This window comes from Miscanthus floridulus, chromosome 13 (assembly GCF_019320115.1).
Source record: "Miscanthus floridulus cultivar M001 chromosome 13, ASM1932011v1, whole genome shotgun sequence".
NCBI classification, from domain to species: domain Eukaryota; kingdom Viridiplantae; phylum Streptophyta; class Magnoliopsida; order Poales; family Poaceae; genus Miscanthus; species Miscanthus floridulus.
In genome coordinates, this window is record NC_089592.1 from 52,657,205 (window position 1) to 52,801,383 (window position 144,179).

At 46.2% G+C, this 144,179-nt stretch overlaps 1 protein-coding gene, 1 long non-coding RNA gene and 3 pseudogenes across 2 annotated transcripts; 2 read left to right on the forward strand and 3 right to left on the reverse strand.

Annotated features, from left to right (window-relative positions):
- The first annotated feature begins 5,646 nt into the window (after nt 1-5,646).
- LOC136500707 (endoglucanase 20-like) lies at nt 5,647-56,379 on the forward strand. The gene is made up of 9 exons (XM_066496124.1): nt 5,647-5,907; nt 6,080-6,098; nt 12,281-12,471; nt 12,545-12,748; nt 54,915-54,992; nt 55,096-55,242; nt 55,372-55,484; nt 55,583-55,745; nt 55,845-56,379. The coding sequence occupies exons 1-9, from the start codon at nt 5,647-5,649 to the stop codon at nt 56,220-56,222; spliced, it is 1,554 nt and encodes a 517-aa protein (XP_066352221.1). The 3' UTR covers nt 56,223-56,379.
- LOC136500712 (uncharacterized) lies at nt 50,916-51,793 on the forward strand. The gene is made up of 3 exons (XR_010770091.1): nt 50,916-51,031; nt 51,525-51,577; nt 51,657-51,793. It is a non-coding gene; the product is annotated as an uncharacterized lncRNA (long non-coding RNA).
- A 104-nt stretch (nt 56,380-56,483) lies between the features above and the next one.
- Nucleotides 56,484-59,202, reverse strand: LOC136500708 (uncharacterized; annotated as a pseudogene).
- Nucleotides 59,203-61,139: 1,937 nt separating this feature from the next.
- Nucleotides 61,140-66,046, reverse strand: LOC136500711 (protein unc-13 homolog; annotated as a pseudogene).
- Nucleotides 66,047-82,126: 16,080 nt separating this feature from the next.
- LOC136499813 (uncharacterized) lies at nt 82,127-82,777 on the reverse strand (annotated as a pseudogene).
- Nucleotides 82,778-144,179: the final 61,402 nt, after the last annotated feature.

The following is a 144,179-nucleotide window of genomic DNA, read 5'->3' on the forward strand; positions in this document are numbered from 1 at the left end:
AGGCCATGAAAAAGATATTTGAACAGTAATGCCTGGTAAATGAAAATATATCCTCATCACCCCTCAAGACTCTAAAAGTAGTTTTAATTGTGCTCTTCTGTATTTTGTTCATCGCCATCCGCTTGTTTGCACTACTACACAAGCGGTTAGGAAGTCTATATAGAGATGGCCTCTCTATTTTTCTACCCGGACAAATCAAGTCGTCTCTACAAATCAAATTTTTAGAGGTGGCTAGGAACAAGAGTTGTCACTAGAAATTGATTTTTTTGAGGCGGCTCTAAATACAACCGTCTCTACAAATCGTTGTCCACAAAATCACAAATCTAGACCTAAACATAGATTTTTTAGGCGGCTCTAAATACAACCGTCTCAAAAAATCGTTGTCCACAAATCACAAATCTAGACCTAAAAATAGATTATTTTTTTTAATTCAGGGAGACCCAACTAGGCAACAACACACGTGCCATCACAAGTCATGTGATAAAATCATTGTTCAGAAATCACAAATCAGGTCCCAAAAAATAGTATTTTTTAATTCGGAAAGACCCCACTAGGGAGCCAAACGTGCATGCCGTCACAAGTCATGCGATTTTTTGCGACCTCAAGCTTCATGTGTATCTCCTTGAACCACTACATCCATCAATCATTTGTGTCCCATCTGAGATATTCTTTCTCCTCGTTTCATCTTTATCCGATTTTAAAATAAGTATATAAGACCCTAATCGAATTTAAATAAAAAAATTATCAATTATAAAGTTGTATAACTTTTCAAGATCTACAACTTTGGTTATGGTCGTTTCTCTATCCAAGATCGTTTGAAAATTTTAAATTTGACTATGCAATTCCTATTTTTAGAGGTGGCTGAGCCATCTTTAAAAATCAATTTTTAAAGACGGATGAAAAATATAACTATCTCTAAAAATAGGGGCATTTGTAGTGGCAGTTGAAACAATAGCTGTCTCTACAAATGCAATGTTAGAGGTAGCTCGATCGGTTCTGACCGATTTGTAGAGACTACCTCTATAAAAAAAAACTTCCCGTTGCTGAAAATCATTTTTTGTAGTAGCGTTTTCTTCATTTTTTTAATAAGAAAATGGATGATGTCTAATTGTTAAAATAAACTAGCAGTTGTTTTGCGTAAAATTTTAAATTCTTCCTCACCGACGTAGTATAAGCCAAAGCTGTTACAGTTTGTTATCGCCAGGCGACGACGACACAGGCCGCACCCAATACGCCATTGGATGATGGCCCTCCGAGAAACCGCAAGTTCATCTCTTGCTACCCCGAGCCAATGATATCCATGTTCCGCAATAAAGGAAACGATAGTGTCAAGCAAATTTTGCATGAGCAACCAAAGATGCTTGGCTTGCTTCACATGCATGGGGATGAAGTGAGATGATCAAGCTTGCCCAACAACGCCAGGGAGTGATGATGGGGGAGTGAGCAGTGACGTAGTAATTAATAATATTTTTTTCTTTTTAATTTCTTACATTCAGAAGCAGCTAAACCTGAATATAAAGTTTTCCAGATGGGCCAGGCCCGCTGGGCTGACACGGGCACGGCCCGATAAAGCACGGCCCAAGCACGGCCCGGCCCACATGGCCTCGTTCCCGTGCCTGGCACGGCCCGCACCCGTGCCCGTGCCTGGGCCTTGATTTCGGCCCATGGGCCAGCACGGGCACGGCACGGAAAAGCGGCCTGGCCCGGCATCGGCACGGCCTGATGAACGCCAGCCGTTGGATCAGGAACCCTAAATGATTCTAACCGTTGGATCCGACCGTTGGAACGCGGTGTATATAAGCCGCGCCGGCCTCACTCCCCTCTCCCACCCGAAACCCTACTTCATTTCCCACTCCCCCGCGCCGGCCTCACTCCCCTCTCCCACCCGAAACCCTACTTCATTTCCGTCAGCCGTGGCGAACGGCGAATCCCAGGGGCGAGGGCGACGGCTGCTCGCCGTCGTCCCCTCCTCTACGTCTCGCCCTCCGGCGGCTCCTGAGCCGGAGCTACGAAGATCCAGGTAGGATACCCACCTCTACTTCTTCTCGCCATCCCGCAGCTCCCCGTTCATCTTGCTTCTTCGTCTTCAGTTCTTCTCTAACTTGTGTGTTTTGTTCTACAGATCCGCTGCTGCTCGGAGGAGTCGGAGCTCCTTCTACGTTGCCGGCGACTGGGAGGTAAGAAACCCTAACCCTAGATCTGGTCTCACTTCTTCTTCTCCGTTCCCGATCTAACTTCTTCTTCTTCTCTTTTGTGTTTTGGCAGCCATTTGAGGCCAGCGCCAGTGAGAATGCCGGCCGTGGCCCGGCCCCCCGCTGTCTCTGAAGACACGGTGGAGGCTAGTGCCACGGCCATGGAAGATAAAGACGAAGATGAGAGGCTGCGGAGCCTCCCTGGTGATGACGAAGACGACGACATGGGCGAAGACGACCTAGAAGAGCTCTTCAGCCGTGGAGCTCGAGCTGGCGCAGAGGGGGACCCCATCGACCTTGATGCTGCAGAAGGGGGTGGTGGAGAAGAAGACGGTGAGAACGACGACGATGACAAGGTATCACGCCCATCTACCTCTGATGTCTGGAACGACTTCAAGAAGCTCTTCAAAATCGGTCCCAAAGGTAAGAAAATCAGGTCTAGCGCTGTCTGCATCCATTGCCACAAGGAGTACTCCGGTAGATCTAGTGGTGGCACTGGACATCTTCGTCGTCACCATGCTAAATGTGCTAAGAGGCTTGAGAAAACTAGGAACTATACTCAGTCTCAAATCTCTTTTAATCCTGATGGTTCTATGCGTAATTGGGAGTACTATCCTATGCGTGCTCGTACTGAATTGTGTCGATTGCTTGCTAGGGTAGATGTTCCTATCAGCTTTGGTGAATCTAATGCTTTTGAGGAGTACATAAAAAATGCTCATAATCCTAAGTTTGTTGCTGTCTCTAGACAAACCACCACTAGAGACTTGACCAAAATGTTTGATGAAAGAAAGGTTAAGCTTGTTGAACGACTTGCTTCTGACTCTGTTAACTATGTTTGCCTTACCTCCGATATATGGTCTGGCAATGCCAAAGAGGATTATCTTAGTGTTGTTGCTCATTACATAAATCCTGATTGGCAACTAGAGAAGAGGGTGCTTGGTCTTGTGCTTATTGATTGTTCCCATAATGGACAGAACATTGCTGATAGAGTTGCATCTGTACTTGGTGAATATGGTGTGCTTGAAAAAGTGTTTGCTGTTACTTTGGACAATGCTTCATCTAATGTTTCTGCCATGCGTATGCTTAGACCTATTTTGTCTAAATATCTTGGTCTTGAGGTTCCTGCAGAGGATCCAAGACATCCTGAATCTGCTGTTACTACTATGTTCTTGCATCAGCGTTGTGCATGTCATATAATCAACTTGATTGTTAAGGAGGCACTTGACTTTCTTAAACCTTTGATTGAAGTTTTTAGAACTGCAATATCATTTTTGAACTCATCTAACCAGAGAATTGCAGCATACAAAAACTACTGCATTGCAGCTGGTTTTAGGCCAAGAAAGTTTCAGTTGGACATGGATGTGAGGTGGAACTCTACATATCTCATGCTTAAGACTTTGTTTCCTCATAAAGATCCTTTCACTACTTTCATTCATGCCAACTATCCTAGAGTTGAAGATGGTGAGTTGCTTCTAACTGAGGAGCATTGGACTGTTGCTGAAAAAGTATTCAAGTTTCTTGAACTGTTCTATGATGCTACAGTTGCATTGTCTGGTGTTTACTATCCTACATCTCCACTTATGCTTCATTATCTTGTTAAAATTGCTATACACCTGAATAATTATGCTAATGACATTCACCTTAGAGATGTGATTCAACCTATGGTAGACAATATAATAAGTATTGGAGGGACATACCTTTGCTCTATTCTTTTGCATTCATCTTGGACCCTAGAGCTAAAATGAAAGGTTTCTCAAAAGTGCTGAGAAAGTTGATGAACCTTACCAGTACAGATTACAGTGCTTACCAGGTTGGCACTAGAGCTAGACTGACAGATGTTTACAATAAGTATGAGGAGAAGTTTGGAGCTGTTAGGTTGAGAAGGACTGTCCCTCAAAACCTGTCTGGTAAGAAAAGGTCTGCTTAGGATGAAATATATGATGATGATTCTAATTCTTCTGGTGGGGGTACATCTTCTACTTCTATGCTGCATTCTACTCTTAATCTGTCTAGAGATACATCTGCTACTGCTTTGCTGCATGCTGCTACTTCTACAGGTTCTAATGCATCTGAACTTGTTAACTACTTGGACTGTGACACTGTTAGCCAGTTGGATGATTCATTTGACATCTTGAGATGGTGGCATGAGCACAAACTGACATATCCAGTGCTGTCCATCATGGCTAAGGATGTTTTAACTGTTCCTGTGTCTACCATATCTTCAGAATCCACTTTTAACATGACTGGCAGGATCATCGAGGAGCGGCGGAGGAGGCTGAAGCCGGAGACGGTGGAGATGCTCACCTGCATCAAAGACTGGGAGTTGGCGGAGGCAAGGCTGCAACACAATGTGGAGGACAAGGAGCTTGAAGAAGCATTTGAAGAACTCTATCTTGATTAGTGCTTATTGATGCCAAGGTACATCACTAAACCAAAACCTAACACAATGTGGAGGACATCAGTAAATCTACATCATTATCCTAATGCTAACTTTGTTCTCTCTGCAGCACAATGTGGAGGACAAGGACAAGGACAACTGGACAAGGACAAGGACAACTGGACAAGGATTCTTGAAGAAGCTTTTGAAGACCTTGGACAATTAGTTTCTCTCTTAGTTATCATTTCTGTAATGGGAGTGTAATTTGAAACTTGGACAATGATGTAAGATTAAGAACAATGAACTTATCTGGAGCTTGGCTGTACTCTTTTCCTGCCTAGGGTTTCTCACAAGGGTGAGTTTTACCTAGGTGGGTTTTTAATGAGGCAGCCATTGCACAAGCTCCCTATCTATTACTATTTTCTTAACTCTCTGTGTGTTTGATCTGATTTTGCTTCTCCACTTCAATTTCTGGAGTTGTTGATTTGAAAATGTGCTTGTGAAGTTAAATATGATGCTGCCAAATTGCTTGATGCAGAAAATGTTCATAGTGCCTGGGCTGGCACGGCACTGACGTGCCACCATGCCTGGAGGCACGGCACGACACGCTTCAGCCCTGATAGGGCCGTGCCTGGGCTGCTGTCTCAGCACGGTGGCACGTCAGGCACGGCACGACGGGCCACCGTGCCGCTTAGTGCCGTGCCTTGCCGGGCTGTGCCTGACCGGGCCCGTGCCCGTGCCGGGCCGGACGGCCCGGTTGGCCAACTATACCTGAATATATGAAACTTGTAGCGTGAATGAGTATCAAAACGATCCATTGCTTGGCCTAACTTGCGTAGGTAGATCGATGCAAGTGTACGGGCCTAATAACTGGTGTGAGAGGAGAGGGCAGCTCTGTTCATCAGCTAGGGCAGATTAATGGTCCGGTCCACAAGTGCTACACTCATTGCTTTGCTAGCTCTTTGCAGAACACGGTCTCGTTGGTATCTGTGCTTCACGCTATAAATACGCTACCCTAGCCATGGCAATTCGCATCACCATACAGTTTGCGCTGTAGGATCGATCAAGCAAGCTAGCATGGCGGTGAAGGTGTGGGTGTTCGTCGTGGCACTGATGTGCAGCGGTGTAGTAGGGCTTGGAGCTGACAACGGCAGTGCCGGCAGCAGTAGGGATGGCGGCAGCCTTAGCCGCCGCTGTCGTGTGAGTTCGCCCAACTACCATGGCGCTCTGGCAAAGGCCATCCTGTTCTTCGAGGGGCAGCGGTCGGGGCGGCTGCCCGCGAACCAGAGGGTCAAGTGGCGCGGGGACTCGGCGCTCACCGACGGCCAACCCGAAAACGTGCACTGTTTACTCTTCCTTTTAATTAGCATCGATCGCCATTTCTGAATTTGCACAAGGACGAATGCATGATCTACGCTCTGATGACGAACGACCTTAGCTGCTAGCATTTCTCAAAAGAATTGAAGCTGCTAATAACTTCGTCGTCGTCGTTGCTCATATGTATATATAGGTGAACTTGACGGGCGGGTACTACGTGTTAAATTCTTTAGATCGTCTAGGTGTAGATCCAGTGGGTGTTTACTTGTATTTGGGATAATTAGTGGCTTAGAGATTCAGAGGGAGTAGGAGAGAGAGAGAGAGAGAGGGAAATGTAGGAACATCTGATCGTCGGAGAGGTTGGAGGAGCTGCCTTCGCTGGTTCGCCAGGCAGTGACGGGCGATGAAGTAGCGGTGGAGACCGGCTGTGGTGGAGGCAGTGGCGCTTCCCGCCGCTGGCAGTGCCACCCTCTGGATCGGATTAGGGTTAGGACTGTGGGGCTGTGGCGGTGGTGAACCTCGTATCCCGAGCCGTTTACCCCACCTCCTCTTTATAGGCACTGTGCGACGGGGGCTCACCAGCCACTAGATGGCTGGACGTCCTCGATCAGGACGCGGTCAAGGGGTCCGTCTCGGCCATTGGGTCAAGACGGATGAGATCAATTCTAACATTCTCCCCCTTGATCTCAACTCATACTTTAACTTTAAACTTTGACTTTAATCCCTTTCACTTTTATTTGTTCTATCACGGATTAGTGCATAGAGCATGCTTCATCGTCACGGTCAATCGCCGATAGACTTAACAGCTACAATACACGTCTCTGTTCTGAAACAGATTCTTTAACTTTTGGGCCCTTTATTGTCCGGAAATCATAGGCTACACCATAAACCCATGTCGACTGTGTGTTCTTCAAACACACTGGGTGGTAAGCCTTTTATACGCGGATCCGCAAGCACTTGCTTGTTACTTTTATGTTCAATACTTTCAGTATGATTTCGGATTTTCTCCTTCACAACGTATAACTTTAACGTCAATGTGTTTGGCAGTACACTTGACCCGTTGTTATAGGAGCGAACTTCTTAAATGGTTATTGCTGTTGTATACCATTATCAATTCCGGGTATAAATTCTTTTAACCATTTTGCCTGTCCTTAAGCCTCACAACAAGCTATATCATGGGTATGCATCTTTGATGACACCACAATTGTTTCTTTGGAGCTTTTCCACAATAAAACTCCAACTGCGAGTATTAGCTACTATGTGGGTTTCACTAGACATCTCGCCAAAATTTAACTTTTGTACCCACAACTATTTGAGAGTACTTATTCTTTCTTACTCACCATGAGGCCTATAAATCTTTGCACAATTGCAAAACATTCTCAACTCCATTCCAGTGATCTATATCTGGACTGAACTTCTGCCAAAATATCCGGATACATAAACTGTGTCAGGGTAAGTTCTTGCTTACAAGCATTCAATAAGCTTCCAACAGCTGAAGCATATAGGACGTCCATTTGATCAATCTCACATTTATTCTTGGAACACTGAAAGTTCCGAAAACTATTACCCTTGACTATAGGAACAGGCGCAGGTTTATTCACATATATACTTTATTTCTTTAGAATCTTCTCTAAGTATACAAGATAGTTCTAATACCCCTTTTTCCTTTTATCTCGGTAAGTTCCAATTCCTGGAACGAATGATGCTTTACCAAGACCATTCTCATTGAAACTTGAGGACAAGAACTGCTTCTTCTCCAACAGTAGATTAACACCACTACTAGCGAGTAAGGTGCTACCCACATACAGGATTAGGAAAATAAATTTCCCATGTTTAAACTTTGCATAAATACAATTGTCCTCTATATTCTCTTTAAAACCCAAACTTTCTTATTGTACTGTCAAACTTCAAGAACCACTGTCTTGAAGCTTGCTTTAATCCATAAATGGATTTCTTTAGGCAACATCCCTTACGTTTTTTTCCTTTCATGACCAAAACCTTTTGAGTTATGCCATGTAAACTTTTCCATACAAATCCCCGTTGAGGAATGTGTCTTTACATCCTTCTGACTAATACCATTATAATTCTAAAAGAATCCTTGCATGCTCATTATAATCTATTCCTTCTCTTTATGTAAATCATTTCATCACAAGTGGCGCTTTATAGCTTTCCATATTCCCTTTGGATATCTTTCTATATTCCCTTTGGAGTCACCTTTGTCTTCTAGACCCATTATAGCCTACTGTTTTGGCTCTATTAGGAATTTCTTCTTAGTCCCAAACATCGTTGGTATTTATCGATTTCATTTCATGTTCCTTTGCTTCTTGCCATTTAGACGAGTGAACGCCTCTCATGGCTTCTTCAAATGAGGTGGAATCACTCTCTATTTGAATTTCTTTCTTAACTTTTACTTCTTAGTCACCAGAAATATCTGATTTTCTTATTCTTTGAGACCTTCTAGGGCCTCGTGGCACTTCTTTCATATGGGGCTATTGTTACTCTTCATTGCCAAAAGGCAATTGTTCTATAGCCTCCTGTATCACAAGATCCTTGTTTACTTATTCATCTTCTTTAAGAGCTAACATCTGGTGTTGTATATGTCATACAACATCAGCATGTATAAAGCAATTTGTTGCTCTAAAAACACTGTAGTGGATATGTAATCCCACTTCTATTCAAGCCTTAGGTATCTACATACCATGCTTCCCCCCAGATTACTCCATCTTCTGTAAAGATGGTGTATCTTCAAATTTCTTATTTTGGATTTAATCTGCTAAAAACTCATATGATGCGTTTAGCACTGTCTTGATAACTCTAGACTCGTCTAGTATGAATACTAGCCGACTATGCTATCTTCCTATTGGAACTGTAAAAGGTCCAGGAATTTAGCTATTTCTTTACTTTAGGGGTATCGTTATTATGACCGTCTTACTCCCTCAACGATCACATTCATCTTTTATAGATCATTTTTACCTTCAATGCATAGTATGCATTGCATTATCTGAAGTATGGGGAAGTATCAATGCATAGTATGCATTGCATTATCTGAAGTATGGGGAAGTATCTTTCTTAATTGTCTTTCTTAATTAATCTTACATTTCTCCCCCTCAAAATGTGGTATGAACTTTTCTACCACAATTTCGAAACATTCAGAACTCTTGTGAATGAGGAAACTTTGATTACTTACTTCATCCACATGATTACATCATGCAAACAAAATTAGTAAGGGAGTACATTTTCCTCATTACACTTCAAAACTCAACATAGTCTATTATTATCAATACTTCTGCAAGTCACACTTGCGTATCATTCTTATCTTTTGGTTCACATGCAACTTTCTTTTGTTCTTAAACTCATTGAGTACTTAATGACCATGACACAATCATAGTGTACGGTCAATTCTAGGATAGCATAAGAGCTACCCCAAACTTCTCTCCATGTGCGGAATACACTTAGAGCACATGAGTCATCATATCCTTCTTCCGCCATACGGGATAAGTACTATGCCAACTTCACCCCGCCATGGGGGTATTTTCTCAAACTTTTCCCGCCATGCGGGTACTATCATAACATTTTTCCGCCATGCGAGATAATTCCCTTGAACGGACATAATTGCCAGGATTGGCTCGTGTTCAATCATCAAATTTAGAAATAAATCCGAATATTCTTTTAACACACATGTTTAGTCCATGTATATGACTTTTACAACTCTCATAAGTGAAACTAAAAATAAGTTCTTCTTTACAGAGAGTACATAAAAGACATTTCTCAATGAAGACTCTCATTGATCTTAGGCATTTCATCATCTAAGTTACAAGTACCCAGCTCATTTCTTTTATTGCTTTCAAGAATGAAAGCATAGAGATCTTTTATCTGAAAAAATATTCAACAATAATGCTCACTAAACTTTAAAATCTTTATGTTCTATTCTATATCACCGTTGGGCAGAAATAGAATAAAACACCATTCTTCTACATTAATTCCACATCACCGTTGGGCAGAAATGGAATTAACGTATATAAATTCAATAATCTTGAAAACATAGAACTACTCCTCAAAATTAAATTCTCCCGTTGGTTCGAATTTAATTAGAAGACAATCAACTTCATTGCAGCGAAAACATGAAAATACATTTCTCTAGTTTAAGAGCATTCCTTGATCTTTATATTTTCTCTGAAAAATTGGTCACTCTGATGCAAAATTCATCAGAGATTTAAACTTTAAACATAGAACTCATAGAATTATAATATTGTTATCATCAACGTTGGTTAGAAAATAACAATACCATAATTTAACTTTAAATATTAACTTACTATTCCTCCAAGTAAAATTTTTTGTTGGTTCCAATTTGAACTGGAGAATCAACTTTTCATCATTTTCTGAATAACTATAACTGCTCTTCAAATTAAATTCTCCCATTGGTTCGAATTTAATTTGATGACAACAAACTTTAACTTCGCAGCGGAAAATTGACAAAATTTCTTTTCTACTTTTCAGAAGCATTTTACTGTACTTTTCTATTCTCTGAAAATTCTAACATGTTGGTGCAATAATTATCAGAGATTTTAAATCACTCTTTGAATGAAATCATCGAAATTTGCTTCTGAAAATAATAAAATAATTCTCAATCACCACTATGCATTCAGCCCAACCGGAGATATGGCCCGACTTACTTTTCTTGAATTTTACCCACAGGAAAAATTCTCTTTTCTATTTTCATTTTAGCCAATACATATATATATATTTTAATTTTCTAGAAAATAAAAAATAAAAAATAATCAGGCTCATTCTTTTCTTTTCTCGGCCCAAGACAGCAGAAGCTGGCTCGGCCCAACTCAACATTCAGCCCGGCCCCGCTCCCTCGCGCGCGCGCACTGCCTGCCCAGGCCGCAACGTGGGCCTGGGCTGGCAAAGTGCCACGGCCACGCGCCCCGCCTGGGCCGCGATGCAGCCCACTCAATCTCGGTCGTCCGCGGGCATCCGACAGCCGAGCGCGCGTCTAGGACGAACAAAATCGCCGGGCCGGCGCTTCCCCCGTAACCCTAGCTCATTCTCTTCTTCCTTTCCTCTCTCTCTCCACTGAACGGAGCGGCTGCGGCGGAGGAAAAAAGGTGGCGGTGGCCGCCGGCAACTGCGAGGAGGTGGCGTCGCCGCCTCCGCTGCGAGTCTCCAGCCAGCTAGCCTATCTATCTCCCTCCCTTTCTCCTCTGTTCTAGCCCCGCATCGAGCAAGAGGTACCCGCCCATGGCGACCGGAGGAGAGATGGCGGCGTCGCCGTGGGGCCCCTCGCCGGCGCGTGCGCTCACCCAAGGCTGAGCGCGCCGCCGTCGAGCGGCTTTGTGGTGGTGCCCTTTACCGCTGAGCCCGAGACGTGGCCGCGCGGCAGCGTGACCACGACGGTCGGCAGTGTTCCACTTCCCCGCGCGGCGTCCAGTGCGACGGCAGGCGGTGGTGACGGCGCAGGGGATCCCCAGGTAGGAGAAAACCCCTTCCAATCCGTCCTTTCTTTCTTGATTCGAGATCACAGTTAGGGGTAGGGTTACGGTCTGTTCTTTCCCGATCCGATCTGGATCGGTCAATCTTTCTCTCTTTCTTTTCCTGTCCCCGATCTAGATCTACGAACTAGACTGGGGATTTTAGGGTTAGGGTTTGGTGAAATTTCGGGTCGATTTGAATCACCTTCTTCTCTCTTTTCTTTCTATTTCTTTCCCCGAGATCTGGTCGCGGGTTTAGGGTTCGGATCAAGCGGTCTTGAAGCCGAGCCCCTTTCGTCTTCACCCAGTTAGGGTTTAGAGACTGTTCTTCTTCTTCGTAGGGTTAGGGTTCGGCTGACTCCTTCTCTGTCTAGATCCGAATGGATCTAGCCTATCTTTTCTTTTCTAATCAGTTTCTTGCCCCTGACAAGATCCACACACTAGATCGACGGCTCTAATACCAATGTTAAATTCTTTAGATCGTCTAGGTGTAGATCCAGTGGGTGTTTACTTGTATTTGGGATAATTAGTGACTTAGAGATTCAGAAGGAGTAGGAGACAGAGAGAGAGAGAGAGAGAGAGGGAAATGTAGGAACATCTTACCGTCGGAGGGGTTGGAGGAGCTCCCTGCCTTCGCTGGTTCGCCGGTGATGATCTGCGCTAGGGCAGCGACAGGCGATGAAGTAGCGGTGGAGACCGGCTGTGGTGGCAGTGCCACCCTCTGGATCGGATTAGGGTTAGGACCGTGGAGCTGTGGCGGCGGTAAACCTCGTATCCCGAGCCGTTTACCCCACCTCCTCTTTATAGGCACTATGTGATGGGGGCCCACTAGCCACTAGATGGTTGGACGTCCCCGATTAGGACGCGGTCAAGGGGTCTGTCTCGACCGTTGGGTCAAGACGGATGAGATCAATTCTAACACTACGACGCCGGAGACAACGTCAAGTTCGGTTTCTCGATGGCGTTCAGCGTCACCCTCCTGAGCTGGAGAGCCGTCGAGTACCGCGACGAGGTGGCGGCGGCGGGCCACCTCCGGTACCTCCGGTCCGCCATCCAGTGGGGTGCCGACTTCCTCCGTGCCCACACCTCGCCGACCACCCTCTACACCCAGGTAACCATGCATCAGCTGACGCGATGATGTTAAATGCTTTCGTTCATGGATGAATTTCTTTCTTTTCTACTAGGTTGGCGACGGCAACGCCGACCACCAATGCTGGGAGCGGCCAGAGGACATGGACACGCCGAGGACGCTGTACAAGATCACCCAGAGCTCGCCGGGATCGGAGGCCGCCGGCGAGGTGGCGGCGGCGCTCGCCGCCGCGTACCTGGTGTTCAGGGACGACCGGGACAAGACCTTGGCCACGCAGCTCCTGACCGCGTCCAGATCCGTGCGTCGTCACGTTACGCCTCATCTTAGTGTTTTCTTCTTCCATGCATGCATACGCACGACTCAACGCACGCACCCGGCCTATCCGGCCGTCAGAGAGAGTATCGGAGCATCTGGATTTCCGTTGCATGATTTGTTGTTTCGTCTGATTTTGATAATACATCACGCCGCTTAAGTTAACAAAGCTTGGACGAGTGAGCAGCATCTTGCGTGCGTCAGCACAGTAAAATCTCGACCTCGACGAACCCAGTTACCCTGCAGCCTGCAACAATCCTGTACACTAGTACAGAGACGGGCTTTGCTCCCGGTGGGGAACCCCTCTAGTCCCGGTTCCCCACCTGGGAGCAAGCATCCAGGACTAAAGGGGTCCTTTAGTCTCGGGTCAGGTGGGTAACATCAACCGGGATTAAAGGTGCCTCCTGACATGCCACGGGGCCGGCACCCTATCAACCAGAACTAAAGGTTATTTTTTTCTTTTTTTTTTCTTTTCATTTTTTTGTTTTCTTTTTAAAATAGGTTTTCGAAGTCGTATTGTACGCTGCTAATAATACATTTATACGCGCGTATAGTATGTTTCGGTTCAAGCACAATGAACATATTAAATGACATAATTCAAGCATATATATATATATATATATATATATATATATATATATATATATATATATATATATACCATGTATGCATCATATATATATTTGCATGCATGCATATGTGTATTTTACATTATATTATTTCATGTGCATATATTACAAAAGATTGCATTACAGTTGTTGTGATATAATAAGTTTTCTCTCATCCTCTAGCTTGGCTTCTATGGCAGTGTTGGGTCGAAGTAGAACTCGCCCTTGGAATCGATGACCTGGTCATTAAAAAATCCGGCTATAGACTCTTGAATTGCTTTGAACTGGTCTTGCCATATGACATTTTCCTCCAACCATCGAGCCTACAGGTTTGAATTAAAGGAAAATAAATTAATATACGTACGTACATATATATATATATATATATATATATATATATATATATATATATATATATATATATAAAGACATAGTAACACAATCAATAATAATAATTAAATGAATATATAATGTATTTTTAACGTACTTTGAGTCTCTCTGTAGGAGTTCTTTGGGAGACCTGCTTGATAAACTCGTAAACATAGTAACCACAGTAGTTGTTCTCCTGTTCCTGCCTCAGACACCACTTTACGAGAAAAAGATTTGTCATCCAATCTGGTGATCCGGTGAAAGCTATATGTTTAACTAATAAAGATTATGCGATTTATGGGACTTACTTTCAAAGGGATTACATTCAGTGGCGCTTTGTATTTTCCCATGTGTTGCTTCTCAATAAAGGTTTTCCAAACACTGTCCAATAAAAAATTTGCCACGTCATCAGATATAGTTAATCATCATGTTTGTGTGTATATATAGTTGCTAGAGATACCAAAATTATCTCTAGATAATATCTATCATATCTTGGTAGTCTTGTTGTAGTTTTCTCATCGAGTCATAGATTATCAAGTGACTTTTCACCAGATCGATGTCCATCAATATCCAGTGATTGTTGCATGTATTTATAGGATATAACGCATAACACTCATTAATTAACTAGAATCAACATATGAGCCATTAAGGATGATCGACATTATTAACACTCACTTGAAGTTGTAGGGGAAGAGTATATCCTTCTTGTGGCGTTGGTTCACTAAGAAGTTCATGAGGCTACTCTCTGACTCAGACTTCCAATTAGGCTTTGGAGTAACTAGGTCTTTGAATACTATATGGGGATCAACAAAACCAATTTTAATGCAGCCTTTCTTTCTGCGCTCTGTCATTGTAAATATATATATATATATATATATATATATATATAGTACTTGTTAGGATAATTTATATGCATATACACACATATGATGAGTTTAATAATAGATCGAAAGAATTATTACTTACAGGCAATAGCAGCTAATGATAACTTTGTCTAGAGAGGTCAGGTGGCATAGTTGATGAAATTCTGCAAAGTCAACATACATAACATCATCGCTACGGAATCAATGTTCGTCTCTAATTCTAACACCAATGCAGAAGTATCCACCGGTAGACGCCTGCATGTACCACTTGTTTAGCAGGTACATTTGCGTCCCCAGATCACCTAAGGCTTGAGGGTTGTATAGACTCTAGCCTAGTATAAATTTATTCTTCCAAATATCAACCTCCGCCGCACTCTCAATGTTTCTATCACCAAACATCTGGTAAAGGTCGAGACCAGCCTCTTCAATAAATTCACCAAGGTGTCCAAATCGACATCCGGAGGTATGTTTGCCTGATGCATTAATCCTAAATTCGAACCATATTCATTAGCAACAACTAGCGGGAGGACTGATTGGTGCGATTGTTGTCCGAGTTGTGCAACTTCTTTCCCTGCCCGCTTCTTTTTCTGTGCCACCTCAATTGACTTGGTGAGAGTGCGGTCATAGTCCGTTAACGTTGCTTTGGACGGCTTACGAGATTCCCGCTGTTATTGCTGGTAAGAAGCCACCTTTTTTCTTAGAATATCTAGAGCTACGAAGAAGTACGGTTTCTCCGGGTTTCTCCTTACTTCTTGATCCTTTTTAAGTTTGTCATAGAATCTGGACATATCTTTTTTATATGCATCAGTTACTTCTTCCTTCTCTTCAGATATTATTTTGGGAATAGCCCTTGGTTTCACGGTGGCTTTCTTTGCCGGCGGGGGCTGGTTCTTCGTTTGCGGGGCTGGCCTCTTGCTAGTACTTGGCTTCTTGGTAGGCGGGGGCGGGGGAGGCATTGGAGACCTCCTTGGAGGTGGTGGCAGCGGCGTTGGAGACCTCCTTAGAGGTGGCGGCTGCGGCGTTGGAGACCTCCTTGGAGATGGTGTGGATGCAGCCTCGCCTTCCAACACATTGTCATCGTACAGAGCACTATGATGATCTGGCGATTGAACAATTGGACTTAGGTTGGGGGAGGATCTGCTACAAAAAAAGGAATGACATATTATTATGAGCAGATTATTAATTATTTAAGCCAATATAAATTAATGATGTAGTGTTTTCATCCGCACCTATGGTGAGGTAGTTCAGGAGGAGGTGGAGGCAACATCCCGGGAATGATGATGTAGCGCTTGCGCCATAGAATGAATGTCTTCTCTGCTTCTCCTAGAGTCTTCTCGCCATCACCTCCAGGAATGTCAAGAGGCAAATCACACTAAAACCTTTTGCAGCTTTATCTACCGAGATGGTAGCATATCCTTCTTGGATTATATTCCCATGAATCCTTGGTGTCTTGGTTCGGTCAATAGGATTAACAAGACCGATAGCCACCTTGATTGTGGAATTCCCCTTCGGAATGTGTAGCTCACACGATGTACAAGGTTCAGTGACATCATCCACAGGGAAGCGCAGTCCTGTGTCCCCTTGATTTGGTATCTCCGTGGAAGCGCATCTGCTTTTCAACTGAGCAGGGGGGCTAATGTTGATTCCTGCTTGCTTGCACTCACTGCTATTTGCACTTGCCTTCTGATTTCCTCCTGCATTCTCGCTTCAAGGTTTTTTCCCGCTCCTGTGCTTCACGCACCGCTTCCTCCAACCTCTGGAGCCACTGTGCCTCTTTTTCCTTCTTTCTCTGGTGGCTTCTATAGGAAGGTCTGTCCTGAGGGAATCCATGCTCCCACGAGACACTTCCTTTGCCTCTAGTTCGGCCACCGTGTTCAATAGTCCCAATGGCGTATGTCAGTTCATCCTTCTCTCTATTGGGCCTGAACGCACCACTAGCAGTAGCTCTCTGAGCATAAAATAATCTTTCTGCTGCATCTTGCAGTCTTGCGCCATAAACGCACTTCCATGTCTCCTGGTCTAGTGTTCCCCCATGAGCGAAAAAATAATTCTTTGCACGCTCTCCCCACTCGAGTGATTCTGGTGTGATACCCTTGGTAAGAAGGTCTGCTTCCATTTTGTTCCACTTCTTAATGGCAGTCGGGTAGCCACCTGATCCCAAGTTATGGTGGTATGTCTTCTGTTGGGCATTACGTTGGTTCTTTATCACCCGACTCACACCCTCTTCCGACGTCTTGTACTGTACAAACTCATCCTAATAGGGCCTCTGCTTTGAGATCGGGTCTGGGACAGTGAAATCTAGTGCTATGTTCTTCTTGACATACGTCATGTATAGGTGTTTCTTCTAAGTCTGAAACTGGGTAGCCATCTTCTTCATTGCCCAATCCCTAACTCGCTCCTTCAATTCATCACCATCTATTATCATCATAACCATCTGTTTAGAGCGTGAAATGTTCCAAGACATCATTCCAAATTAACGTCTTGTCACGATCGGAGATAAAACTGATATAAGGAGCATTGGTCTTCTTCTTCCATTCGCGAGTACTGATCGGGAGCCGGTCCCTTACAAGGTAACCACAGTGGTGCACGAATTTCATTTTATTTGGCCCCCCCGGATCGCCTGTATCCACATTGAACTCCGAGATGATGAAGCGGCCCTCCAATGGCTTTTTGGGACCTCGAACATTTTTACTCTTCATTGTAGTTGTTGACGTCGATCCAGAGGGCTACAAAACATAAACATTATTTTTAATGTCATGAGCACACATAAGACATATGATAATATATATAGCTAACAATAAAAAATATATACTTGGCCAATATCTTGTTGCTCATTTTATTCAAGAGCTAAGTACTGACTCTCGTCATCTGCATCCTCTTGCACGTTATTTTTAGCACCATCATCGCCGACAAATTGAGTGCCAGTGTTGATCAAATTCATCATCAACTCCTCCTCATCCATGTTTCTCAGGTCAGCCATCTAGCTTCAAAAAACAAAACGAATATGTAGTACGTCAAATCTTTGCTTACATGCGTAAAATCTATGAACAATATTCATTATTAAATCTTGCCCCTCGTCACGGACGCAATTCACCACACTAGGGTGAACTGCGTCGGTACTAGGGTGAATTAGGGCTATACATAAATGGCCAAGGGTGAATTGCGTTGGTGACTAGGGCGAACCACGTCGGTGACATCAACAATGCGGTTCGCCCTAGTCACCGACGCAATTCGCCCTAGTGTGATTGTTTAGCGTTAACGATAACGATAATACGAATGTTGATCGACTAGGCCGCGAGAGAGAGCGGTGTGACGAGAGTGGCGGTGCTCCGCTCCGCCGTATATATGTTTGTACACATGGGTGAACGAGGGCGGCGGTGCTCCGCCGTATAAACCCTAAACCCTAGGGCGAACGAGGGCGACGGTGCTCCGCCATATAAACCCTAAACCCTAGGGCGAATGAGGGCGGTGGTGCTCTGCCGTATAAACCCTAAACCCTAGGGCAAACGAGGGCGGCGGTGCTCCGCCGTATAAACCCTAAACCCTAGGGCGAACGAGGGCGGCGGTGCTCCGCCATATACATAGAAACGCATGGGCGAACAAGGGCGGCGGTGCTCCACGACATATATATACATGCATATGAATACAAATGATGAAAACATATGGATCGCGATCGAGGACAAGGACGTACGGCAAGACGAGCGGCGTGGTCTCAATGTCGGCGCAGAGTGGGCCGAGGCGGTGGTCGGCGCAGCAGAGCAGGCGGGGCCGTGTCAGCGCGGTGGCGACCGGCGTCGGCGGCGCGCACACTGCGGTCTCTATTGACGACGACGACGTGAGGCGAGCCGGGCTAGGGGCGGTGCTCGGCGCGAACTAGGGGCGGCGGTGCGGTGGAGGCGGCCGGTGTGCTGACGATGATGACGTGAGGCGGCCTGGGCCGGGGTGGTGTCGGTGCGGTGGAGGGCATTGTCGGCACGGAGCGGCCCGGGCTAGGGCTGCGGTCAACACGCTGGAGGGTGTGGCCCGCGCATCGGGCCGGGGCGAGCAGCAGCTGGCGCCGCGAGGTCGTCGGCGCGCGGTGGAGGGGGGCACGCGGGCGCACATGGTGGAGGGCTGACGATGAGGGCGGTGGTCGGTGCGGTCGGCGTAGAGGTGGAGGGCGTCGTGGGGACTGAGGTCAGCGGCGATGTTGGGGTCGGGTCGACGGGGTCGCGGTGGCAGCGGCGCGGCGAACACGCGCGCGAGGACTGCGGACGCACGCGAGGTGGTGGCGACGACTGGCGTCGGGCGGGGTGGCGGCGGCGTCCTTGGTGTGGCGGGCCGGGTGGCGTGGGCGCAGCGGGGGAGAGGAATCGGCGATGGCGCGCACGGCGGCGAAGATCGACAACGCAAGGAAGAAGATGGGGCAACGAGGGGTTTGGGCACTGGCATATACATGCCACACCCCTTTACTCCCGGTGCTAGCCCGCCACCGGGAGTAAAGGTCCTTTACTCCGGGTGCGTGTTACCAACCGGGAGTAAAGGTATACCTTTACTCCCAGTTGGTAACACGCACTGGGAGCAAAGGTTTACCTTTACTCCCGGTTGGTAATACGCACCAGGAGTAAAGGTTTTTTTGGCGAGCCACGAAATTGCAGCCCACCTTTACTCCCGGGCGGGCTTCCCACCCGAGAGTAAAGGTGGGCTATAGTTTCGTTACCCGTCTGTTTTGAGCAAATTTTTTTAATAGAAATGCAATAGTCTTGTTAAATACATAGTAAATTAAATAAAAGGCATAAAATTATTTTGTTAAAAATATGGATTTTCTTTTTCTTTATTGCACATAGGAAAAATCTATAACCTAACTTTTTTATTTTTTGTTATAATTATAAAACATAATGTAACTAATATTTATTATTTCGTTAATGCAAAAATGTAGTGTTTAATTAAAATTATTAAAACTATTGGTTTTGGACAGGAAATTTGTTTTCACATCATTTTAACGTTAATATTTTAATTTTTCATCACTCAATATCCTAATTTAACTTTTTGAGAGAGAAATCCCACCAAATCAAACATTAATTTAATTTGAAACACGACATAATAAACATCTGAATTTACAATTATTACATAATATATCAAACACACACTACATTAAATCACTATATCATCAAGTGGGCACAGTAGTGAACTTCTTCTTTACGTATGTCCCTTGGTTATGATCGCGTCATAACCATGGAGTGTCCTCATTATTTACCAAGATGCTAGGGTCTTTGTTCACTTTGAAGGGTGGAATTCGGAATTCCTTTTCATAATCTTCTGACATGTTCGACTTGTCCTCAATTCCCACGATGACTCTTTTCCCTAAAAGAACTATGTGGCGCTTTGGCTCTTTGGTTGAGTCATTATCGTTTTTCCCTCATTTTGGTTTGGTAGACATATCAGTGACATAGAACACCTGATTCACATCCTTGGCAAGGACGAATGGTTCGTCTTTGTACCCAATATTACTAAGGTCTACTGTTGTCATTCCATACTCGTTGTCTACTGTAGGTGCATATTCTAGTTCCCATATTTCATCTATGCGGCCATAATATGTCTGCTTATTCCCATTCGGGTCTGTGGCATCTATGCGGACACCACTGTTTTGGTTGGTACTCCTTTTATCTTGGGCTACTGTGTAGAATATGTTCCCATTTATCTCGTACCCTTTGTATGTGACAATATGCCATGATGGTTGCATAGCCAATAAATATAGTTGCTCATGGATGCTCTCATCACCTTGACATTTTTTTCGCAACCAACCGCTGAAAGTTTCCATGTGCTTACACGTAATCCAAGCTGTAGTCTTCCCTAGAAACTCGGATCGTAAGAGATCCTTGTGTGTCTCAATATACGGATCTACCAAAGAGGAGTTCTATAGAACTGTGTAGTGCGCTTTATTGAAATAATCATCCTCCATACCAATATATGTTTTCCTCCCTAGTGTCCCCTTTTTGCTTAGTCTCCCCTCATGTCTCGATTCAGGAACACCAATCGAGTCAAGGTCGGGAATAAAGTCAACACAGAACTCAATGACCTCTTCTGTTCCATAGCCCTTGGCGATGCTTCCTTCTAGGCGAGCACGGTTGTGAACATATTTCTTCAGGACTCCCATGAATCTCTCTAACGGCAACATGTTATGTAGGAACACAGGACCGAGAATGAAAATCTCCTTGACTAGGTGAACTAGGAGGTGTGTCATGATATCAAAGAAGGAAGGAGGGAACACCAACTCAAAGCTGATGAGACATTGAACCACATCATTTTGTAGTTTAGCTAGGTCAGTTGGATCAATTGCCTTCTAAGAAATTGCATTGAGGAATGCACATAGCTTCACGGTGGCTAGATGTACATTTGGAGGTAGAATTTCTCTTAATGCAATTGGAAGTAATTGCGTCATGAGAACGTGACAATCATGGGACTTTAAGTTATAGAATTTCTTCTCTGGCACATTTATAATACCCTTTATATTTGAGGAGAATCCAGATGGTACCTTGATGTTGTTTAAGCATTCAAACATGATTTCCTTCTCCTCTTTGCTTAGAGTGTAGCTAGTAGGACATAAGTAATGGGGTCCTTCATCTGTCTTCTCTGGATGCAGGTTGTCTCTTTCTCTCAAACAACGCAGGTCCTGTCGTGCTTCAAATGTGTCCTTAGGCTTTCCATACACACCCATGAAGCCTAGCAGGTTCACACAAAGATTCTTCATCAGGTGCATCACGTCGATCGAGCTGCAGACCTCTAGGACTTGCTAATAGGGTAGGTCCCAACATATGGACTTCTTCTTCCACATGGGTGCGTGACCATTAGCGTCGTTCGGAATAGGTTGGCTACCATGTCCTTTTCCAAAGATGACTTTCACATCATTGACCATATCGAGTACATCCTCACCGGTTCGGTTGTGAGGCTTGGTCAGGTGGTCTGCCTTCCCTTTAAAATGCTTGCCTTTCTTTCTTACGGGGTGATTTGCAGGAAGAAATCGACGATGGCCAAGGTACACAACCTTTCAACATTTTTTCAAGAATACACCTCTAATATCACCGAAGTAGTGTGTGCATGCATTATATCCCTTGTTTGACTGTCCTAAAAGATTACTTAGAGCAGGCCAATCATTGATTGTTACGAACAACAATGCTCGCAGATCAAAGTGTTCCTGTTTGTACTCATCCCACACACGTACACCTTCTTTATTCCACAAAATGAGAAGTTCATCAATAAGTGGTCTCAGGTACACATCGATGTCATTGCTAGGTTGCTTCGGGCCTTGGATGAGCACATGCATCATAATGAACTTCTACTTCATGCATAACCAAGGAGGAAGGTTGTAGATACTTAGAGTAATAGGCCAAGTGCTATGACTACTGTTCTGCTCTCCAAAAGGATTGATACCATCTATACTTAAAGCAAACCTTAAGTTTCTTGCGTCATTTGCAAACTCTGGGAATTCTCTGTCGATTGCTCTCCACTGGGACCCATCAGCAGGGTGTCTCAACATATTATCTACCTTACGGTCTTCTTTGTGCCATCGCAACAATTTTGCATGTTCTTTGTTTCTGAACAGACATTTCAAGCGTGGTATTATAGGAGCATACCACATAACCTTGGCAGGGATTTTCTTCCGCGGATGTTCGCCCTCAACATCACCAGGGTCATCTCGCCTGATCTTATACCGCGATGCATGGCATACCGGGCATGCATCCAATTTCTCGTACTCTTTGCCACGGTAGAGGATGTAGTCATTAGGACATGCATGTATCTTCTCGATTTCTAGCCCCATAGGACAGACAACTTGTTTTGCTTTGTAGGTAGTGGCGGGCAATTCATTGTCCTTCAGAAGCATCTTCTTTTGGATTTTTAGTAACTCTCCAAATCCCTTATCAGATACACCATTCTTTGCCTTCCATTGCAGTAATTCTAGTGTGGTTCCCAACTTTTTCTGCCCTGCATCACAAGTTGGGTACAACAATTTCTTGTGATCTTCTAGCATCCACTCAAACTTGATCTTCTCCTTTTCACTTTCACATTCTCTTTGTGCGTCACGAATGACCTGACAAAGATCATCAGCAGGCTCATCTTCTGCGGCTACCTCTTCTTCAGCTTCTCCCATTGCAGTATCATTGAAGCACGCACCATCGGGAATAATATCATTGTCGTCCCATTGTTCTTCACCTTCTTCCATTACAACGCCAGTTTCTCCGCGCTTCGTCCAACAAATATAGTTTGGCATGAAACCCGACTTGAACAAGTGTGAATGAAGAGTCCTTGAGCAAGGATATTCCACCGTATTCTTACATATGGCACATGGGCAGCACATGAAACCGTCGCGTTTGTTTGCCTCGGCCGCACATAACAAAGAATGCACGCCGTCAATGAACTCTTGGGAGCGGCGATCAGCATTGTACATCCAATGTCGGCTCATCTGCATTACATGACATAAATACCATATTAAAACCTAGATCATAATTAATTATTTATACAACATACGTGTCACCACAAAAGGTACAAATTTATGAAAGCATCGCTACAATATAGATAATCCCAACTACCACTAAAAGAACTAAAGCTAAAATACATTTCAGGAGCACAAGGATTTCGTGACCAATCTCAACTAAAACAGACAGATCCCCTAATTGTGCAATATCTTTGGGCTTCTTTGGCTGGATCACTGCCTCATTAGCCACCGTATCTGCCTGTTGTGCAAGATATTTTTGCACGAGTTCAACATACTCTTCCTCCCAGTAGAAGCCTGAACATCGTTCACTGACATCCCACTGAAATTAAAACAAAAAATTAGAACTTTAATCACAACCATCATGAAAATAGGTATAAACTAACCATAATCATAAAATACGATAAAATAACTCACATTGCGATCCGGACACTTGTAGAAGATACGACCCATGTTGGGACCCTCCTTCTTCACTCGGTACTCCATCACAATCTTCGTCTCATCACGACACTTGCCGCATGGAATGAGAGGGAGGCCCGGCCTAAGTCGCTTTGGAAACCCATGAGAGGCTGAGGACCCAGAAGCAGTTGCCATCTACTCTCTATACTCATTTTTTAATACACTATAAAATTCTCATTTTATAAACAAATAAAATTAAGAAACTATAAAATTATCTATATCTCTAAACAATGAAGTGTGCTATGCATGCTAGAAATAAAAAGTGAATACTAATTTTAAATACCTACTTTAACCTTTCTTCATCCAAATATGCAAACTATAAGTTATTTTGAGCTCAAATTGTTTACAAATAAAAAAACACCATTAAAACAATATATATATAGTGAACAATATGAGATAAGCCAATGATGAAAAATGAGAGTATGAGATTGGTAACCTTTACAACTAAAGAATCGACGGAGGAATCGAAGAATGGATGGAGGAACAATGGAGGGAGGAAGCAAGAACACTAGTGCAGTGAGCTTCAAAATGTGCTGAGCTCGGGCTCGGGGAGGAAGAAGGAGATGGCCGGGATATAAAAGGGGGACCATTTGTAACAACCCGAGTTTTTGGAGAAGTCAAAAATATGAACTTTTTAAAAATTTTCCTGCAATATGTGAAGCATGTAGATGCTAGGTCAAACAAAGAACAATTTATAAATAAATTGTTGCATGCATATAGAATTTCTTGTAGGAGTTTGCCGGAGATCTTTTGTTGGTTTAGTGTTTTGAGTTGGAAAGCACAAGTCCATAGCAAATCCTTTCGATCCCTTCTAGAATATCTTATGAATCCCTTTTCCTCTTTCTCAATTCATCTTTTTACTTTTGAACCTCATTCGAATCCCTTGATCTAATTCATAAAGTCAATCGACCTTCCTTGTAAATCAATGCCCATCGATGCCAACCCTTGGCATTGGATTCCGTGACCCGTAGTAGACCCTAGTGGACCCCACCTGGGTGAACACGTGATAGGTGACGCATGTATACAACCCTAGAGCTCTCGGAAGTAAGTATAATGGAACAAGAAATAGAAAAGAAATTAGAAAAGGGGAGGAAAGCAAGAAAACCATTTCGGCCCAAGGTGCCAAGTTCGCCCGCTCGCCCTTCTCTCCCTCGGCCTAGCTCGCCACTCCTTCCTTCTGGCCCACTCACGCGCGCGTGGCCTGCTTGGCCCAATCGGCGCAGCAGCCTGGCCTGCCCCTCTCTCCTCCCTTCAGCCAAGCGGCCCAGCAAGACCGGCCCGGCTGCCCCTTGCGGCTGCCCTTCTCACCCCCCTCCTTGCCCAGCTAGCCCAAGACGCGCCGCATGCCCTTCCGGAACCCTGTGCAGAGCGCGTCGTGACCCTGCTCCCAGCGCCGCCGCCGCTCGCACGCTGCGTGATGCGCACGCCAGCGCCCCTCACTCGTGCCTCACCTGCTCCGCTCCTCGATTCGCGCCGCGTGTCCCTGCCTGTGCACGGACACCGAGGATCATCGGCACCCCCTGGAAGCCCTAACCCTCGCGCTATAAAGGCCACAGCAGCTGGCGCCTCTCCTGGACTCCCTGTAGCCACCGCTGCTCCATCCCACTCCCTCCCTCCTTGCTCCGCCCTGCCCTGCTGCACAGCCACGCCGGTCAGCCGTCACTGGCCGTGGCCCTCTACTGCCTCGCCGTATGGCCGCTCCTAGCCGAGCGCCATGGCCACTCGAACGCCGACCTCGACGCCGTCCGTGATGTCGCCCGAGCCTGCGTACATGGCAACACCACCAACGCGCCTCGCCGGTCCACTCTGCTGCTAGGACTGCTCCACCGCGCGTCCGTCTCTTTGTCCGTAGCGCCTTGCCACGCCGGCAGCCCCGACCACTTCACCTCGAACCAAACCCAGTGTGCAACTACGACGACGCAACGGCTCTGCCTAGCACCGCAGCAACACGTCGCAGCCTTGACCCACCACCGCACCGCTACCTGACCACCATGAGCCCAACGGTGAGCACGAGTTCCCCAAACCCCCCCCCTTTGTCTGATGTCTTGATGCTGGCCTGACCGGCCTTCGAGCCGCTGACCTTGTCTGCCCGCACACCGCCGGCAAGCCACTGGCGATCGCCCAAGACCTAGCTTTTTTTCCTTTCCCAGACCTGCCCGACCGTCGAGCCGCTCTTGTCCTCCATGGTCACACATTTAGCGCCAAGGAGCCGCCTTGGTGGTTCACATCGCAAGCACAGGAGCACGCGGCCGTTCATGGTCGCCGCACCACTTGTGCACTCATGCATGCGCACTCGTTAGCTACAGAGCATGGTGGACATCGTGCCCCTTGAACCCGACCGCATGAGCCTAGAGCTTCGCGGCTATATGGCCCTGCACGCACACCACGGACCTGCAGCCAACACGGCCACTCTGCCACGGACGATGGCGTGTCCGCCTTGCTAGCACTGTTCTTGTCGAGCCCAAGCTCCGTCCTTTCTGCCACCTGAGACCACTCGTTTGTAGCCTTTGCGCCACATCCATGTTTGCCCAGCCGTTGAGCTGCTACCTGGTTACCCGTGGTTGCGGATACGCACTTGCGCGCGTCACCCCGGCACCGGTACACGTGTACCACGCAGGCACGGGTTGGCAGCCATGACCACGACGTGCCATTGCCATGCCGCACCGCTGACCCACGCTACACGCCACGGCCTTGCCAACAACTGGCTGCTTGGGACCCAAGGCGAAGCCTTCCACGGCCATCTGGGGCATGCACACAGTAGCCGCCGGCCTCTGTCGTGCCAAAGCTCACACAGCTACGGCTTTGCAACTCGTCATCGCCGCCGCCCAAGACCTGCATGCTGATGCACACACCGGTCGAGCCCCCACTCTTAGCCCTTGGTCGCCATTCCTGCTTGTTCTGCCGTCATGCAGCTTGTAGCCGCATGTACACGCGCATGCACTAGCATATAGTGCCTTGCCAACTACGGACATCTCTAGAAACCGGCAGCACTGGTTTGTTCTCGACCAAGCGATAAGACCAAGATAGTGCCCTTCCTACCCATCATCGCACGCAGCCTCCAGGCTCCATCCGCTCTTGCCATTCAGGCCCTGCACGCGTGGCTGTCGCTCGGCTTCAACGCCAGCACACACACAACATGCTGCTCTGCTTGTGTCGCGGCCGCAGCCACCACACGTCCATGATGACTACATCGCACACACACCATCCCCAGAGCTCCAGCCTTGCTTCGCCCCATCGTTTGTGGACGCACGCCACGAGCTGTGGACTTATGCATGCTCACTTGCATGTGGTGACGCACGGCCGTGCCTCCGCATGACATCACACGAGCCTCGGGACCACACCGCTGCGGTGAGCGCATCCCCACGCGGCGTCGTACCAATGAAGTAGCAGCCATGCGACCATGTCCTTGCCTTGTCCCCGTCCTGCCGCCACCCGGCGTGCACGACACGTAGGCACACAGCGTGCCGGCGCTGCCCCAAGCCACCGAGCACCGGTAGGCTAAAGCTAGCGGCCTCCTCTTCTTCAAGTCTTGGGCCTCCTCTCTTCTTGGGTCGTCAGCAGCACCAGGAGCCCAAGTGCTGGCCCTTCTACTCCTTTTTCTCCCCACGGGTGGGCCGGCCAGCAAGCCAACCCAGCCCACTCCGGCTTGTGGCCCGTGCACGAGCCCCTGCCATGGGCCACCAGCAGGGAGAAGCAGCCCAACTGAAGCCTGCCCCTTTCCATCCTTTTTTCTGATTTTCAGAAATTCTTGGCCACATTTAGAAATTCGCCAAAAATTCATCTTAGCTCCTAAAATTATGAAACCAGTTTCATAATTTTTCTAAAATCAAGCCCTACGTCATGGACCCATCCTTGAGTATTTCCGACCCCTCCAAATGGTAAGCCATCACAATGCTTGTGCTCACTCATGTTCGCGCAGCTCACAGACTAACTTTGGATTGCCACCGTGGGACCCTAGCACCCGACGGCCGTGATATATGCCTAAGCCAGAGACTCGACGCTCGTAGCCAACCCTTGGCCACCTGTAGCCATGACCGGCCAACCACGGCCCACCGTAGCCCCATGAGACTGGCTAACTAAAGCCGTATCGAGCCAAAGCGGGCCATTATTGGACAGATGCAAGCTGTGACTCCGTCTACTGTGAGCCGTTACCTCTAGATCTTTGAGTCATCGAACCTTAGTCGATGCCTTACCTTGATGATTGAAAGCCCCGTCTATTATCTTCCCATATATGCACATCTACCTTGTCGGACCCCAATCTCACGGCCAATCTGTTTAAGCCTGTCTTATAGGATCTATCCATCACCCAGCTATGGAATGTGCTACTCCGCTATCGTGTCGAGTCGTGTTACCTTTTTGGTCGTGTTTGGATCTTATCGTGGTTGTTTGTGTTGTTACCAATGTGACGAGCCTTCGAGCCGGCTGAGGGATCGTACCTCATTTGGACGTTACGATCGCGGGATCCGTCTCGCCGTGACCGTGATGCCGAGTGTAACTCGACCCCTCGCTTTTTAGTTGACTTCATAGTACCACGAGAGTTAACTCCTACCTTTAGCCCTAGGACGTGGTCATGATGGATTCAATATCGATGGCGATATCGATGCGGATATTACCCGCACATTTTGAGCCCTTCGTGACCAAGTTCTGTGGGAGAAAACCTGGGAGTAAACAATCATGGAACGATGAATGCAAACTCATTGGCATAGCTTGTGGCCGTGAGTTCACCTCGCCATGACCATGGAGTTACGCCTCTCTTTCACTTTTAGTTGCATCTTCGTGCTCAAGCCCTTGTATGCTTGTACCCCGTTTGACCATCACGTTTCTCTGATTCTCGCGGTGACAACCGCACCGCTTTGAATTCGAGAGATATCTCAGTGCCAGTGCACCCAGGTCGAGTACCCTATGAGTGGCTTACGCACTTGGTGTTCTTGAGTGTCGCTTCTTCCAATGCCCCATCTTTGTCGTGGCGTGTGCGTTAGAAGAAGTGGACCTTGCTCGTGGTTGTTCTTGCTCTTATTGCCCCAATAGCCCGCTCTGTTCGATCCTGTCTTGCCTGTGACGATTGGAATCAAAGACTGGACTATTCCCTTTTGTTAGCAAAGCTATGGTCTAAGTCGTACCTCAGACCCGTGCGTGTCGACCCGATCGATCATCTAAAACCATCTTTCCCAAAGATGTGTCTGAGAACATGACATGGATGTGCCTAGCTAACCCCCGCATCTTTTGCCATGTTGAGCGACTCTCTTCTTGGCTCCCAACATTATTGTGTCATGTGGATCGAGGGGAACCGTTGATGTCCAATCTCTTTGCGCTACCGCTTTCTACCATAGCGGGCGAGCTAAAGTACGTTGGACCAAGTTACAATAGTGTTAATCATTCTTGTTTGCTACTCGTGTCCAATTGTGACTTGCGGGATAAGGCTATTAAGAGCCCAACCCCGTCGTTCTTCTTTCTTGGGGCCCAACTTCCAATCCCCGTCAATTCAATGACACCGTATCGAAAGATTGTGAGCCGTGGTGTTTGCTCTGGATAAGCTCTGGCTTAAACTGTTTATCGTAAAGCCATACTGGCTTGGCCATGACTTAAAGCTTGTGCTCAGCATACCACCACTTGTGTTTCTTTGGCCCATGGATCGGACATCAGCCGAGAGGGCCAAGTCATTTCCTCTTTGTGTTCCTTCTGGGTTCTGTCGCCTTTTTAGAATATTGTTTGTTCTCTTGCCTTGAGTGTGTTTTGGAGGTAATTGCCACGAGGACAACGTTGGATCGGAACCTGATGGATAAGGAGAACATGATTGACGACAGGACCCTAGAAAGAGGAGACCTTGCTGATCGACTACATCAACTAATGGAGATTTGTACCACTACTACCTCGACATCGCAGGTGTCATGGCAGCACCCTCTTTTAGAGAATCCTATTAGACATTGCATAATATCTAGAACTGCTAGCGCTTTATAATTATTCCTTTGCTAGAACTTTGATGTATGCTACTACCTGAGCCATTATTACCCTGATGCAACCCACTCTACCACGTCATCCTGCTTTGCGCATTCGCTCGCCTATATATGCTTACTTGCCTGCTTGCTTGCATATTACCCGACTATACTTATTATTAACTCCACTTTGCATTATATTAGGGATGTGATGCTGGTGGTGAACACCCTGGGAATGGTTTGGCTATGGGTGCCGGACTTGGTGGTGTGTGAGCGTGCTGTGTGTGTCTTGGGTGCGTGGAGAGTGAGGGTTGTGTCGATCGAGCTGGAGTAACGATGAGCCTGGGGTGAGTCTTGCCATGTGGTGCTACCTGGGCACTTGGATATGGAATACCTGTGGTGGGTAAATGGTAATTGGAGGTGGCCTTGGGTGTGAACCTCGGAGAGGTGGAGCCCGGGGTAGAGGTGTTGTGGTGGCACATAAAATGGAAACCCTGGTGAAGATATTCTGGCTTGGTCAATCCCTAAGGACTTACTAGTACTCAGACTGACCGGGAATCCTTTACATCCCACTCGCCCTATATGGTGTGGGACGGTCGAACTACTTGGTAGAACAATGCCACTACTGCTAGGCGAATGTGTGCAAGGAGGTATGGGGTGCGTGGTTTCCCCCACACCCTTCTGAGACTTCAGGATGCCTTGTGGACCTGGCTCTTGACATCCGGTGGGCCCCGGCTCTATCTACGACTCACAGTATCAGCCATCCCAGACTAGACTTGGGATGTTCCAGGGCTGAGAGGTAGGGTGGCATCGTTCTAGGCTAGCAAGCGGCCAAAATCTGCCTAGACGGGACACCGTCGAGGATGGCTATCTTGTGGGTATGTGAAACCTCTGCAGAGTGTTGGTTGATCGATCGATACATATGCCGACTTGTCGGCTATGGACCTTTCCTGGGTTTCACTTAAACTAGATAGGAGATGAGTCCTTCTATCCTCCCTCTAGGGTTGGGGCATTTTCCGGTCATGAGCCTTGGGGCTGCGGGCCGTTGAGGCATGGCCGAGAAGGAGTTGGCCTGTCGACCTGAGTGTGTGAGATGAGATATGGTGTGGTGGCGTGGAGATGGTTTAGGATGGATGGTTGGTGGATGGATATGGATGGTGTGGTGGTGAATGTGTTAAAAGTTGGATATTATTATTATATTACTAATGTTATTTACTTCTCATGCGCTAAGAATGCAAACCACAACCAAATATTAGGATCACCAGATCCCTTATTTATCTTTTTCCACTAAAGCTCATCGGTGCTGACCATGACCTGCACACATATGGCGGTGTGCAGATTAACTATTTCTTAGAGATTCTGACTTTAGAAGGATTAGGAGGTCTCGTGCCTACACTCAAGTTTGGTTCGAAGATGGAATCTACGCTGCACTACGCCAACTCTGATGATGCCCGTGAAGGAGGAACCTTCACTCGATAGTCTTCCGCTAGATTAACTCTATAATAGGTGTGTTTCCCAGAGATGTAATATCTTGTATTCTTGTAATCTTATGATGTATGACTGTGACATCGACTGAAATATGATAATATGATGGAATCAGTTCTTGGTTTCATCATATTATAATTCATTATGTGGAATTTTCCCTTTGCGGAAAAATTAAGGATGTTTCAGTTGGTATCAGAGCCATACTTGACCTTAGGACGAGACCTTTAGTACCAAACACTAGTTTAGAAGCCAAACATTCAATCTGTAGTGGAGTCATAGCTACTAACACTTGGTTCCCCATCTCTACCTTGAGTTCTACTACTAACTGACTATCCCCGATCTGAAAAGTTGACCACTAGGAAATGATTCCCTATGTCGCCCACACAAGATCGATATATGTGTGAGACTCAAAGGCTTAGGAGTCGCCTCAAGTCAACACTATGCATATAAGAGTTGTAATGCTGCCTGATTGCCTGGATCTTTGTTGATTTTCTTGTGCTTCTTGCGAATTTTATTATCTGAGTGTAGGTTATAGAAGCTATTTTATTTACATGTGACTCCAGGACCCTGACTAACCTAGCAGGCTATGAACCAAGACCGCCATATGGCTAGACAAAACCACTAGAGATCCTTGGACACCCCATACAAATTTGGATTGAGTTATCGAAGAAAACAAAAGGACGACAATTCCTTTTGCAAGATTCTATGGAACAACTACCCCAATCAAGAGGCAACACCCTGCCTCTTCACCGACCGAGCAACACCTTAATCTCGGGCATGAGATTCTTGTAAGGGGGGTGGACTATAACAACCTGGGTTTTTGGAGAAGCCAAAAATACGAACTTTTTAAAAATTTTCCTGCAATATGTGAAGCATGTAGATGCTAGGTCAAACAAAGAACAATTTATAAATAAATTGTTGCATGCATATAGAATTTCTTGTAGGAGTTTGCCGGAGATCTTTTGTTGGTTTAGTGTTTTGAGTTGGAAAGCACAAGTCCATAGCAAATCCTTTCGATCCCTTCTAGAATATCTTATGAATCCCTTTTCCTCTTTCTCAATTCATCTTTTTGCTTTTGAACCTCATTTGAATCCCTTGATCTAATTCATAAAGTCAATCGACCTTCCTTGTAAATTAATGCCCATCGATGCCAACCCTTGGCATTGGATTCCGAGACCCGTAGTAGACCCTAGTGGACCCCACCTGGGTGAACACGTGATAGGCGACACATGTATACCAACCTAGAGCTCTCGAAAGTAAGTATAATGGAACAAGAAATAGAAAAGAAATTAGAAAAGGGGAGGAAAGCAGGAAAACCATTTCGGCCCAAGGTGCCAAGTTCGCCCACTCGCCCTTCTCTCCCTCGGCCCAGCTCGCCACTCCTTCCTTCTGGCCCGCTCACGCGCACGTGGCCTGCTTGGCCCAACCGGCGTAGCAGCCTGGCCTGCCCCTCTCTCCTCCCTTCGGCCCGCTCGCGCACGCACAGCCAAGCGGCCCAGCAAGACCGGCCCAGCTGCCCCTTGCGGCCACCCTTCTCACCCCCCTCCTTGCCCAGCCGGCCCAAGATGCGCCGCATGCCCTTCCGAAACCCTAGGCAGAGCACGCCGTGACCCCGCTCCTAGCGCCGCCGCCGCTCACACGCTACGCGACGCGCACGCCAGCGCCCCTCACCCACGCCTCACCTACTCTGCTCCTCGATTCGCACCGCGTGTCCCTGCCTATGCACGGACGCCGAGGATCATCGGCACCCCCTAGAAGCCCTAACCCTCGCGCTATAAAGGCCACAGCAGCCGGAGCCTCTCCCAGACTCCCTATAGCCGCCTCCACTCCATCCCTCTCCCTTCCTCCTTGCTTTGCCCTGCCCTGCTGCATAGCCACACCGGTCAGCCATCGCTGGCTGTGGCCCTCTACTGCCTCGCCACGTGGCTGCTCCCAGCCGAGCGCCATGGCCACTCGAACACCGACCTCGATGCTGTCCACGACGTCGCCCGAGCCTGCGTACACGGCAACGCCACCAGCGCGCCTCGCCGGTCCACTCCGCTGCCGGGACTGCTCCACCGTGCGTCCGTCTCTTCATCCCCAGCACCTCGCCACGCTGGCAACCCCAACCACTTCGCCCCGAACCGAACCCAATGTGCAACTACGACGACGCAGCGGCTCTACACGGCACCGCAGCAACACATCACAGCCTCGACCCACCACTGCGCCGCTACCTGACCACCACGAGCCCAACGGTGAGCACGGGTTCCCTAAACCCCCCCTTTATCTGATGTCTTGATGCTTGCCAGACCAGCCTTCAAGCCGCTGACCTTGTCTGCCCGCACACCGCCGGCAAGCCACTGGCGATCGCCCAAGACCCAGCTTTTTTTTCCTTTCCCAGACCTGCCCGGCCGTCGAGCCGCTCTTGTCCTCCATGGTCACACATTTAGCGCCAAGGAGACGCCTTGGTGGTTCATGTCGCAAGCACAGGAGCACGCGGCCGTTCATGGTCGCCGCATTGCTTGTGCACTCATGCATGTGCACTCGTAAGCTACAGAGCACGGTGGACATCGTGCCCCTTGAACCCGGCCGCATGAGCCTAGAGCTTCGTGGCTATACGGCCCTGCATGCACACCATGGACCTGTAGCCAGCACGGCCACTCTACCGCAGACGATGGCGTGTCCGCCTTGCTAGCACGGTTCCTGTCGAGCCCAAGCTCCATCCTTTCTACTACCCGAGACCACTCGTTTGTAGCCCTTGCGCCACATCCATGTTTGCCTAGCCGTTGAGCCGCTACCTAGTTACCCATGGTCGTGGATACGCACTTGCGCGCGTCACCCTGGCACCGGTACACGTGTACCACGCAGGCACGGGTTGGCAGCCATGACCACAGCATGCCATTGCCACGCCACACCGCTGACCCACGCTACATGCCACGGCCTTGCCAACAACTGGCTGCTTGGGACCCAAGGCGAAGCCTTCCACAGCCATCTGGGGCATGCACACGGCAGCCGCCGGCCTCTGCCGTGCCAAAGCCCACACAGCAACGGCTTTGCAACTCACCATCGCCGCCGCCCAAGACCTGCACGCTGACGCACACACCGGTCGAGCCCCCACTCTTAGCCCTTGGTCGCCATTCCTGCTTGTTCCGCTGTCATGTAGCTTATAGCCGCATGTACACGCGCATGCACTAGCATATAGTGCCTTGCTAACTACGGACATCTCTGGAAACCGGAAGCACTGGTTCGTTCTCGACCAAGCGACAAGACCAAGATAGTGCCCTTCCTACCCATCATCGCACGTAGCCTCCTGGCTCCATCCGCGCTTGCCATTCGGGCCCTGCACGTGCGGCTGTCGCTCGGCTTCAACGCCAGCACACACACACAACACGCTGCTCTACTTGTGTCGTGGCCGCAGCCACCACACGTCCATGATGACTACATCGCACACACACCAACCCCAGAGCTCCAGCCTTGCTTCGCCCCATCGTTCATGGACGCACGCCACGAGCCGGGGACTTATGCACTCTCACTTGCATGTGGTGACACACGGCCGTGCCTTCGCATGACGTCGCGTGAGCCTCAGGACCACACCGCTGCGGTGAGCGCATCCCCGCATGGCGCCGTACCAACAAAGTAGCAGCCATGCGACCATGTCCTTGCCTTGTCCCTGTCCTACCGCCACCCGACGTGCATGATGCGCAGGCACGCAACGCGTCGGCGCTGCCCCAAGCCGCCGAGCACTAGTAGGCTAAATCCGGCGGCCTCCTCTTCTTCAAGTCTTGGGCCTCCTCTCTTCTTGGGTCATCAGCAGCACCAGGAGCCCAAGTGCTGGCCCCTCTACTCCTTTTTCTCCCCGCGGGTGGGCCGGCCAGCAAGCCAACCCGGCCCACTCCGGCTTGTGGCCCGTGCGTGAGCCCCTACCGTGGGCCACCAGCAGGGAGAAGCAGCCCAACTGAAGCATGCCCCTTTCCATCCTTTTTTCTGATTTTCAAAAATTCTTGGCCACATTTAGAAATTCGCTAAAAATTCATCTTAGCTCCTAAAATTATGAAACCAGTTTCATATTTTTTCTAAAATCAAGCCCTACGTCATGGACCCATCCTTGAGTATTTCCGACCCCTCCAAATGGTAAGCCATCACAATGCTTGCGCTCACTCATGTTCGCGTAGCTCACAGACTAACTTTGGATTGCCACCGTGGGACCCTAGCACCTGACGGCTGTGATATATGCCTAAGCCAGAGACTCGATGCTCGTAGCCAACCCTTGGCCACCTATAGCCATGACCGGCCAACCACGGCCCACCGTAGCCCCACGAGACTGGCTAACTAAAGCCGAATCGAGCCATAGCGGGCCATTATTGGCCAGATGCAAGCTGTGACTCCGTCTACGGTGAGCCATTACCTCTAGATCTTTGAGTCATCGAACCTTAGTCGATGCCTTACCACGATGATTGAAAGCCCCATCTATTATCTTCCCGTATATGCACATCTACCTTGTCGGACCCCAATCTCACGGCCAATCTGTTTAAGCCTGTCTTACAGGATCTATCCATCACCCAGCTATGGAATGTGCTACTTGGCTATCGTGTCGAGTCGTGTTGCCTTTTTGGTCGTGTTTGGATCTTATCGTGGTTGTTTGTGTTGTTACCTATGTGACGAGCCTTCGAGCCGGCTGAGGGATCGTACCTCGTTCGGACGTTACGATCGCGGGACCCGTCTCGCCATGACCGTGATGCTGAGTGTAACTCGACCCCTCGCTTTTTAGTTGACTTCATAGTACCACGAGTGTTAACTCCTACCTTCGGCCCTAGGACGTGGTCATGATGGATTCAATATCGATGGCGATATCGATGCGGATATTACCCGCACATTTTGAGCCCTTCGTGACCAAGTTTTGTGGGAGAAAACCTAGGAGTAAACAATCATGGAACGATGAATGCAAACTCATTGGCATAGCTTGTGGCCGCGAGTTCACCTCGCCGTGACCATGGAGTTACGCCTCTCTTTTGCTTTTAGTTGCTTCTTCGTGCTCAAGCCCTTGTATGCTTGTACCCCGTTTGACCATCATGTTTCTCTGATTCTCGCGGTGACAACCGCATCGCTTCGAATCCGAGAGATATCTCAGTGCCAGTGCAGCCAGGTCGGGTACCCTATGAGTGGCTTACGCACTTGGTGTTCTTGAGTGTCGCTCCTTCCGATGCCCCATCTTTGTCGTGGCATGTGCGTTAGAAGAAGTGGACCTTGCTCATGGCTGTTCTTGCTCTTATTGCCCCAATAGTCTGCTCTGTTCGATCCCGTCTTGCCCGTGATGATTGGAATCAAAGACCGGACAATTCCCTTTTGTTAGCAAAGCTATGGTCTAAGTTGTACCTTGGACCCGTGCGTGTCGACCCGATCGATCGTCTAAAACCATCTTTCCCGAAGATGTGTCTGAGAACATGACATGGATGTGCCTAGCTAACCCCCGCATCTTTTGCCGTGTTGAGCGACTCTCTTCTCGGCTCCTGATGTTATTGTGTCGTGTGGATCGAGGGGAACCATTGATGTCCAATCTCTTTGCGCTACCGCTTTCTACCATAGCGGGCGAGCTAAAGTACGTTGGAGCCAAGTTACAATAGTGTTAATCATTCTTGTTTGCTACTCGTGTCCAATTGTGACTTGCGGGATATGGCTATTAAGAGCCGAACCCTGTCGTTCTTCTTTCTTGGGGCTCGACTTCCAATCCCCGTCAATTCAATGACACCGGATCGAAAGATCGTGAGCCATGGTGTTTGCTCTGGATAAGCTCTGGCTTAAACCATTTATCGTAAAGTCATACTGGCTTGGCCATGACTTAAAGCTTGTGCTCAGCATACCACCACTCGTGTTTCTTTGGCCCATGGATCGGACATCAGCCGAGAGGGCCAAGTCATTTCCTCTTTGTGTTCCTTCTAGGTTCTATCGCCTTTTTGGAATATTGTTTGTTCTCTTGCCTTGAGTGTGTTTTGGAGGTAATTGCCACGAGGACAACGTTGGATCGGAACCTGATGGATAAGGAGAACATGATTGACGACAGGACCCTAGAAAGAGGAGACCTTGCTGATCGACTACATCAACTAACGGAGATTTGTACCACTACTACCTCGACATCGCAGGTGTCATGGCATCACCCTCTTTTAGAGAATCCTATTAGACATTGCATAATATCTAGAACTGCTAGCGCTTTATAATTATTCCTTTGCTAGAACTTTGATGTATGCTACTACCTGAGCCATTATTACCCTGATGCAACCCACTCTACCACATCATCCTGCTTTGCGCATTCGCTCGCCTATATATGCTTACTTGCCTGTTTGCTTGCATATTACCCAACTATACTTATTATTAACTCCACTTCGCATTATATCGGGGATGTGATGCTGGTGGTGAACCCCCTAGGAATGGTTTGGCTATGGGTGCTGGACTTGGTGGTGTGTGAGCGTGCTGCGTGTGTCTTGGGTGCGTGGAGAGTGAGGGTTGTGTCGATCGAGCTGGAGTAACGACGAGCCTAGGGCGAGTCTTGCCATGTGGTGCTACCTGGGCACTTGGATATGGAATACCTGTGGCGGGTAAATGGTAATTGGAGGTGGCCTTGGGTGTGAACCTCGAAGAGGTGGAGCCCAGGGTAGAGGTGTTATGGTGGCACGTAAAATGGAAACCCTGATGAAGATATTCTGGCTTGGTCAATCCCTAAGGACTTACTAGTACTCAGACTCACCAGGAATCCTTTACATCCCACTCGCCCTATATGGTGCGGGATGGTCAGACTACTTGGTAGAACAATGCCACTACTGCTAGGCGAACATGTGCAAGGAGGTATGGGGCGCGTGGTTTCCCCCACACCCTTCCGAGACTTTAGGAGGCCTTGTGGACCTGGCTCTTGACATCCGGTGGGCCCCGGCTCTATCTATGACTCACAGTATCAGCCATCCCAGACTAGACTTGGGATGTTCTAGGGCTAAGAGGTAGGGTGGCATCGTTCTAGGCTAGCAAGCGGCCGGAATCTACCTAGATGGGGCACCGTCGAGGATGGCTATCTTGTGGGTATGTGAAACCTCTGTAGAGTGTTGGTTGATCGATCGATACATATGTCGACTTGTCGGCTATGGACCTTTCCTGGGTTTTGCTTAAACTAGATAGGAGATGAGTCCTTCTATCCTCCCTCCAGGGTTGGGGCATTTTCCGATCATGAGCCTTGGGGGCTGCGGGCCGTTGAGGCATGGCCGAGAGGGAGTTGGCCTGTCGACCTGAGTGTGTGAGATGAGATATGGTGTGGTGGCGTGGAGATGGTTTGGGATGGATGGTTGGTCGATGGATATGGATGGTGTGGTGGTGAATGTGTTAAAAGTTGGATATTATTATTATATTGCTAATGTTATTTACTTCTCATGTGCTAAGAATGCAAACCACAGCCAAATATTAGGATCGCCAGATCCCTTATTTATCCTTTTCCACTAAAGCTCATCGGTGCTAACCATGGCCTGTACACATCTGGTGGTGTGTAGATTTCCTGTTTCTCAGAGATGCTGACTTTAGAAGGATTAGGAGGTCTCGTGCCTACGCTCAAGTTTGGTTCGGAGATGGAATCTACGCTGCACTATGCCAACTCTGATGATGCCCGTGAAGGAGGAGCCTTCACTCGATAGTCTTCCGCTAGATTAACTCTGTAATAGGTGTGTTTCCCAGAGATGTAATATCTTGTATTCTTGTAATCTAACGATGTATGACTGTGACATTGACTGAAATATGATAATATGATGGAATCAGTTCTTGGTTTCATCATATTATAATTCATTCTGTGGAATTTTCCCTACGCGGAAAAATTGAGGATGTTTCACCTTTAGTCCCGGTTGGTGGCTCCAACCAGGACTAAAGGTAACTTTCCATCCCCCGGTACAGCCACAGCCCGGGAGTAGACCTTTACTCCTGGTTGGAGCCACCAACTGAGAGTAAAAGTCTACCTTTAGTCCCGGTTGGTGGCTCCAACCGGGACTAAAGGTCCCTGCCACCTCTGTCTGGCGCAGTAGCCGTTGGGCAGGGACCTTTAGTCCCGGTTGGAGCCACCAACCGGGACTAAAGGTCTCTCTAGTCCCAGGCGCAAAAAATGCCAGAACTAGAGCCCATTTTGGCCGAGGATCAAAGGTCTGTTCTCTACTAATGGTATTTTTGGTGAATCTTGGGCATCATACTGAACATTTTTTTAGAAAAGCTATGCGTTGCTCGTGTGATCCATTTGCCTGTGTCACTCGAATTCTGGATCGTTTGATTTGTTTTTGACTTGATCCTGGCCTTCAGTTTTAGAAAAGCTATGTGTTAACTGAGTGTTTTGGTGCGTGCTATTTATTCTGTTTGGGTTGTATCTCTAATTTGGAGGGCCCACTTTATCGGTGCCGTTGATTCATTTCCCCATTGTCTTCCTCCTCGCGATGCTCTGCCCTGGTGAGAGGCGATTCACTACTGGAAACAGAGGCTTTGCTGAGTACAAAATTCTTTGCCGAGTGTCAAAAATCGGGCACTCAGCAAAGACCTTCTTTGCCAAGTGCCGCACTCGGCAAAGGACTTATTTGCCGAGTGTCAGACTCTCGGCAAAAGCTCGACACTTGGCAAAGGTTGCCCCGCGTAACGGTGTTCGACCACGTCCTTCTTTGCCGAGTGCTTGCTGTTAGGCACTCGGCAAAGAATTTTTTTTAAATGCCTTTGCCGAGTGTCTCAGCTCTGGCACTCGGCAAAGATTTAAATTTAAAAAAAATTCAAAACCCTCTTTACCGAGTGCCTTATTCGTGGCACTCGGCAAAGACCCCCTTGCCGAGTGTCATGCCCTGGCACTCGGCAAAGTTTTTTTTTGCCTCCAAATTTTTTGTGCAGCCCTTTTAAGGCACCAGGAACTCTTAGTTAGAATTTGGGGATTTTTATGGCTTTTTGATATATTTAGTTACTTTATTTAGTTTGAATTTGTGTAGCCATAAAATATTTAGTTAGAATTTGTGCACCAGGAACTAAATATATCAAAAAACCATAAAAAATCTCCAAATTCTAACTAGGAGTTCCTGGTGCCTTAAAAGGGCTGCACAAAAAATTGGAGGCAAAAAAAAAACTTTGCCGAGTGCCGGGGCATGGCACTCGGCAAAGGGAGTCTTTGCCGAGTGCCACAAAAAAGGCACTCGGCAAAGAGGGTTTTGATTTTTTTTTAAATTTCCTCTTTGCCAAGTGCCTTAACAGGGCACTCGACAAAGGCATTTAAAAAAATTTAAATCTTTGCCGAGTGTCGTGCCAGGGGCACTCGGCAAATCATTTTTACAAAAAAAAATTGCCGAGTGCCATATCTGGGACACTCGGCAAATTTTTTTTTAAAAAAATCAAATATTTACCGAGTGCCGGGCCAGGGGCACTCGGCAAAGTATTTTTTTCAAAAAAAAAGCCATTTTAAAAAAAAAATCTTTGCCGAGTGCCGTGCCAGGGGCACTCGGCAAAGTATTTTTTTAAAAAAATTGCCGAATGCCAGATCTAGGACACTCGGTAAAGAAATTTTTTAAAAAAAAATTAATCTTTGCCGAGTGCCAGATCTGGGACACTCGACAAAGAATTTGTTTTTTTTTTAAATTATATCTTTGCCGAGTGCCTCCCTAATCCAGCACTCGGCAAAGGGCGGTTAAGGACTTAAGCGATTCGGCCGGCCGGCCAGTCACACTGCCACCACGGCGAAACCGCCTTCGCGCCACGCGCCGCGCCCATGCTGCCACTGCCCCCGCCGTCGCGCGCCCACGCCCTGCCCCCGGCCATGCCCTGCCGCCCGGCCGCCCGCACTGCCCTCGCCCTGCCCCCGGCCGGCTCTGCCCCCGGCCACGCCCATGCCCGACCCTGACTCCGACCCCGACGCCGCCCGCCCCTACTCCCGGCGCCCGTCAAGTATGCCTTCTCTCTTTTTGTTGTCTTGGTAGTGATAGTTGTAGTAGTATTAGTTGTAGTGCTAGTGGTAGTAGTAGTATTAGAAGTAGTGGTAGTAGTAGTACCACTAGTGGTAGTAGTAGTAGTAGAATTAGTGGTAGTAGTAGTAGAAGTAGTGTTAGTAGTAGTAGTAGAACTAGTGGTAGTAGTTGTAACAATAGTGGTGGTAGTTGTAGTAGAACTAGTGGTAGTAGTAGTAGCAATAGTGGAAGTAGTAGTAGAAGTAGTGGTACTACTTGGATATATTCTTCTGTATGGATTGATATCCAAATTACATGGCTTCTCTTGAGACTACTATGCTTGTCGGCCATCGTGCCGCTGTTTTTTGCAGGTTTTGGAAATCTCACCGTGCAGGGGAGGTTCTACCGATTTTTTTTAAATGATAGTATTTTGTTCCATTTTTGTAGAGAAGAGCCCATCGGAGCCAAGTCAGAGTTCCTGTTGCCGTGCCGGTCTGCCTACACCATGCCGCCTCGCCACTGCACCGACCCACCACGGCCCCGCTAGCCTAACTCCGCCGCCACCCTAGGTATAACCCCTCTTTCCGTATCATGGTTGTAGATCGCATAACCTAGTGAGGCGTCTCCTGTTCAAAAGAGATACAGTTGGAGGTATGTAGATCTTTGCATATCTATGACCGTATCTGTTTTGGATTGTCCACGTTTTTTGGATAGCCCGCGGATGCGTAGATGGGTTAGTTTCCATGGTCTACTCTAGTCTGAGACAGAGTTTCAGCATCACCTCTCTGTTGTTCTCTGGATACGCACTCTTCTTAGGCAGGACGTGTATCTGGAGAACAGCGGGGAGGTGCTGCTAAAATTCTGTCTCGGATAGGAGTAGAGCATGGAAACTAACCTCATCTACGCATCCACGGGTGGGATTAGGACCTATCCTCACCTATTAGATAGTAGGAACACTATGTAGATGCAATTGATGGTTACATTACTCGCTGATACCTATGTTAGAGGATGGAGGACCGTTAGTGGATGTACACGGGCTAGAGAAGTCAGAGTGACTACACCATGGTATGGATGAACAAGACCGATGCTTTCTTGAACAGTGCATTTGGCAAGGCTGCTAAAGGACATTGCCTAGTTTTGTGTCCCTACAGCAAATGTGGAAATAGGAGGACGGTAAACAAGGTGGAAATGGGTAAACATCTTGTGAAGAATGGATTTACGCCGGACTACACCCGGTGGGTCCACCATAGTGAAGCCCATCGTATGAGAGAGGAGGTGGTGAGACCACGGGTGGAGGCTTTTGATGCTGATGCCAGGGTACCAGACATGTTAGATGACTTTCACCAAGGACAGTTCGATGAGGGACATGAGGAGGAGATGGAGGCAGCCGCACAGGCGTTCTATGACATGATGGACTTGGCACAGAAACCCCTTCACGATCAGTCAACGGTGTCTCAACTGGATGCCATTGGATGCTTAATGGGGTTGAAGTCCGAGTTAAACTTGAGTCGACCTGGCTTTGATAAGATGTTGATCGTGATTGGCACCCTACTTCTGGAGGGCCACATTCTGCCAAAGAGCATGTACGAGTCACAGAAACTCCTTTGAGCACTTAAGATGCCGTATGAGCAGATACATGCTTGTCCGAAGGGGTGCGTCCTATTTAGGAAAGAACACAAGCATGCAAAGTTTTGTCCAAAGTGTAAATCCTCCAGGTACCTAGAGGTAGACTCTGATGATGGCCAGAAGATGCAACTTACGATCCCCATGAAAATCCTATGGTACCTTCCGTTCCTACCGAGGATCCAACGGCTATACATGACTGAGGAATCCGCGAAACAGATGACATGGCACAAAAATGGCAAACGGTACAATCCTAACAAGATGGTACATCCATCCGATGGTGAAGCTTGGATCCGCTTTAATGACAAACATTGTGACAAAGCAGATGAGGCTCGTAATGTACGTGTCGCGCTAGCAACAGATGGGTTCAATCCTTATGGAATGATGGCTGCCCCATACACATGTTGGCCCGTCTTCGTTATCCCCCTTAATCTCCCCCCCGGTGTCTCCTTTCAATGACATAACGTATTCTTGTTGTTGATAATTCCTAGACACCCAGGGAATAATATGGGTGTGTTCATGGAGCCCATGTTTGATGAATTGGTCCGTGCTTGGGATGAAGGGGTATGGACATACGATCGAGCTATAAAGACAACCTTCAAAATGCATGTTTGGTACCACTACTCCCTGCATGACTTCCTAGCGTATGGGATATTCTGTGCCTGGTGTGTTCACGGGAAGTTCCCATGCCCAATATGCAAGGAAGGTGTGAGGTTCATTTGGTTGCAGAAGGGTGGCAAGTATTCGTTGTTCGACAGACATCATCAATTCCTACCTCTTGACCATCCATTTAGACAAGACATCAAGAACTTTACGAAAGGTGTCAAAGTGACAAACCCTACACCGCGAATGATGACTAGTGACAAGGTTCATGCTCAGATAGATGCTCTTGTGCCTAATGAAGAAGATGGTTTTATGGGATATGGTGAGCAACATATGTGGACTCATATCTCGGGTATGATGAGGCTCCCCTATTTCGATGACCTTCTTCTGCCACATAACATTGATGTAATGCACACTGAAAAGAATGTTGCTGAGGCACTTTGGGCAACACTCATGGACACTGAAAAGTCTAAGGACAACCCTAAGGCTAGAGTGGACCTAGCAACATTGTGCGATAGACCAAATCAAGAGATGCAGCCTCCTAGTCGTGGTAAGACCTAGAGAAGGCCTAAGGCCGATTTCATCTTGAAAAAGGACCAAAGGAGGGAAGTACTTGAATGGATCAAGACACTAATGTTCCCTAATGGGTATGTAGTGAATCTAAAGAGGGGAGTGAACTTAGGCACTCTGTGAGTAAATGGGATGAAGAGTCATGACTACCACATATGGATTGAGCGGCTTCTTTCAGCGATGGTTCGAGGCTATGTCCCGGAGCATGTCTGGCAAGTGCTGGCAGAGTTGAGCTACTTATTCCGCTAGCTTTGTGCCAAGGAGCTCTCTCGGACCGTCATTGATGACTTGGAAAAAGCGGCACCGGTGTTGCTTTGTAAGTTGGAGAAGATCTTTCCACCCGGCTTCTTCTTGTCGATGCAACATTTGATTATGCACCTCCTGTATGAGGCACGTATGGGGGGCCCGTGCAGAACCGTTGGTGCTATCCAATCAAGAGATGTCTGAAGACTCTTTGTAAAAAATGTAGAAATAAAGCCAAAATTGAGGCTTCCATTGCAGAGGCATACATTCTAGAGGAGGTGTCGAATTTCACAGAGAAATACTACACTGAGAAACTTACTAGCATTTATAATCCACCCCCTCATTATAATGCTGGTGAAAATGAATCGAACCTCAGCCTTTTCCAAGGGCAACTCGGAAGCGCAAGTGCATCGACCACTAAGCAATTGAAAAATGAAGAGTGGCGCATTATCATGCTATCTGTGTTGACCAACCTTGTCAAGGTGCAACCGTTCATTGGGTAAGTTCTGAACGAACTTGTATCATTTCACCGTATGTCCTTATTTCTTCGTCCAACCCCCTTGTTTCTCATTGGTACAGGGAATTTCTTCGTCAATCCTGGCATGGATCGAGGCAACCTACCCTGCAAGAAAATGATACCCTTCTTTCATGGGGTGCGGGACTAGGGAGCCCCGATTTCATTTGTTAGTTCAAACAGAAAGCCCAAACTGATGCGTCTATAAGTGACGAGCTGAGACAGGTTGCAAATGGCTATGCCATTAGGGTCAAGTCATTTACCAGTTATGATGTGAATGGATATCGTTTTCACATAGCAAGCTACGAGCAGAGTCGGTCCAATCGAAAAACCACAAACAGCGGAGTTGTTACGTCAGGCACTGATGGACTCGACTATTATGGAAGAATTGAAGAAATATATGAACTATCATTCTATGGTTCCAAACCTCTTACTCCTATCATATTCAAATGCCACTGGTTTCATCCTAGAGTAACGAGATGGACCCCTAAGCTTGGGCTAGTCGAGATTCGACAGGATTCCGTCTATCTAGGAAAAGATGTCTACATTGTGGCTCAATAGGCCATCCAGGTTTATTATACATCATACGCGTGCAAAGACACCGAGCATCTTAAGGGTTGGTCTATTGTGCACAAGGTATCGCCACACGGTAAACTACCTGTCCCAAACGATGAAGATTACAACTTCAACCCAAACACATATGATGGAGAGTTCTATCAAGAAGAGGGACTACAAGGAAGGTTTGACATAGACTTAACCAAAGAGATAGGAATGGAAGTAGACAATGACAGGGATGATGACGAGGACGCTAGAGACGAGGTGTGAAATCTGAAGGACATACAAATGCTTGAGCGATTACGTTTAGGCAATGACAATGAAGACAACATTCCTCCTTCGGATAGTGTTGATGTGTTGGACAATGTTGATAGTGATGACGAGACCTATGATCCAGCTAATCTCAATCATGAAGATTATTTCTAATACATGTAATACTATGTTTTTTGTAATTGTGTTTTGTTCATTTTTGCACCTATTTCTAATTACGTCTTGTTTTTGTTTTTTGTTGCAGGTGATTGAACAAAGATGGCGGGCGACCATCATAGGTCCGTGAACTCGATATATCAAAGACCACGCCGGCAGCAGGAGGAGGTGGAGGGGGCGGCGGAGGGATCGGACAGGAGGAGGAGGAGGACTGCTAGACGTAGGAGGGGTCGTCTCCTCCCATGCCACGTGAGGAGGAGCCAGAGGAGGAGGTGGCACCCTTGGACGAGTCGGACGATGCGTTGGTTTGATAGACGGACGAGGAGGAGGGGCCGCACAAGGACGACGAGTTGGAGGCGATAGGCATGGGTTCCGCTTCCTTCGACTCCTCTTTGAGTGTCTACTTGCGAGGTCCCGCGAGCCTTCCACATGTTCTGCTTCCTCACCAACGTCCAGTGATTCACCCCGAAGGGCAAAAGTAACTAACTTTATATGTTATCACCACTACTTCATATGATATGATGAAAAAAAACTAATAATTTTTCTTAATCACTTGTGTAGGAACTAGGTGGTTGTGTCAGGTGGCAACGCACGGCTAGTCAACGGCATCCTAGGTCTTCTGTGCAGGCAACACTTCCCCTGCATTGTCACGTATGCATCGAAGACGGAGCCGGCCTACTCGTTTGACCACTACACCGTCGCCACCGATGCGGAGTACCCCAACAAGGCGGCGCGGGTGAAGGCAGAGCTTTGGGTAAGTCTCCCTCGCACAACATTGCTCAATACGTCACATTCATTGGACTTTTCTTGAAATAATGAATGGATACATAGCTTTTGTATGCAGACTTATTAAATATGCGAGGAGGGATTTAAGGCCAAGGCAGAGTAGGTGACTACCAAAGCTTGTAAAAAACTCGTCTCTGACATGCATCACGAGGTGCGCATCCAGGCCATCGTAACCTACTATGGGTCAAAGCTTAGAGAGAGGAAAACCAAGAAAGACACAAGAGAGATGCAGCTGACCCAGGAGCAGTACCTTGAGATAAATGAAGAACATCAATATTGATTCGTTTTGAGATTAAGTTGGTTTAATTTGATCTTCTTATATGTCTAATACTTGATGACGTGTAGATGATTCCCTGGTGGTGTCAAGCGTATCCCGAGTGCTGGGCGATGATGGTGGACAGGTGGTTCATGGAGGACTACCTCAAGATGCACAGGGATGCCCGGGACCGTCGTTTGCAGATGCAAGGTCCAGCACACCATCAAGGCAGCCGTAACCTCACCGGATACAAACAAGCATGGGTACGCGAATTCATTTATCTATTGTGACGCTCGGTTCTGCCTGATTTCTAATCATCGTGCTGTCTTTCTCCCAGTCGGCGTCACATAGTGGTCAGGCTTGCTCGGACTTCCAGGCATGGTGTATGGCCCACAAGGGCAAGGCGACGTCTCCTTCAACCTGGAGGACCCACCCAAGGCATACACGAACCCGAGCGTCCACTCCCGCATCAGTGATTACACTGAGGTGGCGGGTCGCTCCATGGGTCAGACCATGATCCGAGCACCCAGGACTTCGATGGAGAGGCCGTCATGAGGGCGGGGCAAGGCAAGAAGCATGGGCGGTTCTGGCTTGGCGACGGCGTCATCGACATGGCCTCTACTCCCTCTCTCTCCTAGATCCAAGCACGGAGCACGACCGAGAGCCCGGCCATTCGCACACGGCCGACCGCTGCACAGCACTGGGTCGACGCACTCGAGGTTATTCCTGTTTTACTCATCACACATTGATCTTTACACACCTTAATTAGCTTTGCATTACTGAAACATTGGAGTGAAATATTGCAGGCCCGGCTGGAACAAGAAATGAGGCAACGTCTGGAGCTGGAGGCCAGGCACCAGAGGATGGTGGCCTAGCTGGAGGCTGAGCGGACCGAGCGGGAGGCTGAGCGGGAGGCTGAGCGGGCCGAGCGGCAGGCCTAGGCGCAGAGGCTGACGGACATTACAGAGTTCCTACAAGGACTTGGGCAACGTGTGGGCTTCTCTCTGCCACCTAGGCTATTGGTTCCACCTCTGTCTCCGCGTCCTGCAGCTACAGCTACTCCTGTAAGTATGAAAGTTTTTTACTTTCGCTTGTGCTTTGCTTGTATGGCCTCTACCTTCCTAGATTAGCTATTCAAATAATCTTGTCTCACATGCAATCTTTTCTCCTTTGTGCAGTCTTCATCTGACGGTGGCTCGAATAATCCACCTCATGCACCTCCGAATGATGGAGTTGGGCCTTCACCACAGTTGCCTTGGCCGAGATGAGTGCACGTTGTATTTTTTTCATTTGTTGTTCACTTTGTGATATACTTGTGATGCACTTGTGGACTTTGATGGACTTGTGAATTTATTTGGATAGACTTGAGCACTTATTATTATATATGTGATATATATTGTGATGGATGTGATATGTGCGGATGGATGTGTGGATGGATGAGATATATATGTGATGGATGAGATATATATGTGATGGATGTTTGTATGAATTTATTTGTCATGATAGAATGTAAAAAAAATTAAAAATGGCAGTTTTGGGTCACTTTGCCGAGTGCAATGGTCACAGCACTCGACAAAGCTGGAAAAATGGGTGTCCAGAAACCCATTTTTCCAGCTTTGCCGAGTGTTGTGACCATGACACTCGGCAAAGAAATTTAAAAAAAATTCAAACTTTGCGGAGTGCCGGACAGAGGGCACTCGGCAAAGAAATTTTTAAAAAAAATTCAAACTTTGCCGAGTGCCACACAGATGGCACTCGGCAAAGAAATTTAAAAAAATAAAAATAAAAATCTTTGCCGAGTGCCGTACAGAGGCCACTCGGCAAAAGAAATTTTAAAAATAAAAAATAAAAATCTTTGCCGAGTGCCGTACAGAGGCCACTCGGTAAAGATATTTTTAAAAAAAAATAAAAATCTTTGCCGAGTGCCTGAAGGTTGGCACTCGGCAAAGAAATTTTGTAAAAAAAAATATAAAAACTCTTTGCCGAGTGCCCGAAGGGTTGGCACTCGGCAAAGAAATTTAAAAAAAATAAAAAATCTTTGCCGAGTGCCTACAGGGTTGGCACTCGGCAAAGTGACCGTCAACGGGACCGGTGTCGTGACGGTCGCTTTTCTTTGCCGAGTGTCCCCGAGGCACTCGGCAAAGCCTTTGCCGAGTGCCCGATAAAAGACACTCGGCAAAGAGTGTTTTGTCGATCAATTTTTTGCCGTGTGTTTTTTGTCGAGTGCCGCACTCGGCAAAGACTTTGCCGAGTGCAATCTGGCCTTTGCCGAGTGCCTCAGGCACTCGGCAAAGAACCTGAATCTAGTAGTGATTCGATTAGTCTCCCAGGTTCATTTCGTTTGCTTCCTTCGATTCCATGAAATCTTCTTTGTTGGGGTACGCTCATGTGTTCTGCCTCGTTCTAGAGGTTAGGGTTCGAGTTTATTCCAAGGATCTAGTCTGTACTGCGATTGGGGGTGGATGGAATTTCTGGCTTCCTTGTCTGTTGTAGGGTTCGAGCAGGCATTTGGCATTGATGTTTAGGTCGGATTTGCGTTGGATTTGAGGCTTTAGGTTGTTGTACTTGTCGCCCTAGGCCGGCCTTGCGCCGTCGTCTTGGCCGCCTACCGCGCGCTACGCTCGATGGGCAGCCCAAGTTGCGCCGCCCTGGCCAAGCGGCCGCTGCCACGGGCGCTAAGCCAGTGGTTGCTACGCCCAGCCTCTGATCCAAGCTGCTGCTGTCGCGCCCCGCCTCTGCGTGGCTGCATTCATCTCTCCCTACCCTAAGCATGAGCAGCACCGCTATCTCGACGAACCGTATGCACTCAGAGATAGGATCTCCACTCTGCTAGCTTCAGACTATTATGAGAAACTTCAAATGCATCGATTGCAATTTGCAGATGAAGGGTGCGGCTAGACTAAATGCAAGGGAGCAAATTTCGTCCTCTCGCGGCTTGAATTGTTCGCATAGTGAATATTCTGCTGTATATATTGGGGCTGTTGAAGTTCCTTGCATAGATTACTGTCGTTCCAGATTACTTTATTCATCTGTATTTGCTATTGTTATTTTGGGGTTGTTCTACTGAATATTTTTTCAGATTAGTTTAGAGTATTTGTTTATATTAGTTTTAGGTATATTCCTTGGATCATTACTTTGCTTGTGAAATGTTTGTTCTGTTTGTCCAATAGTTAAAAGACATATGAGGTATTTATCATTTATTTAGTACTCGAAATTAGTAGTTCACTATGTCTGTGCTGATGCTTATATTACTAGTGTTTTTCCCATTGGCTTTCTCTATGTGTAATCATGATAGAATTTTGATATTTCTGATAGATGGCTAGGAAGAGGCATCCTGGTTTTGACGTTTTGTTGAGATATCGAGCTCTAATGATTTAGAAGGCCAGGTTGTTGAAGATGTTCAATGCTCGCAGTTTTCAAGTGTTGACTCTGATCTCTATCACTCCACCTCTAACTCTAAAACTGATTATAAATGTGATGTAAGTGTACTATATTTGTTCCTGATTTTTGTCCTTCTGTATGTTGGTGCACACACCATGTAGGCTTAAGTTGGTAATACTGAATTGATGTCTTTGACTCAGCATGTTTTTTTCCCTCTTGGCATTGCTGGGCAATAGCCGTGTTTGACTTTATTTGGCATGCCTTTCTGACATGTAGTAGAGAAGTACTGAGCTGTCAATTATGAATAGTTTAGTAGAGGGCAGTGATGCCATCGCTTATGTTATTTCTGTATGGAGCATGGAGTTGCCGTACCAGTCTTTTCATTGTAGCACTTTAACCCCAACCCCAATCCTCCCGCTCTGCGTAGCTGATATTTTTTATCTCTAACATTAGTGTAACCTTACTTTTTCTTCCAATTGTTTGTTAGTAATGATTTATGATATGTTTTAATTTTTTGATTAAAATTTCATATTGTAGGACTCTTCTTTAAGTGGCAACTCAAGTTTCAATAATACATTGTACCAGCAATGCTTGAGAGATGTATGTATTGTTATTATTCATGTATTGTACCAGCAACTCTGTGTTATTCTTTCTGTATATTTTAGTTCACTCATGGAATCTATTATTTGTGTTTGTTTTGTGTAGTACAAAAAAAATAAGGATCTGAAAAGGAGATTGACAATGTCATTGTAAATTGTAATTTGGTCCATCTGTTATTTTGTTTATAATTTGGCATCTTCAACTCATTCCACTACATTTCTGAATATCTAGAACCCATAGAAAAAATTTGGTTATTTGTTATATTTGGTATATAAGTTAGCTTAATTTCAATTTTGGTCCATCTGTTATTTGTTTTGCAATTTGCTTAGCTGTCTCTATCTACCTCATACGCCATTCTTGACTCTCATACTGACATGTCAGTTTGTACTCCAAAGATTCTGATAGCAAAGTGAGTTTAGGTTGCAATTTTTTTGAGTACCTTCTTATTTTTATTGACACTAATTAGTTCTATGTATATAGCGTGATAGGTTTTTGTAAATTGTTTTCTGGAAATTTTGAGTGGTTCTATACCTATTTTAGCTAATTTTGGCTCTAATGCAAATATTTTTGTGATGCAGATATGTATTATGAAGGGCCATGGTGGTTCTGATGATGAAAAAGTAAGTTAGTTTCTCTCTGAATATATTCCAATTTTCTTCTATGTTTTTTTTGGCTATATTCTAGAATTTTGCTACTACTCTAGCTCTAAATAATGGTTTCCTGGTTATTGGTATCCTAGTTATAGTGTAGTTCTACTTCAGTTACAGTTGTTCATTAGGTGTAATTTATAGGTATTATTTATGTAAGTACTACTAAGTGCTAAAACTTCATTACTTATATAGTACTAAGTTGTTTGTTTAATATAATGACCTCATTTTTTTGTTTAGCTATCTATATTGGAAATTTGGTTTTCCTTATGTTTGTTTGGGTGTAGTTCCCTCATTATATTTGTGATTTTGTCTTTCATAGAAAATTTATGGTTTATGATATTTGCTTTTTTGTTTTTTTGGTATGTGTGTTTCAGGCAGTTCTCTCTGGTGAATTTGCAATCCTTTTAAAATTTCTGCATTCTGCTTTTTTATTTTAATTATTTATTTTTTCCAATGTTTGTAGTGGTGAATTTGTTAAGGTTGTTGCTGTTTTTTGGTCATCGGAGTTGAATTCAGGTATGTTTTGAATTTTTTCCCTTTGTTTTTTTATTCCTTGGTTGACCATTCAGGTGTTGTTTGTTTTTGTTGGATGTAGGTCAAGGCAGAGGTGAAGTTGGAGGCACAGTCGTTTTCAGCCTCCATTTTACTGCCTCATTAGTCTAGTTAGAAGGTTTGGCTCCTCTTGATACTGCGCTTACACTACAGTTCTACTACACTTACAGTGGTTAATCAGGTGTAATTCCTAGGTATTTTTTATGTAACTAGTATTAATTGAAAATGTTTCATTAGGCCTATATTTGGGTAATATATTTTGAATGGAGCATGTTTCCTTTTGCTTTATTTTTGGCCTATGATGCAAAATATAAGATTTAGATATGAGGTGGGTGCTTATTTGTTTTTTGTTGCTTCTGTTTCTCATGACTGTCATCAAAGCCATCTGACCCATCCATTCCCTAGCAGCAGCAGTTTCATACTTGGCTGATGGCAGTGAATGGATGGGCAGAAGGGTTCCATGGCAGCCATGGTCTTTACCTTGCTGTTCTTCTGAAATTTGTTGTTACATGTGCAGCCACCTATGATTCAACTTGTTTGAATTGCACTCCCAAGCTTGGAATGCTGAGGCCATTCTTTTCATGGTAATGCACTTACACTAATTTTATGATATTATTGGTGTAACTAATTCTAGACTTCAATTTATACTTAAAGTTTTGTTTATCTGGCTTTTTTTTTCTTTTTTGCATTAGTAGTTGTAGATGTTTCTACTGTCGTTGTAATTTTTAATTTGTAATATTTCGGGACTATTTTTTGTTTAGATTTTGTTCTCTTTGGTTTATCCTGTTTTTTTAGTTTTCCTTGTTTTTCTTCTTCTTGTGTTGATATTTGAGTTCTACAGATGTTCATACAGAGGCTGAGATTGGCGGGCCGGTTGTTGATGTTCTTTCTTTGTCTTTGGTGATTTTTTAGAATCTGAGGTACTTCTCTACTCATAAAATCATCCCATTTGTGTTCTCAGCATTCCTAAAATCATTCCAATTTAGGTTAGATTTTTGTTAATCCAGCTGCCCAGTTTTTTTTATATATTCCACTATTTATCCTAATGCTCTAGCTCTAAATAACGGTTTCCTGGTTATAAGTATCCTAGTTACACTACAGTTATCTATACTTACAGTTGTTAATGATGTGTAATTCCTAACTATTATTGATGTAACTAGTACTATATGCATAAAGTGTATTATGCATTTCTTTGAATGTAACTCTTTTTGTATTATAATTGTTTATGTTCTTCTGGTGTGCTGAGGTTGAGCTGGATGCAGGGGGGCAGCGATGGAGTAGTTTCCGGTGCTGATTTTTTTTGGTCGATGGATGTGGTTGCTGATGGTCATTTTGCATTGTTCATGACATTTCAGAATCTGAGATACTATTCTACTCCTATATATTTGTGTTCTAGAGATGTTTGTCTGTTATCCTTTTCTTTTGTACTGACTTAGTTTATCCTTTACAATTGATTTTATGCCTTCCGGGTTCTGAAATGTTGAATTACTAGCTTTTGGTATTATTTGAAATCTTGCTTCATTTATATGTTGGTACTTTTCAGGTCATGGCTCCTCTCCTATGTGTAGGCTGATGTGCAGGTTGATGCGGAGGTCGAGGCAGAGGCGCAGCCGTTTTTAGCATCAATTTGGTTTCATTGGTGAGTATTTCATTCATTTTTATTTTTTTAAATTCTGTTTTTTTTTTGTATTTGTATTGTTTTTCAGTTTTGTTTTTTGAAAGGTTTTTCAGTTTTGTTTTGATGTCCTTCAGGACATGTTTCTCTTTTATGCTTAGTTTTGATCTCTTTAGACGCTCGGCATATTGCGGAATTCTCTGCATATTTTTCTTGTCCTGTGTTTGTTTTTTTTTTGTCCAGAGGTGTTGTTCTTGTTTGTTTGGTCGAGCCTAGAGATTATCGGTGTTGTTTTTTTCGTTTGTTTCGTGCCATCTAGTTTTTTAGCTCATTTGGATCCATTTGTTTAATATGAAATTCATCTCGATCCATTGGCATTGTGCATTTTTGCTTTAGTAAAATCTAGACATTGTTGTGATCTGATGGTTTGACCTGCTGTGTTGTTCAGTCTTTAATCTGTCAATCTTTGATCAGTTTCTTGTAGTAAGGTTCCTTGTAGTAATTTATCAGTCTTTTATTTGATTGTTTCAATGTGCAATTAGGCCACATCATCCCATCTGTCTGTTTTCATAAGACAGCTGAAACATTTTTGGGCTCCATACATTTTATCTCCCATCTGCTGCCGTGCAGCAGTTATAATCTTCTACAGTAGGTGTCGTGCAGCAGTTATTTTGCCTTTCATAGATTTTTTTTTGAATTTTTGTTTTTTTTGGTTTGTTTGTTTCACGTAGTTCCCTCAAATTTTTTGTGATTTTGCATTTCAAAGAAATTTTCTGGTTTTGGTTTTTTAAATTTTTTGGTATGTTTGTTGTAGGCAGTTCTTTCAGATTTTTGTTTTGTTTTGCATTTCATAAAAAAATTCTGGTTTTTGTTATTTGAAATTATGTTTTTTGGTATGTTTGTTTATGGCAGTTCCCTCAGTATTTTTGTTTTTTTGCAATTCATAGAAATTTCTGGTTTTTTATATTTGAAATCTGTTGTTTGGTATGTTTGTTTATGGTAGTTCCCTCAGAATTTTTGTGATTTTGTATTTCATAGAAAATTTCTGTTTTTTTTATTTTATTTTAAAAAAAATTGTTTCAATGAAGGGCGGGCCTGGTGCAAGCGGTAGTCTTACCGCCTGTGACCGGAAGGTCCCGGGTTCGAGTCGCGGTCTCCTCGCATTGCATAGGCGAGGGTAAGGCTTGCCACTAAAACCCTTCCCCAGACCCCACACAGAGCAGGAGCTCTCTACACTGGGTACGCCCTTTTTTATTTTTTGTTCCCATGTTTGTAGTGGTGATTGCGCGAAGGTGTGGATGGTGTTCTCTGGTAATCCGAGTGAAATTCTGCTACGTTTCACTCGAATTTTTCTATTTGGTTATTTGTCTGTTTTGTACCGGAGGATTACTCGTGTGAGCATCAGGCTTTCGTCACACAAATTTTGCTTTTAGTCTCATTTGTGTGATTTGTGCTTTGAAATTGCTTGAGCGTTCAAATAGGTCAAATCACCCAAGTTCGAAATAGACAGATCCTTTTTTTTTCTTTTGTTCTGGAAAGCTAAAACTTTCATACCGATATTTCTAACTTTAGTCTATCTGACAAATATTCATAGATAACAACAAAACCAAATTTCCTTGAATTGAATGCATGTGCTGTTTTCTGAATAGTAGCAACTGTTGTTTACTCCATGATGACCAACATCAGCTCTTCGACTTCGCCAACAACTACAGGGGATCCTACCAGTTGTCCTGCCCATTCTACTGCTCCTACTCAGGCCACCAGGTGGATTACATTAACCGTCGAATGAATCACAATTCGTCTTTAGTATATATAGTGTCAAGTGTGAACACACACTTGATCTGCAAGAACACACTTGATCTACCAGGACGAGCTCCAGTGGGCGTCGGCATGGCTGTACCGGGCAACCAAGGACAGCAAATACCTCGACTTCCTGCAGAACAACCAGGGCGGCAGCGCGACCGAGTTCAGCTGGGACAACAAGTATCCCGGAGCTCAGCTGCTTGCAACACAGGTTACGTTACTCGCTCATCTTGCACATCCTATGTCCCAACTGATCATTAACTAACTTGATGAACTTACCTCTGAAAGACGTGCATGTGCATGCATCGACAGCTGATCATCTTACTAATGTCTCTTTCAGGAGTACTTGGGTGGAAGGACAGAGCTGGAAGGCTACAAGAGGGGCCTGGACTCTTTCGTCTGCGCTGTCATGCCCAACAGCGGCAACACACAGATACGCACCACCCCTGGTATGTGTATGATTATGAATCAACTTCAAATGATCTGGGCAGATGATCACTACACAAGTATGGTTTGCTTGACAAGATTTTCCGATCCTCACACTGCAAGAGGGCTTCTCTTACCCACGATTCTGTCAACCTGCAGTACACAACAACCGCAGCCCTGCTGCTGTCAATCTACTCAAAGACCCTGACTTCTGTAGGCGACCAAGTAGTCCAGTGCAGCGCCGCAAGCTTCTCTCCAGATCAGATCAGTTCATTCGCAACGTCACAGGTAAAGAACAGAACACACATTCTACTACTTCTCCCCACTCGTTTCTTGGTTTTTGCCGGATTACAATACCCGACATCCTTCCTTGGGGGTTAATTTCAGGTGGATTACATCCTGGGAGACAATCCGAAGGGCATGTCGTCCATGGTCGGCTTCAGCTCCAAGTTCCCAAGGCACATTCACCACCGCGGCTCCTCCATCCCCTCGATCAAGGCTCTCCCCAGGAAGGTCACCTGCAACGAGGGCTTCTCGTCATGGTTCCCGACCAGCAACTCCAACCCCAACACCCATGTCGGCGCCATCATCGGCGGACCTGACGGGAACGACCAGTTCAGTGACAACAGGGAGGACTCCACGCACTCCGAGCCAGCAACGTACATCAATGCAGCATTTGTGGGTGCCTGTGCTGCTGCCCTGGGGCAGAACCAGCTCAAGGAGACTGTGGACGACATAGCCTCAGCCCTAAGTGATATAATCTAACTACAACAGAATATGTAAGGACAGGGTCTAGCAAAGTCCCAAGCATGATATTGTCTTGTAACATCAAGGCTACTTATAACTACCCCTACCCTTGATCATCCTGTATGACATGATAAGAAGAAATAAATAAATATAATGGCAAGTTTCTAGTAGTAAACTATATATCTGCCGAGTCAAAACATCATTCAGCAAAACCCAATCAGAAGACTAGACAAGTACATCAGCTTTACCACCAATCTCGTTTCAATTTGATGGAATGAAATGTTTTATCTACAATGGTTTGTTGCAGTACTCCAGCAATAGCTGGACCAATCAAAACTAAAGTGGATTATTTTATTTTCTTTATACTGCTATTTGTATAGTAGTGTGCCACTAGGTTTCTGTCTGCCTCCCTTCGTGGTTGTTGGTCAAAATGAACCGCTAAGCTGGTCAATCCAGGAACCAGCTAGAGATGCCCAACTCACTGCAGTACCAAAGAAAAGTTCCCAGAACCAAAGATCCACCGCGAGAACTGAAGAGAAGATGAGCAGAGCAAGCGTCTCGTATCTATTCAAAGGCCAGCCTGAAGCCTCAGCCAATGTCTTCAAGAACGGAAGGGATTTGCTGTCTATGTCCCGGCTTCTTATTGACCATGCGGTGACCCACTGCACGTCGGCTGGGACCATATTGAGCTCTTCTCGAAGACGTCTTCCCAGGTCTGGCATGTGTCCGCCGCCATAGAGGACTGCTATTTTCTTGTACCCATGGTTTATTGCTTCCTTAATCTTCTCAGTAGCAACTCTGTTCCTCTCCCCAATGATAACTGATTTCTCCTCAACGGGTGTAAGCACAGCTGTGAATCTTTAATAAAATAAAAAAGGAAAAGAAAATAAGCGAATACTTTACTTAAAAACTTATTTGCCTGATTGGTTTCAGATTACTCACTCAGATGTCAGTTGCTTTGCCAAGAAAATCTTCAGTGCAGCTCCAAAATCTAGCCTAGACAATGCCTCCAGCTCAGGAAATCCATCTTGGTTTTCCACTGGCAGACACAGCCCAGTGATGACGAGTAGCCCAACAAGCGGCATTGGTAGCACACGTGAGGCCCATAGTAACTTCGATCTCCAAAAGTCAAGACCATCTGGCATGTTACTTGGCTTCCACCAAGGCTTTGATTGATTTCAGTGTCATGTCTACGGCAAACGTAAGAATACTTTCCCCTCTTTCACTCTGGATGAAAAAAGGCACTGCAGTTAAAATATACTCTAATAAAAATGACCAGGGTATACAATTAGGAAAACATGAGTTGCAAATCAGGGAACATGAATGTTAAATGATTCACACTCCAATACTCCATACCTAGTAATGACAAGCAAAACAGTAGTTACCATGCAACACCATTTTCGTAACTAACGTGGTGACCAAACATTTCAAAAAGCAAGAGATTAATGACATGACTAAATAACATTATTACCTGAAGCTGCTTGAATGTTTCATAGTCAAGGTCAGCATGTTGCCATTTCTCATTGCCATAATCAAGACAGTCTAACTGATAATCCAATGAAAGGATCCGAGCCATTTGCTTCTGTATGAAACCAAGAATACTGAATCCTCTACGCAAAGATTTCATCTTCTTAGCAGCCATTGGACCTTTCGGGTTGTTCAAATTCTCCCGACTTGTAACCATTTCATACAGGACACAGTCATAATCTTCAAGCTCTTGCTGCAGTCTATCAAAGTATCTGAAGAAAAATTGCAGATCTCAGCCAATTCACTGTAGTAATAGTAGCTATAAACACTCATGAATGGCGGGATGTTTGAGTAAGTGAACGATGATAATGCACAGGAAATGTACACCAACATGGCAGCAAAACTTAATGTGAGAAAACATGAAACAGGGCAAAAGGCACATACTCTTTGTCTGCAATGTGGACTGTGGAAACCAAATCAACCTGCAGCATAACAGGAGTTAAGAATTGATTAGAAACTAGAGAAAGTTCATTAAACGAAGTTCTAGGGCATTGACTCAAATAAACACTGTTTTGCACCTATTGGATCCTTCTATCAGCTAAGTGACAGTCAACAAACTTATGGAAATGCTATACAGATGATGCACACTTTCATTCCATATCACTGCAACTCACCAGAGCATAGTGAAAAAGGCAGTCGGTTGAAGTTAAATGGGGAAACAATGTTAATGTAAATGCAAGCCAAGCTAAGTCTTCAGACAAAAAAATTCAGCAAGCTGAAACTTCCAATGTGGTGTTGCGGATGGAAGCCCACAAAATCGAGGCATTGTAATGGAAACAAGATTTAAGCTAATCTCCCTATTTATTCATTGTTAAAGGATAACGCAGGAAATTCAACATTATGACTACTAGTCATTCTGCAGAGAAGTTCACAGGCGATCAACAAGTTGAAGCAATTAATGTTGGAAATGTTGTGACACGAGCAATTAATCGGCGGGGGATCAACATTCATTTTGTGCATTTCTTATTTGCATAACAACATTTTTGTGCAATTCACGCTAGCACATAGGATTGGAGGGTCGACGGAGGCAGGCGAGCGACTCATGCACAAAGAGGCCGGAGACTCACGTGGAGGAAGGGGTGGATGAGCGACCACGGGAAGCGCTTCTTGAAGCGCACCACCGCCGTCTGCAGCTCCCCGCCGGGCACCCCGCCTCCGCCTCCGGCACCGCCACCGCCAAGCTCAGAGCGGCGGTAGCGGAGGTAGTCAGTGATGGAGCTGCTGGTGGCGAACCGCTCCGCCCCTCCGTCCCCGACCCCGGAAGCGGCGGCGGAGGCGGAGGCGACGGGGCGCAGCCAGAGGGCGCGGCGCCGGCGGTGCGCGCGGGAGGAGCGGAAGGCCGCGGCGAGCGAGGTGGAGGGCGCCGAAGCCGTCGAGAGCATCGCCGTCGGGGGTTAGGGTGTGGAGAAGAGAAGAGAGGGAGTGAGAGAGAGTTGAAGTGGCGGTGGAAGAGGCGAGTGATGACTGATGAGCAGCGTGGCCGGGCTTCCTCTCTCTCTCCGCTCAGGACTCGCGTGCGTTTGTGCGGTCACTGAGCTGTGGGCCCGCCAAGGACCTGAAGAGATGGGTGAAGCAGGCGGTTGCGTGGTTGGCTGGCGCGAGGCCACGACCTCTTGAACATCAACACCCAGTATATAAAAGGAAACGTTTACGATCGGGCAGCGTGGCATTGTATAAATCAGTCATGCTGATTTTCACCCAATTTCACCGCGTTAAACTTTACGGCGCGAATAAGGTCCTGTGTTGATCCATGGCTAACAATTACGGTTCAAAATTAGCAATAATAAGATAAGATGATTAATGGGTGAGCTATTTTTTAGCTAGACATTTAACTAGTTGATCAAACTCAACACCAATAGAGATAAAGAGACGACCAAAAAAACCCTCCTACCTATCATGTCTCCCATTTTCTATATTTTAAAAACCACACGATGTAAATGGTCCTTAATTTTCGCTTTGGTCTCTATTCTCCATGAGGACCATTTGATAGGGGGAGCACATGCCACTCATGTGACTCCTTTAAATCCTCCATCTATCCACTCTAGGATTTTGTTGAATATGGGAAACAAATATAACACGAGCTTACACAAAGTTCAAAAAGCTTGACACGGCTATATATGCTGCAGTAAGGATTTTTAGTTGGTCATATTTTATTTATTAAGCCTAAGTCGCTAGATTATCCGTAGAGCGCCCATGTGAATAGAAACAATTAACATCATGATTAACACATAGCTCAAACTATCCATGATAATCATCTAATACAAAAGGATTCATGCCGGCTCTCATTACCAAAAACATGATTGAGAAACGCAGAGGTCATATAACTTTATCCATGAGTCATGATCCTCAGTTTCATGAGGCGACCAACCTTTGTACTCACTTCCAAAGTGAGTCGGCGGGATTTCACTACAAGGCTTTGCAGAGTTCCCTTAACAAGTTAGTAGCTGTGAGGTTTCAACGACAACCAAATATGGATACCCTCTTGCGAAATGGCCTCTAGCCTAGTCGTTACAAGAGTCTTAGTAGCACCTCAGGTCCTAGGGTCGACTCCCCGAGAGAGCGAATACTTCAGGATTTAACGGCGTTGTGCTTCCGGTGGTAGACGACATTCCCGTCGACACCGAGACGCCTATAGTGTCTTCGTCAATCTTAAGGATTTGCAGGCCCAATCTTCAAAGATGCTCATAATGGGTAGGGTTTGTGTGCATGCGTTTATAGGGGCGACTATGCATGCGTTGTAAATATCTGCGTTGTACTGTGTAATTCGCAAATATGGATACCCTCCTACCAAAAGTGGCACACATTGTTGCGGCATATCACACACCGATGCAGGAGTATAACCAAACCCAACAAAGTTCAGAGTTGTATGGTTCACAACACCAATCATTGAAAAAATTGAAAACATACAAAAATTTCATTTATAGTTTATTTATGGAATATTACATCTTTTGTCTCTCGAGAGTCAAAGAATCTCCTTGAGATATTGTCTCTCGAGAATCTCCTTGAGATGATTGACTAGTGGGGTGAATGTCACCTAGCCAACAAGAGTTTCATTACTCTCCCCCTAGTCGAGTTTTATTTATTTATTATTTATTACATCTTTCATATGCCACCCCATGGGCCATGGCCTTGTTGGGGGCTCTAATCGCCAGCCCATCACCAACTCTTTTTTTTTTCCTTTCTTGGTTAAACTTATATTTAACAACAATAATTTGAATTTCTAAACTTTACCACTAGTTGTTTTAGAAAAAAAAGGATAGAAAAAAAAGTTGAGTGCAGCGGAAGGACTAAGTTAAATACAAGTACATTTCAATCAAAGACAAAATTTTCAGTTTATTTCGAAACATTATTTGAACAAGAAGGCAGTCAAGTGAAGTATCCCACGTATACAAATCTGCCATGTTTTCCTCATAGTCAATGGCACTCATAATAGCCAAGTAAATAAACATTTGCATATATTCAGGTACTTTACATTCTGCTGTATATATTCAAGTAAATAAACATTTGGACATATTCAAGTAAATTTGCCATGTTTTCTTCACAGTTGAGCGTATCACAAGCACACAAATGCCAGGGCCAGCAGAGCTCATTAATAATCGAATGAATATGTAAAACCCACAGCCAAATCTCCTGTTTCCATCCTTGAAATCTGACGCATTCAGACTTCATAGTTCTCTACTTGGATGTTCATGCTGTTTTATCCTTCACAAGGAGGCAGTACAATCCAATTTACCAGTTACCACATGTTTTGAAAGCTGCAAAAATACACAATAGTCTGCAAGTTAATTTTTTGCAGAAATCAAAGCGTCTTTGGCAGATCATATGTTTTCTTGAGGAACTTTGTAGCTGTCCTCATCATTTCGATAGCATAATACACGCAATATTGTGTTGGGGTTATCTGAACTCCAACGAGCAGGTACAGGAGGCATCGGGAACCTAGAATTGGCTGTAGGTTCATAATATTCAGAAATTAGCTGCTTGAACCGTTCAATGAGGGTATCGGTGTCTGTCCGTAGGAGTGGCAGAATGTTCTTCACCTCCGAGGAAGCCTTGCCAACTAATTCCTCAGGTAGCCCATCACAATACAATAAATATAAGCCTCTTAGGGCTCGGAAATCGTCCTCTATTACCTGATAGTCCTGACAGCTGAAGCACGCGTCGGTCCACCAGCAAGAAGCACCAACAAAAAGCCATCAAAAGAGGCTTTCATCAGTGCAGTTATGCGACGATTTTGCACTTTATTATGCACCGTGGGCCGTGGCAGATATAATCCTAAGGATAGGACCAAGCTCTTTTAACAAAGGCAGTATCCTGTTTGATGCAGGGCCCCCAACATAGAGAGTATCCAGGAGAACGTGACTCAGATCATTGAACATCACCATATATGCAGTTGTCTCACACAGCTGTCGAATTCCTTCTTGGCAAGCTACCTGGGATAGCCCAAAGTTTATGTTCAGACCATCAGCAATATCAGGCTGAGCCAGCTCAACATTCTGCAGGCATTCTTTCATCTTCATATGCAGGTTTTCTAGCTCAGTTTGGATGTAGTAAATGGTATTTATTCGTAAACATAGTCCATGAAGGCTCGAGGCTTCATTCCCAGTTGTTGATCCAACTTGTGATCCTCGCTTCATAAGAAACTGTGGTTTTTCGTTTTTCTTGAATAACTTGGAACCAACAGTCACACCTTGTCAGATGAGGTAGCTGAGGAAAAAGAGTACTCCGAGTTCCTGTAAATTAATACAAAATGAACTCACCAAGATTATGTTGCGCAAGAACTGTCTTAGCAATATACTTACCACAGCCTGTTTTCACTTTAGAGACATAATAATGTAGACATTTTCACTTTAGAGACATAATAATGTAGACATTTATCGAGTCCAGCTGTCAGATCAGCAAACAGAGTAGCGTGGATTGGTATAGACAAACGGAAAAATGCATCCAAAGTTTCCTCAATTATGTGCAGCATCTCCACAGAAGAGGGAGCAAAACTGTCCCTGTTATTATCCTTTGGGTTCCAAGTCTGCATAGCAATTACAAAATTAATGCCGCATTATATCAATTCATTGCATCCTAGAATATTGCACAGATATTACTCCCTCCAATTCAAAATACAAGGACTTTCGAGTTTGTCCTAAGCCAAACTATTTTAGGTTTGACCAATTTATAGAGAAGGGTTCTTTTGCCCAAACCTTATATTGTAGGTCAGAATGAAAAGAAAACAAGATCACCTCTTGTTGTAGGTTCTGGTCAGCCCAAATCTTAAGCTTGTCTAGTTGTTCTCTTCCCCATGCTTTCACCAGATTAGCCATTACAGTTCCAGTTTCATAAGGTGGCATTTGTCTTACCAATGACTTGCCTCTATCATCACCGTCCATAGAATCTTCAAGAGCAATATGAACTAGATCCTTTTCTAACTTGTCAGCTGCCTTAAGCACTTGAGCTGTATCTGGTGTGAGCTCTGTAAGCCCAACTATAAATTTTTTCAGCTCATTTCCAAAGCAACCATGAAGGGTTGCAACAGCAACGCCTGCAGCAAAGGGGTGCCATTTCTTCAGTATTGGACTGTATACATTTTTCTCCTTAATAGCGAGCTCAGTTGTTTCCTTTGCAAGAATTGACAGAACAGGTGTACAGTTTATGGATGACCGATTTTGAATCTGCCTCTTCCATTTTCTGCATGAATCAACACTACACAAAAGATAAGCACTGGTACAAGTGTTGAAAGTTCAACCTCTTAGATTAAGAGGCGCATGTGAGTTGAGAGAAGCAATTTTCAAACAGTTATCAGCAGTACTCAGTGTCTAAGGTTTCTGCCATGCTTTACAGAATCTAGCACATTTGGTGACAATAGGACATACAATCATTAAAAAGAAAAGAAAAATATGAACTTTGAATTACCCATACTTAAATAGTGAAAGAACTTAGCAAAAAGAGTCATCTTGTTTGGAATTTACTTGAGCAAAGTGCTTTGTGGAATGATGATTTTATATATGTTTCAATCCTGCTGCGCACCACATCAGTATCTCTGTTTGTTCCACTATGGTATTCATAAGATACATCTTCAAGAAGAATCTTTGCAGCTGAGATTCCTATTGAAACAATATATTGCATGGAATAAATATTACTAGTATTGAAAGTTTCATGGTATGCAAGCAGCCTTTTCTCTTCCCAACCCATTATTGAGCTTAAAGTGGAGCTCAATACATCACAATAATCTGGATCTTTTGTTATTTTAGCATCTTCTGCAACTTCAACTAATAGATTCTCCATAGCAGAAAGCAACCCATTATCTACTTGACCCAACATGACAAAATGGTTGAACAATGCCCAGGTAAAGTAAATGTTGTGGAGCATTTGAGTGATTCCAAAAACAGGCCAAGTCTTCTTCAACAGCTCCATAATTTCATCAATCTCATCTACTACAGTGCCTTCCTTCAACATCAAAGCAAGCTTCTATCAACATTTTGTAGATATGGAGATTAAAGGGAAAACCATCTGCCCAATGACACTCATCGGAAGTTTCACAAAGGGATCTACACGCAAGGGACATGACAGCGCTGTGCAGTCTTTGCATGGACTCTGAAGTCCTCCCAGTTTCAACTTGCCCAGCATATGCTTCATGTATTATTCGCCTGCATTCTCTTCGCAGAAATGTCTGATTTCTTTAAAGGAATAAGTGGGTGAACCAGCACACCAGCCTCGAGAAGCTTGAAATTCCTAGTCTGCCAAGCCTCGTACTCTAGAGGGTCAGGGAAATCTGATGCTTTACACTTCTGCAGGAACTCTAAGGGCAAAACCATAGATTCTGCAGGTGTGCCAAGCTGTTTCAAGGAAGAAAATAAACGTAAGTTAAACCTCTATGTATATACGCAGCACAAAGGGTTCTGTAAAATTGTAGGTAAATGACGGGCTATGAAACCAACAGTGACTGAACAACCCCTGTCAATAGTACTCTCAAGTAATTTACTTTCCTAAATAGAATGCCTGCTGAAGCTTGGTGATTTCTAGGAACTTCTATCATAAAAAATGAGAGAAGGAAAAATGAGCATACAGTACAGATTTGGCATGTCCAAACGGAAAACCATAGTTCACATTTATCACGTATAATACTAAAATCCACAACAAAAAATTAAACTCAGGTTAGCAGATAAATTAAATCTCAGAGAACCTAAAGGGAATAGAGCTCATGGCTTTTAGGACGTCAGCCACCTAGTGCACACACATATTAACCAAAAATCATCATCGAACATTGCCTAACAGTCCAAGAAGTGCATAACAAGCAACTATTATTGTAAGAGTGCTTCGTAAAACAAGGCAAGAAGACCATCCAAATGACTACTTGGGCACCATAATACGAAATAATTGGACATCCCAGATTGTAACATAAGAATCAAATTTACACATCGAGGATCGAGCTACTACTGATAACCAAGAGAAAAGAATGTATGATTTATATTTATAAGCTGAATGGAAGCCCCTGGCTGCAATTGCAATTGTTTGCCAACGTAGTCCTTCATTACTCAATTACACACGAGAAACACCCTGATGTGGAAGGACAGAAACATAAGTACCAGCCATTACTGAATCAGATACGGCCAAGCACAGAAAGGACAGAACATGACAACAAACCATTTGCCTCAATTGAGCCTGAAATCTCAATCACAAACAAAACAATCAAGAATCAAAGCAAAGAACTCATTACTGACGTACTACCAACCGCACGGAACTAACCCGAACCAGCCGACAACGCAACAACCACAAGAAAAGGCAACCTTTTACCTTTGATGAAGAAATTAAGCTGCATTGTCCCTTTCAAGAAGCTAGGGGTCCTAAAGGGAATAGAGCTGCATTAACCTGCCCGGCGGCGACGCGGAGCAGCACCCGGCGGATCCTGGCGTCGGCCTGCTCCGTGACCCCCATCCGCACCCGCACCAGCTCCAGAGCCGCCGCCCTCCCGACCTTGGACGGCGGCGAGGACCCGAGGCCGAAGGCGCCCTTGAGCTTGCCAGCCGCCGTCGTGGGCAGAGGAATGTAGGTGAGGGGCCTGGCGCCGGTGGCCCGGGAGGCGGCCACGAGCAGCTCGTAGGCGGTGGCGCGGAGGTTGGCGGCGGATAGGGCCACGCCGAGGTCGGGGAGTGGGGGCGGCAGCGGCGGCGTGGTGGTGGCGGCAGCGGGGTCACTGGAGCTGGAGGTGTCGCGGAAGCGGCGCGCCATTGCTGCCATTTTCTTTTGGGAATTTTTGCCACAGACATCACGAAAACGCATATTTTGCTGCAACACACCGCCAACGTCATTATTTGCTGAATGAATTCGATTATGTTTGCCACAGCACATCGCGATCATTATTTTAATGATTTCTAGAGTTTAGGAGAGAGAAACCACAGTGAGGAGATAATTTTGCCCCTGCGCGTTGCTGGTCTGGTTGGACCAGGTAAAGTTGGCCCGGTCGTCTCCCTCCTACCGCCGCCTCTCTTTTTCTTCCTCTGCTGGTGCCATCCCGTTCCCCTATGTAAAAACCCTAGATCCCCATGGCTTCGAGCTCGCAATCCACGCCGTTCGGAGCGTCGCACTCGGCCTACAGAGACGAACTTCGCATTCCAGAGCTCGAGCCCTACAGAGATGAAGCAGGATTCTTGCCATTGGTACCTTGCTCCAAGTGCGGAACCCTTCTCATCGGTCGCGTTTCACATAAGGAGGGCAGCAAGGGGGAGCGGTTCTACAAGTGTCCACTGTTGGAGCATGTAAGTTGTGGTGGAATTGCATCTCTTTTTTGGATGCGTTTTTTTGTTGATTTTTTCATCTCTGGTTTGCAGACCGATTATGCCTGTCGCACATACTACTTTGAAGAACACTATGTCCCTTTGTTGGTCTCCAAAGGTGTTCTTCCTCGCCATTTCAGTCAGCTTAGAGGTCCTGATGGCATGGGGCCGGAGGTGATGAAGGATGGCAAGGACATGTTGAAGGCCTGCCAAGGTGTCGATGTCTGCCAAGAACTGATGGAGAGTGCAGTCATTCATCTCAAAGATTCAGAGGCACTGCTTAAGGCATTAGTTGATAGCAATAACAAATTGATGACAAAGCTGGATAAGATTGGAGAGAGACTGCTTGTAGTTGGTGCTGTAAAGGTGTTTATTTTAGTTTTAGTTTTGTTAGTGTTGTTGGTTAAGTGATGCATAACAACAGCTTATCATGTATCAAGCTATCAGCAGCTTATTTCAAAGACTCAATTTGTGAACCTTATCATGTATCAATATGTAATCATGTATCCAGCATCTTATCTTGTATCTTCTTGTAACAGAATTGTGTCACACTCATTTTTGAACTGGCATAACACATAATTATATCACACTCAGGAATTAAGATAAATTGGCATAACACATAATAAAGTCAGCATGCCAATAAAGTCTGGCCTTCATAACAAGCTTACATATCAGTGTTCATAACACAACAGCCATAAGCTATGACTTTAAGCGCAAAAGGGAAACATAGTCTGCCAACCCTAGGTTCAGTACACACTAGGTTCATTACACAACAGTTTCATTACATAACAACTAATAAATTTTGTCATCACATGTCTATGATCAACTTCTTCTTGTTGATCCTCTTGTTGGTCATCTCTTCTGAAACAACCACTGTCTTGCTTGTTTCCATACTCTCAGACTTCTTTTTCTTGGTGGTCTTGCTCACTTTGCTTGCCTTGGTTGTCTTCTTGCTCAGGTCCTTCTTCATTCTTTTCCCTTTCTTTTTCTGCCTCATGTCAGCTGTTGGGGGGGGAAGTTTCAGCAGCATACTCCAATGCCCTCTTGCGACTGTTAGACACATAAAACAATAGGAATGACAGGAAAAGGTGAGGAAACAAGTGATAATGCTAGGCTATTTCAAGACAGAGATTAAATACCTCCTAGTGTTTGCTGCTAGGCTGTTAGTCAGAGCTGGTGGTGCAACACTGATTTCTTGAGATAGAGCTAGGCTGTTAGTCAGAGCTGGGCTGTTAGTCAGAGCTGGTGGTGCACCTTCAATTTGTGATTGTTGGGTGGATACAGTTGTTGCTACAGCAGTGGTCTTCTTTATCCTTGGCCTCTTTGGTGGTGGTGGTGCATCAGAGTCATACACAGTCTCATTGCATGTCTTCATCATGTGACCAAACTGACCACACCTCTTGCACTGTCTCTGGGAAGTTGACTTTCCACTTTCTTCAACACCTTTGATCCTCCTAGTTCTTGGATGGCCTGCAGCTCTCTTCAACAATGGGGGCCAAAGTTTGAAACCCATATCTACTTTAGGCCATTGATTCCTATCGGTCATGGGCTTGATCACATGTTCATATGCCTTCTTGAACTTATCAACTGAAAAGTAGTCATCCACATAGTCCTCAACACTTCTATTGCGCATTGAATGGATGAGACAAAGAGCATGAGTACATGGCAACCCAGAAATCTGCCACCTTTGATAGCTGCATGTTCTGCTCTCAAGATCCACAATATGCCTCTAAGTTTTTAATTCTTTAGTAGTACCTTGAATCTCTGCAGTGTTGTTGGCCCCCCTATGTATGACATACTGCAAGTTTCTACTCATAGCATGAAGTTCTTTGGTGACTTGAGGCAAGATCTTGTCTGTCAACCTCAGTGACAATGCCCTTCTGATATCTTGCTTCTCCATGATCATTTGCCTAATCCTATCCAACAGAGGAACTAAGGCAAGGGACTTTTCATTCCTAATCCAACTGTTGAAAGTCTCTGCTATATTGTTAGTAACATAGTCACATTTGCATGCATGGGAGAACCTCCATCTACACCACAAGTGCTTGTGGTTGTCCTCTATCCATTGCATTGCTCTTGGTGATGCAGCCTTCATGATGTTGTAATGGCGATCAAAGTGTCTTTGGTTGTAAGCCCTGCTAGCTGGCCACAAGTGCTTCTTGAACACTGCACCTCTATACCTCTTGTTGAAATTCTTCACTAGATGTCTCATGCACTCCCTATGTTCTACTCCATCTGAGAAGACAGAGGCAACTCCCTTATCTATACCTTTCCCTGCATCTATACAGATCACTAGGCCTAGAGGAGATCCAATGGCAACTTTTAGTTTCTCAAAAAACCACTGCCAGTTATCAGCAGATTCTGACTCAAATACACCATATGCTATCGGAAAAAGCCAGTTGTGTCCATCCATAGCTGAAGCAGAAGTTAGTTGCCCTCTCCATCTCCCAGCTAGGTGGCTTGAGTCCACACCAAGGAAGGGTCTGCATCCATTCAAAAAACCTTGAACACAGCTGTTGAATGCCACAAACATCCTTGTGAACCTCATCTTCTTCCCAACCAGAGCCTACTCAATGTCCACAATGCTTCCTGGATTTGTCCTCTCCACCTCAGCCTTGAATCTAAAAACATCTTCAAAGCTGTCATCCCACTTGCCTTGAAGCTCTTCCAGAGCCATTGCCATTCCATCCCAAACAACATAGTATGAAAGTGTGATGTTGTACTTTTTCTCCAAATCCTTCTTCATTTGAGAAGCTCTAGCTGTTGGGTCATGCCTCAGGATGTTAATAACCCTGTCCCTCACCTAGTGATTGTTAGCCATGCAGTTTTTTTCTAGATTTGCTGTGGTAGCACAAGTATGTTTCTGATACATCTTCTTTATCTGCCAACAACAAGTAGACATCAATAAGTAAACATCATGATCATCAACAAACATCATCAATAAGTATACATCATTAAACATCATGAATAAGTAAATATTAGCTTTGAAAAATGTATCCTCCACTTGCAATTGAGAACAGACCTGCCAAGTTTTCCCATCCTGTAATTGAGAAGCATGTATCCTCCACTTGCACCTTTTCTTCTTGCTCTTGTATCCTTTGCAGTGCCCTCTATACCTTTTGGCTTCACTATAATGAGCTGCAATTTTAAATTCTTTTAGAACAGCATACTGTCTAATAGCCCTCTTAAAGGTGTCCACATCCTCAAATGTGACACCACAAGCTATAGTTGGGTTCTTTAAGTTAGTAACATGCTCAGAAGTCTCACAACCAGCTTCATCATCAACTAACAAATCATCATGAACAAAAGAGTCAGAGTCAGCAGCTCCTTCTTGGTCATCTTGTTGGTCTGCCATATACTGGTTCTTATCATTGATCCCAACATACTCCTCATCATCTTCTTCCCATGCCACATCATCATCAGCAGGCTTCTTGCCTCTTCCCTTTCTTCCTTGAGTAGGTATGGATTTCTTAGCTGATTCACCAGAGTTAGTTGAGTCAGTAGTGTCTGAATCACTCACTTCCTCGCTGAGAGACTCAACTTCCTAGGAACCTAAACTAGACATAGCTGCATCAACAGACTGGTTGTTCTGCCCACCATCATTACCAAGCAAAGGGAGCAGCAATGGGGGATCAACAGTAGCACATGCCTCATTATCCAAAGACACACTCTGACTAAATGAAACAGGAACTGTATCATAGAAACTCATAAACAAAGGTAGCCTCCTTAGCTCCCAATAGTTCTCAGTAGCATTCATCAAAGTTGAATCAGAGGTTAGACTGGTATAACTTTGCTTGTGCTTGTTAAAAAACACAAATTGAACCACTGATTCTTCCCAGGACACACTCTTTTAGATACATCTGCAGTTAAATCCTTGAGATTAAGAGTGTCCCTATCCCGAATTAGCTGAAAATCTATTGCATTGTGACCAACGTGCCTACCGTCATCGCAAACCTCATAGTAAGCTGGGACACGCACCGCTATCCGTATTGTAGAACTAATATCCATCCTAAAATAAGAATTCGTGAAAACCCTAACTAAATCGTCCTCGATTTCATTGCAAGACAAGAACAACAAACAATTGGTGGAAGAGGGGAAAGTGCATACCCGTCAGGAACCCATGATAGATTCACCCCCTTCGATGGTGAATCGATGCTTGGGCAGAGCCGCTTCTGCTGCACCGACGAAGCCATCTTCACGCATCCATGTAATGGCACGGCGGCTACGACGGCGAGGGTGGAGTCGGGGGTGGAGGCGAGGGGCGCAGCGAGGGTAGCAGCTACGGGTGGCGACGGAGAGTGGCGGTGAGGCCGTGAGGGAGGTGACGGTGGCGAGGGAGAGTGTCTGCGAGGGAGAGTGGTGACGGCGTAAGGGAGAGTGGAGAAGACGAGCTGCGACGGCGTTGACCTGGTTTGGCTAGGGTTTGGCTCGACCTAGTCGGGTCCGGCTCAAACCTGGTCTGGCTCCACCAAGTCGGGCCTGGTCGACCAATGCCGGTCCACAGGGGCATCTGATGTCATTTTAGAAGGTTTCTCTCTCCCAAACTCTGGAAATCATTAAAATAATGGTCGCGGTGTGCTGTGGCAAACATAATCGAATTCATAATGGTACTCAGCAAACGATGGCGTTGGCGGTGTGTTGCAGCAAAATATGCGTTTTCGTGATGTCCTATGGCAAAAATTCCCTTTTCTTTTCTCTGCGTCTGCGAATCTACGATGCTCCCTCGTCTCGTCTGTTTGCTAGGAGTAGATCGGTGATGGAGCAAGTTTAGCGCGTGCTTGCTTTGATAGGGTGTCAAAACACTCTGTTTTTTACAACTTAACCGACAAAAGCTATGCTAGCTCACCTAACAAATTATCTTCCTATTCTATTTTTTCATGGATTATCGTTCGTCTTAAGTTACTCTTTGGTTTCTACTTTCTAGTGTCTACTCTGATGCGATTGGAAGGTCTTGTATCGGTTGGGCAGTTGGTGAGTTGCGACCACGAAGTTGGCAAGGATGCCGGCGTAGGAGACGCCCATGGAGTTGGCGAGGAGGCCAACGTGGGAGGTGATGGCCAACAGACTTGCGTTGCCGAGGTGACATGCGTGGTGTGGTGGCGGGCAGTCCCAACAGCCGGAGGGTGTGTGTGACACTTCTACCTTCGATGACACAGCTAGGTTACTCAAAGCTGCGGTGTGCACGCGTGGATCTCGGTGGGCGGGGTTGGCTTGGTGTGCACCTGAGGCAACTCCTCTCGCGTCGATGTGGCAGCTTGCAGCAGCCTGCGGTGGGTAGCCCCACTTTGTAGTGGCTACTCCAGTGTGGGACAACGTTTCAAAGACGGCGCAAGCGGATCTGATTGCGGAAGGGCTACATGACTTGCAGCGAATTACAGCAGCTAGCCCTGCTTAGACGCGGGCTACTCAGTGCGGGACAGTGTCGGCAACGACGGCACAAGCGGTGACGAGGGCGTGTTCGTCTTGATGGCTTTTGTCTTTCAGAGGGGTGGCAGTGCACTGTAGTGACCAGTTCGTGATGGTTTGATGACGGTGAAGCGTGTGTTTTATGTTGAGTCGCAGCTTGAGTCGATGTCCCATTCTGACCGGCCAGAGTTGTTTTTTTCCTACTTCTTTAAGTTTGGGGTTTTGATGTGTGTTAATGTCCCAATCCAACTGATCGAAGTTGTATCCGTTGTATTTTTACCCCGTCTAAGTTTTATCTGTTTTTTAATATAATCGACAGCTCTTTTGTCTGATTCCTTAAAAAAATTACTCTTTGGTTTTGCGTTACAACGATATGTAGATACCTGACACTTGAACTGCTTGTGAAAAATTGGTGGTCCGTTTGAAAGTGTTGAGTTTCTACTAGGGGCCAGTTTGGTTGCCGAGATTTTTGGCAAAACGATACTGTAGCGTTTTCGTTGTTATTTGGTAATTAGTGTCCAATCATAGTTTAATTAGGCTTAAAAGATTCGTCTCGTGGATTTCGTCTAAACTGTGTAATTAGTTTTATTTTTTTATTTATGTTTAATGCTTCATGCATGCGTCCAAAGATTCGATGTGATAGGAAATCTTGAAAAATTTAGCATTTTGAGAGGGAACTAAACAGGGCCTAGAAGTCATGTTGTTGTTCGAATCTTCCTTGCAGCCTTGCAGGTGATAGTTTGGAACTTGCTGTAGCAATTAAATTTCATAATCTATGCGCTTTGCTTCCTCCAATGTACTACTCAATTAAATTACGGCGACAGGGCTCGTTGTGGTACGGTTCGAAGGGAAACGCGAAATGTATGGGTGGGAATTAAAATATATGGCCCTATTGGCTTGATCAGTCCTACTTTTTAGTTATAGGAATACTGTTTTTCTCTCATAATAAATTAGTCCTACAACAATCGCAGCAGTAATAAGTCATATCGAACGGAGCCATAATTTAATAAAATATTATAAGTGATTGGTTGCTGGCGGTTTGATCTTTGATGGACCAACTCCGACCTCATGTCCTTGGGCATCCATTACACTTACACAGCACATGATGCATATGCAGCATCTATCACCTCTCGGTTTGATAAAATCATCAATGGTTTTTTAGAGGGGACATAAATTTCAAGTTAGGAAGGTGAATGGCGTATCTCACATTTTAGATCTCACCTCCGCATATTGATCTGAAAAACTTCAGGTCAATGAGCTGGTGTGACGCCACGTTCCGACGAGAAGGCATATTTACGTCGTCGTTGCATTCCTGCTCGCGGATCAGGGTCCGTTTGGATGTCCTAAGCATCATGAGAGTCTAGACTCTAGATAGTAACCGTACAATCTAGATTTTGGATATAGAAAAAATAAAGTATGTTTGGACTTTGGATTATAGTATGAGGTAGTGTTTAGTTGGCGAATTTTTTGGGCGAAATGGTACTATAACACCTTCGTTATTATTTGGCAATTAGTGTCCAATCATAGTCTAATTAGGCTTAAAAGATGTGTTTCATGAATTTCGTCTAAACTGTGTAATTCGTTTTATTTTTTATTTATATTTAATGCTTCATGCATGCGTCCAAAGATTCGATGTGACGGGGAATCTTGAAAAATTTTGTAAAATTTTGGGAACTAAACAGACACCAATATTAAAAGTGGTTGAAGGTGTTTTTTTACACCTATTATATATCTCCAAATAGTAGGATAGGAGTGGTTAGTTGGATTCCCAAATTCAATGGTTGAGTTACAAAATTCTCACCCTAGATATATGTGTTTGGATCTTATTCTTGTTCTTACACCACATTCTCATATTTTTTAGGGGTACGAATTCATAGCAAGTAGCAAGATGCGCCAAGCAAATAGCATGGGATAAGCTATTTTTTCTAGTTGTAAGATTTAGTTTTTTCTTCGTTAAAAATATTTTTTAGTAAATGATTTTGTTTGTTTGTTTGATTTTATCAGTTCTCTCACCATGGGCTCTAGGCATGGACTTCATAAAAGCTATCATCAATTAAATTCTTGTCTTAAAGGTGTTTTATCTATATCTCATCTTGCCTCTTTTTCCAACTACCACCCCATAGTTATGCAATTTCTACTGATGCCAAATCAAGACAGATTTTACCTTCTTTAGTTCCATTCTTCAGTAAAATTATTGCCCAAGTGATTTTAACCCTGCAATCCATGCCACTATAGTACTCTACCACACTGTTGTCAGCATGCTTTCTGCTTGTGAGAGCAGCAACAATGTACTATAAAAAGTAGTCCATTTATCTGTAACAGACTACTTAAACTATTGTGGAGCCAGTGCATAGCAAAAGGTTCATATGCATATAGTAAGGAATAAAAATTATTATTTTCTCCCTCGGTTCCTACCACCGACGCCTTTGTTGCTCCCAGCACCAACAATCGTCGTTGCCCCACCTCTTAGTTGCTGCCGCAGTTGCCCCTTCCTAGGGTCCCTCATCCTCCCCGTGCCAGTGCCTGGCACGATATTCATCCTCCTCGGGGTGGAGCCGCACGTAGAGGATATGAGGAGCGAGCATGATGGTGATACTGTTCGTCTGTCTTATGAGTCATACTTTTTCAGAAAGAAATAATATTTTTCTCTCACAACAAATCAGTGAACGATACTTTTTAGTCTCACTTATCAGCCAAGCGAACGGGACCAGATGGAGAAGATAGGACAAAGATTGGGCAAGGTCGAAGAGGAGATGGTCGGGAGCAAAGGCATGGCCGTCACATTTAGACGACTACACAGGTGGAGCACGGATCTGGACACCGTAGACGACAAAAGGAACGAGCAGCGATAAAGAATGCAGGTGAAGACCAAGAAAGCACAATAAAAAAAAAGAGGTGAATAAAGGGGAAGGGAAGGCCCAATAGGGACTTGGACATGGTTGTTTTTTTTTATTCTAACGTGGGGTACACCTTATTGGCTCTTTTAAGATTTAGCATAGTGAAAGTAAAACAATAAATAGATCCTATGTGTGTACGTGCCTATATGGATAACTCGGTCAATATAAATTGTCCATGCTCTGTTCAGCTTCTTTTTTTTTTGAACCTCTGTTCAGCTTCTTTCTTGTGAAGAAATAAACAAATATATGGGTGAAAATTAAATATAGTTCAATAAAAGAATTATTATAGGTGAAGGAGAAGGAGCACATAGCGAAAGTGGTTGCCGACGGTTAGATGGACCAAATCGACCTCATCCATCCATTATACATGATGAATACGCAGTAGCATCCATCATCTCCTGTGAAATTCCAGTGCAAACGACAGAAACATAAAGTTTGGGAGGTGATGAATGGCCTGTCTCCCATTCCATTGCAAGGTCGACGGACATCACATTCCAGCGAGAAGCATGCGAATGACGTCGCTGCTTTCCTGACCACCGACTGTCTCATCAAATTCCCTATATGAATTAATTAATAGGATAGGAATGGAATGCCATCCTGAATCCCTACGTACCAAAAGCCATGCTACGTACCAATCCCGTCAAGAACAAAAGTTTTAATCACCAACATAATAAAATTTTAATTACCGTAATTTTAATCACCAACATAGATTCAACACATAACCAGCAGATGAAACAGAATAACAATATTGTCTAGAGCGGGAAACACAGATTTGGTTCATGCATGCATGTTACCACCGCTACCAGGACGACGACCTCTGCTACAGATCCTGCGTCAGGTGCGCCGTCGGGCAGGACCGCTGCTCGCCCGACAACGCTAACCAAGGCCGACCCGGCCCAAGGCAAGGAACCCACGCGTCTACGGCCCAAAGTGGCAGAATGTGTGATTTTGTTGCCAACGGCACGGGTGTGGGTGGGTGTCTGTATAAGTAGAGAAGAGCTTCTTGCTCGAGGGGTTAACAACTCAGCTGTAACAAACTATCCTGAACTCTAAGATTCATCGTCACTCAGGTGTTCAACGCTTGGAAGCCCAAGGTGGACCCGTCGATGGAAGAGCTCCGCGCGGAAATCCATTCGTTCCACAAGACCGATGAGTCGGTGGAGCGGATCCGGTCCGAGATGACGGCGCTTCGCAAGACCGTCAGCCGCACCGCGCTCGAGTCGACTACCGCAGCACCGACTGGAGTTCTGCCGCCACCGCTCGCGTTCCCTGTGCCAGCAATGGCCGACAGCTCTATCATCCACCCGTTAGGGCACGGCGTCGAATCAAGTCACCTAGGAATGAGTTTTGAACTCAAATCCCTGGTCAAGGGTACGCAGTTGCATCCCCACCCCATTCCCCTCCCCAAATTGCATCATTCTCTCTCAAGTTCGGCGCTGGTGACCATGGGCGCGGGCCGCGGGGGGTTCGGGTGGTGACCATGGCGGGTGGCGTGGGGGAACCGGCTATCATGAGCCGTGGCCACCCTGGGAAAACAATCACTCGGGTAACAAAATTCCTAAGACGAATTTCCCAAAATTTGACGGAGAAAAAACCAGGTTGTGGATCACTTGGTGTGAGGATTACTTTGATTTATATTCAGTCCAGCCTGCTGTGTGGATCAAGTGTGCGATGATGAATTTTGTCAATTCATCGCGTGCCGCTCGCTGGTTGCAATCTCTAGATCCACAGGTCAAGAGGCTTCCATGGAAAGAGTTCTGTCAGTTCGTCCTAGATCGCTTTGGGAAGGCTCAGTATGAGGCTTTGGTTAGGCAAATGTTTAGTATCCATCAAACATCTACTGTTCAGGACTACATTGATCGCTTTGTTGGGCAGCCCATCAACGAAACGCATAGCAAAGAAAACCGGATCAGTGGACCGACCGTAAGCCACCAACTGATCGATCAGCCCAGCAAAGCGATCAGTTGGTGGCTTACGGTCGGTCCACTGATCCGGTTTTCTTTGCTATGCGTTTCGTTGATGGGCTGCAGGATGATATTCACAATGCTGTTCATATGCAACGTCCCCAAACTTTTGATACTGCTAGTGTCCTCGCCTTGTTGCAGGAAGAGTTGCAAGATCCTAACCGGAGCAAGGAGTCTTGCCGTCCCGGTTCAATACCGTTCGGCAAGCCGCGGCTCAAAGGGGCATTTCCTCTACCGCCACCTCCTCGTGTGGACAAGACTGATCGCGGGCCAACTGAACCTGCTCCGGTCGAAGACCGTCGTCCGCGTGGAGTGGAGGACAAGCTCCGCACCCTGCGTGATTATCACCGGGCTCGAGGCCTCTGCATCAAATGTGGTGAGAAGTGGTCTCGTGATCACCGCTGTTCCGAAACAGTTCAGTTGCATGTGTTGCAGGAGTTTTGGGACATTTGCCATTCTGAAGACTCAGCTGAGTGTGCATCTGAAGAAGTTGACGCCACTGAAGCTCAGGTTCTGTTCGCTGTTTTAGTTTCGGCTATCACAGGCAAGTCCACAGTCAATGCTATTCGGTTTCATGGGCTTGTCCCGGGGAAGCCAGCTCGTATTCTCCTTGATTCTGGCAGCTCGCATACATTTGTCAGCTCCCAATTCGCTGCACAGCTTCAGGGGCAGTCCACTTTCAATCCTCCACTTCAGGTCAAGATCGCTGATGGCAAGTTTTTGGGGTGCTCAACAGAGTTCAAGCAACTTGACTGGTCTGTTCAGGGGTGCTATTTTCAGTCTGTTGCCAAAATCATTCCTCTGGCCCAATATGATATAATCGTGGATATGGATTGGTTGTCGCGTTTTCAGTCTCATGGAGGTGGATTGGCATCACAAATGGCTTCGCATTCCATATGGGGAATCTTCTCAGTATCTTCTGGGTGAATTGCAGGAACTTCCTGAAGGAGCTGTAATGCAGCTTTCAGTTGTAGGGCCAAAGATGCTTCTGCCACATCAACACAGTTACCTGCAGAGGTGGCTCAGATCCTTCAAGAGTTTCAATCTGTGTTTGAGCCTCCAACTGGGTATCCGCCTCCTCGTGTATGTGAGCATGACATTCCACTTCTGCCTGGGGCTATTCCAGTAACGGTCAGGCCTTACTGCTATCTGTTATATCCCAAAGATCACCTAAGTAGCATCTAGTCGGGTGGTTCTTTGTATTTGGGATGAACAAATAGAAATCCTAATGAACCGTACTACAGAGTGATAGAGAGAAGAGAGTGGATGGGAGTGTACAGACCATCGGAGGGCGCCGTCGAGGAGGATCCGACCATCTCTTTCGGTCGGTGAAGCTCTGCGCACGGGCAGCGATGATCGGAGAATAGTTGGTGAAGTCCGGCGATGCAGTGGCGATGCAGTGAGGCTGACAGTGATGACGGTGGCGGCTTCCTGTCGCTGGCTGCGCACCCTGTTGAGATCGGACTTAGGGTTTGTTGGTGGGGCGGGGTGGCTCATGGCGAACCTCGTACTATGAGCCGCCAGCCCCCACCACTTTATATAGTGCAATGCGACGAGGGCTCACCAACCATGTAGGGTTAGGCGCCCCCGATCAGGGCACGTGACCAAGGCCCAATAGGCCGTTGGGCTTATTGGCTGGGAGATCATTCCAACATTCTCCCTCTTGATATCACACTATTACTTTTATCTTTAAACTTTAAACTTCAATCCTTTTCTCCTTTCTCATTCCTTCACAGATGATGCATAGAGTATGTTTCATCGTCACGGTCAATCACCGATAGATTTAACAGCTACAATGCACGTCTCTGATCTGAAATAGATACTTTAACTTTTGGGCCCTTTATAGTCTAGGAATCATAGGCTTTCCCTTAAACCCATGCCGGCTACATGTTCTCTGAACACGTTGGGTGGTAAGCCTTTTGTAAGCGGATCCGCGGGCATCTTTTCGGTACTTATATGCTCAAGACTTATCATTTGATCCCGGACTCTATCCTTCACAACATAATACTTTATGTCAATGTATTTGGCAGCACCACTTGACTTATTATTGTGAGCATACTGTACTGCTGAATTATTATCGCAGTATAACTTCAGTGGTGTATTGATGTCGTCAACCACTTTCAAACCGGGTATGAACTTCTTTAGCCAGTTCACCTGCTCCGATGCCTCATAACATGCTACAAACTCAGCATACATTGTGGACGATGTAGTGACAGTTTGTTTTGAGCTTTTCCATGAAATAGCTCCTCATACGAGAGTGAATACATACCTGACGTGGATTTTCTATCATCTCCCGCATAATCAAAATCCGAGTACCCCATCAATTGGAGAGATTCTGATCTTCTATATGTCAACATGAGGCCTTTCGTACCTTGCAAATATCGCAAGACTTTCTTTACCAATTTCTAATGTTCCATTCCTGGATTACTCTGAAATCTGCCAAGCAACCCGGTAACAAAAGCTAAGTCAGGGCACGTACATACTTGAGCATACTGTAAGTTTTCGACATCTGAAGCATATAGAACCGCTTTTATTTGATCGAGCTCGTACTGGTTCCTGGGGCATTGAAAATTCTCATATCTATCGCCCTTGACTATAGGAGCACGCGATGGACTACATTTATGCATACTGAATTTCTTTAATACTTTTTCTATATATGCCTTTTGTGACAGTCCTAATACCCCTTTTCTTCTATCTCGGTGAATTTCTATGCCCAAAACATATGATGCTTCACCAAGGTCTTTCATGTCAAACTTTGAGGACAAAAACTTCTTTTGTCTCCTGTAGCAGACTCACATCACTACTAGCAAGTAGAATGTCATCCACAAACAGAACGAGGAAAATAAATCTTCCATTCTTAAACTTTGCATAAATGCAATTGTCCTCAACATTCTCTTTAAACCAAAAAAATTTTATTGTTCTGTCAAACTTTAAGTTCCACTGTCTTGAAGCTTGCTTCAATCCATAAATGGATTTCTTTAGGCGAAAACCCATTCTTTTCTTTCCTTCTACAACAAAACCTTTTGGTTGTGCCATGTAAACATTTTCCTCTAAATCTTCATTTAGGAATGCTGTCTTTACGTCCATCTGATGTAATTCTAAATCATAATATGCCACTAATGTTATTATAATTCTGAGGGAATCCTTACATGAGACTGGAGAAAATATCTCATTGTAATCTATCCCCTCTCTTTGTGTAAAACCTTTCGCCACAAGTCGCGCTTTAAACCTTTCTATATTCCCTCTGGAGTCATATTTTATTTTGTAGACCCATTTGCAGCCTACTGTTTTGGCTCCTTTAGGAATTTGTTCTAAATCCCAAACACCATTTGAACTCATAGATTCCATTTCATCTTTCATAGCTTTCAACCACTTTGATGAGTGTTCACTTCTCATGGCTTCTTCATATGAGGTGGGATCACCCTCCATATGAAACTCTTCAGTATTATAGATTTCATAATCATCAGAAATAGATGATCTTCTAACTCTTTGAGACCTTCTAAGGACCTCCACATTTGTCACATTTACTGTTTGAGGCTGTTGTTGCTCCCCCTCATGTGTGGCAATAGGCTCTGTAGGATTCTGAACCATGGGTTCCTCATCCTCATTTGTTGTTGCCATAGGAGGAATAACAACAGGTGCTGGCACCATAACATCTTGCAATGTAGGTGTAGCAGCAGCAGGTAGCTCGAAAAATAGCTCCTGAACCATCGGAGTGGGTGCATACACCCATTTCTCCTCAAGATCAATTTCTTGAGCTACCATGCTCCCCTTCACCATTTCATCCTCTAGGAAGATAGTGTGTCTTATTTCCACAAACTTTGTATGTCTATCTGGACAGTAGAAACAAAAATCTTTTAACTTTTCTGGGTAGCCAATAAAATAGCAACTTACTGTTTTGGGATCTAACCTCCCAATGTTTGGGTTAAATACTTTAGCCTCAGCAGGACTCCCCCACACATGTAAGTGGTTTAGTGATGGTACTCTTCCTGTCCACAACTCATATGGTGTTTTGGGTACCGACTTACTTGGTACTCTATTGAGAATATGAATGACGGTTTTTAACGCCTCCATCCACAGATTCAACGGTAAGGTGGAGTAACTAATCATACTATGCACCATATCCATCAGGGTACGGTTATGCCTTTCAGCTACTCCATTCTACTGATGTTCGCCCGATGTTGAATACTAGGCGACTATACCATTCTCCTGTAAGAACCTTGCAAAAGGTCCAGAAACTTGGCCATACAGGGTATGCCGACGGTAGTACTCCCCCCACGGTCGGACCTGACTATCTTAATCTTTAAATTATGTTAGTTTTCAACTTCTGCCTTAAATATTTTGAATTTATCCAATGCTTCTGTTCTTTCTTTGATTGGATAAATGTATCCATAACGAGAGTAATCGTCTATGAATGTTATGAATGAATCATAACCATCCACACTTTTCACAGGAAAAGGACCACATATGTCTATGTGAATTATCTCTAAAATCCCTGTGCTTCGTTTGACATCCTTTTTAATTTTCTTTACATACTTTCCTTTAATATATTCTATACATTGCTCTAAGTCAGAGAACTCCAATCGAGGAAGAATTTCATTCTTAACTAGTTTTTCTATTCTCCTCCTCGAAATATGGCCTAAACGATAGTGCCATAATTTCGACGATACATTAGGAGTTCTCTTTCGTTTTCTGTTTGCATTGTTCGATGAGGATACTTTCTCATTCACATCACATGCGGAATTCACATTTTCACGAAGTGATAACAAATAAAGCTCGTCTTGTCGGAAGGCAAGACCAATACATCTATTATTAAACAATATCTGACATTTGCCATTTCTAAAATGACAATCATAACCATCATGGTCCAACTTTGAAACACTAATAAAGTTTCTTTGCAAAGAAGGTACATAAAGAACATCTCTAAGAAAAATTATGAAGCCATCAGCAAGCTCTAGCGAAAGATCACCAACGGCCTCAACATCTGCTTGTACTCCATTTGCGACTTTAATGAAACTTTCGCTTCTTTGCAAAGTTCTCATCGAACAAAATTCCTGTAAAGAATTAGCAACATGAATAGTTGCACCTGAATCAATCCACCAAGTAGATTTTGAAAACTTGACATACAAGGATTCATTTATGAACGTAATAATGTTCTCACCTTTCTTTTTCATAATTATCTTTAGGAAATCAGGACAATTTTGCTTGTAATGTCCCCTGCCCTTACAATGAAGACATTGATCTTTATCCACTGGGAATTGCTTGTTCTGAGACTGTTGCATGGGACCCTTTCCATGTGACTTGGTGGAAGAGCTGTTATTATAATTCTTTTTCTTATTATCTTTTAGGTAGTTGATAGTACCACCCTATGAAACTTTTATTCTTTCATCGTCCTGCACACACATGGCTATGAGCTTTTCTAAATCTTATTTCTCGGGTTGTATGTTGTAATTAACAACAAAAGTGTCAAATTCTTTTGGCAAAGAAGCAAAAAACAAATGAATAAGAAACTCATCCTTGAGAGCCAAATCCATTGGTTTGAGCTTAGATGTCAAATTGCTCATTCTCAGTTTGTGCTCTCTAATGCCACTGCCGCCACCAGAGTACCTTTCTGTCACCAGCTGCTTGATCAGCTGGGTTGCATATGTCTTTGAAGAGCCAGTGAACTGACTCTTTATTCTTTTTAGGTACTCTGTGACCGTGTCACAGTCTGGAATTGAGCCTACTATTACAGGCTCAATTGTATTCTTTATCACAGTCAAACATTTCTTATTGGCCGTGACCCACTTTCTATGTTCAAGGTCAAAAGACATCTTTACGGGAGCAAAGTCCCGCTCTCTGTTCTGCCATGCAGCATTAGTCTCATCAGTCTCCCTTACCGGTGCCTCTGGTTCTTTGGGACACGGTGTGGTGATTACCCAGTCAACCTCAGCCAAGATGAAGGCTAAGTTGATCTTTTTCTTCCATTCAATGTAGTTATCTCCTTTAAGAGTTGGGATATCTTTGATATAAGCCATCAAGGAGTATCCTCCTAAAAACACAATTTCTCTTTAAAGTGAGAACATAATATAATAACAACAATTGCATGCCTTAGTTTCAACGTTAATCAAAATTAAAACATACAATTTATCCTTTTACATTAATTCTACATCACCGTTGGACAGAAATATAATTAATGTATGACAAAAAACCATAATAACATCATAATGTTGCCATTAATCAACGTTGGTCAGAATAATAACAATATTATAATAATCTGATAACATGTCTATTTTCAAAATTAAATTCTCCCGTTGGTTCGAATTTAATAATAAAAATAACAACTTTAAATACACAGTGGAAACTTTGAATAAAATTCTCATGATAATATTTTCCAGAAGCAACTTTACTATTTATTAAACAAAAAATATCGTTGGATAAATTTTGTACAGAAATTATCATCAAAATTAAATTCAAATTCATCAAATATGAATCAAATCAGTTTCTGGAAAAAAGAAAAAATTGAATAAACTTATACTATGCATTTGGCCCGGTCCAGCAGCAGTGCGCGTGGCCCAGCGCGAGGAAAAGCGATGCGGCCCAACAGCAGCAGAGGCCCATGGCCCAAGCCAGCTTAACGCGCGCATGGCCCAGTAGAGCCAATGGCTGGTTCGCGCGGACGCGCGTGGCGCCTCCCCCGTGCCTAGGCCGCAACCTGGGCCTGGGCTAGGAATTCCCTTTCTCGCCTGTGCGCAAAATGGCCCGATGCGCTGCTGGCCGTCGATCGCCGATCGACGGTCCTCCTCGCGTTTCGGCCGGATGAAACCCGCGACGACCGTGGCTCTCCCTAAACCCTAGCTCATTCTCTCCCTCCCCTTCTCTCTCATCGTGCAGTGCCGCTCGGAGAAACAACCGTAGCAGCAGCCGTCCTCGGTGGCCGAGGGAGAAGAAGAGGGGATCCGCCCCGCGCCCTCTCGCTAGCGTGCGTGCTCGCCTGAGGCTGGGCACGCCGCCATCGAGGGGCCGCATGGTGGTGCCCTGTTGTCGTGACCGTGCGTGCGAGGTGCAGTGCGGCTCGTTGCTCTGTCCCGCGCGCCGTTTGGGAGCGACGCCGCGGTCTCCTTTCCACGCGGTGGCGATGCCACCGGCGGTGAGGAAAGCCCAGGTAGGCTCCCTATCTTTAGGGTTAGGGTTGGGTTTTATTGGATCCGAATCAAATACGAACTCCACTCTTTCTTTTCATTCGTTTTTCTTTGCTTTTGATTCGAGATCACAGTTAGGGTTAGGGTTGCGGTCTGTTCTTTCCTGATCCGATCCAGATCGGTCAAACTTTCTCTCTTTTCTTTTCCTGTCCCCGATCTAGATCTACGAACTAGACATGCCTCTGATACCATTGTTATATCCCAAAGATCACCTAGAGTAGCATCTAGTCGGGTGGTTCTTTGTATTTGGGATGAACAAGTAGAAATCCTAATAAATCGTACTACAGAGTGATAGAGAGAGAAGAGTGGATGGGAGTGTATAGACCATCGGAGGGCGCCGTCGAGGAGGATCTGGCCATCTCTTTTGGTCGATGAAGCTCTGTGCATGGGCAACGATGGTCGGAGAAGAGTTGGTGAAGTCCGGCGATGCAGTGGCGGTGCAGTGAGGCCGACGGTGATGACGGTGGTGGCTTTCCGTCGCTGGCTGCGCACCCTATTAAGATCAGACTTAGGGTTTGTTGGTGGGGCGGAGTGGCTCACGGCGAACCTCATACTATGAGCCGTCGGCCCCCACCACTTTATATAGCGCAGTGCGACGGGGGCCCACCAACCATGTAGGGTTGGGCGCCCCCGATCAGGACGTGTGACCAAGGTCCAATAGGTCGTTGGGCTTATTGGCTGGGAGATCATTCCAACACTATCCTCCAGCTATCAAAGATGAGATAGAGCGTTAGGTCACTGAGATGCTGCATTCAGGCATTATACAGCATAGCCAAAGCTCGTCCTCTTCATCAGTTCTCCTTGTCAAAAAGAAGGACGGTACTTTTAGATTCTGTGTGGACTTCCGTCAGTTGAATGCCATTACAGTCAAGTCTAAGTATCCAGTTCCTGTGTGATCGAAGAGCTTTTGAATGAGTTACATGGGGCTTCATGGTTCTCTTGTCTGGACTTGGCAACTGGTTACCATCAAATTTGTCTGAAGTCAGGCGAGGAGCTCAAGACGGCCTTTCAATTCAAACACATACTGGCCATTATGAGTTTCGTGTCATGGCGTTTGGCTTATCGGGAGCACCAGCTACCTTCCTACGAGCCATGAATATCACACTGAGGCCCTTGTTGAGGAAGTGTGTCCTCGTATTCTTTGATGACATTCTAATTTTTAGTCGTTCATATGAGGAACATGTGCAACACCTGAGGCAAGTGCTGGAGCTTCTTCACCGGGATCATTGGCAAGTCAAGATGTCCAAGTGTGTTTTTGCTCAATGACAACTCAAATACCTTGGGCACGTGATCTCTAAGCAAGGCGTAGCCACTGATCCAGCTAAGGTTCAGGCAGTGCTTGATTGGCCAATTCCTGCTTCTGTCAAAGAGCTTCGCGGCTTCTTGGGCTTGGCCGGTTACTACCGCCGGTTTGTCAGATATTTTGGTATCATGTCTCGATCTCTGACTGAGTTACTTAAGAAGGGCGCAGTTTTCATTTGGTCCTCGGTTCACTAGGAAGCCTTTTCTGCTCTCAAGCAAGCCATCACTTCGGCACCTGTATTGGCCTTGCGCCCTTGCCAGATTTCTCCAAGCCGTTCGTTCTTGAAACTGATGCCAGCGGTTGTGGAGTTGGGGCTACTCTGACACAAGGTGGCCACCCTCCAGCGTTCTTGAGCAAGGCGCTGGGTCCTCGGTTACAGGGGCTATCTACATATGAGAAAGAGTACTTAGCCATTCTTATGGCGGTTGATCAGTGGCGCTGTTACTTGCAACATGCAGAATTTCACATTTTCACCGATCACAAAGAGCTTGGTTCAGCTTGGGGAACAGCGTTTGCATACGCCGTGGCAGCAAAAGGTCTTCTCTCGTTTCCTCGGGTTGCAGTACCGGATTGTTTACCGTAAGGGGGCCGACAATGGTGCTGCGGACGCTCTTTCGTGCATGCCCCAAAGCCAATGTGCTGCTCTGTCTGTCTGCTAACCACAGTGGCTCGAAGACGTCCATGCTTCATATGTATCTGATGTCAATGTTCTGACTCTGATCCACAAATTGGCATCCACTGCCATAGACTTACCTCACTATTCTTTCTCAGAGGGACTTCTCCGTTACAAGGGTCGCATTTGGATCGGTTCTGATTCAGCTCTGCGCCTTAAACTGATTACCTCTATGCACTCGACAGCTGTCGGAGGTCATTCCGGAATTCCTATTACCTACCGGCGTCTCAAACAACACTTTGCGTGGATCGACCGGCATGAAATCAAACATCCGAGATTTTGTTTCTGGCTGTCAAGTCTGTCAGCAGGCTAAGCTCGATCATTCTCGCCTGCCAGGATTGTTGCAGCCGCTGCCGGTGTCCGACCGAGCTTGGAAGCTTGTTTCACTAGATTTTATTGAAGGCCTTTCTCTGTCTATGGGTTTCAGCTGTATCTTGGTGGATCTCTTTTTCAAGTATGTCCATTTCATTGGCTTGAAGCATCCTTACACGGCTGCCAGGCCAAAGTCTTCTTCACCAACATATACAAGCTGCACGGTATGCCTTCAGCACTGATTTCTGATCATGATAAAATGTTCACCACACTACTACAGAAACCATTTTTATAGGTGGCTCATAACCCTTTATAGGAGTGGTTTGGCTAGTCGCCCCTACCAAACCGTCTCTACAAATCATGTATTTGTAGGGACGGTTCTCGGGCCGCCCCTACAAATCGATTTGTAAGGGTGGCTCGTATTACCAGCCGCCCCTACAAACAGATTTGTAGGGGCGGCTATAGTACTAGCCGCCTCTATAATACATGTTTGTAGGGGGCGGTTCAATCTACAACCGTCCCTACAATACGTTTTTCCGTAAAAAAAATTTAAATTTATAATTCAAATTCGACCAAACACTGTTTATTTCCGCGTATTACAGCCAAAGCGTTTGCGTTGCAGAATGCCCAGGGATCAATGTTCCGAACCGCGTTCGCGTTGCCGAACGCCCAGCATTCCGAATCGCGTTCGCATTGCCAAACGCCCCACGACCAACGTTCCGAACCGCGTTCGCGTTGCCGAACGTCCCGCGACCAGCGTTCCGAACCCCTTAGACTACAAGCACAAGAGTATATATAAACTACAATTACAAGTCCAATTCACAAGAATATAAACAATCCATCATTAAATATACAAATTCTATACATATTGTTATCAACATCCTAGAGCTAGCCTTTCAGTCTCACGAAGGTGTTGGTACTGAGGATTTCTACCTAAGTTAGACTCTCGGTCATGGTAGGCGCCTTTGACGTGTACAATCTGGTCCAATATGAAATTGCAAAGGTTGCCGACGAGCTCTAAGAGTTGGTCATCCTTGTATGGGTCTCTTTTCATTCTTTTTTCTTCTTTCCACTACAAGAGAACAAGTTTCGGTTTAGTATTTCATACCATGTACGAAGTTTTTATACTACGGGTGAAGAGGTTCAAACTTACCCTTAAGGGGTGTCTCCTGTAGGCACCGGTATTACTCATCATAGAACATATATAGTATCCATAATGTACACTCCCAGGCTTCTGCTTGGGGCACTGTGTATTTTGTATATGAAAATATTAAGTAATGCTTTTGACAGTCATGTAATGGAGTACTGAAGAAGTAAGTTACACTTAGTGTTTTTATAGCCAGCTTTTCCTTTCTTGCTGGATCATGCCTTCCATGATGATTAGTGACATAGAACCTAAATGCCATGTTTGAATTATTTTAGCAAATACAACTTGTTAGTATCCAAAAGTGAATGTTACAAGTATGTATACAAACATATAAGCTAATGAGGATTGTCGATATGTATATGTCTTGAGAATCGATATGAAGTATTTGTATGTCACCGAGTCCCTATCTATTGAATCAAAGACCCATGTCATGCTCCTCCCGACATCAACGGCTATACAAATCCAGTGGTTGCTGCATGGATTTAATCATAGAACTAGATAAGCTCTTTTGCATCGAATAAAATATATCGAACAAAGCTTTAAGTATAGAGTTGAACTTACTCGAAGTTGTATGGTAGCCATATAGTAGAGTGTTGTTGGAGAGTTTTGAAAGCTAGGGCAATGTATGCCGCAACCTTAAGGGACTCTTCCCTTAGTTTCGCCGTATGGATGTGCTCTTTCTCTCGAAGAGTCTTTGCAGCAGCTAGCTCTTTGGCATCCAGTTTTCCACTGTTTAGGGTAATTAAAATTTATTTGGATATAGATTTCCTTTTTTATCCCCTTGTTTTCTCTTAGGCTTGGTAGTCGTGGTTATGTCTTGAGGTTGTGGAGCAAAGGCATCGTGATCCATCTCTATGGTTGTTGCCTCTACTCTCCTTTCCTCTACTCTGTCTTTGTCCAGCGAGATGTTGCGGACATCGATGTCGTCTTTTCCGAGTTTTAGGAGGGACCTGTATATACGATAGGTCAAAGTGTTAGCAGAGGTAACATAGCCAAAGCTTTAGCAAAATTTACTAGCTAAGGCTTTTTTTTCCTACCTCCTTGTTCGGGTCAAAATCCTTGTCCAAATCTTCCTTCGTTGGCCTCCTTCTGGCTTCACGTGGGAAAGGATCCTCGGGACTTACATATCCCTCTTCTGAGTCCTCATCATCATCATCAACTTCTTCGCCTTCAGTAGCCTCTCCTACTCTTTCTTCTGCTCCCCCTTCCTCCCCGTCACACTGCTCCTGAGTAAGCATCACTTCTAGATCCTTTTCTAACTCGTTATCGAACTACTCCTAAGTAAGCTGGTTCTCTAGTGCTTGCTCCTCATATGTTGGGTGCTCATCATGCTCGGGGCATCGAGCTGCACTATCTGGTGTCCGTGACATTATTTCGCGCTTTGTTCTAATAGATGCAAGAAAGTGTGCTTTAGGTACGCGAGAAGGTATAAGAAATCAAAAAGGTCTATAAACCAAAGTAGTCCTATAAAACAACAATACATAAAAAACGAGTAGTAGCAGTGGTAGAGGCCTCAGAAACATCTCAATCATCATCTGATCTTAAAGTTGGAGCATCAAGGCATCATAACAGAGAAGAGAGGAGAAGGTAATGTAGGGGCGGCTGCTAATGATGCCATGTTCCTCACAAGTTCTTGATCATCAGCTCATATTCCATATAATGTATGGACTTGGACAATTTCATCATCGGTAAAACAAAAGAGAGGAGAGGGGATATTTGCAAAAAACCAACAGCTACTTAGCAAACATAGAGCAACAATAGCTGATGGCAAAAGACAGGACAACAAGGCGAGTCCTGGGAGATTTGGCAAAAAAAAAGCAACAGCATCCAACAGTTAGTAGCTAGAAGTAGCAAGTAGTAGTAAGTAGAAAGTAGTAGAGTAGAGTAAGTATAGCAGTAGAGTGGAAGTAGTAGAGTAAGAGCAGCAGCCACTTAGGAGTAGCAAGTAGTAAGAGGAGGAGGAGGAGTAGTAGTAGTAGTAGTAGTAAGAGGAGTAGTAGTAGGAGTAGTAAGAGGAGGAGTAGTAGTAGTAGGAGGAGGAGGAGTAGTAGGAGGAGTAGTAGTAGTAGCAGCAGCAGCAGCAGTAGTAGTAGCAGCAGCAGCAGTATATAAGCAAAAAAACAGAGGAGTGGTAGTAGTAGAGTAAGAGCAGCAGCCACTTAGGAGTAGCAAGTAGTAGTAGTAAGTAGAAAGTAGTAGAGTAGAGTGGTAGTAGTAGAGTAAGAGCAGCAGCCACTTAGGAGTAGTAGTAGGAGCATCACTAAAAGAAGAGCAGCAATAGGAGTAGCAAGTATAGGGAGGAGGAGTAATAGGAGTAGTAATAGGAGTAGTAGGAGTAGTAAGAGGAGGAGGAGTAGGAGTAGTAGTAGGAGTAGTGGTAGGAGTAGTAGTGGTAGTAGTAGTAGCAGCAGCCACTACACACCAGCAGTATATAAACAAAAAAACAGAGAAGGAGTAGTAGTAGGAGCAGGAGAAGTACTAGTAGGAGTAGTGGTAGGAGTAGTAGTAGTAGCAACAACCACTACACACCAGCAATATATAAGCAAAAAACAGAGAAGGAGTGGTAGTAGTAGAGTAAGAGCAGCAGCCACTTAGGAGTAGCAAGTAGTAGTAGTAAGTAGAAAGTAGTAGAGTAGAGTAAGTGTAGCAGTAGAGTGGTAGTAGTAGAGTAAGAGCAGCAACCACTTAGGAGTAGTAGTAGGAGCATCACTGAAAGAAGAGCAATAGTAGGAGTAGCAAGTACAGGGAGGAGGCATAATAGGAGTAGTAGTAAGAGAAGGAGTAGTAGGAGGAGGAGTAGTAGTAGGAGTAGTGGTAGGAGGAGGAGTAGTAGTAGCAGCAGCCACTACACACTAGCAGTATATAAGCAAAAAAAAATAGAGTAGTAGTAGTAGGAGCAGGAGGAGTACTAGTAGTAGTGGTAGGAGTAGAAGTAGTAGTAGTAGTAGTTAAGTAGTAGTAGTAGCAACAACCACTACACACTAGCATTATATAAGCAAAAAAAACAGCAGCACCAGCTTGCCAAAACAAATAGAGCAGCTGCTTAATAACAGCTGATAAATGACAGCTGATAAAATAGGCCATACATACATCATGGAATCCCTGGCAACTTTTCGATCTTACTAATGACAGATGATGTAACAACCAACTTTATGTACCTAGTTCAGTCGAAATAATTCTTAGATGAGGCAAGCAAGTACAGCAAAATCATGGATGCTATAAGAGTGCATTAGAAAAATGATTGACCAATTATTTGATGGAACATGGAATTCAAACTCCACTTAAAGTTTTGTCTTTTTCAATAATATTTTTCAGATCAAAGCAGCATGTAGGATGTAACACAAACAAAAGGGACCACCTTTTCAAGGATCAAAACTATAGTACGGAAACAACCATGCCATCAAAAAGCAGCATGGAGGATGTAACACAAACAAAAGGGAACTATTAACGAACCCGTGTCAAGCAAACATCATTTATATTTTACAACTTTCTAACAGAACAGAATCTAATACTTATTGTCTTCAACTGTTCATATCAAAGCACCACATATATTTGGAATTTAAAGAAGGGGGGAAAATGCAAACACCCTCTAAAAAAGTTCCATGTTATTTGCATATAAAGTTAGATTTCTGGAAGCATGAACTCAATACCAATTTGATGTACCAAAAACAAATAGCAGCACCAGCTTGATAACAGCTGCTTAAAACACATATGTACTACTGTTTTCTAGTGTGTGCAACAGACAAAAATGATATAAGATTATTATTTTTTATTGTTGTCTCTGTGGACATGATTGTGGCTTGCTTTTAAATAATAAAGATATATATTACAATCAATTCTTATATGTATCTATGCTCAAATAAATACCAGTGTTGGATCTAGATCTTTGCATGTTGTATGATACTATAAAAATGGGCATTTAGTTCCTGATTTTGTGAACTGCAGACATAATCTTAAAATAATCTTATATAATAATATAATTTCATTTCAGCCTTCTCAAATTCAAGCATAAACTTGCTAGCAATCTAAAATGTTTTCAACTCTTCGATAATGCAGACATGCCAACTATTTAGAAAGGAAACATCAACATATATTTAACTTATAAGTAGCTTTCCAATCTCCAGTGCTTTGATGCAGTGCTCCAAGTTGTAAATAATTTTCCAAACTACAGTGCAGAATATGTTGCTTTGTGTAGTGAAAAATAACTACAATAAAAACAACAACCCCCAACATAGGTCTATATCAGAAACAAAAAAATGTAGCACAGATCTATCACCTTAGCAAACAAAGCACATATATCCTCCACAATCCGAACGCAAACGCAGCACAGATCCTTATCATACAAACATACTAGGTCGCCGTCAAGCAGGAGCAGAAGACCAACAAAGCATAGATATCCACCACAATCCGAACGCAAACGCAGCACAGATCCTTATCATACAAACTACTACAATGAAGGAGATGAGGTGCACTGACGTTCGAGACGGATGGCGACGACGGACGATGAGTGAGGCGGCGGTGGTGGAGGAGCGCCCAAGAGCGACCTCCGCATCGACGTCAGCGAGTTCGGTGGTCGAGGTCAGAGAGGGAGCATCGATGGCGGGGACACCAGCTAGAGCACACGGCCGAGCCGACGGAGCTCAAACCCTAGCCCTGGCGACCTGCGGAAAGGTGGCGGTTGGGGAACGGAGATGGCGACGGTGGAGGAGCGCCCGAGAGTGACCCCCGCATCGACGTCAGTGAGTTCGGTGGTCGAGGTTGGAGAGGGAGCGCCGGTCACAGGGACACCAGCTAGAGCACGCGTGGCCGAGTCGGTGGAGCTCAAACCCTAGCCCCAGCGGCCTGCGGAAAGGCGGCAGTTGGGGAACGAAGACGGCGGCAGTTGTAGGCAGAGGATGGAGGAGGTCAAAGAAGGCGGTTGTAGGCCACGAAGGCGGCGGCGGCGGCAATGGGGGTGGCGGAGAAAAAAATCGGTAGACTGACGACGTCCGAGAGGAAGAAAGCGCCCAGGTCATTTCGGCCTCCCGTGAGCTCTTTCTTATATATCGCAGGTCATTTCTAGGGGCGGTTCCTGAGCCAGCCGCCCCTACAAATTGATTTTTAAGGGTGGTTCCTGATCCAGCCGTCCCTACAAATCAATTTGTAGGGGCGGTTCCTAAGTAAGCCGCCCCTACAAATATTTTTTAATTTATTTTAATTAATAATTTTGTAATTTATATATAAAGAAAACAATGTAAATTTATATAATACTTTTTTAATTATTCTATATATGTATAAATAAATATAAATATAAACAATTTTATGATATATATATACAGATATAATTTTATATTTTCTTCTTTACAAAAATAATATTTTAAAAATTGAAAATTTGAATTTCAAAACAACAAAGAGAATTTTAGGATATTAATGACTTTAAATAAAAATTTTGTAAACATCAAAGTTGTAGAACTCATCAAGATGTACAATTTACAGTTTGGTCATATTTTCATTTGACCAAATTTGAACAGTTCAAATTTTGAATTTCAATAAATGTCAACTTCAAATAAGATTTTGAAACCTTAAATGGTTTCAAATAAGAAAGTCACGAACATAGAAGTTGTTGAACACATCACTATCTACAATTTTTATTTTAGTCATCTTTTTATTTGACCAAATTTGAATAGTTGAATTTTTGAATTTCAATAAATAACAACTTTAAATAAGATTTTGAAACCTTAAATGCTTTGAACTATAAAAGTCGTGAACATAAAAGTTGTTGAACTCATCACTATATACAACTTTTATTTTGATCACTTATTCATATGATAAAGTATTAGTAAACATTGTTCACAAATTCACACATGACTCAGTTTCATGAACTATACGAGAGACATGTTGATTTGTGAACAATGTGTACTATCACTTTGTCAGAAGAAGAAATGACCAAAATAAAAGTTGTAGATCTTGATGAGTTATACAACTTTGGTATTCATCACTTTTTTAGCTGAAATCATTTAATGGTTAAAAATCTTGTTCGAACCTATCATGTTTTTAAATTTGAAAATTTGAAGTGCTCAAACTTTGTCAAATGAAAAGAATGACCAAATCAACACACTAACTTGAAAAGGTAAGATTTTAGAAAATTTTAGAAAAAATAATCATCACATTTGGAGTTAGTATGAGGGAGAAAGACTAGTTACAAATTTTACCTAGAGATTAAAAAGAAAAATCACAACTGTTCATGATGATCAATGATGAACAAGTGTGATTTCTCTTTTTAATCTGTGGCTGAAACTTGTAACTAGTTTTTCTCCCTCGTAGTAACTCTAAATGTGATGGTTTTTTTTTCTAAAATTTTATAAAATCATGCTCTATCATTTTAGTCTAGTCATCTATCATTGTCACTAATTTGGAACAATTCAAATTTTGAATTTCAGAAAATGATAGCTTCAAACCTGATTTTGAAACACTAAATAATTTCAGCTGTAAAGGTGATGAGTATAAAAGTTGTATAACTCGTCAAGATCTCCTACTTTTATTTTGGTTATTTCTTCATTTCATAAAGTGTTAAGTGATTTCATAAAATTTTAGTAGTAATAGAGTGGATGTTCAAATAGATTCATCTAGATGTTGCAAAGGATAGTCTCACACACATGCATAAATGTAGTCTCACACACGTATAAAAATATGTAGTCTCACACACGTACATAAATATATAGTCTCACACGCATGCATAAATGAAGTCTTACAAACACACACTTACACAAACACTCTATGTTCAACAACTAGCTAGCCCGCTGTAACGACTTTCCCCTTGACACCTTTTCGTTCCCATGGCAATATGTCTTTGGGTAGGTTCTTTTCCACAACACCGATCTTTTTAGGAAAGTCTATGAATAACGGCATCTCATCGTAGTTATTGTAAGCTTCAACATCGTCCACGCCATCAACTCCAATAATGTGCTGTTTTTCGAGGCAACCACGTGCTTTGTCTTCTTCGGGGGGAGGTTACTTTGTGGGTTAGACATATAGAAAACTTATGCGACACATGAAGCAAGCACCCAAGGGTCATCTTGGTAGTCTAAATTCTCGAGGTCCAGGACTCTCAATCCGATCTCGTTTAGTTGGTGTTGTTTGATCCAGCGGCATCGAAATAGGGCCACCGTTATATCCCTTCCATAGTTAGGTTCCCATATCTCTTCAATAATGCCAAAGTATTGGATCTTTCGCCCTAATCCATCGAGAGCCTCTATTTGAACGCCGTTGTTTTAGTTCACTTATTTACTATCATTTACGTGGGTATAGTACGTATACCTATTGATGTCATAAGCATTCCAAGATGTCACTTGTCTCGATGGCCCCTCCGCTAACCTTCTGATGGTAATAGAGTCTATGGTTTCTCCAGGTGGTATGCTTTGGTCCTTCAACCATGTAGTTAGTCGTTGCTTGTGTTGTTTCATGACCCAATGATCCGAACGACCATTTCTCTCTGCCATAATGATAGCCAAGTGTTCATTAATGTACGGTTGCATTAGTTGTGTACTCTGCAAGACACTGTAATGCGCCTAACTCACCTCTTAGTAATCATGGTCGATGAACACTTTTCTACCACTGGTGCCCTTCCCAGCCAGCCTACCCTTGTGATGAGAATCAGGTTTACTAATTCCTTTCTATACTTTTAGGTACTCTGACAGCACTCGATGACTTCTTCAATACTGTAACCCTCTATCATGGAGCGTCCTGGGTATGCTCGATTATGCACGTATCGACTTAGAACTAACATGAACCGCTCATAGGACCACATTTCATGCAAGTAGCAAGGGCCCAGCGCCTGTATCTGATGAACCATATGAATCATGAGATGTGGCATTATATCAAAAAAAGCAAGAGGTAAACACATCTTCAGTTAGTTTTGTGTCTCCACCACAAATTCATGTAGGTCACTCAGCTCTTGTTTGCCAATCGTCTTCTGTGAGATCTTCGAAAAGAAGTAGCACATGCGGGTGATGGCCATTTTTAAGAACTCTGGCTTTATAGCCCTGATTGCAATAGGTAGAAACACTGTCAGCATCACATGGCAATCATGAGCATTGTAGTATGTTATTGACAAGTCCTTTATCGACACTAGCTTCTTCACATTTGCTGAAAACCCAGTCGAGACTTTGACCCCCCTCAGAAAAGTGCATATAGCTCTCTTCTTGTCTGGTGTTAGGTTGAAGCACGCCATGGGCAGAGTGTATTTTCCATTAGCCTCAGATATCGGGTGAAGTTGTGGCATCACGTTTAGCTACACCATGTCTTTCCGTGCTTTCAGACCATCCTTTGACTTGCCTGTGTCCATCAAGGTAGCAATGAGACTCTCAAAGACATTCTTTTGCATGTGCATAGCATCAATGGCATAGGGGACCTCCAAGTCTGGCCAATAAGGCAGATACTAAAAGAAGATTGATTGTTTCTTAAAAGGTACGCCTTCGACAGGAGGTGTACTTCTATCTCTGTTCGTCCCTTCTGGATTCTTCTTTCCATAGACGACGCGTATGTTTTCACCATTCTGTACACGTGTTCTCCGTTATGACGTCTCTCCGGAGGGGGTTCAATCTCCAGGGCGTTGTCATAAAATCTAAAGAATAATTTACTGTGGTACTTGTGACTTGTCTTTACGAAGCATCGGTTCCTTAGGTAAACTATCTTCTTGGATGCATCCAGGTACACCCATGTAGTACCATCCAAGCAAACCAAGCATCTCATCTTCCCTTTGATCTGTCCAGACAAAGCAAACAGCGTAGGGTAATCATTAGTAGTAATAAATATTATTGCTCTACATATGAAGTCCTCCTTTCGGAACGCATCGTACATCTGCTCCCCATGCCTCCATAGCCTCTCCATTTCTTGCATCAAAGGCTCGAGGAACACGTCTATATCAATGCCTAGTTGTTTAGGGCCAGAAATAAGAATAGTGAGGAGAAGGTACTTTCTCTTCTAACACAACCATGTTGGGATGTTATACATGGTCAAGATCACTGGGCATATGCTATGGTCGCTCATCCTCTCATTGAAGGGATTCATTCCATCGGTGCTCAAGTCAAACCGTGCATTCCTTGGGTCATCGCTGAATTATTTGTGCTTCTCATCAAACCTTTGCCACTGACTATAATCAGCCGAGTGTGCAATCTTATCATCATCCACCTTGCGCTCATCATCCCACCATGTCATGAGTGCGACTTCTTTAGGGTTTAGGAAGAGACGTCTCAAGCGATCGGTCACTGGCAGGTACCACATTACTAAGGCAAGAATTCTTCTCTGCCTTGCATCTTTGCCTAATGGAGTGTCCTCTGGGGGCTGAGATTCTTGTACCACCTTTTTGTACCCTTCTTATTCCTCTTTTTCCTCGTGGAGGCTTTGTCCCCACCGTAAAGGTCATTGTTCTTATACCGGCTGGCCCCACACTGGGGATATTTATCTAGTGACTTGAACATTTCGCCACGAAAAAGTATACAGTGGTTGGGGGCATGCATGGATTTTTTCAACCCCCATTGTCAATGGACTTATGACCTTCTTCAGTTGGTATGTGTTGGCTGGAACTGAGTTTGGTTGTGGCAGCACCCATGACAGGAGACGTAATAGATCATTGAAACTACAGTCTGACCAACCATACTTAGCCTTTAGGATGAGCAGCTCAAGCACAAAACGTAGCAATGTCCAATGTGTCGAATAGCTCTTTTCAACACCATACACAGTCTTCTTCGATGCTTTTGTCACCCTTTCCAAATTTTCTATACCTTTCGGGCTATTTAGTAAAATCTCTGGTCCAAGGGCTCGAATCATGTCCTCCAAATCATCTTTATCCCCGACACGTGCTCCACCATCATTATTGTCACCACCTTCATCGTTACCATCCCAACCACCAGCATCACCACCTTGTTCATTGCCAAACTCAAAATCTATTCGTGCATCAAGCTCTGCTGAATATTGGGACAGGGATTCTATAGTTTCGTCGTCGTATTCCTCCTCAACCTCGTCGTTAACAATAATCGTTTCACCATGATGAATCCACACTGTATAGTCCTCAACAAATCCTCGCATAATCAAATGTGATATGATGATAGTCACATCTGTCCATGCCATACGGTTCTTGCAATTTTTACAGGGACAAATAATTGTATCATTATTCTCTTTCAATGTCGTTGCATGCTTCTTTGCGGCTTCAATAAATTTATCCACCTCTTCACGAAAACCTGGCTTGAACCTTAACGAACCATCTTTTACAACAACAACAAAACAAACATTAAAGGACTACTTATTCAGATATATATAAAAATAAATCAAATTAATAATTACTTGAGAATAATTGTATATACTTCAGATATATATGAATATAAATCTAATATAATTACATGAAGCATACAAACACACCATGGTAGAGGAAAATTAATTAATGGCCAATTTATCCATAAATAATTAAAATACATATTTATTGATTACAATAAACAATTTTAAAGACAGCAATTAGCAATAATTATACTTTACCCAATATCTTTCATGCAAACCCTAGTCCAATTTTATCAAACATAAATTTACAAAAACGAAATTAATAAAAAAACCAAACCCTAGATCTAGATCTACATACACATGAAATATGCTTAAAACTAACTAATTATTCACTAAAATTAGGAAACATGGACTAAATAAGGGTATGATCTTGTTCCCCTCTCAAATTTACCCTACTATATTTAAAACTTAGGTCTAATTTGCTTCATAAGTAACTCAAGCACCATAGAAGAGAGAGAAAAATAAAACTTTAATTACTCACTAACCAACCATTAAAACTTCAAAAAAAGTGTGGAATAGCATTTTCTTACCTTCTACAATCTCTCCACCAAAGGATTTGAGACTAAAACCTTCGCCCCTTATTAGAGCAATTTTTGGGAGATGCCCAAGGCCTCCCCACCTTTCTTTTATGGGTTGGAGTGAGTGACCCGAGGAGAAAAAAGATGTTGCAGCTGTTTTATATGTGGGTCATTTGTAGGGGCGGCTAATGATTGAGCCGCCCCTACAAATAGCAGGTAATAATACGTGGCCATTTGTAGGGGCGGCTCAATCACCAGCCGCCCCTACAAATTGAAACACCGGGGGTGGCTAGTGAGTGAGCCACCCCTACAAATCAGACCCATTTGTATGGACGGCTCGTATCACCAGGCGCCCCTGCTGTTCCATTTATAGGGGCGGCTGGTGTCTGGGCTCCCGAGCACGTCACTGTAGGGGCGGCTCCATCACCAGCCGCCCCTACAAAAAATTTATCCCTTTGCTAAAAATCGTTTTTTACGTAGTGCCAGTAAGCTGTGGACAGACCTCTTTGCAAGAGTTACGTATAAGCACCGCCTATCATCTGTAGTTGAATGGCCAGACAGAGCGGGTTAACCGGTGCTTGGAGATGTTTTTACGCTGTTTCCTCCATGCTTGTCCTCGCCAGTGGCACCAATGGCTCGATTTAGCCGAATTTTGGTATAATACCAGCATGCATTCTGCACTTGGGCGCTCTCCGTTTGAAGTTCTGTATGGTTATGCTCCGACCCAGTTTCGTGTCAGTCCAGCTGATGAGCAACCGGTTACAGACATTACCAGTTGGCTTCAGGACCGATCGTTCATGTTCGAAGTCATTTGTCAGCATCTACTCAGGGCCAAGCAACGCATGAAGAAATAGGCCGATGGTAAACGGTCAGAGCGCCAGTTCCAAGTCAATGATTGGGTATTTCTGAAGCTCCAACCTTATGTGCAATCTTCAATAGCTGATCGCAGCAGTCAGAAATTGGCTTTCAAGTTCTTTGGGCCTTACAAGGTGCTAGCTCGTGTTGGTCAGGTTGCCTACAGGCTTGAGCTCCCAGCTTCCTCTTCAGTGCATCTAGTTTTATGTTTAACAACTTAAGAAAGCTGTGGGTGCTCGCCATGAGGTCACTCCTTCTCCTCCTCCGGCGTCGATCCTCTAGAGTGTACCTGTGCACGTTCTGCAGTGCCGTCAAGTTCAGCGAGGTGCGCATCTTATTCATGAGGGTCTCATTTAGTGGTCTAACCTTCCTGTCTCTTTGGGGGAAGATTTGGCATCACTCCAGCAGCAATTTCCTCGCGCCAGTCTTTGGGATCAACCAGGCGCGCAAGACATGTGTGTGTGGTGGTGGTGGGGGGGGGGGGGGGGGGGGGGGGTTACCACTGCTACCACGACGACGACCTCTGCCGCAGATCCTACGTCAGGTGCGCCATTGGGCTCGACTGCTGCTCGCCAGACAACACTGGCAAGGAAGGATGGGATACAGGAACCAAGGCCGACCCGCCCCAGGACAAGGAACCCACGCGTCTACGGCCCAGAGTGGCAGAATGTGTGATGTTGTTGCCAACGGCACGGGTGTGCGTGTGTGTCTGTATAAGTAGAGAAGAGCTTCTTGCTCGAGGGGTTAAGAACTCAGTTGTAACAAACTATCCTGAACTCTAAGATTCACTGTTCGTTCCTCGCCTCTGCTCTACTTCCTCACCACCTTTGCTCTCATCTTCCGATTCCCTTCCCCTACTGTTAATAATGCATGCTTCAGGGTAGGAAGTTAAATATCCATTGTTCAATGCGTCATAGTCCTACGGTTTATAGGCCCTGTTCGCTTCGCTGAAAAAAACAACCCGAAACATTGTTCTGACTAATTTATTATGAGAGAAAAATACTATTCCGGATAAAAAAAACAAGCTAAAAAAGACGAATTATAAAATAAACGAACAGGGTCATAGTTGTTGGTTTCCAGATATTACATTACAGCATCGCTGGGCATGGTGCAATCTGACGAGCCAACCAACAATCTGCATGCGCCTGTATGCAAAAGTTGAAAGACATGAGGACACCAAGAGGCAAGCCAAAGCAGAAATTAATTAAATCAACTTAGTGCTTATTTAGTTCCCAAAAACTTTTTCAAAAAGTGCTACAGTAGCAATCACATCGAATTTTCGAATCTTGCGATACGTGCATGGAGCATTAAATATAGACGAAAAAAACTAATTGCACAGTTTGATTGAAAATTGTGAGACGAACGTTTTAAGCCTAATTAGTCCATGATTGAACAATAATTGCCAAATAAAATCGAAAATGATATAGTAGCCAAATTCCCAAAATTCGTGAACTAAACACAGCATTAAATAAAATGGACTCGAGCAATACAAAGAAACTGAGGCATGCAGTACATACATGTATATATACTGCTTGTTCGGGAGGCCGTATCGTATCGTGGATTATTTACTACCGGCTGGTTTGGTGTGAGAGAAAAATACTGTTCCCGGCTGAAAATTTACGATCGTTTACGAGCAAGCGAACAGGCTGATAGGGGGTGTTTAGTTACCCAAAAATCCAAACTTTGGCACTATGCAAAAAGAAGATTCTCCGTCACATTAAACTTGCGGTATATGCATGGAGTACTAAATGTTGACAAAATCAAAACTAATTACACAGTTTAGTTGTACTTTACGAGACGAATGTTTTGAGCCTAATTAATCAACGATTGAATAATTATTACCAAATACAAATGAAATGCTACAGTACGCCACATCGCGCTACAGTAAAATTGCGCTCTTCGATTCAACTAAACGAGGGCATAGAAAAATGGAGATGCAGCATTGATGAAGTTGGCCCTGCCACTGACATTGACAAGAAGGTCAGCGCAATGTCGGCAATCAGCATTATTTATGGTTTCAGTCCTCTCGCAGGATCCTGACATTATTGTTAGGGGCGTGTTTAGTTGCCCCAAAGGTGGCGCCGCTGGAAATCCTGTGGCACTGTAGAGTAATGTACCATTTCGTTTGTATTTGGTAATAATTGTTCAATCGTTGACTAATTAGGCTCAAAACATTCGTCTCGCAAAGTACAACTAAACTGTGTAATTAGTTTTTGATTTCGTCAACATTTAGTACTCCATACATATACCGTAAGTTTGATATGATGAGAAATCTTCTTTTTACATAGTGTCAAAGTTTGGATTTTGGATAAAGGGCTAAGATTGCCCGCTACCGCTACTTGTAGTACACGTTATCCTTGAACTGCGTATAGTGGGCAAAGCCTTTGAGCCTAATTTCCTCGAGGTTCATGAGATACCTTAGCCCTGATAATTCCTGTAGTGCCTGCCAACCGTCAATTCGTAGCAGCTCAAGTTTCGGCTTGGTTCTATCTTAGCGTGTTTAGTTTCCACCTCAAATTCTAAAAAAGTGCTACAGTAGTCATTACATCGAATCTTACGATATATGCATGGAGCATTAAATGTATACGAAAAAATTAATTGCACAGTTTGGTTGTAAATTGCGAGACGAACGTTTTGAGCCTAATTAGTCCATGATTGAACACTATTTACCAAATAAAAATGAAAGTGTTACAGTAGCCAAATTCCCAACTTTCACCCAACTAAACACGCGCTCAAACTTGACAAATGCAATTACATCACCAATCCCATAAAGGTCAAGCAGCACGAGACTAGGGAAAGATCCCAGCTGTTTGAATACGAGATCTTTGTTGATCGCTGGCTACCCTGCACATAGGTAAGCAACTAGCTTACCAACATACACTAACTTAGTATAACTAGAGGCAGAAGAAGAGATTGAGAATAGCGTACACATATAATCAGCACAGCGTTGGCCGAAGCCATGTCCTTTGGTTTGTGCCAACTGAACTAAGTATTCCATTGCTCTTTGGATGAAATATATACAACTCTAGCTATACCTCTATCAGGTACATAGTTGTTGGCCAACAACCTATTCCTGAGTACAAAAATACACAACTACCTACTCCTAAGGTACAGGGTACATCAACTACCTATTCCTAAGGTACAAAGTATACCAACTACTTCTAACAGTACAAAGCTTACCTCAGCCCACTATCAAAACATGGTTGTTGTAATAGGTACCAACTAATATACTAGAGATGGCCTATTGCAATACTACTACAGCTACAGGAACTGGTCGGTAGAGCCGATCAGTCCCCAACAACCAACAGGGAGTGGTCGCTCGAGCCGACCAGCCTCCAACCAAGGAGAGAATGGAGAGCAGCAGATTATGTCTAATAATTCTTCCTCTAATTCTGTTGCTAGCTCAATGCCTTGACCCCATCCATGCCAATCATCTTCCTCAGCTCCATGAACCGCAGGCGTCCGAGTGACTTGGTGAGGACGCCACCGTACTTCACCTCACACGTCGATAGCGCCACGATCTTTTGCTTCAGCGACTGCCAAGCAATGAGGGCTGCTCTAAAGAAGACGAGCACACCGGAGGTGCTCCGTCGTCCATCAATATCGCCCACCATGTCCGCGTCGCTGAAAATAGTGAGCTCCGGCTCACCTTCCTTTGCCTTGGGGGATGCCTCACTGAACACCATGAGCCGCAACCCTCCCTTGCCGCCACTCTTGGGGAAGATGATCGCTTGATCGAGCATCCCCTTGACGTAGCGCAGCAACCATTTCACTGTCGACCAGTGATCTTCGCGCGGGTCCTCCATGAAACGACTGACATACCCAACTGCGAACGTAATGTCCGGTCGGGTATGAGTGAGGTAGTGTAGCCCGTCGATGATACTCTGGTAGCGCATCGTGTCCATCTTTGCAGCAGTGCTGTGCTTGCTTAGCTTTAGCTGCTCCTCCATCGGAGTCGCGCACAGCTTGCACTCCGCCATGCTGCCGCGCTCCAGTAGCTTCTCCGCGTAGGCGCACTGACCCAAGGAGATGCTCTGCTTCCCTTGCCTCACCTTGATGCCGAGGTAGTAGGAGAGCACGTCGAGATCACTCATCTTAAAATGAGCCGCCATCTCACGCTTGAAACCGTCGATGTCCTCTGCTCGCGCTCCAATGATGATTAAGTCATCCAAGTACACATGACGATGAGCTCCTCCTTCCCCATCACCATGTGTAGAGCGCATGCTCTATAGCACGGCGAGTGAACCCAAGCTCACCTAAGGTGGCGTTGAGCTTGGCGTTCCATGCCTGAGGGGCCTGCCGTAGCCCGTAGAGTGCCTTGTGCAGCTCGAGCACCATGTGCTCAGCGCCCTTGATGGCGAAGCTAGGAGCTTGCTTGACGAAGATCGTCTCCATGAGCCCGCCGTTGAGGAACACAGACTTGACATTGAGGTGGTGGACACGCCAATCCTTCACTGCAGCCATGGCCAACAGCAAGCGAACTATCGGGTTCATAAACCCAGGGTCCCTCGAGGACCGGCTTCTATGCCAAGACTCGACCCAAGAGTCTAAAAACAACAGGGCAAAGGAACGGTCCAGCAATCGACCGGAAGGCTAGGCCCAAGAAGAGCAATGCCTGCTCGTCAGCTACTTCAGCCCACCTATCCGACTGGAGCGCTCAATTCAGGCTTTAGCCACCTCCGGATGGCCTCTCCGATCGGAAGGTCTACCCCGAGCCCTACTTCCAATTCAGACCCTGCGTCTCTCCAACTAGGGCTTGGGGAACCCTACTCACCACTCTTCTCTGACCGGCGCACTCAGAGCCAGCTGGAGCCATCCGACCGGGGACACCCGCTCGGTAGGAACCAGAAAACATGCGGAGAAAGGCAAGGCAAGGCTCACAAGTCAAAACCACTGTACTAGGGACCATACCCTGCATGAAACAGTACTCTATAGCCACCCTGACACAAACAGTGTTGTAGGCGCCGACATCTCCCTCTACAGTTTTGTAGGGGCCGCTAAAACTCCCATACGGTAAGACCCTCTGCGTGTCCCTGGACAATCGATAGCGGTATGGGCACCAGGATTTGCCGTACTAGGTGAACATAGCGCGACTCCTCACATACCTCTAGGCATCAAATAGTATTTGCAGGTACCGATGTCCATCCTTCCTGAAGAAGACAACGCCACCTCCCACGTGCACCTAACATTCTACAATGACATCAACAGCGTTGTGGGGGCCTACCATTATCCGATCCTCATCGGCGTGGGCAACAAGACTTAAAAACATCCATACCCTCTCTCTCTCACCTGTAAAGCCACCCTTTCATCTATAAAAGGGGATGAACTCCCTCCAACAGGGGGACCGAATGATCGAAGACCGATCAATCCCAGTTCAGTTCCTTTAGATTCATTAGTCCAATAGCTCACAAACGCAGAACCGCCAGGTTCAGACCTCAAGGTCACAGTGAAGTTCCTGTCACTCTCGGCCCTTCCGGTCGGAGCTGACCGGACCTCTTATACACCCCATCTTTCTCCCTCTCGTTTGTAACCCCACTACAAACTTTGAGCACCTAGGCTCAGGAATAAAGTCACCGACTAACCCTGACTGGACGTAGGGCACGTTGCCTAAACCAGTATAAATCCTGTGTCATTAAGTGCTAGGCCACCTCTGATCACAATGTACAGCAAAACTACAAATATTCACTAGTTGGTCACTTTCTGCACCGACAGTTGGTGCCGTCCGTGGGGAAGATGCTGTACGTTCAACACTTTTTGGTCATCGGATGGCCCACCTTTTCGCTAACCTCACCATGGCAAGCTCGGGCGATACGATTCGCTTCAGCTCGTTGGAGTTTCCCGCACTCTCACCTGCTGGGATGCGGGTTCCACCCGTCTTCGGGCCATCCCAGGTCTTCCTCTTCGGAAGCCTGAACTTCATCGCCGACCGGCTCGGCGTACTACACCTCCACGAGGAGGCTCGTGACCCGGCACCCATCGGAGGGACGTCCTCCATCAGCTTTGGGATGCGTGACTTTGATGATGTGGCATCTGTGCTTCATTCTGAGCAAACTCTCTGCTCGAACCCCGCTGTGAGTAATATACACGCTGTTATGTACTCACTATTCTCTATCTTCCACCGATTACTCGGTGGAACCCCGCTGTCCCTAATGCAACCACCGTACGGCCAGTTCCCCTATGGCCTCACGTCTTTTGTGGACGCATATGCCCAAGGGCTCCGAAGGATGCTCGCGCCGCCCCCTCTCGCATCTGAATTCGTGGGAATGGCGAGCTATGCTCCCACCTATTTCTTCGACCTCATGGATGACGATGGCGAGAGTGATGGCTCCTGCATCGGTGACATGGAACCTAGCCACCATCCATCCTAGGAGTGCACCATGGTGGACCCTCTGGGACACCCACCAACGGAAATGGAGTTCTCATGGATTCATGCCCCTCTGAGCCCTCATGCGGAGACCCTCGAGCTCACACGTGACCATGGGGAGGAACTACGACAACGATGGTTGCATGAGCCACCGACTACACTAGCGTGCTCGGCGCACCACAACGCAACATCTCGGTTCAGGGGACTAATCCCCCGTAGTTCGCTCGGGCCAGTCAGAACATTATCACCGTGGCAATGCTCCTGCATGACCTATTCGAGCCGAACGACCCTCATGAATGGGCGATCCACCGGAACCTCCAGGCACTGCTGGAGACCGCCGCCGTTCAACAAGCAGAGTGCTCCATATCACGATGCTGGCTCGCGACCTCGCTCCCTGTCCGGGGAACAGGGACACAGCAGATGGGGCACTACACCCTATCACCGCAACAGCCACAAAGTGCAGCCTAGGAGGCCGCACTAGCACCTCATCTTGACTCAGTGACCGCTCCACACCGACCGCATGTATTCACGTGGCTCGAACTGAACTGAGACACGCGTAGCGTCGACCGGAGTCCCATCCCTAACAGCCTGGGCCCACGGACCATTGTCCAACACCTCCAGCAAGCGTCGTTCCCACCATGCTTCAACAGAGGCCGCGGCAAAGGTAAGGCCAAATGCTAGGATCAAGATGAGGGCCCCTCCACGCAGAGGGGAAAAAAGAACAGAAAGGATCGCCGCTAACCGACCAACTTCACGGCGGTCGCCGCGGCTGATCACACGGGCACGTAGCCCCAGCAAGACACTTTGGGCCACTTCCATGATCTCATGGAGAGCCCATGCACCAACCATGACTACCCTGTCAAACACCTCTACAAGGACTGTCAGCTCCTCAAGCGCCTACTGAGGTAGGCTGGCAGACTAAAGGAAGAAAAAGGCGAGGAGACAGCAACCGAAGAAGGGGGCGCAGCGGGCAAGGATCCAGACGACTGAAGGATGAAGTGATCCAATCGGACGCCTACTGACTGAAGGACAACAACAACGATGCTCTCTCCGAGCACCTTGGAACAGCTATGTCGTTCTTTCTTTTCCTAAGTTTCAGTCTTACCTTTGTTTACTTAGCGAACGCTCCTATAGGAGCACCCTGAACCAAATACTTTTTGGCTTGGGGCGCTCGGGGGCTCCACTAGGGGGCTCTACTACCCCTCTGTTTTGTTTTTACTTTAAGTACTCTTTTACTTTCATATGGAGAAACTCCTTCATACCCGAACAAAAGGGCAGTTCGCTCCTTTGGTTTACCTTACATAACTTTGCTTTAAAACATTCCGACTGATCACACCCCGCCTTTTCCTACGGTTATGACTGGCCGAGCCTCGTGGGCCATGCCCTGGGCTTGCAAAGTTGCAGCCTATGGAACAAATGGGCCGGTACGAGAAAGAAAGAAATTTAAAACAAAATTATGCTAAGGGAAAACTAAGGAACGAAAGGGAACAAACTTCCTCGAACGGAGCAGCTCCATCACAAAAACAAAAACTGATTGCAGTCATAAAAACACACACGAGCATTTCACACAGGGGTTCCCCCATGAACTTAAACTTCTTCTGTTTACTAACTACTTATATTTATCAAGGTACTAAACTGGCACAGCGGCATCAGCTGACAGCGTGACCAACGAAGGCGCAGGCTGCTCACTCCCCGGCAGCACGACGTTTGGCTCGATCGGGGCCGAGGCAATGTCCCCCCCCCCCAAAACCAGGCTCCGTGCTATCTGTGGGTTCGGAGGCATCCTCCCCACGCATGCTTCGGGCCATGTCTTCATGGAGAACATCCATCACCCACTCGGCGGAGACTTGCTCCGACACCGACTGTGCGTGCGGCAGCAGGCTCTCTCCGATTGACTGGATGTCCTCCATGGTCAGGCCTTCAGCATACCCACCGTAGATAGTGGCAAAGTCGAGATTCGGGTGGTACGTCGCCACCGAGGTCAGCACCCCCGACGCCCCATAAAACAGCCCGCTCCTGGCATGGTCCTTGACCGCGTCTAGGAGCTCTGCCAGCTGGACATCAGGCGCGCTGGTGCTTGGCACTGAGCCAAAGACTTTCGAGATGATGAGCTAGGCAACATTGCGGATCTAGTCAAGGCCTCCCTCAAGAGCACATCACTCTTCATGGGACTTGGCTAGCTCCTCCGCATTCCGTCTAAGGCTCGCCTTGGTCGTCTCCAGGTCCTACTCCAGCATCTTTACCTTTCCATCCAGCTCTAAGAGAGGGGCGACAAGCTCAGGAATAGGCTGAAGAAAGAAACCAATGCAATGAAAAAAAGAAAGGGAATGTACTAGCACGAGAATTCTCAAGGGTGGAGAACTCCTCTGCCTATTGAGCCGCCTACGCGTGTAGCTAGGTGTTCGCCTCCTCTGTCTCCATCACCCGACCTCGGAGCACGAGCACCTCCTAGTCCACCTCTGACCGGGCCCTCCGCTCTGCCTCCAGGGCCTTCCTTGTCGACTCCAAGGCGACCCGCTCCGACGCCAGAGCACTCCGCTCTAGCTCAAGGGCCACCAAGGCCTCTTGGAGCGTCGTCTCGATGCTCGCTAGGGATGCCCGTAGCTCTGCCTTAGTCTTCGCTTGGCGGGCTTTCGTCGCCTCGAGCCCTTGCTCGGCAGCAGCCGCCCACTCCCCATGCACGCTGTCCCTCTTCCCGCGCCGCCGCCGCCTCGGCCACCCGGTCCTAGGACTCATGGCGAGCTGACTCTACCCAGCACTCGAGCTCAGCCATCCAGGCGTGTTCCGTCCAGAGGAAGGAAGACTTGCGGGACGACATCTTCCTTATATCCTATGAAAACAAGCATGCTAAAGACAACCAACGAAAGATTCAAAGGTTGAGGACAAGTACAAGAAACTCACCTCCACGGCGAGCTGCAGGTCGCCCTCAACCAACTACCAAGCGAACTGAGCCTGTTTTGGGTGCTTTCAAGCTTCGCGGATAGCTTGGTGAGCTCAGACTCCGTGGCATGCCCTTGCCCCCCAAAAATGTCCCAGAGCTGACGCTCCTAGGAATCCCAGAGGACGAACCTCGCCTTCGATGGGTCCTTAGGGTAGGGCCACTCTAGGTCACCCTCCGGTGAACCACTAGAGGGCCCAGCCTCCAACTGGACCACCGCCAGCTCCCACGGCGATGCTGCCAGCTCCCGCAGTGACACCGCTAGCTCCCGCAGCGACACCGATGGCTCCACCACGATGTCCACCTCATCATCAGATGGGATCTCCACCACCTCATCCACGTAGAATGTCGTCGGGTGTCCCAACTCCGTCCTGGTCTCCCTTCCCTCTGGCGCCTTTGGCTCTGATGGCAAGGATAAGCCGTGCGGCCCTCCACCCGGTGAGATAGGGAGCTCGCCCTCCCTCGTCTCTTCCACCATGAACAACAGAGGAGGGACTGTGAGGGTTACCTTAGACGCAACCCCCGCCATCGGCACTGAGATCACCACCAACACCGACGCCGCCCTGCCGCCTTATCAGCAGCCGCCCCAGGGGCACCACCCCCGAGAGGGAACGCTGTAGGGTAGGCCTGTAAGTCTCCTGCATGGGGGTCGGAGCGGTGCTCAACCCCGGCATCCCTCGGCCGCTGACAAAAATTACAGGTGGGTCACACTCCAAAAGGACTCAATCAGCAAAAGATCGAAGGGCAGTAAAGAGAAACATACCGGGAGGTGAGCGGCACGACCCTGAAGGCAGGCCCCAACAACAACAGACCTACGGGATGAGGGTCGCTCCCAAACTGCGACCCACGCCCCCTCACTTCGAACGGGGGTGGAGTCGTCCCAACTGGCCCCTACCTAGCCTATGGGTCACTACGACCATTGGCTCGGGACTCCTCGACCGGAGCAGCAGATGGAGCATCCTTCGACCGCTAGTCGCGCATTCCCTAGGCACTAGTCTGCTCCTCAGACCGCCCGAACTGCTCGACCGCACCCACGACAGGTAGGGCCTCCTCCAGCTGCGAGCCAGGCGTTGGCACCAGTCCTATCGGCACACGAGTGCCAGTCCGCTCCTTGGACCGCCCAGCTCGCTTAGCCACGTCTGCCATAGGCGACGATGGAACTGGCGATGCCACCAAAGGGCGCGGTGACCACGTTCGCTTCACCACCCATTCGTCGATGACGTCCGCACTTGCAGCGTGCTTCCTCGATGTAGGAACCTCCACACGCCGTGCGGCCTCTTGCTCCTCGCCAGTGGACGCCGCCGTAGGGTTGCGACGCTCCGCTAAGGTCACGGCGACCTCCCAACTCTCCTCCTCATCGGAGAAGACCATGTCATCCAAGTCTATAGGATCATCCGATGCGAGTTTTGACTCGACATTGCTCCTACGTTCACTGGCCCTCACGCACCAGGCGACCTCCTTCATCTTCTCTTCCTTCCACCGAACCTCCCTGGTTCTCTTCTTCTTCCGAGCATCTGTCGCCTCCTTCTGGGTGGCTTGTCGGGCGCTGCCCTCCGGTCCCCTAGGAAGGTGCGGCCGGGACTTGTACCTTTCAAGCCCCTACGGAATGGATGCCTGGGATCAAGAAATAGCAAAAGTAGAGGAAGAAACACGAACAAAATAAAGGATCATACCATGTTAGACACGATCGAGGCATTAAACGGTATGGGTTTCCCCGCGACTGTATCCCTGGGCCTCAGCTGCAACACCCGGCCAAGGTGACTCTAGACCTTGTCGTCCGATAGGTCCTCCGACGACACACAGTCTGGGTCCAACCGGCCACCGTACATCCACATTGGCTGCATCCTCTCTGCCAACGGCACAACCCAGCGGTGGAAGAGGGTGTGGAACACCCGCACCCTATCGAGGCTGAGCCTTATGAGCTTATGTAGCTCCTCCTCGATGACATCCACCTTGTGCCTCTCCATGCGGGCGCAACCCCATGACCAACTTTTCTACTTCACCAGCCTCCCACCGGTGAACGCTAGAAATGGCGCCTCCACCGGATTCCAGATGTAAAACCACTCCCCATGCCATCCCTGGTTGGAGTCACATGGGGAGTACGCGGGATACACACCTCCCACGCTCGGCTTCTTCTACAGGGCAAACCCTCCCACCGGTGCGGTCTCGACCGAATTCCCCGCCGTCATAGCCCTCCTAGAGAAGAAGAGCCAGAAGAGATCCATGTGCGGCTCCATCCCAAGGAAAGCCTCACTAACGGTGATGAAACCAGCGATGTGCAGCACCCCCATTGGATTGAGGTGCTGCAGCTCCAGACCCCACTCGTTAAGGAGCCCACATAGGAACCAGTGCACGGGGTATCCTAATCCATGCTCATGGAAGGTGAGGAAAGAAACCACCTCATTGGGGCAAGGTTGTAGGAACTCCTACTTTCCTAGGGACCCTCCAGTGCGCCACCTCCTACGGTGGTAGAAACCCCTTCATGATGAAAGCTTCCAGCACCGACGCCCTCATGGTGGATGACCTCCAGTCCAACATTTCGGTGACTTCCTCTCTTCTCCCCACTCTATCCCCTTCCTAAAAACCTCCGTGGCTCTCGGGAATGCTCACAGCAAGAAGGAAGAGAGAAGGCAGCGGCAGATGAAGAACAGGCAAAAGAATGGAACGAAAACCCTCTCCCCTCTCCTAGTTAAGGAAAAGGGAGCAGCGATTATGAAAGGACGCACCGATTGGGGAAGCCGTAACGATGGGGCGAGAATTTCTCTCTTTTTCATTTAATGCAGATAGGACGTGCCCTGACCGATGAGACGTGCTCAGCCCGACAGAATGGCTCCTGATCAGAAGGGACGTGGCCTGGCCATGGCCTACCACTACCACATGATGGGCATAGGAACCAAAGCGCCGCCGCACGCAGGCAGCTTCCCGCTTCCCTAGGCTAGACCTAGAAGAACCCAAATGATAGGTAAGGATAGACACCGAATGACAGGAAAGGAAGCGAAGGGGCGCCCCCTGTAGGCCATGCCGACTCCATCACAAACGACGAACATGGGTTCCAGTCAGACGTTTCCGACTGAAGCTCTCCGAACCCCATCACTCAGGTCATTAAGGTTCCGGTCGGGCATTTCCGACCGAAGCTTTCCAAAACCCCATCATCTAGGCTATCAAGGTCCCGGTCGGACATTTCCAACTAAAGCCCTCCGAACCCCGTCGCTTTAGCCATCAAGGTGAGCAGTACCGAACCCCTCTATTTCCTTATAAATCATTTCATACATCTATACGTGCACTTCATTCCATATGCCCACGCCTCTCGGACGATTCAGGCCCTAAATTGCCTAGGGGCTCAGGAACTAAGCATCGCACGTGCAGCGAAATGCACCAGAACGCTCCATGTTGCGTCACGAAGTGGCGGTTGCCTCATTCGACATGAGCAAACAACAGAGCTAGGGGAGAAAACCATAGATGAGCATCGTGCGGCCTTCGCCCGGTCTGGCAAACCGGGTCATCTCAACCTTCTTGTTTTATCCTGAACCTCTCGCCAAGCCCATAGAATCTTCATCGAGGGGAGGCCATTAGGCCACCCGGGTCGGTCTCCAGAATGACCTAGGCATCTACCGGGCTACAGGTAAAGGAGTAGCGGAATGTCACAGGAGGGCTATGCTGACCCCGTCATGAACGACGGACCCGGATTCCACTCGATCACACCCGTTAGCGAGCTCACCAAGCTAGTCTTCGAGCCCAAGCGATCGGGACAAGCGACGAAACTCAGCCCCTCTGGTTGTGAGGAACCGGATGGGGTAACGCAAAAACAACTCACATCGACCCCCGTGAAGGCCCGACAAGGCTCGGGGGCTCAAATGCCAAAAACCTCGGGACCACAACTCTGAACTCACGTCGACATGATCTACGACATTCGGCTATGGCTTGGGACCACGACTCTGAACTCGCGTAACGGCTTCATTTCCCACCACACTCCAAAAAAATCTAGGGACCGTGACTCCGAACTCACGTAATGGCTTCGCCTCCGACTGCGCTCCAAAAAAATCTAGGGACCGTGACCCGAACTCGCGTAAAAACTAACTGAACTAACTACCTCAGCTACCGAGACTGCGCTGAGGCCAGGGATCCATGACACCAGGACCCACGGGCATGGTCCCATCCGTCCCCTAGACTAACCAGTTCAAAACCACGACGCACACCAACGCCAGGATCAGTTAGCTCTCTGACTACCGGACTAACTTCCTCGCCCGATCCGCGGCACGCATCAACGCCGGGATTAGTAAGTTGAAAAACACCTCGGCTGCACAACAACACCTTGGTTAAACAAAATTCTGTCTCTGACAAAAAACATGCACACATGCACTCTAAAACAAACACCCCCCAGACGGTTCCACCCGAACCGCCTGGGGGCTCGGAGGCTACACCCGTGGGTGCGCTCGCACGCACCCACCGACAAAACAAAAAACTTCACCTGATAACACAGAACACCCCCAGACGGTTCTGTCTACGTCGTGTTCAGCCCCCAGACGGTCCTCGATGGCCTACATTTCTTCCAACATCACTCGTCACCAATTGGCGTCGTGTTCAGCCACTGTGAACGTCAATGGCTCCTCGGCACTAACAAGGAGTAGCTCTAGATCGTCAAGCAGCCGACTTGCCTAGCCTATGGCCCCTGCATTACCGATGATGTTTTCTAGCCTATGGAACCGGACCTCCTCGCCGTCGTGGAAGGCATCCACGAACTCGCTGATGTCGCTCAGAGGGTTGGTGAACTCGATCGGTGGTCCTCGGCTTCCCTATTCTGCTGGAGTGGTCGGCATCATTGTTGGACTGCTTGGCACCACTTCTGAAGTGGTCGACATCGCTACTGGACTGCTCGGCACCATTGCTAGAGTGGTCGGATCCACTGCTGGAGCGGTCGACACCACTCCTAGAGTGGTCGACTCTACTGCTGGAGTGCTCTGCACTACTGCTGAAGTGCTTGGCACCCCCTCTGCAGTGCTCGGCACTCCTCCCAGAGTGCTTGACACTGCCCTAGGCATGCTCGGCTCTATTGCTGGAGTGGTTGGCACCTCCTCTCTAGCATCTCCATCATCGTGGATGACCATGCGCTTGATGATGAAGGTGCTGGAGAAGCCACCAGCTTTCCCCGTGCCTGGACTGTCCTAGTCCTAGGCCACCTTCTCATTGAACACCACATCCCTAGAGATCATCACCTTGCCTCTCTTAGGGTCATAAAGCCAATAGGCCTTGCTACCCTCCTCGTAGCCCAGGAGCACCATCGGTGTGCTCCTGTCATCCAACTTGCCTAGGTGAGGCTAGGTGTTCTTCACATGGCCGACGCTGCCAAATGTCCTGAGGAAGGACACATTTAGCTTGTGTCCATGCCAAGCCTCGAACGACGTCTTGCCCTTTAGGGCCTTGGTGGGCGCACAGTTGAGGATAAACACTGCCGTGGTCACCGCCTCTCCCCAGAACTCCGTCGGCATCTTCTTAGCCTTCATCATGGATCGAGCCATGCCAACCACTGTTTGAATCTGCCTCTCCACCACACCATTCTGCTATGGCAAGTATGGCGCGGTGTGGTGTCGCACCATGTCCTGATCCGTGTAGTACGCAGTGAATTCCACCGAAGTGAATTCACCGCCGTGATCAGTCTGTAGCACGCGTAGCTTCTTGCCACTATCTACCTCCGTGCATGCCTTGAACTTCTTGACCGCTTCCGCCACCTTGGTCTTGCTGGTTAGAAGCTGTAGCCACATGTACCGCCTGCAGTCATCCACCAGCAAGATGAAGTACTTGCGCCTGTCGGGCGTCGTCGGCATGATCGGCCCGCAGAGGTCACCATGGACCAGCTCGAGGGTATCTGTCGCGCGGTACTTCGTCGCCTTCAGGAATGACAACCTTCTTTGCTTCCTGGCCAGGCAGCTGTCACACAGCTCGCCTACATGCTCGATGTGAGACAACCCAGTCACCATCTTCTCTAGCCGTCCAAGAGTGTTGAAGTTGAGATGTCCATACCGGGCATGCCACAGCCATGGCTCCTCCATGTGTCATGCAACCAAGCAGATGGGCTGCTCCACTTTGAGGTCGAGTAGGTATAGCCGATTCTGGGACCTCTTCACCTTGGCAAGAAGCCGCTGCTCACGGTCCTTGATCCTAAGGACGCCATCCTTGATCAGTACCTCGCTGCCGTGCTCATCTAGTTGGGCAATGCTGATGATGCTTGAACGCAGCTGCAGGATATAATATACATCTGTTAGTGCATGGTGCTCGCCGTTCTGGCACCTAAAGATGATGGTGCCGCATCCTCAGATCGCCACCCTTGAGCCATCACCGAACTTCACCATGCCAGTCACATCGTCATCGAGCTTGGAGAAGGCTGCCTTGGAGCCCATCATGTGGTTGCTAGCACCAGAGTCTAGGTACCACCGCTGCTCCTGCTCGCCACCCACATGTCCGAGGTGGACTTGGGCGCGCGGTTCGTCAAGGTTGACAGCCTTCAGAGCCTTCGCCGGCCCATCCACCGCCATCCTCTCTCCCTTCTCCTTGGCCTCAACGTCGTGCAGTGCATAGAACTTTGCCATCAGGAGAGTGGCCTCATCATCATCATCAGCCTGCACCAGATGAGCCTTAGCCTTCTTCTCCTGCTTGTGATTTGGGCACTCCTTGGCACAATACTTGTCTTCCCGCAGCGCCGCCAGGCGTTGGGGTCAACCTTCTTCTTCTCCAAAGAAGCCTTGCCACGGCGCTTGCCATCACCACCGCGGTTGGAGGAGGCTTCCCCGGACTTCTCCTCCTTCATCCGGGCAACCCACTCCTCTTCTATCAGCAGTAGCTTGCCACTGTCAATTGTTGTTGTTGCCTGCTCTATGCGCTCGTCCACCACCCACAGACGACCTATCACATCCTCAATGGTGAGGGTGGACAAGTCCAGCATCGTCTCTATGGAGAGAGCAATCTGGATATACTTTGCCGGCACAGAGTGGAGGTACTTAGAGACCGCATCTTCTTCGTCGATGGTGACGCCGTGGCTCCTCAGTTTGCTGATGAGCGTCTACAGGCGGAGGGAGAAGTCATCTACTGATTCACCATCCTTGAACTTGAGGTTGGCATACTCCTGCTTCAGCAGCTAAGTCGTCGCCTTCTTTGCACGGTCGGAACCAACGCGCATCGCCACAATGGCCTCCCACGCCTTCTTAGCAGAGCTCTTCGTCCCCAATGGCTCCCTATACTCCGCTGGCACAACATCGAGGATGGCTTCCAATGCTGACATGTCATCTTCTTTATTGTCGGTGCCCTTGTTAATGGCATTCCAGAGCCGTCGGGCTCCGAGCTTGACCTTCATGGTCACCGCCTATTCGTCATAGTTGGTGCGAGTCAGCGTCGCCAACTGGTGCTGCTGACCTCCCGCACCGTACGCACAACGACCTCCTATCGTGGCTGGGCAGCCACAGCAGCCCCGCTGCTGTCGCCCATCTCCAAACCGTCCGTCATCGCCAGCGGTTAGTCCGGCGACGATGCTTGTACGGCTCCGATACCACTTGTTGATCCCTGGCTGACCTGCACAGGTAAGTAACTAGCTTACCAGCACACACACTCACTCACTATGGCTAAAGATAGAAGAAGAGATTGAGAACAACACGCACACACACTCAGCACAAGCACCAGCGTTGGCCGAAGCTCCGTCCTTTGGTTTGTGGCAACTAAATTAAGTATTACATTGCCCTTTGGATGAAATATATACAACTCTAGCTGTATCTCTACCAGATACATAGTTGTTTGCCAACTACCTACTCCTGAGTACAAGAGTACACCAACTACGTACTCGTAAGGTACATGGTACACCAACTACCTATTCGTAAGGTACACAGTATACCAACTACTCCTAACAGTACAAAGCTTACCTCAGTCCACTACCAAGACATGGTTAATGTAATAGCTACCAACTAATATACTAGAGGTGGCCTATTGTAATACTACTATAGCTATAAAAACTGATCGGCAGAGCCGATCAGTCCCCAACTCCTAAGATTATGTCTACCAATCTTCCCCCTTGAACAAACAGCGCCGCATAACAATAACTGCAAGACGTGGTAGCTTCCCAACGGCCCCTATGGCATCTTGTTGCAATTCTCCAAACCATAGACTAGCCTTGACAGATTTTGAAGCTGATGGATCCACTCTGTTAATCTGACTAGTTGACCGAATAGCTTGAGGTTTTCAATGCTTCTTGGAGGCAAAAAAACTCCCACCCAAGGAGGAATCCGACTCATGTAAATAAGTAGAACGCCAGTTGACCGACAAAGATAGCAGATGATTTATACTAGCAATGGCAGACCAGAATTCCTTGTTATTTGTACCTGTTATGTTTTGTATACTACCTAACTTGCGTAGCTGATAAAGCTGTGAGAGTTCATTTAATAGGTTGTCCTTCCCTGTTTCATGTACTCTAACATGGGCCAATGTGCACAGGGCATTCAATTTTCCAATCCCTCTCGGAACAATGGCACCATATATACCTGTACGCACGAATCTTAGGCCCTGTTCGAATTTATTAGTCGTTTTTAATAAAATAATAGTGTTTTTTTCTTACAATAAATTAATATTAATTATTTTTCCCAGCTAACTGAACAGAGTCTTAGATTTTGGAGGTTGGTGATACAGGGCGGCAGATTCTTTACGTATGTCCCTCTGACATCCGGTGTTTGTATGTTCCGTAAAATCCCCAAAGAGTTTGGCAGGCTTATAATTGTATTGCGTCATCCTCGCAGGGAAATATACTTTAGGTGAATGAGCTCTCCAATTTGATTAAGATGATGGTCCATAATTCCTTCCGTGCCTTCCAAGTCCAGCACCGGAAGGAACCTCATCTTTTTAGAAATGAAAAAGGATATCCATTCTCCAAACACGGTCAACGACCGCATATGTGACAAGTCCAGTATTGTATCAAACACATCCCTGTCTCTTTTCCAGCTGCTGCTTATGGCAAGGTGGCGTGCTGCACCCTGCGTATTACTACTCCTAGTCAAACTGCACTCTCCCTCCAGTGTGAACGAAAGGTTTTCCTCCCTTGCCTTTGAGATGCATATTTGGCGCATGATATCATGAAGCTGACAAGACCCAATTTTGCCGCTATAAGACTGTCTCCAATAACGAACCGCAAACGCAAAATGTGTCTTCAACAGTGGTTTGCGTGGCCAAAAATGTTGTCCAACAGAAGACCCAAACAGCCGACCGATTTTGCCTACCAGCCGAAGGGAAAGGCAAATAAGCGTATTCGGCAGCCGGACGACGCAAATGTCTGCCGCAAGACGGCGCAATAGCTCCGCCGGTGCGGCCGCGAGCTTCGCCGAGGGGCGAGCTCCGCCGGGCGCGAGCTCCGCCGAGGGGGGCGAGCTCCGCCAGCGCGGGCGCGAGATCGGCCGGGCCGCGGGGGCGAGCTCCGCCGGGCGTGAGCTCCGCCGAGCCGCGGGCGCGAGATCCGCTGGACGCGAGCTCCGCCGAGCCGCGGGCGCGAGATCCGCCGGCGCGGGCGCGAGTTCGGCCGGGCCGCGGGCACGAGCTCCGCCGAAGGAGAGGGAGGGTCGGGGAAGAAGAAGGAGAGGGAGGGGGCCGGATCCGGGCGCCGCGCCAGCGCCAGAGCGCGCCGTCGCCCCACATTGTCGCCGTCGCCATGCCCTGCACGGCCGCATGGGAGAGAGAGGAAGAGAGAAAGGCAGCCGCGTTGGAGAGAGAGGAAGAGAGGACCGAAGATATTTTGCGTTCGCTGTTGGAAACGAAAGAATTTGGGTAGCTCACTCATTTACTGTGCCGTGACCCAAACGGTGAAATTTGGATCGACTCTGTTGGAGATAGCCTAAATATTCACTTCTTCGCCTGGAAGAATCATGCTCCTGTCCATGAGATCGTCAAAGTACTTGGCACCAACTTCCTCTGCGGTGCATCTCCCTTGCATACCCCACCGCCTGATGAGCGGTTTCCGCCTAATCTTGTGGTCCTCTGGAAATATGGACAGGTACAGGAAACAACATGCCTTGTGATGGTAGGGTAGGCCATCGTAGTGTTGGAAATATGTGCCTAAAATACATTTTAGATTTTGTTTGGAGAAAAAACTCATAGATAAAAAATGATGCAAGCATATAACACAAGTAACAGGTAACATACTGACTAGAACATGATTGCGTAAGGAAATTACTCAATGATCCCGCGCAGAACGTAGTCGAACGTGTTGAAGTAGATGTTGCAGATCACCACGCGGTCGCGTGTAGACGCTGCCCAAAAACCTGATTGCCGCCCCGTGCAGGAGTCTCGCAGCAGTGGTTTCGGAGATCCCGCTCTCTTCAAGTTCGGTGCACGTCGAACTCAAAGGTCGACGAGGCGCAGCAGCGAGAAGCTCAGCACAGCGAGTGGGAAGGTGAGCGTGTGAATGCGTGCCTTTCAACCAGAACGTCTCTTGGTTTTATAGGCCTTCATAGTGCATCAATTCTCCTCATCAAGCAATAAAAATTACCCAATTTAATAACAGAAAATGCTACAATCAAATAGCAGAAACTGACAAACCTTATTACTGTTTAAAACGGCAGTTTCAATCACATTGAAGCGCCATTACGCTCAGCATAAAAAATAGAAACTGTACAAAAAAAATAGTCACAAGTCACGCGATTTTTCACGCGAAAAATGCGCGCGAGCTGCGCGTGCGTGTAGCAACAGTCTCCTTCTCTCACATTTTCACCTATTTTGCATAGAGAGGAGACTCCCATATTTAAATAAGGCAACCTCTCCTTGAATTAAGGTTGTGCATGCTTTGGAATTTTTCAAATTAGGCCAAACATGGGCCTAAATCCAACACGTAGCTCCTCACAAGGACTGTTTTTATTGTTCTGAGCTCTGGGCTCATCTCTAACTCTGCACTAATGCGATCGTTTATCTTCCTCCATTCAGTTGCAGTTTTAGGCCTGGTGGCTAGAAACCCGCCTATTGTTGATATTGCATTGCCAGGGGTAGACCATCACACTTCCTTACAATTTTTCTTGCTTGTTCCATCATGTCAGACCATCACACTTCCTTACAGAATTCACGAAAATATTATAGTATATGCAAACTAGTATTGCTGCAGTTGAAACAAAATATGAAATATTTTGGGTATTCATTCATCCATCGGACTGGACTACCTTCGTATAGTGCAAAACTACAGCCAACAAAATCAACTTGCAAGTCATCGATCTATTTGGGAATAGGTATCGCAAAATTATACATGAACAGTGGTAATGCCTGCCTTAAGGACAGCTTAATTGCTTGTATGTCTTTTTAACACAAAAAATTGCTACCATACATTTTCAAATTACACCGCATGTCCGCATGGCCTGGGTTCAGTGACCATAAATATCAATGATGACGCGCACTCAGGTGCTTCTGTACTTACTACACTGGTGCCTATCATATATGCAAATGATCGGAAAAAAATTCGGTGGTAAGACAAACAAGCACGAGTGGCCTAATGGCAAAAATTAAGGTGCAAATTTTCAGTTGGAGAATCAGTATGAAGATCTTCCTTAGTGCACATATTTTTTTTACCTTGAGTAACAATAGCATTTATATGTAATTCCACGTCTGATTGATATTATTATCAATAACCATTTAGAAGGAAGAAATGTGGTGCTCTGTGTAGTTGGTTACTCTATCTAAAAAAAGAATAGTGGTCTTACTAGCTAGTACGTACCTTCTTTTTAAAGAGTTCCAAGTGCTAGATTTTCTTCCAGACCACTAAGGTTGCACATGTTCTTGTCCTCTTTTGAACAATGTTTGGCAATACTTCTTTCCCTCGTGGTAACTATGATCCGTGCAGCATTTTCCAAGCAAGTTTTGACCAAGCCCCATTCTGTGATGGATGATATATCATCAAGAAAAATAAGGCACTTGTCTTCATTAGAAGCTTGATTAGCTTTTCGGTCAGCTCTTTTAGTCCCATCTCAGATGTTTTTTTACTCAATCCAAGAAGGTCTGTTCCTAACCGCCTAATAAGCAAGTCTGGGTTGAAAGGGCGTAGTGCAGTAGCCCAAGCGCGCTTCCAGCCGCTAAGCTCTGGGCTTCTGTAGACACTTTCGACGAGAGTGGTTTTTCCAATACCACCCATCCCCCACACCGAAATCACCTGCTTATCCCCCGGTTGTCTAACTAATTCAATCAGTTTAGATTTCTCTGTTTTTCTCCCAACGAGCACTTCATCAACTAGTGCCATCATCTTGCTACCCTCAAACTTGTTTCCAGCACTTGAGTCATAAGCTTTGTCTCTACCCTCATCTTTAGGTTGTTGTTCTTCCTCCTCTTGTATTTCACTGTTGGACCTTGCTGAGATGTTCTCAATCTCAATAGTGGAGACTGTACTTGAGTCAGAGGTGTACACAACCTGAATAGAAAGGAGATCTTTCAATTATTACATACTTTTCTGAACAAATTCACATTTTAGCATGAGTTGAGATATATTGATAGATTTACCAAATAATCGATATGTTTTCATTATAGATATACTGAACAAAAATTTAGTACCTACAGGCTACAGCTAATCAAAATTCATGGTCTGTGCGTTCTCTCTCTCTCTCCACTTTCTAACACAATACCCATATAAATACTTTATGATATCTATTCTTTTTTTTTATGAAATCCTAAAATAAATCCAGAAAAAGCCAAGCACCCGTGTCAATCTTTATGTTTTCATCCATATGTTGTCACCCCAATAGATGGAACTTAGACATCATCTCAAAGGGCAATTAACTAAGTTGCTGAGAGAGGAAGAGATTTACTAGCTCCAACGATCAAAAGCAACAAAGTTATTGCAAGGAGATGATAATACTAAGTATTTTCATTTGGTGGCAAATGACAGACACAGGAAAACAAAATTATACAGCTAGGACAGGAAGAAGGAACTATTATTGGTGATGCGAACTTGAAAAATTATATAATTGAATACTATAAAGGACTGTATGGACCACATACTGTGGGGGGTGTGACCCCGGATACCCACGGCGGACCACATGGGCTGCGCCCTCAGGGGCGGCCCAGCCCACAAGACAAATCCTTGCGGGGCACGACTCTGGTCGGCGCTTTCTGCAAGGCATCTGGAAGATATCCTGAAGATACTACGAGATCTGTTAGGATATGTATTATCTCAAGATTCCTGTAATCAGTTATTACTTTCTGGTTATCTCTCAGATCTAACTGACTTGTAACCCTGCTCCCCGGACTATATAAGGCCGACAGGAACCCCCTCCAAACACACGCAATATCATACGATAACTAATACAAACCAACAGACCACAGGAGTAAGATATTACGTCATACTGACGTCCGAACCTATCTAAATCTTATGTCTTGATGCTTGTATTACCATCTCGCTCCTGATCTCGCTCACCTCTACGACAAATCTACCATCGTGGGATCCCCTTGGTGGACTGCCGAGCATCTTTTGTCGATAGTTGGTGCGCCAGGTAGGGGTGTGCGTGCTGTTTCCTTGTCGAACAAGATGCCTTTTTTCTTAGGCTCTTCGTCCTTTTCGCAGCCCGGCTAGATCTTCACGGTCAGATTCATCTCGTGGGTCATCAACGCTGACGGAGTCAGAGAGCTCCTCGAGCCGGTGCAGATCGGTTCTGCACCGACCACCCCCACACCCGCAACTGCAGATTTGATCTTGGAACCACTTCCAAGGTCGCCTTCATCAACGACCTGCTGCCCGCTCCCTCGCTACCAGAGGAGGCAGGTCAACAATGACGATCTGAATAAATCCATCGACCGGGTCGGTCTGAAGCTCGCCGATTGCCTCTCCGTCGCCGAATCGGCCTTGGACACTTTGGTTCAGCGCCGACCACCCTCTGATCCAAATCTATCAGAGGCTGCTCAGAAAACTCCAGGAGTTGTGGCTCTGCCCTTCGGGCTCACCAACGTCGTCGTTACTTACCAAGATGCCCTGAGGGGAAAATTCGCCAACCAGATGGGAGACGCCCATCCACTCGCCGAACAGCTCGCCGTCCAGCCTCCGCCAGCCGTCAACATGCTACACATTGGCCGGTGCCTCGGATCGTCCCTCTAGACCATCCCGGAGAAAAATCTGAGCTCTGAGTCTCAGGGCTCTATGGAGACCCTCGTTGAAACCTTCACCAAGCAACTCCTTCTCCCACCCTTCCGAGGTGGCGCGATCTTCAATGTCAGCGTCGACAACCCTCCTCGGAATGGCAAAACCGAGGAGGAACATGTCGCTCGTGAGAACCGGAACATCAACCACGCACAGCACCGAGAAAATGAGGCAGCTATCGCGAGGGCCGAGGTTGCTCGAAATAATCGGCTCAACTCATAAGGAAGGCCACTCCCACTCCACCGTGACCTCGACGAAGAGTTTCTCCACGTTGACGGCCATGACGTCTTCAAGACTCCAAGCGCCAATCTGGCAGTGGCCGCCAACGAGCTCGCCCACTTCCCGCAGACGCCCGAGCTCGCCAAGGTCACTGCCATGCTTAAAGCAACACACTGTCAGGTTAACGAGATTCGCGAGGATCAGAGACCTTCGTGCTCCACGAGCATAGTTCACCGATCAGCTGCGCCAAGATCCAATCGCCACCTCAGTCAAAGCCGTTTCGCTGACCAGTCACTGCCTCTCCAGGGGGGAGCTGGGGGACACCGCACCGAACACCATCGCCAACAAGACCAGGAGGTCGAACAAGACGCTCGAGTGCACCTCAGCAACCTCCAGGATGCACGACGGCGTATTGAGCAACGTCGCTTCGGTCGCCATGAAGATGAAGTACGCCGCCACCAGGAGTACGAGCAGGAGTACGGAAACCTAGACTCAGCTCTCAAGCAAATCGACGCCAGCAATGCTACAGCCGATGCCAACCACAACCCCGAAGGGCCCCCAGCGTTTATGAGGGTGCTCCAAACACTTTAATGGCCCTGTGGTTTCAAAATCACTGGGGTCAAGCCCTACGAGGGAAAGATGAATCCAACACAGTGGCTACAGGCTTACACCACCGCTGTCCGCACCACCGGAGGAGACACCAATGTCATGGCGAACTATCTCCCCGTCATGCTCATGCCACTCGCCATGAGCTGGTTTACTAGCCTTGCCTCGGACTCCATTGGATCCTAGGAAGAGCTAAAAAAAGTCTTCACCGACAACTATATGGCTACGTGTACTCGGCCAGGCACCAAGCATGATCTCAACCGCATCAACCAGAAGCCGCCCGAGCTCCTCTGTAGCTACATTTAGTGCTTTTCCGAGATGAGGAATTCTATTCCCAACATCACGGAAGCTGAGGTCATCACTGCCTTCACCCGAGGACTCCACCATCATGAGCTTCACTCCAAGTTCAACCACAAGCCGCCCACAAGCATTGGCCAGATGATCACTACTGCCAACCAGTACGCCGATGCTGAGGAAGCCAAGGTGCGCTTCAACGAGGATGCAGACACTCATCGCCCACCTCGCCACTACGACGACCGCCCCGATGACCGATGCCACAACGATCGCCGCTTCGATGACCGCAGTTACCATCATGACAGCGGCCATGATAGAACAGAAGGACCAAAGCCTAGCCAAAATCATCGCCGCCGGCCAGACCACATCATCGCCGCCGTCAGTTAACCTCACACCAAGTGCAACTACGATGAACAGTACCAAAAGATCCTCGATGGCCCGTGCCCTCTTCACAAGAATGCCAAACACAAGATGAAGAACTGCCTCGGCTTGGCTAAGGAGTTTCAGGACAAAAAAGCTAGAAGACAACGCCAATGATGGAGCCAGAGACCGCCGACCACCTGGAGGCAACAACAATGCCTTTTAGGACCACGACAGGGTGGTCGCCACCATCTTCGGGGGCCTCGCCTCCACCGAGAGCAGAAGAGAACAGAAGCTCACTGCACGGTGGGTGCTCTCCATCACTACTAACGACACCACCACCAACCCTAGTTATCGCCCATGGTCCAAGATACCCATCACCTTCAGCAGGGCCAACTAGTGGGCGAACATCCCCTACATAGGGCGTTTCCCCCTCGTCCTCGACACAACCGTTCAGAAGGTGCTTTTTAGAAAGGTGCTTGTTGATGGTGGGAGCGCTCTGAATCTCCTCTTCACCGGAGCCCTAAAGGAGCTAGGCCTCGGGTTATCAGATCTCACACCCTCTGACTCCTCCTTTTGGGGTGTGGTACTTAGCAGGGCCTCCAAACCGCTTAGAGAGATCACCCTACCAGTACAGTTCAGCACGACAAGCAACCACCGCATCGAACACATCAACTTCTATGTCACAGACTTCAACACCACCTACCACGCCATACTTGGTTGGCCAGCTTTGGCCAAGTTCATGGCTGTACCGCATTATGCGTATCTGGTGCTGAAGATGCCTTCGTCTGTAGGAGTTCTGGCCCTACGGCCCAAACTCTCCATCGCCTACGCCTATGAGACAGAGAGTCTCGCTCTCACCGAAGCCACCAACCTCTCCATCTAGATGGCCAGCGTGGTCACCGAAGCCAAGACGTTGCCTGCCGACGACATGGAGATCCCAGAGCTAGAGCTCCCCCGTGCCTCCACCAAGTCCAAGGAAATAAAAAGAGGTCGGCCTTGGCCTCGATGACCCCTCCAAGACCGTGAAGATTGGGGCTCTCCTTGACCCCAAATAGGAAAGTGCGCTCGTCTCCTTCCTACATGCCAACGCCGACATGTTTGCTTGGAAACCTACAGACATGCCGAGGGTACCACGGGAGAAGATCGAGCACTCCTTAAATGTCTCACCGACTGCCAAACCGATCAAGCAGAAACTCCATCAATTCGCGCCAGACAAGAAGCAGGCTATTAGGGTAGAAATAAAATGGCTCTTAGCTGCTGGATTTATAAAAAGAAGTGTATCATCCTAAGTGGTTAGCTAATCCTATTCTCATTTGAAAAAAGAATAAAGACTGGAGAATGTGCGTTGATTACACTGATCTTAATAAATACTACCCTAAAGACCCCTTTGGTTTGCCTCAGATAGACGAGGTTGTAGACTCCACCGTCGGCTACGAACTACTCTCCTTCCTTGACTGTTACTCCGGCTATCACCAGATCTCCCTCAAGGAAGAAGACCAGATCAAGACATCATTCATCATGCCCTTTGGTGCATACTGCTACACCACCATGTCCTTCGGTCTCAAGAACGCTGGGGCGACCTATCAAAGGGCCATCTAGATGTGCCTCGATCAACAGATTGGCCACAACGTTGAAGCTTACATCGACGATGTGGTCGTCAAGTCTAGGACTGCCGACAATTTTATCGCCGACCTCGAAGAAACGTACGCCAACCTTTAAAAGTATCGATGGAAGTTGTACCCTTCAAAGTGTATCTTTGGAGTTTCGTCTGGTATACTGCTGGGTTACATCGTCAGCGCTCGTGGCATCGAACCCAACCCTGACAAGGTTTCCGCAATCACCAACATGAAACGGCCAACATGCATCAAGGATATACAGAAACTTACAGGCTGCATGGCTACTTTAAGCCCTTCATATCGTGCCTCAGCGAAAAAGGGCTATTGTTCTTCAAACTGCTCAAGGCCTTCGAGCGCTTTTCCTGGTCAGAAGAGGTAGATATAGCTTTTGAGTAGCTTAAGGTGTTCCTAACAAAGCCTTCGATCATGACAGCACCATGGCCAGATGAAACTCTCCTGATCTACATCACCGCTACTTCTCGCGTTGTCAGCACAGCCATTGTGGTCGAACGCATCGATGGACTGCCGAGCATCTTTTGTCGATAGTTGGCGCGCCATCGTGGTCAAACACGTCGTTAGCACAGCCATCGTGGTCGAACGCGAGGAGCCTGGGCACGCCTATATGGTGCAATGTCCGGTATACTTCATCAGCGAGGTCCTTAACGAGCCCAAAACTTGTTATCCTCAGGTCCAAAAGCTGCTATACGCCATCTTGATTACAACACGTAAGCTCCGCCACTACTTCGAGTATTACAAGATCGCCGTGGTCACCGAGTTCCCTCTGGGGACATCCTCCGTAACAAAGAAGACAACGACCATATCATCAAGTGGGCTGTCGAGCTCAGCACTTACTTAATTGAATTTAGAAGTAGGCCTATGATCAAGTCTCAGGCGCATGCTGACTTCATCATTGAGTGGACCGAGATCCAAGAGCCCATCGCCGCCACCTGCCTTGAGCACTGGGTGATGTACTTTGACGGCGCCATTAACATCAACAATGCTGGTGTGGGCATTCTGTTCATTATGCCGACCAAGGATAAGCTCCGATACATTCTCTAGATACACTTTCCGTCCTCCAACAACACCGCTGAATATGAAGCATGTCTCCACAGACTCCGTATAGCCGTTGAGCTTAGCATCAAACGCCTTATGGTATACGGGGATTCCGCACTGGTCATCAACTAGCTTAACAAAGATTGGTCTTGCTCTAGCAAGAAGATGGATGCATATTACACCGAAATCAGGAAAGTTGAAGGAAAATTTTACGGCATCGAGTACCACCACGTGGTACGCGACCAAAATCAGCTCGCTGACCATTTATCCAAGTTGGGCTCTTCTCGCGCCGATCCTACCGGGGGTCTTCGTTCAAGATCTCCTGGCGTCGTCCATTAAGGAAGATAAGGAAATTCAGGAAGTTCCCCCCACCGAGCAGTTGGTACTATTGGTACCTTCGCCGACTGCCGATTGGAGGGAACAATTCATCAAGTACCTTACCAGCACCAAAGTACCCACCAATAAGACTGAAACCGAACGCCTAATTCATTGTAGCAAGCATTACATGCTGGTAGATGGCAATTTGATGAGGAAAAGTGCCAAGGAAGGGATACTGCAGAAATGCATCACCTAAGAAGACGGAGTGAAGCTACTTCTCCAAATTCACTCTGGTTTCTGCAGCAACAACATGGCCTCGAGAACACTAGTCCACAAGGCCTTCCAAGCTGGTTTATACTGGCCCACAGCTATCTCTGATGCAGAAGACCTCGTACGACGTTGTGAAGGATGCCAATTTTTTACCAAGCAAATACACGTGCCGGCACAAGAGCTGCAAACCATCCCAGCTTCCTAGCCCTTCTCATGCTGGGGACTAGATATGATTGAGCCTTTCAAGCCAGCGCCAGGTGGTGTCTGGTACATATACGTCACCATTGATAAGTTCTCCAAGTGGATTGAGTATAAACCACTCGTCTCGGCTACTGCAAAAAAGCAATCGAGCTCTTTGAAGATATCATCCACAGATTCAGTCTCCCAAACAACATCCTCACCAACCTCGGAACTACATTTACTGGCCATCACTTTTGGGACTTCTACGAAGACTATTGCATCTCCATCAAATACGTCTCCATTGCTCATCCTAGAGCCAACGGCCAGGTCGAACGAGCGAACGACAAGATCCTTGATGCCCTCAAAAGAGACTATATCAGAAAGAAGAAAGGCACCTAGGCAGATGGCTCAAGGAGCTACCAGCTGTAGTCTGGGGACTACATACTCAAGCTAGTCACAGCACCAGTGTGTCTCCATACTTCTTGGTTTATGGCTCAGAAGCAATACTACCAGTGGACATTGCCTTCCGAGCACCTAGGGTGGAAAACTATGATGAAGAACAGGCCACAGCTGTTCAGACAGAAGACGTCGACAGGGCCGAGGAAGAACGCCTAATCACCTGTGTCCGCACAGCCAAATATCTAGAAGGTTTGCGGAGGTACTACAACCACAACATCAAAGGTCATTCATTTGCTATCGGTGACCTCGTTCTCCATAGAAAATAAAAAACCAAAGGGATGCACAAGCTCTCCTCCCCTTGGGAAGAGCCTTACGCCATCAAAGAGGTCACCCGACCAGAGTCTTATCGCCTGTGTGACTTAGAAGGAATCGATGTTTCCAACTCGTGGCACATCGAGCACCTCATACGTTTCTATCCTTGAAACACCCTAGATATGTACTATCCACTTTATGATGAACAAAGTTTTGGTCTCCATAAATTGTCTCCACTTTTTCTCCATTATGGTTTAATCTCCACTTGTGGTTGTCGAGCTCCATGCTACTCCATTGTGAACTCCAATACGAAATCGCCATAACTGCGTCGACCACATTTCTCCAAATCTCCAACGTTATCGCCGAACGGTTTTCTCCAATATCGCCGAGCGATTTCTCCTATTCGCCAACACATTTTCGCCTAAAATTGCCAAATAAGTTTTCTCCAAGTCGCCGAACACTTTGCTCCAAATCTCCAAGATATTTCGCCGATCAGTGAGCAGCATACTTTCTTTTCTGTTCTCTTCGGAGAAAACCCAGTCTCCGATCCCTCCCTACACGTGGTACGGGATCCGCGCTCTGTGTTATGGGTGGTCGGTTGTGGTTCCTTCGTCACGTCTGTTCATCCTACACGTCCACGGGCTCTGCACCCGACATTATGGACTACGGGCTAGCCAAGGCCGAGAGCTCAGCACATAACTAATTGCCTGGACGCCACTTATACTATCTATATCTCCAAGTTATTTTGATAACCGTCGAGCAGCACACGTTCCACGTTTTCTCTATGGAGAAGACCCAGTCTCTGATCTCTCCCTACACATGCTATGGGCTTCGCGCTCTGTGTTATGGGTGGTCAGCTATGGTTCCTTGGTCACGCTTATTCCTCCTACACATGCATGGGCTCCACGCTCGACGTCATGGACTATGGGCTAGCTGAGGCCATGGGGGTCAGTAGCGAACTAACTGCTCGGACTCTGCTTATACTCTATATAAATACCTTATGGTCGCAACTACGAAGATTTTTTCACCGAAATACAATCTAACTGCATGCACATGCACTTTATAACATTTATCATGTATACAAGTGTTTTTTACGCTTTCGCGTGTTCTAACTACACTGTCTAGAAATTACAGATGATATCCACCAAGCAGATCATCATGCTCTATCGTTGTCATCCATCTTGCCGAACAGGTCCATATCGTTGGCCAACTTCTTTGCTATGTCTTCCACCTCATCCTCCAGCTGCTAGGTCTCTGCCTCACTCAGCCCCTCGGCGAACCCCCCCATTGCTTGAAGGTTAGTGAATGGATAGTGGGACCAAACCACATCAAGGGCGTGGGTAGTGGCGGAAACAACGGCGTCACGGTTGAAGCTCTCCCATGCCGTCTTGCATCTTTCGATGACGATGTCCGGGCACTACGGCCTGCCATTGGGCTGAGGAGCCACTTTTGGTTCGACGCAGTCGAGCGCTGGTTTGATTCCAGCAACTACGGCGTCAAATTTATCCCTCTGGGTCTGTGCGTCCTGCTCTAGCACATTGAATTGTGCCTTGACCCTCTGATGGTAGTCTGCAAGCATTGCAAAGTTCCATCAAGCACGAGAGTTACTTCATCAGTATCCCCGACTAGGGGGTCCTCACCGTTTAGGTCCTCGGCCAGTTTGTTCGCTTGCCCTATCTCCTTTGCCTTCTCCTCTTGAAGTTGCTTGAGGGCCTGGCACAGCTGGCCGAGCTCCACATCTTGCACTACAAGTACAACAGTAATCACCAAAAATAAGCATACCCAACTATGTAAAGCACTTTCGCCGATCACGCGTACCTTTCTTCTGCTCGGAGACTTTTTGCATCTGCTCGGAAGCATCCTTCAGTTGTGTTGAGGCAGTGGCCAGCTGCTCGGACTTGCCCCATAGCTATTCAGATGCAACCGCCAGCTACTCAGATGGGACCCCCCCCTCTGGTGTTCTAGGTCCCATGCATTGGACTCTACAAGGTCTCACTCGTGCTAGGCCCTCTGGGTGTTTCTCTCTAAGAGGTTCATTGCCCCCTTGAGTTTTTGGTTCTCCTCGATGAGGGGCTCCATCCTCTTTATCAACTGGTGCCGATGTTCGGTAGTCCATGTTATCCCCTAAAAATGCACAATGACAATGATGGAATTCGATCTCCAACATCAATGATGAATACTCAGGATTAAGTACTAACCTTGATTTGTTTTATTACTCCGACAAGGGTGGATTTTAGCCTCCTTATCTCCTTGGGGGTGTCCTCTTCCTCGACAACTACCACCTCATCACCACGCCTATGGAGGATTCAGATGGATTGGGTTCAAGGCTCAGCCCGAACGATCTCCTCCATGTCCTCCTCTTTCATAGTAGTGGGAGATACCATCGGGGGGCTCTATGGCTGGACAGTGGGTTCGACCATGCCCTGCGACGCCTTAGGGGGCACCGTTAGCTCCTCAGGCGCCATTGGTTTCACCGACCCAGACTCTGGTGCTTCGCTGATAACTCTAGCTTCAGCTCCCGAGGGCCCGGCAGTACCCGCCGTTGCTTTGGGTATTGTCGCCGACCTGTCCCCCACTGACACCGACCTCTCGCCATCTCCAAGTCCACCTGCAGTGGTGGTTGACTCTTCCACCGGCTGTCAAGCACCCAGGGACCCCGACATGGGAGCCAACGGCGTTACCTCCACCCTAGGATCAGCCTGAGGCTGCTCGTCAGTCTGGGCGGATGGGTCTGGACCCTCCGTATGCCTTGCACTGCATCAGATCATTTGGTCAAGCAACAAGAAAGCTAAGATAAGATAGCAAAGTAACTCCAACATGAGGATACTTACCATTTGGTCTATCGGTGCACTTTTTTGAATCGACGATGCCTGCCCGAGCCCCTAGGTGCGGCTGTGGGGTCAACCCCTATGCTCTGGGGTGGAGGTCTCACCTCCTCTATAGTCGGCCTCTGCTCCGCCTGTTGCTCGGGGACTCCCATTGCCTGCTTAGTGGGGGTTTCTGTCGTCTGCTGCTCGGGGAATCCCCTCGCCTATTGCTTAGGGACTTCTTTGCTTCCCCTTGAGTGCTCCTCCATGCATGTGCTGCATGGAGGCACTTGCATGCTCAGAGGAGGAGCAACTGGATCTTTTTCTTCGTTAGACCACTTGATCACCACGGCCCTCCACATTCGAGTGGTCTGGTCACCACCAAGCGAGATGCCGCCTAGTTTGAGGGGAGCGGCAGCTGCCATTTTTCTCTTCTTCTAGGCCGGCTCGTTTACCGCTGCCCTCTTGCCTTGGATTTTCTCTGACACCGGGGGCGAACTCTCTGTCCGACCAGCATCGGCACCTCTAGATTCTGACAAGGCACTAGCCGCATCTTCCTTAGGGCAAGCCAGTGGCCGGGCATCTACTCCCCTCAGCCAATCACCCCTTGGCATGCCAAAGAAATACACCGCTCTTTCCTATGAATGGATCTTTGCATAAGTGAATCAGATCACTACTCAGCATTACTTCAGGATTAAAAGTATCGGGAATGAAAATCGAGATGATTACCTCAGGTGGCGGATATGTGCAATTGAAGACCCTTGTTTGCTTTGGCTAGACGAACAAAATATTGGGAGCAAACAGCTCTACGGCCCGCTCTAGGACATTTTTCTTCGTCAGCCATTCCGTCCTCTCCCGGGTCCCATCGTCATCACCTCTGAAGTCAAAGCCTGGGTGGGCCCTCTCCTTGCAGGGCTGGACACGGCACAGTATGAAGCTTGTTGCCACTAGTTCGCCTCTAATTTCCACGCCTTTAATCAGGTCAAGGAGCTCCCTCACTTGTTCCATGTCAGCACTATTTGGTTTCTTCGACTAGCTCTTCTAGTTCTTTGGGATATGGTGGATGTCGCAGCGAATTGTCGGGTGGCTCTATTTCATGTAGAACCACTTGGAATTCCACCCTTTTCAGAGAAGTGTTTAGCGGTACATTAAAATATTCGCTGGCCATTCCACCCCGGAGCTGTAGATATACGCCGCCGACCACCTTGGAGCCACCGCCGCCTTTCTTCTTCAACTAGAATAGGTGTCTAAAGAGGTTGAAGTGCGGCAGAACCCCTAGAAACATCTCATAGAAATGAATAAAGATTGAGATGTGCAATATGGTGTTGGGGTGGAGATTGCACAGACTAATCGACCAGAATTCCAGAAGATCTCGAAGGAAAGGCTGAATAGGGAACCCCAACCCATGCTAAAAATAATCTTCAAATACTACAACTTCATCGGTGTTAGACATTGGGAAGGGCTCACCACTAGCTGGTCACCATCCGACGGTGATGTGGTCAGGAAGCACGCCCGCCGCCACCAATCTCTCGAGCTCCGCTTCCCCCATGTGCGATGACGCCCACTCTTTGTCATGACTGGCTCCAGCACCTGCCTTCTTTGGGCTCGCTTTCTTCGGGTTCACAGCTCTCCTCTTCGGCGCCATCTCTTAGATCTGGATGGGGACTGGCGCTGGCAACGTGTGTGGGTGTGAATCTAAAAGTGCGATGGCTAAGGAGGAAGATGAAATGGCGAAGTGGCAAAGGTAGGAGTGCGGGGGGTGACGGCACCGTTATAAAGCATTTTCCTCACCCTTTTGCATTCGAGGGTTTTTGGGAAACCGTTCCCATGATTTGCGCTCCTACGATTTCATCGACGCGGCTTAATGGGCCATAACCTAGGCTTTCATAGAACCACAGCCCGCATTGCTCATTTATCGCCATCGTTAGTTGTTACTCGTCGAATAATCACCGACTTTTCCGCCATTTATTGAGGCTCAGTAACCGTTACTTTATAGCCGTTCATCCGGTTTTTTCTCCATGGTTGGATTCCTCTGATATCTCCGCTTGCGGCTCAGGGTGAATGTGCTATCAGGCTCGAGGACTAAGTGGGCACACTTCACCTCGCGGTGAATGTGCTTGCTTTTTTCTAGAAGACTCTGTGCCTCTTGAAGCTAAACAAGACTATTTCCTTCTCTTGTGGTCGGACTCTAAGCGAGCATACTAGGTCCACTGTGAAGAAATTTTCAAGACTGAACTTGAGCTCCTTACACCCTTATGGCAAGTTGTTCTTGGGTTATGCTACTTGGCTATGGTTTGTGCTGCTCGGTAACAGCACACGCAGCTCGGCAACTGCTCACAACTGCTCAGCTTCATTCACACCTGCTCGGACAAGCTCAAGATGGCATTGCACAATGGGTACAAGGTACTCGGGGACTAGCTGTGGGGGGTGTGACCCTGGATACCCACGACAGACCACATGGGCTGTGCCCTCAGGGGCGGCCTAGCCCATAAGACAAATCCTTATGGGGCACGACTCTGGTCGGCGCCTTCTGTAAGGCATCTAGAAGATATCCTAAAGATACTACGAGATCTGTTAGGATATGTATGGTCTCAAGATTCCTATAATCAGTTATTACTTTCCGGTTATCTCTCATATCTAACCGACTTGTAAGCCTGCTCCCCGGACTATATCAGGCGGGCAGGGACCCCCTCCAAACACATGCAGTATCATACGATAACTAATACAAACCAACAGACCACATGAGTACGGTATTACATCATATTGACGGCCGAACCTGTCTAAATCTTGTGTCTTAGTGCTTGTATTACCATCTCGCTCCTGATCTCGCTCACCTCTATGACAAATCTACCATTGTGGGATACTCCTCGGTGGACTGTCGAGCATCTTTTGTTGACACATACACATAATTCTTTCTCATTGGATGAACCTTTGAGGTACAACATACCTCAAGTGTCGAAGGAGGAGAATAAGGTATTGATGGCTCCATTCAGCGAGGAGGAGATTAAAATGGTAGTTTTAGATATGGTAGTTTTAGATATTGATGGCTCCATTCAGCCGGATTTAATGAGCCTTTTCATGAATTCCATGCTGGGAGACTACCTATTCATAGTCTTAATTTTGGGGTAATCTCTTTGCTACCAAAGATCATTGAGGCGACCCGAATACAACAATACAAACCTATCTGTTTATTAAATGTGAGCTTTAAGATATTCATGAAGGAACTAAACAATAGAATTTTGAAAGTGGTAGATAAGCTCTAGGTCCTTCGTAGATAGCCTTTATTCTGGGCCGTTATATTATGGAGAGAGTTGTGATCTTGCATGAAACAATTCATGAATTGCATGGGAAAAAACAAGATGGAGTTATCTTAAAACTAGACTTCGAGAAAGCTTACGACAAATTAAAGTGGCCTTTTGTGCAATAGGTTCTCAAAATGAAAGGATTCTCACCTACTTGGTGTGAATGGATTTCAAATGTCATGTCTAGAGGCAGTGTTGCAGTAAAGGTCAATGATGATATAGGGCATTTTTTCAAACTAGAAAAGGAGTGCGGTAGGGGGATCCATTATCTCCAATTCTATTTAATATAGTAGTTGATATGCTGTCTGTTCTTATTTCATGATCTAAAGAGGCTGGACAAATCCAAGGGGTTGGTCCATGATGTAGACTAGGCCTGATCTTCCGAAAGGTATGATAGCGTCAATTGGTGGAGACTCGACGTTCATGATCTAGGCTTCGAACCAAGATTGATTTGGACCCCTGCAACCATTACACCACTGCTCCATTGGTTATCAACCACGCGAACATGATTGATCTCACCGAGAAGGCTTTCCTGCAAGCGAATCAAGAACACAAGCAAGAACGAGATGAACGCAATCTGAAATTGCAAATAAATATGAGGCTTATAATAACAAGAAGGAGTTCAAGTCTTTATTCGAAAGGACTAATCGCCATAGGAGAACAAGAACAAGAACTGGGGCCCTGGTTCACAGCAAGCGGCCTTGGCGGCGACAGTTGCAGCAAAACAACATCTGTTTCATGAGGAAATCAAGAACTAAACAAAACCCAAACCCTAAGGAGAGTGATGGCTGGTATTTATAGAGTCTTGGGCGTCACCCCCCTAGACACGCCCTCTAATGGGCCCAAACACGATACACGGTCCAACGGACCAAAAGACGGTGTCGCAGCACCCTGGCAGATTCTGGACGCTGGCTTGTTTCGATGATTCCCGTTGATTCTGAAGAGATTTTGATGTCAAACCACTTGAATTGGCTTCCTTATCAAATTAGCTTTCCATCCATATATGGATCATAAAAAATAGAGTCTGGATGTGTCTTGGGTGACCAGTTTAAGGTAGACTGGTCTTGAAGGCCGAGATGGACTCGAACTTGATTTGGGCCTCCACCTTGGTGACTCGAACCAGATGAGCTTCGAGCCTCCTTCTTTCTTAGGACACCCTCACTGATCTCCTTGGTCTCCATATGGTTCTCCAAACATGGTCATATGTATGGAGGTTATGTCCTCATCATCCTCCCTTTCTTGACGAAAAGCCGTCCTCGGCGTTGATGGTTCTGAATTTTCACATGAGGCGGTGAGCATCTCCTTTTCTGTCACATCATCCTTGGTCTTTTGTACATTGTCCTGCAAAAGGTTAGGCATAGTAGGAGGAATAACAAGTGGTTGATCTAGTTGATGTACCTCATCATTTGAATTAATTACAAGAGATGGATTAACAAAATTTTCTCTCATAAGATGTTTCATATCATTAAAAGTTTGAGGTTTATCAGAAGGATCTAAATACTTCCACCAAGATAAAGCAAAATATCACAAAACACTAGCTACATTTTTTACCTTCCTCCTTGGACACATAAAGCGAGTAGCAAATATATTATCTATGGCAATTTCCCACTCCATGTACTCATCAGCACCTATACCATCATAAGTCAGTGGATACAAACAACCTGTCATTGTTAGAAGACAGCAAAAGACAATACAACAGTATTATCCCTACCAACTACTTAGGTTGTGGATAAGGAAAAACAAGGCACTCAACTCTCAAGCGTCTTACCACAGTCTTATAAGTGTTCTTACCAAAGCAACAGGTGGTGCAATCGGTCGGTGACTGTGATACCATTGTAGCTTGAGTGTAACAGTTGCAAGGCGAACCTGTACTTGGTTAGAAGAAAGTGGAGCTTGGATAGGCACAATATAGTAGCAAGGAAAAACAATATTCGCAACTGAATAGCAAAGCTGAATAAGTATCCCGAGTACTTGTCTTAGTTGCTAGCCTACTCACGTTCCAAGTACCAGATGTATCAAGTGATGTGAACAATAGGAATATAATTAGGAATAAGGTAGAAATCAGCACACGCAAACATAGGTTAAATGGCGCTCTCTATGTGCTCCTCTAGATATTGTTCCTCTTTTGCCCCTCTCTTTTTTCTATTTTTTGGGCTGTCGTTATTTTTTTGGGAAATTTTGACTTTTCCTTTTTATTTTTTTAATATTTTTCCTTCACTTAGGAGCACAAAAGAAGTAACCACAGAAAATATGAGCTTAAACAAGTGAAAGACGTGGCCTGTGAAATTTTCAGAAGACGTGCTCGAAATCAACAAAAAGCTTGTGACCACGGAAAGAGGATCTTGTGACCAGTTTTTGACCAAAATAAAAATTTCTGACCCCTGCAAAGCAGGGGATGGACGGATTCAAATTTTTTTTCTGATCAATTTTGATATATGGAACGTTGAAATCTAAGTTCATATGCAAAAACTAGACTAGTTTTACGAACACACTCCAAATTAGAGGACAAAACGGGAACAATGTGCGAAAAATTAGTCACGGCAGCAAGGATTTGATGAAAACAGTGAAGACAAATGTAACAAATAAGATGGCGTGGACTAGGGTTTGATGAATACAAAGGAATCTCAACAAGACTTGGAGATATTCATGGATTATGATGAAAAACAAAGGGGAAAACACAAACTAGACTAAAATCGATCTAAAACCAGCAACCAGAACTTGACCTAGGGCACAAACTCAACAACGCAAAACAGAAACAAAATTGCACAACACAATGAGGCTATAGGACAGGAGATATGTGGTGGTGTATATATATATTTTTTGGCTTTTTGTGGACTATAGGTAATGCAAAAACAGTAATAATCTAAAGGGAAAAGAAAGTTATACCTAATGGGCAACAATGTCTCTGATATCACTTGATGTAGACTAGGTCCAATCTTCCAAAAGGTATGATAGCATCGATTGGTGGAGACTCAACATTCACGATCTAGGCTTCGAACCAAGATTGATTTGGACCCCCGCAACCGTTACACCACTGCTCCGTTGGTTATCAACCACGCGAACACGATTGATCTTGCCGAGAAGGCTTTCCTGCAAGCGAATCGAGAACACAAGCAAGAACGGGATGAATGCAATCTGAAATTGCAAATAAATATGAGGGTTATGATAACAAGAAGGAGTTCAAGTCTTTATTCGAAAGGACTAATCACCACAGGCGAACAAGATCAAGAACTAGGGCCCTAGTTCACAGCAAGCGGCCTTGGCGGCGACAGTTGCAGCAAAACAACATTTGTTTCATGAGAAAATCAAGAACTAAACAAAACCCAAACCCTAAGGAGAGTGACGGCTGGTATTTATAGAGTCTTGGGTGTCACCCCCCTAGACGCGCCCTCTAATAGGCCCAAACACAATACACGGTCCAACGGACCAAAAGACGGTGTCATAGCACCCTGGTAGATTCTGGACACCAACTTGTTTCGATGATTCCTGTTGATACGGAAGAGATTTTGACGTCAAACCACTTGGATTGGCTTCCTTATTAAATTAGCTTTCCATCCATATATGGATCATCAAAAATGGAGTCCGGATGCGTCTTGGATGACCAGTTTAAGGTAGACTGGTCCTAGAGGCCGAGATGGACTCGAACTTGATTTGGGCCTCCACCTTGGTGACTCGAACCGGATGAGCTTCGGGCCTCCTTCTTTCTTAGGACACCCTCGCTGATCTCCTTGGTCTCCATATGGTTCTCCAAACATGGTCATATATATGGAGGTCATGTCCTCATCAGTCCACCCTTGGTAGTTGAGGGACTTTTGGTCCCTTAGTATGCGGATGACACTGTCATTTTTATGGATGATGATCTAGAGAGGGCCAAAAACATGAAGCTTTTACTTTGTGCTTTTGACCAGTTGTCTAGATTCAAGATCAATTTCCATAAAAGTGAAATATTTTGCTATGGAATAGCCAAAGACAAACAAAATGAGTATGTACTCATTTTTGGGTGTGATTTGGGATCGTTCCCTTTTAGATATTTGGGAATTCCTATGCATCATAGAAAACTCATGAATAAGGATTGGAAACATGTTGAACAAAAATTTCAAAAAAGGCTAAATTATTGGAGAAGTAAGATGTTGTCGGTAGGAGGGAGGCTTATTTTGATTAACTCTGTTCTGAGTAGGCTCCCCATGTTCATGTTCTGTTTTTTTGAGGTACCTAGAGGGGTTCTGAAAAGTTGGATTTTAGATCACAGTTCTTCTAGCAGAGTGATGACCACATGGACAAAATATCGATTGACAAAATGGGAGGTAGTTTGTATACCGAAAGACCAAGGAGGGTTGGGAGTTGTTACGGCGCTTGCAGTGTGGTGAACAGAGGGTAGAGTGGAGGAGAAGGCTGGACTGGGAATTGGAACACAAGGGATAGAGAGGAACATCGGCGGTGGGTTCTTCTCCGATGGGTGCGGCTGAAGCGCTCGTCGCCACCGTCGAAGGGAAACTCCCACCCCAATAACTAGGGAGAGTTTATTCCTTCTTCGATGATGATTACAATCTCCTAAGGTGCCCTTTATAGTATATGTGTACTTTCCTAAACAAACTCCAATCTAATCTCTCCCTGATCTAATCTACTAAAGAGTCTAGCCTAGCCACAGCTTGGGCCTGCTGGCTGGCGTGGTCGACACCTATAGGTGCGTCGAACAAAAGAGTCTATAACATTTCCTCCCTCCCCAACAAACAGCTCGTCCGTGAGCTAGAACATTGGATAGCACTTCTTGAAGTCATGAACAAGCTCGCAAGTGGCATTAGCAGCTAGGCGGCCCTCCCACTGAACCAAAATCTACTGCTGACCCCTATTAAGATGAGCACGAACCACTATGGAAGGTGTTGGAATCACACCACCATGCAGAATAGGAGGTAGCAGCATAATAGCACCAGGGGGATCACTGACATACTTCTTCAATAAAGCCACATGAAAGATGTCATGGATACGAGACTTCGGAGGAAGTTCTAGTCGATAAGCCACAACACCAATGTGTTCTATAACCTGATATGGACAAAAGAAGCAAGACACAAGCTTGGATGGAGAAGCAGTAGTGATGCTAATAGCTGTGTGATGGTGCAGCCGCAGCAAGACCCAATCACCCACTGAAAACTCCACATAACGACACCTCTGGTTTTGATGCTCCTTCATCACATCCTGAGCAAGCAAGAGACACTCATGGATCTCCTATCAGAAGACATCACGGTCACAGAGCTACTGATCAACTACGATGACCTTGGCTGTCACAGGTGTATAAGACAGCAAGACAGGAGGTTGTTGGCCATAGACAACTTCAAATGGAGTGGCGCGGAGGGCGGATTGATAAGAAGTGTTGAAGCAATATTCTACCCAAGGTAGCCACTGTATCCATGAATGAGGATGATCACCAGTGAGACATCGTAGATACATGACAATGATAATATTAGACACCTCAGACTGACCATCCGTTTGCGGATGAAAAGCTGAACTACGAAGCAACTTCACCCTAGCCAAAAGAAAAAACTCTTTCCAAAAACTACTCATAAATACGGTGTCCCGATCACTAACAATGGAGCACGGGAACCCATGGCGATGGATGATATTCTCAAAGAAAGCGTGAGCAACAGACTGAGCTGAATATGGGTGACTGAGGGCAATAAAATGCACCATCTTGGAGAACCGATCCACAATGGTGAGCACCATGGACTTACCACCAACACGCGGAAACCCGTACACAAAATCCATAGCAATGTTGCTCCACACATTATCCGGCACATGTAGCGGCTGTAGGAGTTCAGTCGGGTGTAGGTGCTTAGTTTTGTTCCTTTGGCAAACCAAGCAACTGCGGATGAAATCTGGGACAAACTGGAGGAGGTCGGCGTTGAAGAAGGACGACCACAACCTATGCAAAGTGTTCTAGAAACCCTCATGCCCCGCATCATGGGCTTCATGGAGCAGCTGCTGCCACAGCGTCGATGAGTATGGTACAAATAGGCGCCCCTTAAACAGTTGCATGCCATCAACAAGAGACCAACCATCTGGTGTTGTGTCGGCCTGCAGTTGAGCGAAAATGTCCTGAGCCTGTAGGTTGGTGCTAAGCTCTTACTGCAGGGTGTCATAGACTACAAAGATTGGCAAGGAGAGGGCACGCACAGCAGGACCGTCCTCGTCATGACGAGATAGCACATCAGCCACCGTGTTTAGCTTGTCGGGCCTATATTCAATAGAGAGATCATACCCGAACAGCTTGGTGTCGATGCGGGACCCACGGGATACCCCACAAGGAAGGGAGAAGATCTAGTCTAACTAGGATTCTTCCCATGTAATCTTAGTACTAGTATTATTCTGTAATCCTACTAGGAACTCTCATTGTAAACCGACTAGGATTCTAACCTCCTGACTATATAAAGGAGGGCATGGTTCCTAGAGAGGGGACTAAGAAAAAACGCAACACAACACTTTACAATCAATTCAACGCAAAGGCTAACACCGACTGGACGTAGGGCTGTTACTCGATCATGGTTGAGGGCTCAAACCAAGATAAATCGACTGTCTCTTGCATTAATCCTTGAGTTCTGCATACGCTCAAGCCCAAACATACTGGCCTAGGTACCCCCGTGGCAGGCTATCGGTGGTGAAACATCGACAGCTGAGGGTAGCTAATAAGCTAACACCCGAACCAAAAAGCAAAACGACTTAAACTAAGCCTGAGCATAAATCAGAGCAATTTCAAGACAAGACCCTCCAGCTCCTTGTTCCAAATAGCAAGAGGCTCGGGGGCTACACTCAGTGAGTGCACTTTTTTCTTTGAAAAAGCGCATGTCACCAAGAAGACTTCTTCAAGACAGACCACTTCAAGGCCTACACCAAGATGGGAGTACTTTTTCTTCAAAATAAGAATAAGAAAAAAAGGAGAATAGAAGCAAAGAAATAAAACCAGAATTCACTCACTCAGCTATCTTCTTCTTCATAAAACTAAAAGAAGACCTCGCAGGGAGAACCACAGCAGTAAAAACATCACCACCACCCTACGACGGGAGTAGCGTGTCTGATACTGGAGCCCCAGAAGAACTCAAACCCGATGACCGCTTACTACAAGGGAACAAAACCAAAGTCAAAACAAAAGAGGGGTTCAACAACAGGAAAACAAGAAAAGAACTCAGCGATGAGTAACGAGGGTGGCATCATCATCCTCCTCTTCTTCACTCTTGACCAAGGCCACCATAGCACCAGCTGAAAAAGGACAAAAGTACTCGGTCAAAGATAAAAAAAACAAACAACAAAAGGACAGAGCGTATTAATATGCTCACCTAAGAGCATGCTAGCTACAACTGGAGTACCTGGATGAGTACTCGACTAACGGGACTTCTTGGCAGCAGATGGAGCGGAAGAAGAACTATCCGCTCGCCCCCTCTTTCTGAAAGTACGAGGAGCTTGAGGAACTAGACGAGGAACATACTCTTCATATACATTAGAAAATACAGAAGAAACACTAGGAAGCATCATGGTAGTTTGAAACTTACTGGTCAAGGATGCCCCAGCAAGACTACCCCTAGCCTCCACATTTGCAGGGCAATCATCAAGGGGAATTGGATTGATGAAATTACACCCCACCTATAAAAGAGTAAAACAACAAGATAAGGAAGATTAAGCAAAAAGTGGATACAACAAAAGACACACAAAAGTACCCGCATAAGAAAAGAACAACTTATAGCAGGGGGCGGGTTGTTAGCACTGTACTCAAGGATAGCAAGTGGGACAACGCTTACTCCTTTCAGGATCTTCTAAAGATGCTCGAGCACCTCTCCATCAGTCAACTCAAGGGCAGGGACCATACGAGAAGGGTCCTCCGCCCTAGAGTACTCAAAATTGAAATGTTCTCGCTCCTTCAAAGGTTGAACTCGGCGGCAAAGAAAACTAGAAATAATCCCAAAGCCGGTCAAGCCTTGCTGTTTTAGAGTGCAAATCCTCTCAAAAAATGGCTTGATCGCCTAGAGCTCAGCTGCCATCATAGGATTCTTTTCCCAGCGGTCATTAACCAAGGGACCAGATCCAGAATGAATAGAAAGAGGAGGAATCAAATTGGTGGCATAAAACCAGTCGGCACACCAATCCCTCACAGAATCAACCAGGTCATAGTCAAAGAATTTGCTCTTAAGACCCTGGTGAAACTGAATTCCGTAGCCACCAAGAACATTGGTGTCATTACGGTGGGGTTGTGGCTTCAGGCGGAAGAAGTAACAAAAGAGAGAGAGAGAAGGAGGAATTCCAAGGAAAGTTTCACAAAGATGAAAAAAAACAAAAAGATGAAGGACGGCATTAGGAGCAAGATGATTCAGGCTAATCCCAAAATAGTTGAGAAATCAGTGAAGAAAAGCAGAAGTAGGAAGGCAGAGACCGGCACGGATAAAGGAGATGAAAAGAATAATCTCACCAGGACCTAGAGCAGGGACCCAATGCTCGCCTGGAGCTCTCCAATCAGCAATACCCTTGCTCTGAATCAAACCATCGCTAACGAGCTCGTGAAGCTGATCTTCAGTTGTTGTTGGAGCCGGCCAGATCTTCTGAGCAGCCCTCATCACCATGAATTCTTGATTTTCAATAACGGAGAGCGATGCTTCCTTATCGATAAAGGTCACCTAGGACTTACTCACTGACTTCTTCCTACCCATATAGTCACTAAGAATCGAGAAGGCTTAGACGGCCGCGCACAGATGACGACAACAATGGCAGCGGCGAAAGTTTGAAGACTAGGGTTTCAAAGGAAAATTAGGGCAGTAAGGAAGAAGAAGAGGAAAGGCCCTTAAATAGATTTTACACCAGTAAAAACGCGGCCCACCAGGCCCGTTTTAACATAGCATGTGGATGCAACGGTCCATTTACTCACACAGTTAAATGACAGACGACACAAATCCACACAATGGTACAGTTCAACGGGCAGATTTCAGACTTATCCATCCAGCGCCACGGCGGAGTTATCATATTACTACAAAAAGAACTCATCAACAATGAAGCAAAGGACGGTTACCATACAAGGAATGCAACAACCCGGTCCTTACAGAAAGAACTCAAGAATCTCATCAACAACCGGGACATTAGGATAATAAAGAATGACAACTCAGAAGACAAGATTCTTTTTATTATAAATGGTTTCAAAAAATAGAGGATTACACATCTTACAAGACCCAACGAACTCGGTACTACGACAAGCAAAGTAGCAAAGAGGAATCCAGAGACGGCTAGACTCTAGAACGACTACGTGTTCCAAATTGCTACTCGGTAGAACAAACCACCCTCGGCTACACTGTTTTCTTCAAAGGACGGACGCAGTGCATCCAAGGCGGAAATCAGCAGCACGACGGGACAACATAGAGTAGAGAAGGCCGGCAGGCATCTGTCTACCCAAGTCCGATGTGATGCTGGATATGGTGTTGATCTGCACCGGACAGTCTTAGGGCAGGCGACGAGGATCAACCTAGAACTACCAGATTAAGGATCGCATCCCACATCACAAGACTCCCTCCAACTACTGCCACGTACTTCCAAGTACAACGTTGCTACGGTATTAGCCTACCTCTAATCCCTATCACAAGACTCCCTCCAGCTACGGCAAGATACACAAGAACGACAAAATATGCCCGGAGGCTGCTCTACTTCACAAACTACCGTATTCATGACTACGAAGATTTCAGACCCCGCAATAGGATGCTCGTTGAATCAAAACAGCACACAAGGAGGATATTTATAGGCCAAAAGAAGCGGTGCACATGGACCGGGAGCACCAACGGAACAAACCTAACAAAGGACACAGTGAAAAGACGGAATTCAATGAAAGAGGACTCAGGCGTGAAGGAGCAGTACTCAAGAACGAGCATATTCGAAAGAATATACCAACACTATACAACTCATCAACAAACAACATTTACTATCAACCACCA

Coding starts and splice junctions, on each gene's coding strand:
- LOC136500707 (XM_066496124.1), top strand. CDS start 5,647: ATGGCGGTGAAGGTGTGGGTGTTCGTCGTGGCACTGATGTGCAGCGGT. Junction 12,472..12,544: donor CGACCACCCTCTACACCCAG/GTAACCATGCAT, acceptor CTTTTCTACTAG/GTTGGCGACGGCAACGCCGA. Junction 55,485..55,582: donor ATACGCACCACCCCTGGTAT/GTGTATGATTAT, acceptor ACACTGCAAGAG/GGCTTCTCTTACCCACGATT.